Genomic DNA, 139,523 nt, shown 5'->3' on the forward strand with positions numbered 1-139,523 from the left:
CGGTGAGGTGGATCTGTAATTGGTTAAGTGGACGAACACAGAGAGTGCTCACTAATGCTTCCTCTTCATCTTGGAAAGAAGTGACAAGTGGAGTGCCGCAGGGTTCCCCCCTGGGCCCGGTCCTGTTCAACATCTTTCTTAATGACTTAGATGAAGGGCTAGAAGGCAGGATCATCAAGTTTGCAGACGACACCAAATTGGGAGGGATAGCCAATACTCCAGAGGACAGGAGCAGGATTCAAAACGATCTGGACAGATTAGAGAGATGGGCCAAAACTAACAAAATGAAGTTCAACAGTGACAAATGCAAGATACTCCACTTTGGCAGAAAAAAATGAAATGCAAAGATACAGAATGGGGGACAATGCCTGGCTCGAGAGCAGTACGTGTGAAAAAGATCTTGGAGTCCTCGTGGACAACAAGTTAAACATGGCCAACAATGTGATGTGGCGGCAAAAAAAGCCAATGGGATTTTGGCCTGCATCAATAGGAGCATAGTGTCTAGATCTAAGGAAGTCATGCTCCCCATGCTCTATTCTGCTTTGGTTAGACCACATCTGGAATATTGTGTCCAATTCTGGGCACCACAATTCAAGAGAGATATTGACAAGCTGGAATGTGTCCAGAGGAGGGCGACTCAAAGGATCAAAGGTCTGGAGAACAAGCCCTATGAGGAGCGGCTTAGGGAACTGGGCATGTTTAGCCTGAAGAAGAGAAGGCTGAGAGGAGATATGATAGCCAGGTATAAATATGTGAGAGGAAGCCACAGGGAGGAGGGAGCAAGCTTGTTTTCTGCTTCCTTGGAGACTAGGACGCAATGGAACAATGGCTTCAAACTACAAGAGAGGAGATTCCTTCTGAACACGAGGAAGAACTTCCTGACTGTCAGAGCCATTCAGCAGTGGAACTCTCTGCCCCGGAGTGTGGTGGAGGCTCCTTCTTTGGAAGCTTTTAAGCAGAGGCTGGATGGCCATTTGTCAGGGGTGATTTGAATGCAATATTCCTGCTTCTTGGCAGAATGGGGTTGGACTGGATGACCCATGAGGTCTCTTCCAACTCTTTGATTCTATGATTCTATGATTCTAAGTAGTGAGTTCCTCTTCCACTCCCCATGGCGGTCAAGTCTACCTTTCCCATCGTTTCCTTTTCCATCCATGTTGGGAAAAGGAAAACCAGAGCTGTAAATTCAATTAAGACCTGCGCTCCTTTGCCTAGAGAGACAAGTTAATTAAGAAAGAAGAGCGACGTTGGTGGCTTTCCCTGGAAACACTCAAATGCGTGGGAGGAATAATCTTTTTGGGAAATTACTACCTACTGAGTATTTGAAGCTCTGTCACGCATGCCTTGTAGGTGTCTTATTCATCACCCAACTGACTTCGACAATATGATTCGACTCTTGGGTTGTGATTAAGTTTAGGGAATGTCTCCATCGCCTTTCAGGTGTATTGGTGAAGCTAAATTTTCATGAAAACATTACAGTTCCTTGGTGTCTTCCACACATACAACAACAGCAATGCAATTGAATTTCCATGGCAACATCCTATGGACTTTCAAAGTTTCTTGTTCAGGGAGCTCTCTGGTTGGGAATTCTTGGCAGAATGGGGTTGGATTGGATGGTCCATGAGGTCTCTTCTAAGTGTCAATGCTGAATCCAGGAGGACCCACAGACTGCAGACCTGTGTCTTCAGGGGAAGTGTAACCCCATTGAGTACAAGTTGCCACCTTAGTCCCCGATTGGTCTTGTGACTGACCAGGAGGACCTCTGTCTTGTCTGGAGTAAGCCTCAGTTTGTTGGCCCTCATCCAGTCCATCACAGCTGCCAGACTCCAATCCAGGAGCCTTGGAATGAGGTGAAAAGGAGTAGCAGAGTTGTGTGTCATCTGCATAGAGATGTCATCCAACTCCAAAACTCTGGATGTCCTCACCCATCAGTTTCATGCAAATGTTAAATAGCATAGGGGAAAGAATAGAGTCTTGTGGGACTCCACAGGTCAATGGCCAGATAGGACCAAGATGAACTAGATGAAGGCAGCCAGAAATACCACGAGGGCCATTTAGGAGGAAAGGGATGGAGAAGATTCTGGGACTTGAAAACATGAGTCAGGGAGTTCTTTACAGCATGACCTTTGAATCAGTTGGGTTGATACCATGATTTCACTTATTCCTGTTCCAAAATGTTAGCAGTCAGACTCTCCAGTCTCGGCACAGCAAGAGTGTGGTTTCAAAATAAACAAACTCAGGCAGCATTCTTCTTAAAGTTTCAAAGTAGCTTTACTTAAAGCGTCTATATACAAAGGACTACATGATGGAACTAAAGATGGCGACGAACAAAGCATAGCAAGAAGACACAGCAAACAAGAGAACCGCCCTTCTGTCTTATCTATGTTCTTGGCTGGTACACTCCTTAATTTCTCTCAGGGCAAAGGAATTTCGTGTTATCACAGTTTCACTGTCTGGCCTGTAACTTTGTAACAATAACATATGTGAGCTGAACAGTAAATGAACATGACTGAATCCATCTTTAAGAAGCAATACTAATACATTATAATACTAATGCAAACACATTGAAAAACATACATACATATGAAATAACTATAACTATTCTGACACAAAATATATCCTCTCTTGACATTTTCTAGAGCAGTGGTTCCCAACCCTTTTTGACCAGGGACCACTTGACCAGGGACCACTTTGACCAAGGAGCACTTAAGAGGGAGCACTTTGACCAGGGAGCACTTTGACCAGGGAGTAGTTGACCAGGGAGCACTTTGACCAGGGAGCACTTTGACCAGGGAGTAGTTGACCAGGGAGCACTTTGACCAGGGAGCACTTTGACCAGGGAGCATTTTACCAGGGAGCACTTTGACCAGGGAGCACTTTGACCAAGGAGCACTTGACCAGGGAGCACTTTGACCAGGGACCACTTTGACCAAGGAGCACTTAAGAGGGAGCACTTTGATCAGGGAGCACTTTGACCAAGGAGCACTTAAGAGGGAGCACTTTGACCAGGGAGCACTTTGACCAAGGAGCACTTTGACCAGGGAGCATTTGACCAGGGAGCACTTTGACCAGGGAGCACTTTGACCAAGGAGCACTTGACCAGGGAGCACTTTGACCAGGGAGCACTTTGACCAAGGAGCACTTAAGAGGGAGCACTTTGACCAGGGAGCACTTTGACCAAGGAGCACTTAAGAGGGAGCACTTTGACCAGGGAGCACTTTGACCAAGGAGCACTTTGACCAGGGAGCATTTTACCAGGGAGCACTTTGACCAGGGAGCACTTTGACCAAGGAGCACTTGACCAGGGAGCACTTTGACCAGGGACCACTTTGACCAAGGAGCACTTAAGAGGGAGCACTTTGACCAGGGAGCACTTTGACCAAGGAGCACTTGACCAGGGAGCATTTTACCAGGGAGCACTTTGACCAAGGAGCACTTGACCAGGGAGCACTTTGACCAGGGAGCACTTTGACCAGAGACCACTTTGACCAGGGACCACTTGAATATGGACTACTTGAACAGGGACCACTTTCACCAGGGACCACTCTCCAACATTAACACCAAAAGGGTTACGAATCAGTTTTTGGTCAACTTTGGATTTGGTTTGGTTATCTGGGGTGCTGATTTGGAAAATTGCATTGGATAAACCACATCAGCTGTAATCTCTGATACAGAACACATCCCATTCAGTAGTCACCATCTGCATGCCCATAGAAAACCATATTTAATTAGCCTTGGCACTATAAGGTTTCACGAGACCAGTTGCTCTGCAACGGTGTAGTAACAATGAGTCTGCAGACCATATTTTAGTTCTTGTGGACCACTGGTGGTCCATGGACCACAGGTTGGAGCCTCCTGAGATATTCTATTGTATATTTTCTCCAGAAGTTCTGGAGGACCTAGAGAGGTGTTCATTCCAGGCATTTTGAGTCTATCCATGCAATTAACTTGGTTTGTGGAAAGTCTAACCAAGATAGCTAATGGGCATCCAGTTACGGATCACTCTAAAAGCCATCTCTCTTTTCCTCTTGGAATGAATGCCTCTCAATGAGCAACCATGCAGTGGGTGATGAGACACAGGAAATGAGAAGATGACTTCAGAGTACCCAATGTCCTTTGGTGTGATAGTTAACTGCCCGGAGCACCCTGTGACTCTTCTGAGCCCAGATATGGGCAGAGATTGAGCAGATGCCTGAATGCATGCAGTCCCGCAGCAATTATCTTTCTCCCCTCCAGCTAAAGCTGCCTGAGAAAGACCTGTTGGATTCCAGATGACTAGGACAAAGGTCGTTACACGTTGTCTTGTTCATTAAACTCCAGGGTAGAGTTGGTGTCCTACTTTTGGGTGTCCTCCAAAAAAGCTCTGGTTTCTGTGTAAACTTCATTAAAGGATCATAGAGCTGGAAGGGACAACAAGGACCAGCTAGTCCCACCTCACTGTCAAGCATGGCTATACAACAATAGTCCAAAATGAAGAGTTCACCACCTTCCAAGGCTATGTATTTCACTGTGGAATGATGCTTGGATTTCCAAGACCATCTTCCCAATGGCACCTTCTCCCATGTAATTTCAATCTGTTAGTTTGTTTGCTAGTCTTTGGAGCAACAGAACACAACCTGGTATGTTGAAAGAACTTCAGAATCACATGAAGGGACATAGGGCTCGATGCCATTGGTAGATCCAAATAGAGTAGGCTTGTTCTTCCATAAGAAGAACTTGGACTGCAAGAAGATCCAACCATTTCCTGAAGTCCATACTTCAGGAAATAAAGCCCGACTGCTCATTGGAGGGAAGGATAGTAGATGCCAAGATGAAGTACTTTGACTACATCATGAGAAGACAGGAAAGCTTAGAGAAGACAATGATTCTGGGGAAAATAGAAGGAAAAAGGAAGAGGGGCCGACCAAGGACAAGATGGATGGATGGCATCCTTGAAGGGACTGGCTTGACTCTGAAGGAGCTGTGGGTGGCCATGGCCAACACATCATGAGAAGACAGGAAAGCTTAGCGAAGATAATGATGCTGGGGAAAAGGGAAGGAAAAAGGAAGAGGGGCCGACCAAGGACAAGATGGATGGATGGCATCCTTGAAGGGACTGGCTTGACTCTGAAGGAGCTGTGGGTGGCCACGGCCAACATATCATGAGAAGACAGGAAAGCTTAGCGAAGATAATGACGCTGGGGAAAAGGGAAGGCAAAAGGAAGAGGGGCCGACCAAGGGCAAGGTGGGTAGATGGTATCCTTGAAGTGACTGGCTTGACCTTGAAGGAGCTAGGGGTGGTGACGGCCGACAGGGAGCTCTGGCGTGGGCTGGTCCATGAAGTCACGAAGAGTCGGAGACGACTGAACAAATGAACAACAACAAAAGATTTGGACTTCAGTTCCCAGAATTCCTGACTTTCAGTCAAACTAGTTGGGGCTTCTGGGACACATGGAGGACCAAAGTTTGGGAAACATTGTTCTAGAGCAATACCTTTCAAGCTTTGGTCCTCCCAAGTTGTGGGACTCAACCCTCAGAATTTCTGAGCATTGGTCATACAGTTGGGAGATTTGGGAGATGAAGTCAAAAGCATCTGGAAGATTTACTGATGAGAAGTGGTCTGCAAACACTTAGAAGCAAATGTGGTCATTGCTAATAGTCAACATGGATTTATCAAAACCAAGTCATGCCAGACTCATCTGATCTCTTTTTTCGATAGAGTTACAAGCTGCCTGCCAAAAGAACTTCAACAGTAGTAGTAGTACAAAAGCTGGGTGACCATATGCTTCTTGGTGGGGGTTGCACTGAATGGTCCACGAGGTCTCTTCCAACTCAATGATTCTATTATTCTACCTCTAGGATGTTTTCTTCACCCACTCCAAAATAGTGGAATGACCTGCCAAAAGAACTTCAACAGTAGTAGTAGTAGTAGTACAAAAGCTGGGTGGCCATATGCTTCTTGGAGTGGGTTGGACTGGATGGCTCATGAGGTCTCTTCCAGCTCAATGATTCTATGATTCTACCTCGAGGATCCCGGGAGAGGCGGATGAGCTCCCTCTATCGGCTCCAGCTCCTCATGCGAGGACATTTAGAGAAGCCTCCCACAAGGATGATAAAACATCAGAAATCATCCGGCCGTCCCCTGGGCAACATCCTTGCAGACGGCCAATACTCTCACAACAGGAGCAGTTGCTCCTGACACGACCAAAAAAAAAAAAAACAAAACTCAAGGATGTTTTCTTCAGCCGCCCCAAAATAGTGGAATGACCTGCCAAAAGAACTTCAACAGTAGTAGTAGTAGTACAAAAGCTGGGTGGTCATGTGCTTCTTGGTGGGGGTTGGACTGGATGGCCCATGAGTTCTCTTACAGCTCAATGGTTCTATGATTCTACCACGGGGATGTTTTCTTCAGCCGCCCCAAAACAGTGGAATAACCTGCCAAAATAGCTTCAACAGTAGTAGCAGTAGTACAAAAGCTGGGTGGCCATATGCTTCTTGGTGGGGGTTGGACTGGATGGCCCACGAGGTCTCTTCCAGCTCAATGATTCTATGATTCTACCTTGAGGATGTTTTCTTCAGCCGCCCCAAAATAGTGGAATGACCTGCTAAATTCTATGAATTAGTGCTCTAAGAGCACAGCTTTCCAAACACTCAATGTTGGTGACATATTTTTAAGATATGCAGAACCAGGACTCGGCCCAGTGAGTAGCAAGGAAGGAAAACCATGAAAAAGTGAGTCCGTGAAAAAAGTAATGATAGAACACTGTAGATGGAGATGAAGTCTGGACATAGGGCACGGATGGGATCGGGTGAGAATGAGCTGAATCGTATCAAGAAATCCAGCTGAGAGGGGAACTTCAGAGCTCTCCCACACCAGAAAAAACCACAGCTGAGCATCACTTGTCTGCTTCTCCTCTCGCTTTCCTTACTTCTCTATGAACCTGCAAGGCTTGTGTCACCCCTCTCTGACGTAATGGAGCGACCTGCACCCGCCACACCACACGCGTGATGCCACTATGGTGACTCACCATTCCAGATTGGATTTAATGTGCCCAATTGGGACATTCCAATAAGATTCTGGTTGCGTTTTAATGGCGCCTATTACCACAAATATGCCTGAGCGGTGCGTTTTCTGCTCATTAAGGCTATCTCTTGATTCCCTTTTCCTTGTTTCCTCACCTCGCAAGGAAGGAAGAAGCCTCTTCGCCCTTTGTCTCCATTGCAAAACCTGTCTGTGTCTGAGTGCCAAACTTGTTTTGTGCCTTTATTAACAGGTCATTAAAAGGCACCATCTGTGGTTGGAGAGAAGTGTGGGAAGAGAGAGAAAGCTCGAGAGTGTGTGTTGTTTTCTGCAGGATGTTTTCTTTGTTTGCAAACATGATTGTGGATCAGGAAGTAAGGAGCACATTTTCCCCTTGTGTCCAGTAGGGCCATGGTCAAAGTCATTCATCAACTAATTCCAAATTATTTATTATTATTATTATTATTATTATTATTATTATTATTTGATTATAGGCAAACTATAAATCCCAGCAACTACAACATCCAGTTCTATCGTTGGTGGGGTTCAAGGGTCTCTTTGATTATAGGTGAACTAGAAATCCCAGCAACTACAACATTCAATTCTATCATTGCTGTGGTTCAAGGGGTTCTTTGATTGTAGGTGAACTAGAAATCCCAGCAAACACAACATCCAATTCTATAGTTGGTGTGATTCAAGGGGCTCTTTGATGGTAAGTGAACTAGAAATCCCAGCAACTGCAACATCCAGTTCTATCGTTGGTGGGGTTCAAAGGGTCTCTTTGATTGTAGGCAAACTATAAATCCCAGCAACCACAACATTCAATTCTATCGTTGGTGGTGTTCAAGGGTCTCTTTGATTGTAGGTGAACTAGAAATCCCAGCAACTACAACATCCAGTTCTATCATAGCTGGGGTTCAAGGGGCTCTTTGATGGTAGGTAAACTAGAAATCCCAACAACTACAACATCCAATTCTATAGTTGGTGTGATTCAAGGGGCTCTTTGATGGTAAGTGAACTAGAAATCCCAGCAACTGCAACATCCAATTCTATCGTTGGTGGGGTTCAAAGGGTCTCTTTGATTGTAGGCAAACTAGAAATCCCAGCAACCACAACATCCAATTCTATCATTGGTGGGGTCCAGTAGACTCATTAATTGTAGGTGAACTATAAATCCCAGCAACCACAACATTCAATTCTATCGTTGATGGTGTTCAAGGGTCTCTTTGATTGTAGGTGAACTAGAAATCCCAGCAACTACAACATCCAATTCTATCATTGGTGGGGTCCAGTAGTCTCATTAATTGTAGTTGAACTATAAATCCCAGCAACTACAACATTCAATTCTATCGTTGGTGGGGTTCAAGGGCCTCTTTGATTGCAGGTGAACTAGAAATCCCAGCAACTACAACATCCAATTCTATCGTTGGTGGACTTTAAGGGTCTCTTTGATGGAAGGTGAACAAGAAATCCCAGCAACTACAACATCCAATTCTATTGTTGGTGGGGTTCAGTAGTCTCATTAATTGTAGGTGAACTATAAATCCCAGCAACCACAACATTCAATTCTAACGTTGGTTGTGTTAAAGGGGCGCTTTGATTGTAGGTGAACTAGAAATCCCAGCAACCACAACATCCAATTCTATCACTGGTGGGGTTCAAGAGGCTCTTTGATTGTAGGTGAACTAGAAATCCCAGCAACCACAACATCCAATTCTATCGTTGGTGGAGTTCAGAATGCTCTTTGATTGTAGGTGAACTATAAATCCCAGCAACTACAACTCCCAAATGTCAAGGTCTATTTTCCCCAACCTCCACCAGTGTTCACATTTGGGTATATTGAGTATGTGTGCCAAGTTTGGTTGTGATCCATCATTGTTTGAGTCCATAGTGCTCTCTGGATTTAGGTGAACTACAATTCCAAAACCCAAGGTCAATGCCCACCAAACCCTTCCAGTATTTTCGGTTGATCATGGGAGTTCTGTGTGGCAAGTTTGGTTCAATTCTATCGTTGGTGGAGTTCAGAATGCTTTGATTGTAGGTGAACTATAAATCCCAGCAACTACAACTCCCAAATGTCAAGGTCTATTTTCTCAAAACTCCACCAGTGTTCACATTTGGGTATTTTGAGTATTCGTGCCAAGTTTGATTGGGATCCATCATTGTTTGAGTCCACAGTGCTGTCTGGATGTAGGTGAACTACAATTCCAAAACCCAAGGTCAATGCCCACCAAACCCTTCCAGTATTTTCTGTTGATCATGAGAGTTCTGTGTGCCAAATTTGGATCAATTCCATCATTGCTGGAGTTCACAGTGCTCTTTGTTTGTAGGTGAACTATAAATCCCAGCAACTACAACTCCCAAATGACAAAATCAATCTCTCCCCCAACCCCACCAGTATTCATATTTGAGCATAATTGGTATTTGAGCCAAATTTGATCAAGTGAATGAAAATTTAGATATTTACACGACGATTCATCACAGTAGCAAAATTATGAAGTAGCAACGTTATGGTTGGGGGTCACCACAACATGAGGAACTGCATTAAGGTTGAGAAACACTGTCCTAAGGTCTTCTTCAGTGTTCCCACCAGATGCAGCTGTGAGGGTGGGGGACCTCCCCAGGAGACCTCCAAACATGGTCAGGTTCCTATGGGAAAATCTGATCCTTCAAATAATCTGGACCTCTCCATCAGCTTTGGAGTTGTGGAGTGGAGTCAATGCCTTGGAGGACATCAATGACCACGGCAGAGCTACATGGAGTCAACAAGGGAAGCCATAGCCCTGTTCCCACCAGATGCAGCTGTGAGGGTGGGGGACCTCCTCAGAAGACCTCCAAACATGGTCAGGTTCCTATGGGAAAATATGACCCTTCAAATAATCTGGACCTCTCCATCAGCTTTGGAGTTGTGGAGTGGAGTCAATGCCTTGGAGGACATCAATGACCACGTTGGAGCTACATGGAGTCAACAAGGGAAGCCATAGCCCTGTTCCCACCAGATGCAGCTGTGAGTGTGGGGGACCTCCCCAGGAGACCTCCAAACATAGTCAGGTTCCTATGGGAAAATATGATCCTTCAAATGATCTGGACCTCTCCATCAGCTTTGGAGTTGTGGAGTGGAGTCAATGCCTTGGAGGACATCAATGACCACGTCAGAACTACATGGAGTCAACAAGGGAAGCCATAGCCCTGTTCCCACCAGATGAAGCTGTGAGCGTGGTGGACCTCCCCAGGAGACCTCCAAACATGGTCAGGTTCCTATGGGAAAATCTGATCCTTCAAATAATCTGGACCTCTCCATCAGCTTTGGAGTTGTGGAGTGGAGTCAATGCCTTGGAGGACATCAATGACCACGGCAGAGCTACATGGAGTCAACAAGGGAAGCCATAGCCCTGTTCCCACCAGATGCAGCTGTGAGCGTGGTGGACCTCCCCAGGAGACCTCCAAACATGGTCAGGTTCATATGGGAAAATATGATCCTTCAAATAATCTGGACCTCTCCATCAGCTTTGGAGTTGTGGAGTTGTGGAGCCAATGCCTTGGAGGACATCAATGACCACGGCAGAGCTACATGGAGTCAACAAGGGAAGCCATAGCTCTGACTTTCCAAGATCTCTGAGATAGAATGAACCAGAGAAGCAAGAGAAAAGTTCTTACAGTCCTAGCTATGTCTTGGTAGAGCAATGGTTCTTCTCTGAGGGTCCTCAGATGTTTTGGCCTTCAACTCCCAGAAATCCCAACAGCTGGTCAACTGGCTGGGTTTTCTGGGAGTTGCAATTCCAAACACCTGGAGACCCACAGGTTGAGAAGCACTGCTGTGGAGGCATCTATTGAGGTTCTTCTATTGACACCTTCTGGTTGCTTCCAAAACTGCAACAGATGGAAGTCAAGCTGAGATAGTTAGATGTGTATTAGGATTGTGTAGGAGTAATTTTTTCAATTAGACCTTCAGCCATATCACAATACTAAACCAAACAACAAGGCTTGGGAAGACTTGATTGCACTCTGTGTGGTAAGTTAAAATAAGACAACAATACTGTAAATATACATATAAGATATGATAAAACTGAACATATACATCACATTTCCTTATCATCCCTACAATTTACCCAAGTCAGCTCCACATATGTGGTTCTCAAATACATTGTTTTGCTAAAATACATTGTTTTGCTCAAATATGTTACTAGCTGTGCCCTGCCACGCGTTGCTGTGGCCTATAGTAAGAATTTTCAAAGTAGAGGTAGATATCTGGACTATTATGAAAGAGAGGTACCTACCTATTCCTTCCCCCCTTTTCCTTCCCCTTTCTCTCCTTTCGTCCTTCTCTACCTCTTTTTTTCATTCCTTCTTTCGCTCTTTGGTTTCATCCTTCCTTCTCTCTTTTCTTCCTTTTCTCCCCCTTTCTCTACTTCTTCCTTTATCTCCTTTCTTCCCTCTCTGTTTCTTTCATTTCACTTTTTATTTGCTTTTCTCCTTCCTTCTTTACTTCTTTCCTGCATTTCCCTCCCTTTTTCTTTCCTTTTTACTTTTCTTCTTCCTTCCTTTGGTACTTCTTTCTCTCCTTCCTTCTCTCCTTCCTTCCTTCCCTCCTTCCTTCTTTCCCTCCCCCCTTTTCTCTTTCCTTCCTTCCCTCCCCCTTTCCCTCCTTCAGTCCTTCCCCTTTTCCCTCCCTCCTTCCTTCTCTCCTTCCTTCCTCTCTGTTCTCCCCCAATACCATGGGAGAGTCCCTTCTAAGTCTATTCTATGAGTCTATTTAATATAGTAATATATAGTAGTAACATTATATTATATAGTAGTATATATAACAATAAAATATATAATACATATGTACTAGGGCTGGTCAATTCGTTTCGTTAATTCGTAATTCGTTAAAAAATTCGTTAATTTTTGAATTACAAAACGATTACAAAACTTATTTTTAAACCTGGAAGTGTTTTTAAATATCGAAACGGCAGGCGCCAAATTTTTTTGTATTTCCGTCCATTTCGGAAATACGTAAGATGGCCGCCTGGCTTGCTCGGAGCTCTCCTATCTCGGCGCCGGCTGAGCAAGCGAGAGGGCGAGTGAGAGGGCGAGGGGTGAGCGAGAGGGCGAGTGAGAGGGCGAGCGGTGAGCGAGAGTGCGAGGGCGAGCGGCGAGCGAGAGGGCGAGTGAGAGGGCGAGCGGCGAGCGAGAGGGCGAGCGAGAGGGCGAGCGAGAGGGCGAGTGAGAGGGCGAGCGGCGAGCGAGAGGGTGAGGGCGAGCGGCGAGCGAGAGGGCGAGTGAGAGGGCGAGCGGCGAGCGAGAGGGCGAGTGAGAGGGCGAGCGGCGAGCGAGAGGGCGAGTGAGAGGGCGAGCGAGAGGGCGAGTGGCGAGCGAGAGGGTGAGGGCGAGTGGCGAGCGAGAGGGCGAGCGGCGAGCGAGCGGCGAGCGAGAGGGCCCGCCAGAGTGAGTGCCTGCCTTCCCTCAATAATAATTTCTCCTCCCTATTCTACAAAATTAATAATTAAATTTAAAAAATATTGAAAAAATATTGAAAAAAAAAGGGCGCCATCTTTACAAAATGTTTTGTAAATATTTACGAAATTTCGTAAATACCGAACTTTTTTTTGGGAAAATTTTGTAATTATTTTAAATATCGAAACAAAAAAACACCCCAATTACAAATCGATTTTAGAAACAAATTTTTGCGTTGTTACCCAGGCCTAATATGTACTATACAGCAATATATATAATAGTAATATATAAAGTATAATATATATAGAAAGGAGTTGCAATCCATCGCCTTTGGAAAGCTCAAGGAATCACTCTGCACGTGCTCAGAGGCACCCAGCAATTCCAAGAATCTTTCCCCACAAAACTTCTCTTGGAAGAGGAGGAGGAGGGAGCCCAGCCTCCTCTGCACCTGCCGGAGTGCTGCTGCCTGGGGACTTACCCTTCTCCACACCCCATAGTTTGAGGACCCCTGATGTAAAGGATAGTGACAGGGTAGCAAGCCTGCGGGGATGAGGGCTTTTCCTCCAGCTCCTGAAGGGAGGGCCTCCATGGGAGCCTGCTGGGCATGCGCACTTGCTGCTGGCCATGCACGTGCACTCCTTCCCTCCCCCTCCCTCCCTGAGGCTTACAGTTGAACGTCTTTCTAAGGGGGGAGGGGGGAGGGAGGAGGATTGAATGGAGAACATACATTGGGTTGTTAGGTGTAATGTGTCCAAATTTGGTGCCAATTCCCCCAGTGGTTTTTGAGTTCTCATGGTATCACAAACGAACATTACATTTTTATTTATATAGATTTTTGGGTCATGGCCACACATAAAATATGTTGTTCTGATGTGAGATTCCCAATGCATACTTAGGCAATCCCTCGTTCTCCGAGTAGGATTATCTCCAGGGTCCGTGTGCAGTGTGTGGTGGGTGCGTAGGTGGCTATGGAGCCCTAGTCTTGATTTGCATCTTCTCCCGCAGTGAGGGCATTGGTTTCCAGGTGGAAGGAGGTACCGGTCAGGGTTGGCTTGATGCACCTTCCTCTTGGCATGTTTCTCTCTTTCACCCTCCATTCGTGCCTCTCCAAATTCTGCAGCACTGCTGGCCACAGCTGACCTCCAACCGGAGTGCTCAAAGGCCAGGGCTTCCCAGTTCTCAGTGTCTATGCCAGAGTTTTTAAGGTTGTCTTTGAGCCCATCTTTCAATCTCTTTTCCTGTTCTCCAACATTTCGTTTCCCGTTCTTGAGTTCGGAATAGAACAACTGCTTTGCGAGATGGTGGTCGGGCATCTGGACAACGTGGCCGGTCCAGCGGAGTTGATGGCGGAGGACCATCGCTTCAATACTGGTGGTCTTTGCTTCTTCCAGCACACTGACATGTTTCCACTTGTCTTCCCAAGAGATTTGCAGGATTTTCCGGAGGCAGTACTGGTAGAATAGTTCCCAATACATACTGCATGCCTGTGTCCTACCACAAGGTGGTGCTGATGGGCTTCTTTTGATTTTTGAAACATCTGGACCTTAGAGGACCTTAGAGGAATGAAATCATAGAATCAAGACATTAATTGGACTGTCCTAGTTGGAGGGTATGTTGGAGGGTATGTTGATCTTGTTGTTCTAGTTGGAGTTGGAGTCATCTCTTGTAGGGTTGTGCATTCGGGGTAAGCCCTGACCTGTTTTGTGTCCTGGCTTTTGGTGGGGGATCTGATGTGATTTTTGGGAGCATCCCAAAATTGGGAGGGCAGATATCTGTTTCCATTCTCCAGTGCCAAAATTCTATCATTGGTAAGGTTCAGAATGCTATTTGATTGTAGGTGAACTAAACATCCCAGCAACTACAATTCCCAAATGTCAAGGTCTATTTCCCCCAAACCCCACCAGTGTTCACATTTGGGTATATTGAGTATTCATGCCAAGTTTGGTCCAGATCCAACATTGTTTGAGTCCACAGTGCTCTCTGAATGTAGGTGAACTACAACTCCCAAACTCAAGCTCAATGCCCACCAAACCCTTCCAGAATTTTCTGTTGGTCATGGGAGTTCTGTGTACCAAGTTTGGTTCAATACCATCATTGGTGGAGTTCAGAATGCTCTTTGATTGTAGGTGAACTATAAATCCCAGCAACTACAACTCCCATATATCAAGGTCTATTTTCCCCAAACTCCACCAGTTTGGCTATATTGAATATCAGTGTGAAGTTTGCTCCAGTTCCTTGATTGTTTGAATCTACAGTGCTCTCTGGATGTAGGTGAACTACAACTCCCAAACTCAAGGTCAATGCCCACCAAACCCTTCCAGAATTTACTGTTGCTCATGGGAGTTCTGTGTACCAAGTCTGGCCCAATTCTATCATTAGAATGCTCTTTGATTGTAGGTGAACTATAAATCCCAACAACTACAACTCCCAAATGTCAAGGCCTATTTCTCCCAAACTCCACCAGTGTTCACATTTGGGTATATTGAGTATCCATGTGAAGTTTGGTCCAGATCCACGATTGCTTGAATCTACAGTGCTCTCTGGATGTAGGTGAACTACAGCTCCCAAACTCAAGCTCAATGCCCACCAAACCCTTCCAGAATTTTCTGTTGGTCAGGGGAGTTCTGTGTACCAAGTTTGGTTCAATCCCATCATTGGTGGAGTTCAGAATGCTCTTTAATTGTAGGTGAACTATAAATCCCAGCAACTACAACTCTCAAATGTCAAGGTCTAGTTTCCCCAAACTCCATCAGGGTGTCAGAGGGCGTCACCAAAGACCATCAGAAAACACAGTATTTTCTGTTGGTCATGGGGATTCTGTGTACCAAGTTTGGCCCAATTATATCAATGGTAGGGTTCGGAATGCTCTTTGATTGTAGGTGAACTATAAATCCCAGCAACTACAACTCCCAAATGTCAAGGTCTATTTTCCCCAAAACCTACCAGTGTTCACATTTTGATATATTGAGTATCAGTGTGAAGTTTGGTCCAGATCCATGACTGCTTGAATCTACAGTGCTCTCTGGATGTAGGTGAACTACAGCTCCCAAACTCAAGGTCAATGCCCACCAAACCATTCCAGAATTTTCTGTTGGTCATTGGAGATCATATTAATTATTTCCTCCTGTCTTTTAGGAGATTCATAGAATCACAGAACCCAATCTACACAACCTGCAGCCTCCAAATGTTTGGGCCTCCAGCTCTCAGAAGCTCTAGCCAGCTGTTCCAATGGTCAGGAATTCTGGGAGATGGAGTCCAAAACAGCTGGACAACCAAAAGATGTTTTGGCCTGGTCTACAGTGACGATACAACACAGATTCAGAATGCATTATTTGGCAATGTAGATGGGACCCTAGAGTTGGAAGAGACCACATAGTCCATTCTTGGTCGTTTTTTGGATTGAGTTGTGTATTTCGTCCTCTCTTCTTCCATCTCAAGAAGGTTCTGGGCCTCCAAAAGCTGTAAGTCTGACCTGGACGCCACATTTAATACTCTCCCAGTTGTGGGTGGTGTTCGCATGCATTTTTTGTGGGACAAGTGGCAGAAAAACCTGAATATTTGCAAGAGAGGGATGGGTCTTGCTCTTCTGGAGAACCTCTCCTTAAGGGAGGGACGTGGTGGAGGCTTCTCAAGTACGGGCAGGCAAGATCTGCTTGTTCACCTAGATCTCGTAAATTTGGAGTAATTACCTTCTGCCAAACCTGTTTGAACAGGACGACAGAGTAGCGAGGAAAAAGGAAAACAAAGCTTAGGAAAGTTACTTTTCGGGATGACTCCTCCTGAAGTCGAACATGACCCCCCCCCCCCCCACATAAGAGATAGTAACTTGTAGTTTTGCTAAGGGCAAGGACACCAGACTGGATAATAAGGGTTAAGCCTTGGTCAGTTTGGTGTGTATCATTTAATCAAGGCTTTATGCCCTATTTTCGTATGTTTATAGCAGGGGTCCTCAAACTTTTTAAACCGGGGGCCAGTTCACTGTCCCTCAGACCGTTGGAGGGCCGGATATGACGATGTGTAAATTTTATTCCTTTGGTTATGTGTAATTTAAATAGTGGTTTAAGGATGGTAAGTATGTAGGATTGTGTTTTGTTGGAGATGGTGGCTTGGCATTGGCTGAGTTGCCATAGCAAAAGGGGCGGAGCCAACTGCCTCTTCATGGGGCAGCTGTTTTTGAAAGTCAGTCAGTAAGCCGGTGAGCTACTGGGTAGACTGAGTCTCTGAGTGGAGATTCAGGGAATGTGTCAGTAAGCCGGTGAGCTACTGGGTAGACTGAGTCTCTGAGTGGAGATTCAGTGAATGTGTCAGTAAGCCGGTGAGCTACTGGGTAGACTGAGTCTCTGGGTGGAGATTCAGGGAATGTGTCAGTAAGCCGGTGAGCTACTGGGTAGACTGAGTCTCTGAGTGGAGATTCAGGGAATGTGTCTGTAGCCAGTGGGCTATAGGGAATTCTGTTAAATAAGCCTTTTAGCTTATTTGTTATATTAGGACAGTTGTCCAGAAGGGTTACGTCTTCTTATAGAAACTTCTTGAAGACTGTGCCTGAGATTACTCATGAAACATTACTAATGTAACCAATCAAGATTTGTGCCTCTTGTGAAGAAACAGTTAAACATGTTATACTCCTGTTAAAATAAACTTGTTACTGTTTTCCTCAAGCCTTGCCTGATACGGTTTCTCCTAAGTTGAACAGCCTGCATAAGTAAAGTCAAGCCAGGGACAGTAAATGCTACGCTATCAGATGAATAAAGCCTTCTGTAATTAATAGTCCCTTTATAAAATAGCTCCTAAGCTGATATTGATCATTGCCCAGCTTTCCTCACAGATTAGGTGGCAGTAAGTTTAACCACGCTTCTTCACAAATTGGTGGCATTCGGTGGCATTAAAATGGTCATCTTCACACCGGACTATAGTTTTGTTTTTGTTTTTTTAAAATCAATTAAAAATTCCTATGCACATTGCACATATCTTATTTTGCGGTGTGGAAGGGCCCTTAGAGGGAGGGGGTTCTTTCTAGCCCTCTTTAGGCAGTAATTCCAGGAGCAGAGAATAGGAAATCTTCCTATTTCTAGTCTGGACAAAATCTGGCTACCAGTATTAAAAAAAACTCTGAAATTCTAACTGTAAATAAAGAACAATGCTCAAACACAGGGGAACTCCAGACAAGAAACAATCAGGGCCAGCTAATCACCTCTCAACAAAGGATTCTCCCTAAAAACTGTCAGGCTATGAAATGGTCATCAAGGTGGCCTATTGAAACATTCGTGCCTATCTCCAACAGACAAGAGTTCTTTCTCCCACCCTGGATCTTCCACAATTTTTCTAGTTAAAGGTTTTCCTCTGACATGAAGTCCAGTTGTGTCTGACTCTGGGGTGTGGTGCTCATCTGCATTTCTAAGTCGAAGAGCCGGCGTGGTCCGTAGACACTAGGGCTGGGTAACCACGGAAAAATTTGTTTCTAAACTCGATTCGTTTTTAGGGGGTTTTTGCGTTTCTTTTTTTAAAAGAATTCCGAAATTTTTCTTTAAAAAAGTTCGAAATATACGAAATTTTGTAAATTACGAAACAATTACGAAACAATTACGGATCGATTCATTAATGGCGGACGCGATTGCGCAATACGCTAAAAAACCTCCAAATGGAACAGGAGGAACTTCTGAAGCTTCCCTCTCCCTCTGTTGTTGTCTGTTGGTGTGATAATTATATTTTTTATCACTGATAAAACAAACAATTATAAAACTTGCTACAGACATACGGAAATAATAACAAAACGATTTCGAAACGATTTCGAAACGATTTCGAAACGATTTCGAAACGATTTCGAAAAAATTTCGAACCAATTACGAAATAAATTGAAAAATTCGTTTCGATTTTTAGTTGCTCCTGCATGGCTCAATATCGGATCGTAAGCTAATTTAAATACGAATCAATGACGAATTACGAAATTAACTAACGAAACCGGCCAGCCCTAGTAGACACCTCCAAGGTCATGTGGCCGGCATGACTGCATGGAGCGCCAGGGCAGCCTCCCTTGGCTGGCTCGCGCTGCCCATCGGGCCCGATGGGCAGCGTGAGTCTGCCAAGGGAGGAGCAGTCCCGCGCGGCCTACTCGCGTGTAAAGCACTTCATGAGATGCTTTACGCACGAGTAGGCCATGCGGAGCAGCTGCCCTTGGCTGGTTCACGCTGCCCATCGGGCCCAATGGGCAACATGAGCCTGCCGAGGGAAGAGCAGCCCCGCGCAGCCTACCCGTGTGTAAAGCACCTCGAGAGCAGCTGCCCTTGGCTGGTTCACGCTATCCGTCAGGCCCGATGGGCAATGTGAGCCAGCCAAGGGAAGGGCACTGTGTGTGTGTGGGGGGGGGGGCGTTCCTCCTCCTTGTGCCGGATAAGTGCCCTTGGCGGGCCGGAAGTGGCCCGCGGACCGTAGTTTGGGGACCCCTGGTTTATAGTTACAAAAGTATTTGACTTTTTCCACCTGAGACACACCTGGGCTCCTGATGGTCCCCCATCTCACAAACAAGGGACTCTCTTTCCCCCTCATGGATATATTTCCCTTGATGGACCTTCCTATGAATAATATGAACTATGGACACTGAGGGAGGGTAGTTGGGTTTACTCTCTGTATTATGATTTCTATATTTTCATATTTTCTCCTGTGTATGTAATACGGCTGGGCAATCACGGAAAAATTTGTTTCTAAACTCGATTCGTTTTTAGGGGTTTTTTGCGTTTCGTTTTTTAAAAGAATTCTGAAATTTTTCTTTAAAAAAGTTCAAAATATACGAAATTTGGGAAATTACGAAACAATTACGAAACAATTACGAATCGATTCGTTAATGGCGGACGCGATTGCGCAATATGGGACAGGGGGAACTTCTGGAGCTTCCCTCTCCCTCTGTTGTTGACTGCTGGTGTGATAATTTATTTTTTATCACTGATAAAACAAACAACAACTATAAAACTTGCACCAGACATATGGAAATAATAACGAAACAATTTCAAAACGATTTCGAAACGATTTCGAAACAATTACGAAACAATTACGAAATGAATTGAAAAATTTGTTTCGATTTTTAGTTGCTCCTGAATGGTTCAATATCGGATCGTAAGCTAATTTAAATACGAATCAATAACGAATTACGAAATTAACGAACGAAACCGCCCAGCCCTAGTATGTAACCTTCTCCTGACCCTTTCTGCCCCATTCCCTTTGTTGGAAAAATGTATAAGGAAGTTGCCTAGCCTCTGAAAAAAAGCAATTAGCGATTGTGGAAACCCTTATCTCAGAACATTCCTTGCATGGAAAAATAACAAAGAAACGTCTCCCTGACTTCGGAGGATTTGGCCATCAGGGAGATAATCGCTTGGCAGACTTTTAATCACATTACAATAGGAGGAAAGAGGACCTTCGGAAAGTTCTCCCCTCCTGACCTGATTCCTTTCAAGCCTTTCCATTGAAGACATTCACCAAAATCTCCCCCATTGTGCCCCTGTCTGATCGCAAGAGGAAAACCCGGATTAATTGGTATCGCCCACATCAGTGCTTATCTCAGACCAATCACGACACAATAGACAAGTTTCACTTGAAGGCCATTTAGGACTCGCTGAGCCACATGGACATTTCCTGAGTTCCATAATCCATTCAAGAATGCATTGTATTCCCTTGTCCCACCTCCCTTTCTCCTGATTTGTCGACGCACCAAGACGGCAGAAGCCTTCTGATTGGCCCAGACGCACTGCGGAAGCCCTGTGATTGGCCCAGGCGCTCGAGGGGCAGAAGAGCTGTTGAGGCGCCAGCCAATCACCTTCAAGCCAGGCCGGGGGGGGGGGGGGAGTGGGAGATTCAAACCACACACTCTGTTTTTTCTATAAAAATGGCATTTATTTGTATTCATGCATGCTTGCCTGACGAAATATCGCGGCTTTGCATCCTTTCCAGCTAGATCGCAATAAACAACTCAGTGGCTTTTCTTCAACTTGGTGAGACCTTTTATTGGGAAAAATCGGGGAAAATATTGGGTGCTTCTTCTGTCTCGCCAGGGCAACGAACTCTTTGATGAGTCTGATTGGTCTTTGCCTCCTTGACTAAATTCCTACACTATAACACTCCCAGGAAGCCAGCACTTGAGTGGTTGCTGGGTCTTAAGACCTGATGTGGATACCGAAATACATGGTAACTCGAATCCCATTGTATACAATGGCATTTGTTGTTGTTTATTCGTTCAGTTGCGTTTGATTTTCTGTGACCTCATGACCTTGAAGGAGCTAGGGGTGGTGATGGCCCACATGGCCGTCACCACCCCCAGCTCCTTCAAGGTCAAGATAGTCACTTCAAGGATTCTGTCAAGAAATGTCAGGAAAGATGTCGGCTATCCAAACAACTTAATTATTGGGTATTTATAAGACATCTAATTCAACTATTTGCCAGGCTCGTTATTCAAGTGTGTGGAAGCCTGGAAGGCGAATAGCTTTCATTCCGAAGCCCAGAGAGCGGTTATTATTATGTTAACAGGACAGAGAATTCTTCACGTAACACATCAAACCACCCATGAATTAATGCTCCCATTAATAATAATAATAATGAATAGATTCCCAGTGGCTTGATTCAAGATCTTGATGATAGTCTTCGCTGGTAATTTCTTGGTCCTCCGGTGTGCCTGTATCGACAATGACACTTGCTGTCAGATCTGACCCTGTTGATTATCAAGAGACCAAATAGTCTGATTTCTAAGAGATTAAGACATTAACCCACAAAATATATCATTACTAGCTGTACCCGCCATGCGTTGCTGTGGCCAACCTTCCCCCTCTCCTTCTCTCCTCCTTTTTTTCTCTCCTTCCTTCCCTCCCTCTTTCTGTCCTTCATGCCCTTTCTTTCTTTCTTTCTCTCCTTCCTTCCTTCCCTTCCTCTTCCCTTCCCCCCTCTTTTCTTTCCCTTGCTTTTTCTCCCCTTCCTTCCTTCCTTCCTTCCTTCCTTCCTTCCTTCCTTCTTTTCCTTTTCTCTCTCTTTCATTCGCTCCTTTCTTCTCTTCCTCTTCCCTCCCCCTTTGCTTTTCCTCGCTCTTTCTCTCCTTCCTTCCTTCCTTCCTTCCTTCCTTCCTTCCCTTCTTCCTCCTTCCCTCCCTTCCCTTTTTCTTTCTTTCATTCTCTCCTTCCTTCCTTCTCTTCCTCTTCCCTTCCTTCCCCCTTTTCTTTCCCTTGATCTTTCTCCCCTTCCTTCCCTTTCTCCTTCCTTCCTTCTTTCCTTCCTTTTTTCTTTCTTTCATTCTCTCCTTCCTTCCTTCTCTTCCTGTTCCCCTCCCCTTTTTTCCCTTCCTCTTTCTCCCCTTCCTTCCTTCCCTCCCTCTTTCCTTCCTTCCTTCCCTTTTTTCTTTCTTTTATTATCTTCCTTCTCTTTCTCTTCTCTTCCTCACCCTTTTCTTTCCCTTCCCCTTTTCTGGATTTAGGGAAGTGTTCCTTCTAACCTCTTCAACCCTGAGCTCATCTGAATCCCATGACTTTGTTTCCATGGTTTCTCAAGCCATTGTTAATCCTGTAATTGATGATGAATGACGAAATTAGATCTCTTCACTGCAAGTTAACTCATATTTGAGACATCGATTAGAAGCGAAAGAGAACACTACTACAAAGACTGGCTTGCTTGCGAGAAGACTTTAATGATTTTGCAGGGAAACGAAAGGAGCAAGGTCTGAAAACAAATACATTTTCATGCTAGGAAGTCCAAGTCGGGCCATCCAGAGATAGTAGACAGCCTTGATTTGGAAGGGAAAGAAAGGAATTAAGCATTGGACACTGATCACAGTTGAATGGGAGTTTCCAGCTTTTTTGAAGGCATCTACTTCAGCTGCTGGGGGCACATCTTCACTTGCTTCTGTTGGGAGAGTCCTCCACCGCTACTACCTCCACAGCATCCACCGCTACTGCTTCCACAACATCCTCCACTGGATTGAGCTTGTTGCACATATTTTCCACCACTGCTGCTACCGCAACATCCTCCGCTACTCCTGCTGCTACTACAGCATCCTCCGCTGCTTCTTCTGCTTCTGCAACATCCTCCGCTGCTACTCCTGCCGCTACTGCAACATCCTCCGCTACTCCGGCTGCCACCACAGCATGAGCTGCAACAACAGCTGCTGCCTCTTTGTACCTGTTGGCTCATCTTTTCCTGTGGTTTGTGGTAGCTGAGAAAGAAAGAGAAGAGAGGGGAGGTTAGATTGTAGCTCAGTGCTCAAGAAGAACAAGTTCGTGGAGTAACCAAAATCGACAGCCAGATCCTTGAGCCCCTTCAGAGCACCTAGATGTCGCAATACTGCAATTGGATACAAATCTAGAATGGTACAATTGATGCATAACTCCACATATGAATGCTTTCAGCCTAATGGGGAATCTCAGGAGTTATGCCCAATGAGAAGGATCTTCTCATGGGAGAACTTACAATAAAGAAGTCTCCAGGTTTCATCTCTTGAGCTTCCAGAGCAATGGTTCCCAACCTGGTGTCCTCCAGTTGTTTGGGATTCAGCTGGAGTTGAGGTGAAGGCACGCAACAACAACACAATCCAGGCATTATCTGGGAGTCCTCATAGCATAATAGTTTGGATGTTGAACTATTAGAGATGCCAGGATTGAGTCCATGGTTGGCCATGGAAGCCCACCACATGACCTGATCTGAAATCCAGATACATCCACAGCATTCCCAGTTACAAGCTGGGAATGCTGTGGATGTATCTGGATTTCAGGAAGGCCTTCCTTTGACAAGGTCCCCCATGACCTTGTGGCAAACAAACTAGCCAAATGTGGGCTAAGCAAAACCACGGTTAGGTTCTCTTGAACTTCTCTTGAACTTCTCTTGAACTTCTCTTGAACTTCTCTTGAACTTCCAGAGCAATGGTTCCCAACCTGGTTACTTGAAGGTACGCAACAACAACACAATCCAGGGAGTCATCATAGCATAATAGTTTGGATGTTGAACTATTAGAGATGCCAGGATTGAGTCCATGGTTGGCCATGGAGGCCCACCACATGACCTGATCTGATCTCTTTTTTGGATAGAGTTACAAGCTGGGAATGCTGTGGATGTATCTGGATTTCAGGAAGGCCTTCCTTCGACAAGGTCCCCCATGACCTTCTGGCAAACAAACTAGCCAAATGTGGGCTAAGCAAAACTATGGTTAGGTTCTCTTGAACTTCTCTTGAACTTCCAGAGCAATGGTTCCTAACCTGGTTACTTGAAGGTACGCAACAACAACACAATCCAGGGAGTCATCATAGCATAATAGTTTGGATGTTGAACTATTTGAGATGCCTGGATTAAGTCCATGGTTGGCCATGGAAGCCCACCACATGACCTGATCTGATCTCTTTTTTGGATAGAGTTACAAGCTGGGTAGATGCAGAGAATGCTGTGGATGTATCTGGATTTCAGGAAGGCCTTCCTTCGACAAGATCCCCCATGACCTTCTGGCAAACAAACTAGCCAAATGTGGGCTAAGCAAAACTACGGTTAGGTTCTCTTGAACTTCTCTTGAACTTCCAGAGCAATGGTTCCCAACTTATGTCCTCCAGGTGTTTTGGATTCAGCTTCCATAAAATCCTGACAGTTGGCCAAGTTGACTGGGGCTTCTGATAGCTAAAGTCCCAAATACTTGGAGGACCATCAGTTGGAAACCATTACTCTAGTTTAAGGAGCCTCCAGCAATCAAATCCAAGGACAATACAAAGACAGAGAGACCAATGGACTCATTACAACTCAAGGAGCTCTAGCTTGTTGACAGAGCAGATACTTTGTGTCCAATGAGTCCCCAGCTCCATCCCTGGAATCATCAAGATTGGACTTGGAAGAATATCTCTAGCTATAACTGGAGATGTAATTCTTTGCCAAATTTCTTCTGGAAGGAAGCAATAAGTAACCTTCTCACTACAAGTCTCCACAAAATCCAGAATATACTCTTTTTTGTTGTTCCTTCATTCAGTCACTTTTGACTCTTTGTGACATCCTGGACCATTCCAGGCCAGAGCTCCCTGTCAGCCGTCACCACCCCCAGCTCCTTCAAGGTCAATCCAGTCACTTCACGGATACCATCCATACATCTTGCCTTTGGTCGGCCCCTCTTCCCTTTTCCTTCCATTTTCCCCAGCATCATTGTCTTCTCTAAGCTTTCCTGTCTTCTCATGATGTGGCCAAAATACTTCATCTAGACCTCTTATATCCTTCCCCCCAATGAGCAGTCAGGCTTTGTTTGATAGAATATACCCTATCAAATCAATATTATTCATGAACTGCCCAGAACATCCTGCTTTTTGCCCAAAGCAACCACATTAAAATTTTGTGGAGAACAATTCCCAAATGATGAAGATTGCCTTTGGTCCAGGTTTCTTCTCCACAGAGTTCCTCAACAGTCAACCAATACATTTACCACTGCTGCTACCGCAACATCCTCCATTACTCCTGCTGCTACTACAGCATCCTCCACTGCTTCTTCTGCATTGGAATATTTTAGAATATTCATTCATCCCTGATCTAGATCAAGGAACATCCAAGAAAAGAAGGTCCTCATACTCACTTGTTCACGGAGAAGCTTCGGTCAAGCCAAGTCAAGCGACGCTGAAGGTGTGAGCAGTGCTTGAGACGAAGGGAGTTTTATACCATCTCACCATAATCCCTTTTCGGAAATTGAGGTACGTCATAAGAAGGCCCATTGGTTCTTGAGGCATCTAATGCCTGACCTCTACAACACATGATTTTGCCTTAATGGGGTTGACTCACTCACACACAAGATGACTATCTCAGGTTACTTTGGAGAATGCATACACAGATCTGTTGGTGGATGGTGTATAGCTACTGCTTTTTTCACCCCTTGGCTTTACAATTGTTGGCTTAGTGGGTGGATTGGAGCTTTCTTCTTGAGTCCTTCAGTATCTCCACATCTTAATTCATAGAACCCAACACCACCTAGGAATGTACCATGAGGATAATATCCAAAACCATTAGGGCAGATGAAAACTGGTGTCAAGTTGCTGGATAGGGATATGTGAACATTTCGATTTGGTTAATGTTTAATCCAACTTATATTTGTTTCCTATCCTGGACAGTGTTGATGTGGAGACTGTCTGGTTTGCCTACCCTGGAACAGTCAACATATGATTGTCCTTCTTTAGGGGTCCCTTTCAAATCTATGATATTATATCTCTGTGTGAATCATATCTATATCTATATCTATGGCTGGATGGCTCTTTGTCAGGAGGACTTTGATTATGTTTTCTTGCCCTGGTGAAGGGAGTTGGACTGGATGGCCTTAAGTATTTTCTGTTGGTCATGGGTGGTCTATGTGGGAAGATTGCCCCAATTCTGTCATTGGTGGGATTCAGAATGCTCTTTGATTGTAGGTGAACTATTTACGTGTGGATGGGTGACACTCCTCCCGCCCTCAGAACCAGAGATGACACGGACACATAGATGGAGTAAAAATGGCCACGACTTAATTTATTAATTACAGGAACACAGGGTTGGCTGCTAGGCATGGGTTCTGGATCAAGATCGATCGGCCCACTGCTGACCGATACCTGATGAGCCCACCGGCACAATACCGGGCCACATGACACGGCCCCCTGGAAACTGCTGGATGTTCCCTCCCTGACCAATAGGGGAGGGGCAGAACCAGATCCAGGGCCCATGCCACATGCCAACCGGAGTTGTGATGAACAGATAATGACAACAACTGCAACACTGAACAAAAACATGAACATCCAGGGTGGGTGGGAGCACAACTCGAAGCAGACCTGGTACCTGCTAGGCCCTGCGCAGCCTATTTAAGGCTGCTGGGCACAGGGTGCAACTAGCCCCTGGCCAATGCCAGGTGCTGAGTGGGGCTGGCCGCTGGTTGGCCAGCTAACCCAGTGGCAGGAAACTTTCCGCCACACAGGGGCTTCTGGGAAGGAGAAGCCTCTGCTACCAACATGGCCAGAGAAAGGGGCACCCCCAGGCCTGTAGCGAGGGGGTGGTTTTAGGGGTTCAACCCCCCCCCGAAATGTTTCAGATTTTTTAAAAAAAAACCTGGTTTACTCATGAATTTTAACTGGTTAACCAAATCCCCATGCTAAGTCTATGAGATGCAAAAAATTAAGAGTCCCTCCAGAACTGTAAGCACTATCTCAAGCAAATATTGACAATTTATTCACACTGTCATTACTTGCAGCAATAGCCGATGTAGTGAAGCAACCAAGTTGGGTGTGTATGTGTTGAATGCTCTCATTAAGGAGGCCAGACTTGGTGGAGGTGGTTGACAGGGGTAGAGCTGCAGGCTATTGAAGGCTGCTCTGCCCCCTGCTGTGCTCTTTGCTTCAGCGTGAACTAGGAGGCAGGTTTCACCCCCCCCCCCGAAATTTTCAACCCTCCCCAAAATTTTCAACCCCCCCCCCGAAATTTTCAACCCCCCCCCCCGAAATTGTCAACCCTCCCCGAAATTTTTTTCTGGCTACGGCCCTGGGCACCCCCCACCACAACAGGCCTTGCCCGGTAAGTCGGGCAATGAATAAATAGCAGTAACTACAACTCCCAAATGTCAAGGTCTTTTTTTCTCAAACTCTTGAGCATATGGAATATTCATGCCAAGTTTGGTCCAGATCCATCATTGTTTGAGTCCACAGCGCTCTCTGGATGGAGGTGAACTATAGTTCCCAAACTCAAGGTCAATGCCCACCAAACCCTTCTACTGTTTTCTGTTGGTCATGGGAGTCCTGTGTGCCATGTTTGGTTCAATTCCATCATTGGTGGAGTTCAGAGTGCTCTTTGATTGTGGGTGAAATATAAATCCCAGCAACTACAACTCCCAAATGACAAATTATTTGTTTTTGAGTGATGGTCACTCCTTGGGTTAGTAGGTGTCTTGTGTCCAAATTTGGTGGCCATTCGTCCAGTGGTTTTTGAGTTATGTTAATCCCACAAATGAACATTACATTTTTATTTATCTAGATTGTCAGGAGTAGTATGATGTCATTTGCATAGCTTAATTTGTTAAGGTTGTTTTGTTGTTGTTGTTGTTGTTGTTGTATTTAATTTGTTAAAAACAGAGAAGTGTTCTCCATAGGCGTCTGTAGATCCTGTAGTGTGGTCCTACAATCAAGTTCCGCTTTTTGCCTTAATTTTAGTTACGCAGTTGATGAAATCCCTAAAAGTGGACAGTCTTCAAGGGACGGGGGAATGCTGGTGTTGTCAAGGTTGCCACCCAAAAATTCTCCAAATGCTGCCTACAGTAGCTTCAACCCAGAGAAATGTGTGTGGGCATGCTAATTATAGAGGAAGTGATTACTTGATCCACGGTTGACATTCAGAGATGGATTTGAGATAGGATCATCTCCGGACGGCATTGGAACAACCCAACCATTTTGAGTTCCTGGGCTGCTGCATTCCAGAAGTGGAATACCTTCCACGGCTTGTGCTTGTTTTCATGGATCATATGACAGAAATGTCCACCAGCCTGATGATATGGTGGTGAAGGAGATGTTCTTCATAGCGTTGAAAATATGTTGAGACTTCCTGGATCACTAGATCTTTCTGACATTAAATCACCGTAGAGCCATCATGGTGTTGTGGTTTGAGTCTTGGACTAGGACTCCAGGAATTTTCCTGTTGTCAACTGACATCAGAATCTCTACTCAACCATGGAAACCCACGGTCTCAGAAGAAGGCAATAGTTGACCACCTTTCAAAGATCTTATGAAAAAATCCTACAGCGTCACTATAAGTTAGAATCAGCTTGGAGGCACATAAGAACAAGTCAATTTGGGCCCAAATGTTTGGGCCCAACCTACTTGAGGGACCACATCTCCTCCTATCAGCCAACTCGAGCCCTGAGATCATCAGGAGAGGACATTCTCTTGGTCCCACCACTATTGCAGGCATGGTTGGTGGGAATGAGAGAGAGGGCCTTTTTGGTTTGGGCCCAAACAGTTCAAGCCCAACCTACTTGAGGGATGACATCTCCTATCAGCCCACTTGAGCCCTGAGATCAACAAGAGAGGACCTACTCTTGGTCCCACCACCGTCATGGGTGTGGTTGGTGAGAATGAGAGAGAGGGTCTTTTTGGTTCAGGCCCAAACAGTTTGGGCCCAACCTACTTGAGGGACTACATCTCCTCCTATCAGCCTACTCGAGCCATGAGATCAACAAGAGAGGACCTTCTCTTGGTCCCACCACTGTCGCGAGTGAGTTTGGTGGGAATGAGAGGAAGGTCCTTTTTGGTTCGGGCCCAAACAATTTGGACCCAATCTACTTGAGGGACTACATCTTCTCCTATCAGCCCACTCGAGCTCTGAGATCATCAGGAGAGGACCTTCTCTCAGTCCCACCACCATCACAGGTGTGGTTGGTGGGAACGAGAGAGAGGGCCGTTTTGGTTCAGGCCCAAACAGTTCGAGCCCAACCTATCTGAGGGATGACATCTCCTCCTACCAACATAGCCAATTGAGCCCACTTGAGCTCTGAGATCAAAAAGAGGGGACCTTCTCTTGGTCTCACCAGCGTCGCAGGCGTGGTTGGAACGAGAGAGAGGGCTTTTTTGGTAGTGGTGGCCCTGCAGCTCTGGAACCCCCTTCCTAAAGAGGTAGCCAGCAGCAACCAGATTACTTACTGGAGTGACATATATGGACCACACCACCTCTCCGTTACGCCAGCTCCACTGGCTGCCAGACCACTTCCAAGCAACCAATTTGGATTTGAGTCCCTTTTGTATTCTCAGTCTGGCCTAATTCGCATTGTTGTTGTGAGGATCAACTTGAGTAGCCATCTTGGACCTTGTGCTGAGTTTCTTGGAAGAAGGTATTCTTTCAGTAGAATGTGTTTGTGAAACGCATATAGCTTTGCATTTGAAAGGGAAAAATCATTGTAAGGAGAATAGACCACATTGTCTTTGATGTCAGATGGTGACAACCTCAACCTCAAAAGGACAACACCTAGTTTGGTGAGAGACTCTCCCATTATCTGATCTTTGGCACTGCCAGTGAGAAAGATCTACTGTAGACAGTAAACTAGAGCTTCAGAACTCGAGATGTGGTTGGAGAGGAATTCTCACCATTGACTATGCTGGCTGAGGCTGATGAGACTTGTAATCCATCAGTAAAAGATCTACTGTAGACAGAAATTCCCACCATTGGCTATGCTGGCTGAGGCTAATGAGACTTGTAGTCCATCAGTAAAAGATCTACTGTAGACCAGAGCTTCAGAACTCGAGATGTGGTTGGCCAGAAATTCTCACCATTGGCTATGCTGGATTAGGCTGATGAGACGCGTAGTCCATCAGTAAAAGATTTACTGTAGATAGAAATTCTCACCATTGCCTATGCTGGCTGAGGCTGATGAAACTTGTAGTCCATCAGTCGAAGATGTGCTGTAGACCAGAGCTTCAGAACTCGAGATGTAGTTGGAGAGAAATTCTCACCATTGGCTATGTTGGCTGAGGTTGATGAGACTTGTGGTCCATCAGTAGAAGATCTACTGTAGACCAGAGCTTCAGAACTCGAAATGTGGTTGGACAGAAATTCTCACCACTGGCTATGTTGGCTGAGGCTGATTAGACTTGTAGTCCATCAGTAGAAAATCTACTGTAGACCAGAGCTTCAGAACTCGAGATGTAATTGGACAGAAATTCTCACCATTGGGTATGTTGACTGAGGTTGATGAGACTTGTGGTCCATCAGTAAAGTAGCTCTCCATGATTCCTGCCCTGATACCCAGAAGCGGCCCTAGGTAATTTTCAACGGTAAGCAAACAGTATTTTGGCGCCCCCCCCCCCCCCAACTAATCATTGATATATATTTTCTGTTCGTCGTGGGAATTCTGTGTGCCATATTTGGTTCAATTCCATCATTGGTGGAGTTCAGAATGCTCTTTGATTGTAGGGGAACTATACATCCCAGTAACTACACTTGCCGCACTTTCTCCCTTGCCTGGCCCGCTTTGGGTCCGGAGGCGTGCCTGACGACCCCGGCGTGTGCACCAAAATTCACCTCTTCTCCTGACTTTCTCCTCAGCCATTGGGACCAAGAGAGAGAGAGAGAGAGAGAGAGAGAGACAGACAGACAGACAGACAGAGGTGGAGATGCCCACCTTTCCTGAAGGTAGGCGCAAAAACGAAGGAGGGAGCGGAGGTGGGAGATACCTCCAGCCAGAGGGGCTCTCTCTCTCTCTCTCTCTTGGTCCCAATGGCTGAAGAGAAAGTCAGGAGACGAGGTGACTTTTGGTGCACACGCTGGGGTTTTCAGACACGCCTCCGGACCCGAAGAGGTCCAGGCGCGGCAGCTCCGCCCCTTGGCCCACCCGCGGATTGGGGAGGGGAGAGGAGGCGGGTGGAGCGCCGGGGGATCGGGAAAGGGAGCCGGTCATGGGGAAGGGATCGAACGCAGAGAACGATTGAGCGCCGGCTCTGTTCACGCATCCGGTGGCCAGGTGGAGCAGGAACGAGAGGGGCTAGGCGAGTCTCAAGGGAAGAGGATCTCCCGGCAGTGAGGCAAGAAAGCCAAGGCTCCCCCCGGACTGCTAGGGCTGTTGTGAGCTGAGGGGGAGCTCCTCAAGTGGCGGCCGAGGGGCATTTACAGAGGCGCCTCTGCGCCCCTGGCAAAAAAAAAAAGTGTTCTGCGACCGCTTACTTCGCGTAATGGATGAGCCGCCCCTGGTGATACCTGTTGGTTGGTCCAAAGCAATTTTGGGCAACCATGTAGATGTTGAGTCAAATCCCAATGGCTCCACTTTAGTTAGAAATAACAATACCTATGTTGGCATCTCAGAGCTTGTAACTTTTTATGGACCTCTAGAATCCCCCAGACCTTTCCCTCAACTTTCCTTTTACCCCCATTTCTCAAATCCAAGAGCTTCAACACCAAACATGTATTTAATCTTTTATTATTTATGATTGCATAGAAATATATGCCGTCAAAGGCATGCATTAAGCAAGAACGTTCCATCCTTAATCATTCTTCCGAGGAGAGAGAAACCACAATGTTTCCTGTTATGTCAGGAATGATGGAGAACCCTTGGGCTCTCCATCATTCATTGGTTTCTACCACCTAGCGTGCCTCATGGCGAAGAAGACAGCATTCCGGTGGCTTCTCTGTGGACCCAGGGCAGCTCAGTTTCTTCTGCTCTTGCTCCACATTTGGACAGTCTTTCTGGGGCGCTGGGTTCCGCTTGTATTTGGAAGGCTATTCCTTGTTTATGGGTGGTGGGACCATGTTGCATTCCTTCTTCTGAGTAAACATCTGGTGGACTTGTGGTCCATCAGTAGAAGATCTACTGTAGACCAGAGCTTCAGAACTTGAGATGTAGCTGGACAGAAATTCTCACCATTGGCTATGCTGGCTGAGGTTGATGAGACTTGTGGTCCATCAGTAGAAGATCTACTGTAGACCAGAGCTTCAGAACTTGAGATGTGGTTGGACAGAAATTCTCACCATAGGCTATGCTGGATGAGGCTGATGAGACTTGTAGTCCATCAGTAAAAGATCTACTGTAGACCAGAGCTTCAGAACTCGAGATGTGGTTGGCCAGAAATTCTCACCATAGGCTATGCTGGATGAGGCTGATGAGACTTGTAGTCCAGTAAAAGATCTACTGTAGACCAGAGCTTCAGAACTCGAGATGTGGTTGGCCAGAAATTCTCACCATTGGCTATGTTGGCTGAGGCTGATGAGACTTGTAGTCCATCAGTAGAAAATCTACTATAGACCAGAGCTTCAGAACTCGAGATGTAGCTGGACAGAAATTCTCACCATTGGCTATGCTGGCTGAGGTTGATGAGACTTGTGGTCCATCAGTAGAAGATCTACTGTAGACCAGAGCTTCAGAACTTGAGATGTGGTTGGACAGAAATTCTCACCATTGGCTATGCTGGATGAGGCTGATGAGACTTGTAGTCCATCAGTAAAAGATCTACTGTAGACCAGAGCTTCAGAACTCGAGATGTGGTTGGCCAGAAATTCTCACCATTGGCTATGTTGGCTGAGGCTGATGAGACTTGTAGTCCATCAGTAAAAGATCTACTGTAGACAGAAATTCTCACCATTGGCTATGCTGGCTGAGGCTGATGAGACTTGTAGTCCATCAGTAGAAGATCTACTGTAGACCAGAACTTCACAACTCGAGATGTAGTTGGACCGAAATTCTCACATTGGCTATGTTGGCTGAGGCTGATGAGACTTGTAGTCCATCAGTAAAAGATCTACTGTAGACAGAAATTCTCACTATTGGCTATGCTGGCTGAGGCTGATGAGACTTGTAGTCCATCAGTAGAAAATCTACTATAGACCAGAGCTTCAGAACCCGAGATGTAGCTGGACAGAAATTCTCACCATTGGCTATGCTGGCTGAGGCTGATGAGACTTGTAGTCGATCAGTAGAAGATCTACTGTGGACCCAGGGCAGCTCAGTTTCTTCTGCTCTTGCTCCACATTTGGACAGTCTTTCTGAGGCGCTGGGTTCCGCTTGTATTTGGAAGGCTATTCCTTGTTTATGGGTGGTGGGACCATGTTACATTCCTTCTTCTGAGTAGACATCTGGTGGACTTGTGGTCCATCAGTAGAAGACCGCCTGGAACAGAAGAGAAGAGAAAACCCAAGAGTGTGAGGAAAGCAAGAGGGGTTCTCCATATCTGGAATAAGGTCCATGTTGCTCTATGATGGTCAGTGACACTGGCGTGAACTGGGAGAGTGGGAGGCAACCTTCTATGTGTCACCCGACATACTGAGCCTATTGGAGTATAGGGTTAAGGACCCTGGATATCACCTTTAAAATTTTGAAAAATGTTAAAATACATTAAAAGTTACAGAAATCTATATCTATAATAAAAGTCAATGTTTGTATGTTTGTATGCGGAGGTGTATGCGGCAGCTTTCTGATTGGCTGCCACTTTCACAGGCTACTGCGACCAGCATGGGTGACGGACCTGGACCAAACTTGGTACAAATTACCCCCATTGCCCCCTTTACATCCTGGTGAGATTTTGAGGAGGACAGACAATGGATGATGGGATTTGCAGTACTTTCAAGCCCTTTTGTTCCCACAGACCACTGTGGCCCCCAACAAAGACTGATAAAGACCAAACTTGGCACACTGAGCCCCCATGACCCACTCTACATCCTGCTGCAGTTTCAAGGAGGGTGGACCATGGATGATGGGACTTGAAGTACCTCCACTCACTTCCTGCGATTGCTGTGACACTCATCCAATGACTGATCAAGACCAAACTTGGGACACAGAGTCCCCATGACCCACTCTACATCCTGGTGCAGTTTGGAGGAGGTTGGACCACGGATGATGGGACTTGAAGTACCTTTACTCACTTCTTGAGACTGCTGCGACCCTCATCCAATGACTGATCAAGACCAAACTTGGGGCACAGAGTCCCCATGACCCACTCTACATCCTGGTGTAGTTTGGAGGAGGTTGGACCACGGATGATGGGACTTGAAGTACCTTTACTCACTTCTTGAGACTGCTGCGACCCTCATCAATGACTGATCAAGACCAAACTTGGGGCACAGAGCCCCCTTGGCCAATTCAAGATTCTGGTGCGGTTTGGGGGGGGGGGGAGAAAGGACTTTAATGATGGGATTTGCAGTACCATCACTCAACAGATGGTACTCAACAAAGTAATGCCTCCACCTTTGTAACTCCTCAACAGATGGCAGTACTGGTATGCAGCAGGTACTGGCTTGTTCAGTAGACTCTCCTCTACAGTTCCCTTTGGTGAGAAGCCTTAGCATTGAATGGTTGTGTTGTTAAAATGTGAAGTATGGAACCCCATGCAGACGGTCGGTTAATGCGACTTACGCAACGTGCAGTCATTGAATTCTTGACAGCAGAAGATGTCACCCCAAAGGAGATTCATCAGAGAATGCAAGCTGTTCCTGGCAAAATGGAACTGTAGAGGAGAGTCTACTGAACAAGCCTATACCTGCCACATACCAGTATTGCCATCTGTTGAGGAGTTACGAAGGTGGAGGCATTACTTTTCATTCAACTCTCATATGTGCCTCGCAAATCCATTCAAGTCTATCTCATTCAGACTGAGTGAGACTGAAACTCAATTTCTCTTCTGGAACTAAGGGACTGACTTAATTCAACCAAAACAAAGAGATGTCAAACTTGTTGGGAAATTATCCACAGCACCCGTAAGGTGAAGCCAGCTGTCATGCATCCTTGTGGGATGACAAGGTGGCACCCACATTCACAGGCAGACGACAGGTACAGTCTCCAGTCTAACGGAAGATCAATATCTTGGGCGTGGATGAGTCAAAATTGAAGCATCGGAGGTGGTGGGAAGTTGAGGTCAGGTGAGGCCTGGATTGCTCCCAGGGACAACTGGCACCATCGGAATGTGGTTTGTGTCTGATAAAGGTCATGAAGATAGCGTATAAAAGGTCCATCTTCTCAACAGCATCTCATTCGGTCGACAGCTCTCGATTCAGTCAAATCTTCTTGGTGATCATTTGGGTAAGCATGAGCTACTATTCTAGTCCTCCTTCTTGGGCCTGCTTTGATCCATTGGATGGGCTCTTCCGAAGCTATGAAGGATGGGACAAGGGATTTCCAGATCATCTCAGATCTTTCAACTGGAGATCTTCCATGAGCTACTATTCTAGTCCTCCTTCTTGGGCCTGTTTTGATCAATTGGATGGGTTCTTCCGAAGCTGTGAAGGATGGGACATAGGATTTCCAGATCATCTTAGATCTTTCAACTGGAGATATTCCACGAGCTCCTATTCTAGTCCTCCTTTTTGGGCCTGTTTTGATCCATTGGATGGGTTCTTCTGAAGCTACGAAGGATGGGACAAGGGATTTCCAGATCATCTCAGATCTTTCAACTGGAGATCTTCCATGAGCTCCTATTCTAGTCCTCCTTCTTGGGTCTGTTTTGATCCATTGGATGGGTTCTTCCAAAGCTATGGAGGATGGGACAAGGAATTTCCAGATCATCTCAGATCTTTCAACTGGAGATCTTCCATGTCCATAGTCTAGTGTTGAGAAAGATTTGGTTTCTGTTCCCATTGAAAACTTCAGTTGGTCATAGAACTTCGGTTTATTGAGCAGACGAAGTTCTCCAGATATAGGAAATTGCTCTCCAGCTTACCAATCTGAAATCCTTCTTCCTAAGAATACCAATAACTGAACCAAGGAGCTTAGGCTAGTATTGTCCACATATATGGATCTAGAAAGACAAATCTGGAATCTTGACAATCATCACTTGGTTTCAGAAGACCTTTTTGTGTAGATGGAAAACAATAGTCAGAATTATCCCTGGTTTGAGACAAGACCTATCTTGAGGTCTTGCTTAGGACAACTTGTACAGTAGGTACTTCTACAAAGTGGACTTAATGCGCCTTGATACCACTTTAGCTGCTATGTCTCAATGCTGTGGAATTATGGGAGTTGTAGTCTTACAAAGTCTTTAGTCTTCTGTACCTTTCGAACAAGGGAAGACATTGGACTTCTTGAGGAACATGAAATATCAGTTTTGAGTCTATAAAATTACGTTAACTCTCTTTCTTTTTTCTGCCTTCCCCAGAGTTTTTCACCCCACTGACAAGATGAGCCAACAACAACAGAGAGGAAGTTCCTCTTGCTGCGGTGGTGGAAGTAGTGGAGGTGGTGGAGGTGGTGGTTGCTGTGGTAGAAGTGGAGGATCTCAGCAAAGCCAAGGCAGCAGCGGTGGTTGCTGTCGTAGCAGACGGTCTTCTGGAGGATGTTGCAGCCGTGGTGGATCTTCTCAGCAAAGCCAGGGCAGCAGTGGTGGATGCTGTGGTCGCAGTAGCGGCGGAAGCAGTGGCGGGTGCTGTGGTGGAAGTAGCGGAGGAGGATCTTCTCAAAAGAAGATGCCAATCCAGCAGATGAAGTAGATGCCTTCAAAAAGAGACGAGGCACGATGTCCACAGCCTACTGGAGATGTCTTCTCTACTTCCAAATCATTTCTGGTTAATACCTCATCTAAGCCGCAACCCAAATCTTCTGACTTGGGAAATTCATTCTTCTACATCCAACCTTGGATGCTCTTGTGAAAGCATTAAAATTTTCTTGCAAGCTATATGAGTGTCTGTAGTGTTCTTTCATTATTCTCATTAAATCGAAGCCGTAGATGTGCACATACACCAGGATCATAATGGCTTAACTACTTGTCTGTATATTGCATTACTTCTTGTTCCTACTGAGAGAAGTTCTCCAAGATATGGAGATGCTACTATGGTGTCATGATTGGACCTTCTCCATGCAAAGGAGATGTTTGGTGACTAAGCTATGGTCCAGCCTTTGCAAATCTAGATAGTATTTTCTATTAATTCTGACTGTTTTCCAAACTAATCCATATATTAATATTTTGAGGACCCCTGCCATAGACCATTGCTTCTCAAACATTGGTCCTCCAGTTATTTTGCACTTCAGCTTCTGGAAGAACCAGCAATCTTGGTCAAAAGTGAGGAATTCTGGGAGCAGAAGTTCAAAATCTTTGGAAGACCAACATTTCGGAACCATTGCTATAGGTCATTCACAATAAGATTAAAACAATTTGAAGGTACATGACAATTTTGGTCATGTCTGAAGACTCTGCAATCCCTTGTGGCTGCTGTTGATAGAGTGATAGTCCTAGGAGTTGGAGGCCAACACATCTGGGGACCCACCGGTTGAGAACCACTACAATAGATAGATAGATGGGTGATAGAGTGATAGACCTAAGAGAGGCCTACCTTCAGGTCTTGATAGATCAGTGGTTCTCAATCTGGGGTCCCCAGATGTTTTTGGCCTTCAACTCCCAGAAATCCTAACAGCTGGTAAACTGGCTGGGATTTCTGGGAGTTGTAGGCCAAAAACATCTGGGGACCCCAGGTTGAGAACCACTGTGATAGATAGATAGATAGATAGATAGATAGAGATAGATAGATAGATAGATGATAGAGAGAGAGAGAGCAAAAGAGAGAGAGAGAGAGAGAGATGATAGAGTAATAGACCTAGGAGTTGAAGGCCAAAACATCTGGGCACCCACAGGCTGAGAACCACTGCTCTGACTCATGGCAACTCCGTCACAAAGTTTTCTTGGCAAGATTTAATTAGAGGAGGCTTGCCCATGCCTTCCTTTGAGGCTGAGAGTATGACTTGGGTAAGGTCAACCAAGGGTTCTCATGTCCAGGTGGAGATCTGAACCTTGGTCTCCTTATTATTCCAACACAACACCACATTTGCTTCTCCTATGAGTCTGGATTAGGCACGGGCAAATTTTGACCCTCCAGGTGTTTTGGATTTCAACTCCCACAATTCCTAACAGCCTATGAGTAAGGGATTGTGGGAGTTGGTCCAAAACATCCGTATGGTCAACGTTTGCCCATGCCAGATGGATAAATAACTGACTCCACAGAAGGCAAATCCTTACATTCTATTGTTCTGCCTTTGGGTTATCTATGTATATAACAAAAGTCAGTGTTTGTATGCGGAGGGAGGGAGGGCATTGTATGTGGCAGCTTTCTGATTGGCTGCAACTTTCACAAGCCACTGTGACTGCTATGAATGGTGAACCTGGACCAAACTTGGCACAAATAACCCCCATGACCAACTTTACATCCTGGTGTGGTTTGGGGGAGTTGGACCACGGATTATGGGATCTATAGTACTTTCAAACGCTTTGGTTCCCACGGACCACTGTGGCCCCCAACAAAGACCGATGAAGACCAAACTTAGCACACAGAGCCCCCATGACCCACTCTACATCCTACTGCATGTAGGGTGGACCATGGATGATGGGACTTGAAGTACCTCCACTCACTTCCCGAGACCGCTGCGACCCTCATTCAATGACTGATCAAAACCAAACTTGGCACACATAACCCCCATGACCGTCTTTATGTCCTGGTGAGGTTTGGGGGAGGACAGAAATGGATGATAGGATTTGTAGTACTTTCAAACCCTTCGGATCCCACAAACCACTGCAGCCCCCAACAAAGACTGATAAAGACCAAACTTGGCACACAGAGTCCCCATAACCCACTCTACATCCTACTGCAGTTTTGAGGAGGGTGGACCATGGATGATGGGACTTGAAGTACCTGTACTCACTTCCTGAGACCGCTGTGACCCACATCCAATGACTGATGAAGACCAAACTTGGCACACAGAGCACCCATGACCCACTCTACATCCTGGTGCGGTTTGGAGGAGGTTGGACCATGGACAATGGGACTTGCAGTACCTTCACTAACTTCCTGAGAGCACTGTGAGCCACATAAATAATTTATAAAAATCAACCTTAGCACACAATGCCTTTGTCAGAAAAACCCGGGCAAGCTAGTCTGGAAATAAAGAGACCAATGATATTTTCAAGATGTTTATTGTAGACTAACCCATGTCTATATATAGATCAGAAGAAAGGAATATATGGTTTTAACACTGATATTGGTCAAAGTGAAGATGTATCTCATTTCAAGACATTATCTGGAAGAAGGGATGTCCATGATGTGATGTTGGACCACGTTGGTTGGAAAGACTCCCGTTGCAGGATTTTGGATGCTTTGGATTGAAGTGAAAGAGGAAGTGAAAGAGGACGGCATGGACCTTCTCTAGGCATTCTTCTCACAGCTATTTCTGCTTCTGGTCTGGGATTTTGGAGACCTGTTGCTGCTGTTGCTGCTGGTCCTTTGACTGCTTTGGCTTCTGGGGCTTCCCACAGGAGGACCCACTGTCCGGCTTCCTGGAGCAACAGCCTCCGCTTTCACTGCCTGAATTCTGCTTCTCGTCTTTCTCCTGCTTGTAGGCTTTGTCTTTGTCCTGACGGGAACACATCTTGTGCAAAGGAAAACCTAGGAGGGAAGAAGATGCACAAAGGCTTAATTTGAAATGCATTAGAATTAGCATCCCAATAGACATGGGATACATCTACAATAGACATGAGATACATCTGGAATTAATGCAGTTTCACACCAACTGTGATGGCTCCATGTGATGGGATCCTGGGAGGAGTGGTTTGGGGAGGAACCAGAACTTTTTGGAAGAGAAGGCGAAAGATCGTGTAGAGTGGCAACTCCCATGACTTCATAGCATTGGGCCATGGGGAATCAAGTGGTCTCAAACTGCATTAATTCCACAGTGTAGATCAGTGGTTCTCAACCTTCCTAATGCCTTGACCCCTTAATACAGTTCCTCATGTTGTGGTGACCCCCAACCATGAAATTCATAACTGTCATTTTGCTACTGTTATGAATCATAATGTAAATATCTGATATTTTCATTCAGTGGACCAAATTTGGCGCAAATACCCGATTAGCCCAAATTTGAATACTGGTGGGGTTCGGGAAGGATTGATTTTGTCCTTTGGGAGTTGTAGTTTCTGGGATTTATGGTTCACCTACAATCAGAACGTTCTGAACTCCACCAGCGATGGGATTGAACCAGACTCTCATGATCAACAGAAAATACCTTGGGAAGTCTGACATGGCCATGGTAGTCCATGCTTGTATAGACTACTGCAGCACTCTCTACATGGGCTTGCCTTTGAAGACTGTCCGGAAGCTTCAAATGGTCCAATGAACAGCAGCCAGATTGCTAACAGGAGCGGTGCTCAGGGAGTGCACAACTCCTCTGTTGCACCAGCTCCATTGGCTGTCAGTTTGCTACCGGTCACAATTCAAAGTACTGACTCTCTCTTTTAGCCCAACTCTTTACAAAGTAAAGTAAAACACATGTAGTCAACAGTGCAACCATATTGTATCTGGAGATTTTGGAGAGAGGACCACAAGTTCAATGCTCTACCATGAAAGTCGAAGCAGTCCTGAGAGATGACCATCCAACCTCCAAAGAAGGAGACTCCAAGGTAGGCTATCCCAGTGAGGAAACGTTCTTACAGTCAAGATATTCTTCCTAAATTTAGGTGGACCCTCTCGCCATTTGAACTCATTCATCCAAGCTTGCTCCATCTTCTACATGCTGTAAATTTAGGTGGACCTTCTTGCCATTTGAACCCATTCATCCAAGCTTGCTCCATCTTCTACATGATGTATTTTCAGATGCCTTAAGATGGGTACCAGACGACTTTGCCATCTGCATAATTCATCTTCTCAATCTCCTGAGAAGATGACTTCTTAGCTACCACTGAACTATAGTTTCTCAACCTCCAACCCCAAGATGGCTGGTGGACCCTCTTGCTATTTGAACCCATTCATCCAAGCTTGCTCTATCTTCTACATGATATAAATTTAGGTGGACCTTCTTGCCATTTGAACCCATTCATCCAAGCTTGCTCCATCTTCTACATGATGTATTTTCAGATGTCTAAAGATAGATACCAGACGACTTCGCCATCTGCATAATTCATCTTCTCAATCTCCTGAGAAGATGACTTCTTAGCTACCATTGGACTATAATTCCTCAACCTCCAACCCCAAGATGGCTGGTGGACTCTCTTGTCATTTGAACCCATTCATCCAGTCTTTCAAGCAGCAGAAAACATGCTTGCTCTATCTTCTGTGTGATGTCTTTTCAGATGTCTAAAGATAGGTACCAGACAACTTCACCATCTGCATCATCCATCTTCTCAATCTCCTGAGAAGATGACTTCTTAGCTACCACTGGACTATAATTCCTTAACCCCCAACCCCAAGATTTCTGGTGGACCCTCTTATCATTTGAACCCATTCATCCAGTCTTTCAACCAGTAGAAAACAAGCTTGCTCCATCTTCTGCATGATGTCTTTCTAGATCTCTAAAGATGGTTACCAGACAACTTTGCCATCTGCATCATCCATCTTCTCAATCTTCTGAGAAGATGACTTCTTAGCTACCACTGAACTATAGTTCCTCAACCTCCAACCTCAAGATGGCTGGTTGCTCAAAGACCTCCTACATCCAATCACAGCCTATTTCTTTTGGAAAAAGGGTTCTATGGAACAAAGCTAGATGGTCCAAGAGGTCCTCCAAGATGTTCATCCCTTGGCTAGAAGAAGAGAAAATATGGAAAAGATCTTACCTGGTTGTCTGAGAGATTCTCTGGAAATTGAAGCAAAGTTGATGCGAGTGTCAAGCTACCACCCAGGAGACTTTATATACCATTTCTTAGCCAATCTCCTTGATGCTTGAGACATGAGCCAACTATGCTGATTTGTTTATTTTGACTTTGTATTTCAGAGGAAGCCCATTCTTAATTAGCTCGGGATCCATAACCTTGTCTTTGACTCATGAGATTGCCTCAGTGTCGAAAAGCAAGCATTGTCCCCATATTTGGTGACATCTCTGTTGGCTCCGTGTCATGAGCATAATTGAGAGACACACCTAGGAAATGATTGGGGAGTGGGGTGGGGGACTGATTTTCCTCGTGAGATCACTTGGTCATATTTATATTTGCTTACACGGAGAAATGCAGATAAGGTTGCCATAAAGCAAATATATGCGTCTGATTACCCATCATAACACTGTGTACACACAATGACTCTTGTCTTTTAGGTCTTTGCTCACATCCATATTGTGTACCTTTGTTCTTTTATTATATTGTTAGCTCCAGAGAAAGAAGATCAATGGTGAGGAGATGTTGACCAAGTGGTCACCCAACTAATTAATAGATCTGATGTATTGATCAACCATTCAATGGGTCAATTCTATTGTGTATTGTGAAGCCTTATTTCTATTCTCTTGCCTTTCCTCAAGATGACTTCCCACCTAAAGATAACAGAGAATTGAAGAGTAATTAAAAATGTACATAAATTATCATATTACAACCAAGTACTAAAGCTTGGCCCCAATCTCATTGGCTAGGCCTGACTTCATAGAGCCAAGTGTTAAATGGTGAGTCAACACCTTTCCTCAATAGCTCTAATTCTGGTTGGGACTAACAATAGGGTGAAACCCATTGAGAATTGGATTGGGGAAAGTATGAACCCTCCTATTCAAAGCTGTTTTCTCAGCAACCAATCAATGGCCAAAATTAAGAGGTCTATCTGAATTAAAAGGTCTTCATCTGTTGGCAGAAGGAGACTATGGAGAAGATGGAAAAGAGGTCCACCATCTGGGAACAAAGATCTCAAAACTCAATATGGTTGTTTTGGTCATTTGTCCAGTCGCTTTCAACTCTTCATGACCTCATGGACCAGACCACGCCAGAGCTCCCTGTCGGCCGTCACCACCCCCAGCTTCTTCAAGGTCAAGCCAGTCACTTCAAGGATACCATCCATCCATTGAAACTCAAGGAGCTCTAGCTTGTTGACGGAGCAGATGCTTTGTGTCCAATGAGTCCCCAGCTCCATCCCTGGAATCTCCAAGATTGGACTTGGAAGAATATCTCTAGCTATAATTGGAGATGTAATTCTTTGCCAAATTTCTTCTGGAAGGAAGCAATAAGTAACCTCACTACAAGTCTCCACAAAATTCAGAATATACTCTTTTTGTTGTCCATTCATTCAGTCACTTTTGACTCTTCATGACCTCATGGACCAGCCCACGCCAGAGCTCCCTGTCGGCTGTCACCACCCCCAGCTCCTTCAAAGTCAATCCAGTCACTTCAAGGATACCATCCATCCATCTTGACCTTGGTTGCCCCCTCTTCCTTTTTCCTTCCATTTTCCCCAGCATCATTGTCTTCTCTAAGCTTTCCTATCTTCTCATGATGTGGCCACAATACTCCATCTTGGCCTCTAATATCCTTCCCTCCAATGAGCAGTCGGGCTTTATTTGATAGAATATGCTCTATCAAATCAATATTATTCATGAACTTCCCAGAATATCCTGATTTTTGCCCAAAGCGACCACATTAAATTTTTGTGGAGAACAATTCCCAAATGGTGAAGGTTGTCTTTGGTCTAGGTTTCATCTCAACAGGGTTCCTCAACAGTCAACCAATACATTTGTCAACCATCTTAGAATATTTTAGAATATTCATTCATCCCTGTTCTAGATCAAGGAATGTTCAAGAAAAGAAGGTCCTCATACTCACTTGTTCACGGAGAAGCTTTGGTCAAGCCAAGTCAAGCGATGCTGAAGGTGAAACAATAAGTTCTCCACAAAATTCAGAATATACTCTTTTTGTTGTTCATTCATTCAATCAATCACTTTAAACGCTTCATGACCTCATGGAGATTTGTACTTTGGGGAAGCCCAAGGGCTCCCTATTGGCCTAAACTACAAATCCCAGCATCCCATAAAACATTGCCATGGGAGCGATAGTGGAATGGAAGCGCTGTAACACTTCCAAGGGATCCTGATTCCACTTCAATGGCAGAAGGATGGGATTTGTAGTTTGGGGAAGCCCAACGACTCCCTATTGGCCTATACTACAAATCCCAGCATCCCGTAAAACATTGCCATGGGAGTGATAGTGGAACAGAAGCGCTGTAACACTTCCAAGGGATCCAGATTCTGCTTCAATGGCAGAAGGATGGGATTTGTAGCTTGGGGAGACCCAACGACTCCCTATTAGCCTATACTACAAATCCCAGTATCCCGTAAAACATTGCCATGGGAGCGATAGTGGAACGGAAGCGCTGTAGCACTTCCAAGGGATCCTGATTCCACTTCAATGACAGAAGGATGGGATTTGTAGTTTGGGGAAGCCCAACGACTCCCTATTAGCCTATACTACAAATCCCAGTATCCCGTAAAACATTGCCATGGGAGCGATAGTGGAACAGAAGCGCTGTAACGCTTCCAAGGGATCCTGATTCCACTTCAATGGTAGAAGAATGGGATTTGTAGTTTAGAGAGGCCCAACAACTCCCTATTGGCCTATACTACCAATCCCAGCATCCCACAAAACATTACCATGGGAGTGATAGTGGAACGGAAGCACTGTAATGCTTCCAAGGGTTCCAGATTCCACTTCAATGGCAGAAGGATGGGATTTGTAGTTGGGGGAGGCCCAATGACTCCCTATTGGCCTATACTACAAATCCCAGCATCTCACAAAACATTGTTATTATTGTTATTGTTGATACTGCTATTCTTTATGTTTATTTATACCTCATTTTTCTCCCCACAAGGAGACTCAGAAGCAGCTAATCCAGAACCCAGATGAGACTCAAAGCGGTTCTCCACCAGAACCCAGATGAAGCTGGCCTACATTGCTTCACCATTTTGTGTCATAAGACTCCCGCACAGCTGCATTCTTCTCCCTCTTTATGACTGTGCCTAAACCAGTATCTCACACATATTTTGTACTGGGCCAACACCTATAGTGATAACCTTATGGTTCATAATATCCTACTCATTACTATGGAATGTTGACTCAAAGAATTCAGAAAGACCCGACCTCTTCCTGTCTTCATAAGCCAAACTTTCTGGATCTGGTGTCCTCCAGATATTGTGGGTTGCAATGCCTTTTGTTTCTTAGTAGGCATGATAAATGGTTATGAATGATGAGGTAAAGCCCGAAACATCTGGATGGCATTGTGGAAAGATCAGTCATCACTCATCTAAAGCATTGGCAATCACAATATCTTGTGATAAAAAAATCCAGATGTTGCTCATCACATTTGGTGAGAAGGAGAACAGATTTGGGTATCAGGAAGCGAAAAATGCTGGAAAACTACCATTTTCCTTGAGTCTGAGTTGCCCATGGTCACCTAGTGGGTTTCCATGGCTAAGAAGAATTTGAGTTCTGCTTCCCCAAAATCTTAGACCAGATCTTCTCAAACTGTGCTCCTCCAGATGTTTTGGACTTCGGCTCCCACAATTCCCAACTGGCCAGGATTTCTGGCAGCTGAAGTCCAAAGCACATGGAGGAGCACAGTCTGAGGAACACTGTCTTAGACCAATATTCAGCCCATTAAACCATGCTTGCTCTGTTGATGTAGGAAGAAACTTCCATAAGTTCTTGTGTGAATGGACCTTCAAGTTTCCTGTTGACATAGATGATCCCACGGATTGGACAAAAAATACTCAGAGGTGGCCCTGCCAGGTCCTTCCTCTGAAGCAGAATCCATAACCTCACTACCTCTGAGGATGTTTGCCATAGATGCAGGCGAAACGTCAGGAGAGAATGCCTCTAGAACATGGCCATATAGCCCCCCAAAAAAACTACAACAACCCAGAATCCATAACACCTTGGATTCCATAGCAACTGGGAATGATTGTCCCCAAAGGCACATTTCTCCATGTTCTGGAAGTTCTAGCCTTTGGGGAGAAGGGACCAAGGTGAGAGCTTGTACCTTGAAGTTACCTGTTGGCTTATGGTGATCCCCATAAATTTTATAGGGTGTTCATTGGTGAAGGATCTTCAGAGACCTTTGGCAGGTCCTTCCTCTAAAATGGTGGTTCTCAACCTGTGGGTCTCTAGATGTTTTGGCCGTCAACTCCCAGAAATCCTAACAGCACATTTCTCCATGTTCTGGAAGTTCTAGCCTTTGGGGAGAAGGGACCAAGGTCAGAGCTTGTATGTTTACCTTCAAGTCATCTGTTGGCTTATGGTGATTCCCATGAATTTTATGGGGTTTTCATTGGTGAGGGATCTTCAGACAGGTTTGGTAGGTCCTTCCTCTAAACCAGTGGTTCTGAACTTGTGGGTCTCTAGATGATTTGGCCTTCAACTCCCAGAAATCCTAACAGTTGGTAAACTGGCTGGGATTTCTGGAAGTTGTAGGTCAAAACACTGGGGACCCACTGGCTGAGAACCATGTTTTAGAGGAAGGACCTGACAAAGTTCTCTGAAGATCCCTCACCAATGAAAACCCCATAAAATTAATGGGGATCACCATAAGCCAACAGATGACTTGAAGGTAAACATACAAGCTCTAACCTTGGTCCCTTCTCCCCAAAGGCTAGAACTTCCAGAACATGGAGAAATGTGCTGTTAGGATTTCTGGGAGTTGAAGGCCAAAACATCTAGGGGACCACAGGTTGAGAACCACTGTTTTAGAGGAAGGACCTGCCAAAGCTCTCTGAAGATTCCTCACCAACAAAACGCTATGGAAATTTATGGGGGTCACCATAAGCCAACAGATGACTTGAAGGTAAACATACAAGCTCTCACCTTGGTCCCTTCTCCCGAAAGGCTAGAACTTCCAGAACATGGAGAAACATGTCTTTGGGGACACTCATTCCCAGTTACCAAGGAATCCCAGGTGTTATGGATTCTGTTTCAGAGGAAGGACCTGGCAAGGTCCTTCTCCCCAAAGACTAGAACTTCCAGAACACGGAGAAACATGTCTTTGAGTACACTCATTCCCAGTTACCAAGGAATCCCAGGTGTTATGGATTCTGTTTCAGAGGAAGGACCTAGCAAGGTCCTTCTCCCCAAAGACTAGAACTTCCAGAACATGGAGAAACATGTCTTTGAGTACACTCATTCCCTGTTACCAAGGAATCCCAGGTGTTATGGATTCTGTTTCAGAGGATGGACCTGGCAAGTCCTTCTCCCCAAAGACTAGAACTTCCAGTGGCTGAGAACCACTGCTCTAAAATAAAGCCTACAGCACCTAGATCTTAATTAGTCCAATTAATTGAGGACAGGGTTGACCTTGGAAACAGGAGCCACAAAAAGTGGTTCCTTAGGTCCTATTTTTGGGTGAAAAATTAGATATAAATCCCACCTTTAGAAAAAAAACAAATATTAGGTAGTCCAAACTTTGGAAGATTTCAGTCCCCATCCTTGGAGTCATCCATGAAATCTGGAGCTCATGGAAACGTATGACTTTTTCACAGCAAGCCAATTTCCCATTGATTCCACCCAAATTTGAATTAAAGTCATTACAAAAGACTGAGAACACCTATGGAAGGAAGGTCTGGGAAACAAAAACACATAGTTCCATTTTGAAATGCTAATCGAGCTAATTTTGGGTGTCCATGGAAGATGCAAAAAAATGCATTAGCGACACTCATAAATATATGGTAAGCAGTCATTAAAGTCTTAGTAGTTATGCGGCGGGTGGATCACTATGTCATTCTGCAAATCCTGTGAAGGTGGAGAAAGAGGGAGAACAACACCTTCCTTCCATTCCAAAAGAAGACATTAAAATGTCTCTCTGGACTTAGTAGGAAGACTGGATTTTAAGGTGTTTGCAATCTTCTTTTTTTACTTATGTGGGAGGGAAAAATGAGTTTTGGGTTCTAACAGAGAGAGACATTCTACTGAAAAAGCCTTTAATATCATCAGGACACAGTCCAATTTTTTTTAATTGCTTGCTGAGTTATTGATAATTTGTTGTTGTTGTTGTTGTTCTAATTGTATCCACAATATTAATATTAATAGAAAGGAGATTCCAGCTGAACATTAGGAAGAACTTTCTCACTGTGAGAGCCGTTCAGAAGTGGAACTCTCTGCCCCGAAGTGTGGTGGAAGCTCCTTCTTTGCAGGCTTTTAAACAGAGGCTGGATGGCCACCTGTCAGGGGTGCTTTGAATGTGATTTTCCTGCTTCTTGTCAGGGGGTTGGACTGGATAGCCCATGAGGTCTCTTTCAACTGAATGATTATATGATTCTATCTTGAGGATGTTTTCTTCGGCCACCCCAAAATAGTGGAATGACCTGCCAGAACTGGCCCACCAGGTCTCTTCCAACTCTGTGATTTTATGATTCTACCTTGAGGATGTTCTCTTTGACCACCCCAAAATAGTGGAATGACCTGCCAGAACTGGCCCACCAGGTCTCTTCCAACGGAATGATTATATGAGGATGCTTTCTTCGGCCGCCTCAAAATAGTGGAATGACCTGCCAGAACTGGCCCACCAGGTCTCTTCCAATGGAATGATTTTATGATTCTACCTTGAGGATGCTTTCTTCGGCCGCCCCAAAATAGTGGAATGACCTGCCAGAACTGGCCCACCAGGTCTCTTTCAACAGAATGATTTTATTATTCTACCTTGAGGATGTTCTCTTCAACCACCCCAAAATAGGGGAATGACCTGCCAGAACTGGCCCACCAGGTCTCTTCCAACTCTATGATTTTATGATTCTACCTTGAGGATGTTCTCTTCAACCACCCCAAAATAGGGGAATGACCAGCCAGAACTGGCCCACCAGGTCTCTTCCAACTCTATGATTCTATGATTCTACCTTGAGGATGTTTTCTTCAGCCACCCCAAAATAGTGGAATGACCTGCCAGAACTGGCCCACCAGGTCTCTTCCAACTCTATGATTTTATGATTCTACCTTGAGGATGTTCTCTTCGACCACCCCAAAATAAGGGAATGACCTGCCAGAACTGGCCCACCAGGTCTCTTCCAACTCTATGATTTTATGATTCTACCTTGAGGATGTTTTCTTCAGCCGCCCCAAAATAGTGGAATGACCTGCCAGAACTGGCCCACCAGGTCTCTTCCAGCTCTATGATTCTATGATTCTGATATAATATTAAATACTACTACTTCGAATACTACTACTAATATTTTTTTAATTAGAATTGAGACCGACCTTTGCTTTCTGATGGTTCATTGTACCCTGACTTTAATACTGGAAGCCAGATTGGATGAGGGCCAGGAAGAAACGATGAAAATCAGCATTACCAGCATTAAAAAAACCTCTAAAATCATAACAATAAATAAAGAAAAATATTCAAAACAGGGGAACTCCAGACAAGAAACAATCAGGGACAGGTAATCACCTCTCAACAAAGGATTCCCCCAGGCAATAAGAAACCACACCTTAAAATCTGCTAGGTCATTAAATTCTAATCAAGGTGGCCAATTGAAATATTCACACCTAGCTCCAACAGACAAGAGTTCTTTCTGACTTTCCATGAAAAATATGGAGCTGCCACGAGGGTGTCCTTCCCCAGAGTGGCCAGTAGAAGGCAGCAATCTACTAAGTTTGTTGACTCATTTCTTCTTTACCAATCTGCACAGCAATTAAAATAATCATACTTTGTTACTCAGCCTTTGTGACGAATGCCACTGTATTTAGCAAACTGGGAGGAGTATACCATAACATAAGCGTGTGACCATTAACCATCTATCAAATTAAACCTAACCCTCCCCCAGCACCACCTAGAGGAGATCCATTGAATCTACAACCAAATGGGGAGTCTTTGGGGTCAATCCTATTGATTCAAGGGGTGTGCGATCAGTGAAAGAAGTGTTTCAGATCTAATTATTAAATGGGGGGGGGGGGAGAGAATAATTTCTAAAGTCGATAAAATATCGTAAGAGGTCCGTATCGTAACTATTTTGAAAATTTCGTTATTATTTCGTAAGTAATTGAGCTAATGGGGAAACTTCCAGGGCTCTTTTCTCCCTAATTTTTAGAGCTATTGGGATGAAACTATTGATGACGGTAGCATACATTTTCCACTGTAAGCCTTAGGGATGTGTCATGTATCATGTTCTGCAGTTGATGGTGGTTGGTGGTGGTAGGCCTAGCAGTTGGTGATGGAAAGGTTAATGTAAGTCTTAGTTCTAAAGGGTTGAGTAATCTGTAAGTAAGAGGTCATGGGTGAAAGCAATCAAGGATGGAGGTATGCAAGAGATAAGTTGCAGCTGGGTGTTTCTGGATATAAGGAGCGGCTTTGGGACTGAAAAGTATTTGTCTTATTTTGGTAGTAGATGCTGCTGGTTTTCCCCCAGGTTTGTGGATTTTTGGTATCCTGACCTGTCTCCTGTATTCTTGGAACCCTGGAACCTTGAATCTTTGGACTGGCTTTGGACTATAATAATAAAAGGCATGGCCCGACTTACCGGGCCAAGGAAGTTGCGGTGCAGGGCGTCCCCCACCGCCTTTCTTGCCTCAGGGGGGCTTCTTCCTCCCAGAAGCCCCCTCAGATGGCGGGAAGGTTTCCCGCCAGCGGGTCAATTGACCAATGGCCAACTGACCATGCCTCGCTGTGGGAGAGGCCTGAGCTGGGCAACCTGCAACAGCTGATCCATCCCACTCACCCTGCATGCGGTTTATGTTTTCATCAGTGGTTAACTTTTGTTGTTGTTTACCTTGTCCTGGTTACCTGTTAACAGTTACTTGTTTGTTTTATGCTTCTTGTCACAACTCCTTGTTGACGTGGGGCATGGGCCCTGGATCTGGTTTGGTACCTCCCCGTGGTCCCAGGGGTGCCGAGTTGCGTTTGGGGAATTTTATGGGGTAAGTTTTGATTCTAAAATATTTGGTGCGGACAACGTAAATGCTTCGAATATGGCTTCCGACTTACAGAACTTCTGATTTTCTTACGATTTTTGACACTTCTGAATTTTTAGCACATTTCTAGTTAGCCCCAAGTTTCTAAACATTTCACTCATCCACTAATTTTTGGAATGTTAATTTTTTTATAAACAATATTTAAAAAAAAACAAGAACAACTATCTTCTTGAATTTCTCCACAATGACGTAACATAACCAGGGCATAATTCCCCCCAAGTTTCAGAAACATTTGCATGTCTACTGATTTTTGGGAATTTTACAGGATAAGTTTTGATTCTAAAATATTTGGTGTATACCACACAAACGCTTCGAATATGGCTTCCAACTTACAGAACTTCCAATTTTCTTACGATTTCCGACATTTCTGAATTGTTTTAGCACATTCCTAGTAAGCCCCCAAGTTTCACAACATTTCACTCATCCACTAATTTTTGGAATTTTAATTTATTTACAAACTTTTTTTAAAATGAGAACTATCTTCTTGAATTTCTCCACAGTTTTGATTCTAAAATATTTGGTGTGGGCCACGCAAATGCTTCGAATATGGCTTCCGACTTAGAGAACTTCCGATTTTCTTACGATTTCTGACACGTCTGAATTTTTAGCACATTCCTAGTAAGCCCCCAAGTTTCTGAACATTTCACTCATCTACTATTTTTTGGAATTTTAATTTATTTACTATCAATTTTTTTTAAAATGAGAACTATCTTCTTGAATTTCTCCACAATGACGTAACATAAGCAGGGCATAATTCCCCCCAAGTTTCAAAAAGATTTGCACGTCTACTGATTTTTGGGGAATTTTACGGGATAAGTTTTGATTCTAAAATATTTGGTGTGTATCACACAAGTGCTTCGAATATGGCTTCCAACTTACAGAATTTCTGATTTCCTTACAATTTTCGACACTTCTGAATTTTTAGCACATTCCTAGTAAAGCCCCCAAGTTTCTGAACATTTCACTCATCCACTATTTTTTGGAATTTTAATTTTCTACAAACAATATTTTAAAAAACAAGAACTATCTTCTTGAATTTCTCCACAATGACGTAACATAACTAGGGCATCATTCCCCCCAAATTTCAGAAAGATTTGCATGTCTACTGATTTTTGGGGAATTTTACAGGATATGTTTTGATTCTAAAATATTTGGTGTGGACCATGCAAAAGCTTCGAATATGGCTTCCAACTTACAGAACTTCCGGTTTTCTTATGATTTCCAACACCTCTGAATTGTTTCAGCACATTTCTAGTAAGCCACCACGTTTCTGAACATTTCACTCATCCACTAATTTTTGGAATTTTAATTTATTTACAAACATTTTTTTAGAATGAGAACTATCTTCTTGAATTTCTCCACAATGACGTAACATAACCAGGGCATCATTCCCCCCAAGTTTCAGAAAGATTTGCATATCTACTGATTTTTTGGGGGAATTGAAAAATATTTGACAATTTTAGCAGATTCAATAATAACAGGTGTTATTATTTGTTGTAAGTTGGAACCCCAAAAATAGTAAAATCAAATAGAATCATAGAATCATAGAATCTTAGAATCAAAGAGTTGGAAGATACCTCCTGGGCCATCCAGTCCAACCCCATTCTGCCAAGAAGCAGGAATATTGAATTCAAATCACCCCTGACAAATGGCCATCCAGCCTCTGTTTAAAAGCTTCCAAAGAAGGAGCCTCCACCACACTCCGGGGCAGAGAGTTCCACTGCTGAACGGCTCTCACAGTCAGGAAGTTCTTCCTCATGTTCAGATGGAATCTCCTCTCTTGTAGTTTGAAGCCATTGTTCCACGTCCTAGTCTCCAGGGAAGCAGGAAGGAAGCTTGCTCCCTCCTCCCTGTGGCTTCCTCTCACATATTTATACATGGCTATCATATCTCCTCTCAGCCTTCTCTTCTTCAGGCTAAACATGCCCAGCTCCTTAAGCTGCTCCTCATAGGGCTTGTTCTCCAGACCCTTGATCATTTTAATCGCCCTCCTTTGGACACATTCCAGCTTGTAATATTCAAATGCGGGGAGTAGGGTGAGCTCCTGTTGTCAACTCCAGCTCATCATGCAGGGACATGAGAGAAGCCTCCCACAGGATGGTAAAACATCCAGGCATACCCTGGGCAATGTCCTTGTAGATGGCCAATTTTCTCACACCAGAAGCAACTTGCTTTTTTAAGTGTCGAAAGACATTCAGCACAGATAGAAATAAGTCAAGTGCCACCTAGTGTCCATACTGCATTATGACACTATCCACATAAACTGAAAGAGGAGTACAGCCTTTCAAGAAGCAAACTCTTTCGGTGGAACAGTAGAATTTTATTGTTGCACACACACACAAAAGGGAAAAAAAAACTTGAGACAACTATAGAATCAACACTGAAGCATTAAAGTTGGTTCAGATTTGGACACACGTCTTAGGTTGGCTCAGCCTTCAGTTGCCTTCAAAGACTGGTGAGTGTTGAGTGGAAATTGTCTCCTTTTTGCCATTAAATCTGAATTATTTGGGTATCAACAGTTATGGATCAGGAGAAACAATGGTTTCCTAATCGATTTTATACCATTTTTTTGTTATTTCGATTGCAAACCATTTAGGGATTCTATGTTTATGCATAGATATGCAAAGTGGTATATCTATATAAATAAAAATGTAATGTTCGTTTGTGGGATTAACAGAACTCAAAAAACACTGGACGAATTGACACCAAATTTGGACACAAGACACCTAACAGCTCAATGTACGTCCTTCACTAAAAAAAAATGGATTTTGTCATTTGGGAGTTGTAGTCACTGGGATTTGTAGTTCACTTACAATCAAAGAACATTCTGAACTACACCGACGATGGAATTGAACCAAACTTGGCACACAGTTCTCCAACAAAATGACCAACAAAAATTACTGGAAGGGTAGTGTCCTTTGGTTTTGGAGTTGTAGTTCACCTACATCCAGAGATCACTGTGGACTCAAACAATGATGGATGTGGACCAAACTCTACACGAATACTCAATATGCCCAAATATGAACACTGGTGGAGTTTGGGGAAAATAGAATCTTGACATTTGGGAGTTGTAGTTGCTGGGATTGATAGTTCACCTACAATCAAAGAGCATTCTGAACCCCGCCATCGATGGAATTGAACCAAACTTGGCACACAGTTCTCCCATGACCAACAGAAAATACTGGAAGGGTTTGGTGGGCAGTGTCCTTTGGTTTTGGAGTTGTAGTTCACCTACATCCAGCGATCACTGTGGACTCAAACAATGACCAAACTCTACATGTATACTCAATATGCCCAAATGTGAACACTCGTGGAGTTTGGCGGAAATAGAATCTTGACATTTGGGAGTTGTAGTTGCTGGGATTTATAGTTCATTTACAATCACAGAGTATTCTGAACCCCACCAACGATAGAATTGAACCAAACTTGGCACACAGAACTCCCATGACCAACAGAAATTACTGGAAGTGTTTGGTGGGTAGTGTCCTTTGGTTTTGGAGTTGTAGTTCACCTACATCCAGAGATCACTGTGGACTCAAACAATGATGGATCTGGACCAAACTCTACACAAATACTCAATATGTCCAAATGTGAACACTGGTGGAGTTCGGGGAAAATAGAATCTTGACATTTGGGAGTTGTAGTTGCTGGGATTTATGGTTCATCTACAATCACAGAGTATTCTGAACCCCACCAACGATGGAATTGAACCAAACTTGGCACACATGACCAACAGAAATTACTGGAAGGGTTTGGTGGGCAGTGTCCTTTGGTTTTGGAGTTGTAGTTCACCTACATCCAGAGATCACTGTGGACTCAAACAGTGATGGATCTGGACCAAACTCTACACGAATACTCAATATGCACAGATGTGAACACTGGTGGAGTTTGGGGAAAATAGAATCTGGACATTTGGGAGTTGTAGTTGCTGGGATTTATAGTTCACCTACAATCACAGAGCATTCTGAACCCAACCAACGATAGAATTGGACCAAACCTCCCACGCAGAACCCTCATGAGGACCACAGCTAGTAAAATAATAAATATTCAAATAAATACGGTCAAATTTTAATTCGTATGGAGCACCTTCCAACCTTCCTGAATGAGGAAGACATGAACTAGATGACTATAGAGGTGTTGGTTGTTGTACAGAGATGGCGCAATCCAGAATTGATCGATGGCTTGGAATGGACTAGTCTTCTTCACCATATTATTGAAGGCCTTGCTTAGGGTTCGGAGCAGACTCCTCTTCCTCTGCATCCTCCTGAAACCGAACTCTGTGGCCCAGCACATGCTCCTCTCCCACAGGGTTGACATCCTCTGGAAGATCTGCTCCAAGTTTCGGAACACACAGATTGTCTTCTTCTTGCGATGCCACAACCTGGTTCGGAGCATAATCCTCTTCCTCCACATCCACCGGAAAATGAGGTCTGCGGTCCAGCACATCCTCCTGTCCCACAGGGTTGGCATCCTCTGGAAGATCTGCTCCAAGTTTCAGAACACACAGATTGTCTTCTTCTTGAGATACCACAACCTGGTTCGGAGCACAATCCTCTTCCTCCACATCCACCAGAAAATGAGGTCTGCGGTCCACAGGGTTGGCATCCTCTGGAAGCTTCGGAACAAACCGATCGTCTTCGTCCGAAGAGGCCACAACCTGGCTCGGAGCACAATCCTCTTCTACGTCCTCCGCATCTTCCAGACTGACACCCTGGCTCAGAGCATACTCCACCGCCACATCCTCCAATTTGAGAAGATGGTTGGGCACATGCTCCTCCTCCACCGCCGCATCCTCCTGATGCTCCACAGCATGATCCATTGACCGACTCCTCGTTGCTGTAGTGTCCCCCGGTCCGACCGTCACAGGAATCGCCGATGGGTCGCCCCCAGTAATCACGGGGTCCCCCTGATGGGTTCCGAAACCCACACGGGAGTCTCGGGTTACATTCGGGGATACATGTGGACTGGCGGTAGCCATAGCAGCGGTAGTTGTGACCTCCTCTTCGTGGGACGTCACAATTGTTGTTCTTGTTACAGCAGGGCACGCAGGAAGTATTGACGGTGTAATGGAAGGGCTTACGACGAGTGTCCAACCAGGATCCGGCAGGGTCGTACCAGGTTGAGTTCAGGTTGAAGTAGGGCTCTCTCCCGGCTGCGTAAATCCTTCTTTCACACATGGCGGCGGACTCTGAAAGAGAGGGGAGCAAAAGCACAACAACAATATTATTTATTTATTTATTTACTTTACTTTACTTGTATACCGCAGTTTCTCAGCCCAACGGGCGACTCAACGCGGTTTACAACAAGGATAGGAATCAATCAACGATATACAATTTAAAACCATAAAAGCATAATATACAATATTGACACAACGATAGACAACACAATGCATCTCATAACTAGAGTCGTGATCCAATCCGTCGTCCAAATTTCCATTCCTGTAATCGTCACATTCATTGCACTGTTGGTCCGAATGCCCGTTCAAACATCCAAGTTTTTCATCTTCTTCGGAACACCATTAGCGAGGGGGCTGATCTTACCTCCATAGGAAGGGCGTTCCACAGCCGGGGGGCCACCACAGAAAAGGCCCTGTCTCTCGTCCCCGCCAGCCGCACCTGTGAAGCAGGCGGGATCGAGAGCAGGGCCTCCCCAGAAGATCTTAGAGTCCTGGTGGGTTCATAGGCAGAGATACGTTCGGATAGGTAGCTTGGGCCAGAACCGTTTAGGGCTTTATAGGCCAGTGCCAGCACTTTGAATTGAGCCCGGTAGCAAATCGGCAGCCAGCGGAGCTGGTGCAGCAGAGGAGTTGTATGCTCCCTGCACACCGCTCCTGTTAGTATCATGGCTGCCGAGCATTGGACTAGCTGGAGCTTCCGAGCCGTTTTCAAAGGCAACCCCACGTAGAGAGCGTTGCAGTAGTCTAGACGGGATGTAACCCAAGTCAGACTTCCCAAGGTACGGGCGCAGTTGGCGCACGAGTTTTAACTGTGCAAATGCTCCCCTGGTCACCGCCGAAACCTGGGGTTCCAGGCTCAGCGATGAGTCCAGGATCACACCCAAACTTCGAACCTGCGTCTTCAGGGGGAGTGCGACCCCATCCAACACCGGCTGTAACCCTATACCCTGTTCGGTCTTACGACTGACCAGGAGGACCTCTGTCTTGTCTGGATTCAATTTCAATTTGTTCACCCCCATCAGACCGTTACAGCAGCCAAGCACCGGTTCAGGACGTCGACAGCCTCCTTAGTAGCAGGTGGGAAGGAGTGACAGAGTTGGACATCATCTGCATACAGATGACACCGTACCCCGAAACTCTGGATGGAAATAGAATAGAACTCCTCCTCTCTATTGATCCATCAGTTTGGTATCCCTAATGGGTAAACATACCTTGCTTCTGAAGCATTCACCCATTTGCAAGGATGACCAGATAGAAGGTGCTCAACCTCATGGTTTTGACTCAGTTGTACATCTACATTACTGAATTAATAAGACCTACAAGCCACTCTAAACACCTTCGTAGAAGCATATATGTCATTGGACATCAAGAAAACCAAAATGCTCTACCAGCAGTCACCAATGCCAGAAATACAGCTTAATGGTGTAACATTGGAAAATGTTGACCATTTCCGCTCCCTTGGCAGCCACCTCTCCACAAAAGTAAACATTGACAGTGAAATACAACACCACCTAAGCTCTGCGAGTGCAGCATTTTTCCGAATGAAGCAGAAAATGTTTGACGACCGGGACATCCGTAGGGAGACCAAGGTACTTGTTTATAAAGCTATTGTCCTCCCCACCCTGCTATATGCCTGCAAAACGTGGACTGTCTACAGATGTCAACATTGACACTGAAATACAACACCGCCTGAGCTCTGCGAGTGCAGCATTTTCCCGAATGAAGCAGAAAGTGTTTGAGGACCGGGATATCCATCTGGAGACCAAGGTGCTTGTTTATAAAGCTATTGTCCTCCCAACCCTGCTATATGTCTGCAAAACGTGGACTGTCTACAGATGTCAACATTGACACTGAAATACAACACCGCCTGAGCTCTGCGAGTGCAGCCTTTTTCCGAATGAAGCACAGAGTGTTTGAGGACCGGGACATCCGTAGGGACACCAACGTGCTTGTTTATAAAGCTATTGTCCTCCCAACCCTGCTATACGCCTGCAAGACGTGGACTGTCTATAGACGTCACATGCAACTCCTGGAACGATTCCATCAGCGTTGCCTCTGAAAAATCCTGCAAACCCAACCCTATAGTAAGGAACGGAACCACTGTAGCTCCAAGTCCCATTCCTGCGAGGTGGTCCGGAAGGACACCATGGTCGATGGTATCGAAAGCTACTGAGAGGTCTAAACATGCAACTCCTGGAACTATTCCCATCAGAGTTTTCTCTGGAAAATCCTGCAAATCTCTTGTGAAGACAAGCGGACAAATGTCAGCATGCTGGAAGAAGCAATACCACAGCATTGAAGCGATGGTCCTCCTCCATCAACTCCACTGGACTGGCCACGTTGTCCGGATGCCTGACCACCATCTCCCAAAGCAGTTGCTCTACTCCGAACTCAAGAATGGGAAGCAGAATGTTGGTGAGCAGGAAAAGAGATAGAAAGATGGGCTCAAAGCCAACCGAGACACTGAGAACTGGGAAGCCCTGGCCCTTGAGTGCTCCAGCTGGAGGTCAGCTGTGACTAGCAGTGCTGTAGAATTTGAAGAGGCACAAATGGAGGGTGAAAAAGAGAGATGTGCCAAGAGGAAGGTGCATCAAGCTAACCCTGACCGGGACCATCTCCCACCTGGAAACCAATGCCCTCACTGCGGGAGAACATGCAGATCAAGAATTGGGCTCCACAGTCACCTACGGACCCACCGCCAGTACACCGAACTTGGTGGACAATCCTACTCAGACAATGAGGAATCACCTAAGTAAGCAAATAAGTACCCTGACTCAATGCTGTGGAATACTGGGAGTTGTAGTTTGATGAGGCACAAATCTCTCTTTGGCTGGTGCAGTTCAATGGTTGCAGTCAATAGACATAAAGATGGTGGTCCACCACATCATGTGCTGAGTTGGTGGAACCACAAGGTCTACCCAATGCTATGTAGGGTAGTGGCCTTTGGACCAACCTTCTCCATGAGTAGTATTGACTACTCTCCATTACATTGTCCCAAGCCATAAAGAAATGCTTGCAATTAATCGATACAGATATTGTGCCCCTACCCAGACAATGAGGAGTCACCTAAGTAAGTAAGTAAGTACCCTGACTCAATGCTGTGGAATCCTGGGAGTTGTAGTTTGATGAGGCACAAATCCCTCTTTGGCTGGTGCAGTTCAATGGTTGCAGTCAATAGACATAAAGATGGTGGTCCACCACATCATGTGCTGAGTTTGTGGAACCACAAGGTCTACCCAATGCTATGTAGGGTAGTGGCCTTTGGACCAACCTTCTCCATGAGTAGTATTGACTACTCTCCATTACGTTGTCCCAAGCCATTAAGAAATGCTTGCAATCAATTGATACAGATATTGTGCCCCTACCCAGACAATGAGGAGTCACCTAAGTAAGTAAGTAAGTACCCTGACTCAATGCTGTGGAATCCTGGGAGTTGTAGTTTGATGAGGCACCATCACTCTTTGGCTGGTGCAGTTCAATGGTTGCAGTCAATAGACATAAAGATGGTGGTCCACCACATCATGCGCTGAGTTTGTGGAACCACATGGTCTACCCAATGCTATGTAGGGTAGTGGCCTTTGGACCAACCTTCTCCATGAGTAGTATTGTCTACTATCCATTACATTGTCCCAAGCCATAAAGAAATGTTTGCAATCAATGGATACAGATATTGTGCCAAGTTGGGAAGAAGAACACTTCTGGTCCTCCTTCTAATGAACTATTGACATATGCAACAAAAATAAATATATTATCAAATGTAATCAAAAAGATAGATACTAAACTTAGATATGAGGGTCTACAGAAACTGGCTTACCTTGTTGAGAAGATACCTGAGGGGAGGTCAGAACCAGTGGATGAAAAGCTTTGAGGAGAGGGACTCTTCTTATAAGGTCCCAGTTGGCTCCTCCTCTTCCTCAGATGATACCAAAGCTTGAGAATGGTGGGTCAGGGTTCCCATGCTTCCATCCATGGTGCAGCATCCTTAGGAGAGCTGATTCCTGAGACGTTATGTAACCACGGTTCAATGGATTGAGACACCTCCAATTAGCATTTACAATGACTTGGTGATGTAGATGAGAAGTCATGCTGTTCCTCGAAAGATCAAAGCCTTTAGTGAGGATGCCGAGAGACACCGGTGGCAAATGATTGGATAGGATCCATGATGAGTTAGAGATGTCTTCTATCTCAACTCCATCTCATCCACAGCATCCAAAACTATGCTGAGCTCATATCTAAATCAATTTGTGATGCAGAGTGACAAAGACATGATCAATTCCAGCTCAGATGGACCGACAGTAGATCAGAATTCCAATTAATGGAGCTTGGGGCTTCTCTTTGATCTCCAACCAATGTATCATCAGATGTTCTCCAAGTCAGCTGCCTTTAATTGAGTTCCTTCAGATATTTTTGAAGTCCAACTCTGATCTAAGGTTCCTCCAGATGTTTTGGGGGTCCAACTCTAATCCAGGGTTCCTCCAGATGTTTTTGGAGTCCAACTCTAATCTAGGGTTCCTCCAGATTTTTTTGGGAGTCCAACTCTAATCCAGGGTTCCTCCAGATGTTTTTGGAGTCCAACTCTAATCCAGGGTTCGTTCAGATGTTTTTGGAGTCCAACTTGATCTAGGGTTCCTTCAGATGTTTTGGGAGTCCAACTCTAATCCAGGTTTCCTCTAGATGTTTTTGGGAGTCCAACTCTGATCCAAGGTTCCTCCAGATGTTTTTGGGAGTCTAACTCTAATCCAGGGTTCCTTCAGATGTTTTTTGGGGTCCAACTCTTATCCAGGGTTCCTTCAGATGTTTCTGGGAGTCCAACTCTGATCCAGGGTTCCTCCAGATGTTTTTGGAGTCCAACTCTAATCTAGGGTTCCTCCAGATTTTTTTGGGAGTCCAACTCTAATCCAGGGTTCCTCCAGATGTTTTTGGAGTCCAACTCTAATCCAGGGTTCGTTCAGATGTTTTTGGAGTCCAACTTGATCTAGGGTTCCTTCAGATGTTTTGGGAGTCCAACTCTAATCCAGGTTTCCTCTAGATGTTTTTGGGAGTCCAACTCTGATCCAAGGTTCCTCCAGATGTTTTTGGGAGTCTAACTCTAATCCAGGGTTCCTTCAGATGTTTTTTGGGGTCCAACTCTTATCCAGGGTTCCTTCAGATGTTTCTGGGAGTCCAACTCTGATCCAGGGTTCCTCCAGATGTTTTTGGGAGTCCAACTTTAATCCAGGGTTCCTCCAGGTGTTTTTGGGATCCAACTCTAATCCAGGGTTCCTCCAGATGTTTTTGGAGTCGAACTCTTATCCAGGGTTCCTCCAGATGTTTTTGGGGTCCAACTCTAATCCAGGGTCCATCCAGATGTTTTTGGGAGTCCAACTCTTATCCAGGGTTCCTCCAGATGTTTTTGGGAGTCCAACTCTTATCCAGGGTTCCTCCAGATGTTTTTGGAGTCCAACTCTTATCCAGGGTTCCTCCAGATGTTTTTGGGGTCCAACTCTAATCCAGGGTCCATCCAGATGTTTTTGGGAGTCCAACTCTAATCCAGGGTCCGTCCAGATGTTTTTGGGAGTCCAACTCTTATCCAGGGTTCCTCCAGATGTTTTTGGAGTCCAACTCTGATCCAGGGTTCCTCCAGATGTTTTTGGAGTCCAACTCTAATCCAGGGGTCATGCTTCAAGATATTGGATGTCGAAGCCCAACACCTGAAGATAAGACCTTGAAAAATGATTTTCAAGGTGGGTCGACATAATGACAAATTAAAAAAAAATCAAGCTCAGAAACAACAATGCAACCCATATATATATATATATATGTCCTACGAAAATAATTTCTACGCATTTTCTAATCCTTGAGAAGAAAGAGTTTCTCAAAGCATGTGACATACTATATGAGGTTTTCTTCATTGTTATGTGTTTTTTTTCTTGTATTTTTGGACTCTCTGCAGAAAATTTGTTTAGACAACAGTGTAAACGCAATGCAGTTTGGTGAGGCAACAACACTTTTTGGTAGAGAAGGCTAAGGATCTTGCAGGGCTACAACTCTCAGAGTTACATAGCATTGAGCTATGGTAGTTAAAGTGGAATCGGACCACATTCATTCTACAGTGTAGACATCGCCCTAGCAAACTCAATTGTTCCAATCAACAGGAAGGTAATGTTAAATACATTCTTCTCTATACTCAGTTCAAGGTTGTAAGCCTTTCTAGATACTGTTCTATTATCTGGGAGGAGTCCAGAAGGGGGTGCTGGAGAGAGAAGGATAGTCCATTTTATGGGGGGGGGGGGGGCAACGACTTGAAGGAGGAAAACAATTTTTTGCTGGTTATTCCACTTCTCCCCATATCACAATCGGGGATTGTTTCCACAAGGGGAGTATGGGGGGGGGGGGGGAAACTTACTTGTCCGAATGTATCTCCCTCTACGTTCTGCCTCATAGTTTCAGATCCACCAGGGAGGCATGCTCTCAGCCCCACTGGCCTCGGAAACACATCTGGTGGGGATGAGGAACAGGGCTTTCTTGGTGGTGACCCCCAGCTTGTGGAATTCACTCCCCAGTGAGACTAGATCAGCGTCCTCCCTCCTTTCTCTTAGGAAAAAACCTGAAATTGTGGTTTTGGAACCAGGCTTTTGGCTAGCAGGCACAACTTAGGACACTGAACTGGACCATATGATTGTTGTGATAAGGAATTATTGTTTTTAATCTATTGTGTTTTTATGGTTTTATATTGTGTTTTATTGTGGTATTGTGTCATCGAATTGGGGCTTGAGAAGGGCGGGGTAGAAATGTTGTAAATAAATACATACATAAATAACAGGAAACCGGAGGAAAACAGTTTTCCTCCTTCAACCCATCCTCCACCTACTCTATTATTCAGGCGGAGGCCACAAGGGGGTGCTAGAGAGAGAAGGACTATCCTTCTCTCTCTCTAGCACCCCCTTGTGGCCTCCGCCTGAATAATAGAGTAGTACGCCCCCGGTGACGCAGTGGGTTAGAGCACTGAGCTGCTGAGCTTATTGATCGAAAGGTCGCAGGTTCGATTCCGGGGAGCGGTGTGAGCTTCCGCTGTCAGCCCTAGCTTCTGCCAACCTAGCAGTTCGAAAACATGCAAATGTGAGTAGATCAATAGGTACCGCTCCGGCGGGAAGGTAACAGCGCTCCATGCAGTCATGCCGGCCACATGACCTTGGAGGTGTCTACGGACAACGCTGGCTCTTCGGCTTAGAAATGGAGATGAGCACCACACCCCAGAGTCAGACATGACTGGACTTGATGTCAGGGGACTACCTTTACCTTTACCTTACACCTTTCTATTTTCTTCCTGCATAGAAGTTTGTTTGGATTTATTTAGTTTGTATACATTTCCATATGTTTGCATAATTTATCTAATTTTTGCACCTGTTATTGTGATGGATCTTGCCTCCACCAATCATCTTTCGAGTATGTTGTCGTTGTGTGATTCAAGACTTCTCTGACTAATGGCAACCCTAAGATGAACCCATGGGTAAGATGTATTCCAGTGTCGTAAGATGGTGTGACTTGACCAATGGTTTTCCAATGTCTAGGCACAGATGGGAATCTTGGCATCTCAGAATCCCAGTTCAACACTCCAACCATTAGCTTAAGATTTGGAAATATGTCAACTGTGGTGTGCAAATGAATCATCTCAGCATCTTCTGGCAATGGACTTGCCACGCCTAAGCAATATATCACAATTAAGTCCATGTGCAAGACGTCACCATTGCAACACATGGATCGGGTAATTGATAGTTAGGTGCTTCGGAGCAATTTGTAGAAGAGATCAAACTGGCTGAGGATACTCTCATGAGTGAAGTGTGTGTCCTACGTGTTCTGGAATGGGATCATTGGTCGCGTGGAAGTCACCAGCCATATTTCCGGTGAATGGGTTTGACATCATTTGAGTGGCGTGAGGTGCATCTCCAATGTTGAATGAATGCGCAATGTTTCTCAAACTTCCTAATGCCGCGACCCCTTAATACAGTTCCTCATGTTGTGGTGACCCCCAACCATAACATTATTTTTGGTTCTACCTCCCAAATTCGAATACTGGTGGAGTTGTGGGGTGGGGGGTTATTGTGTCATACTGGAGTTGTAGTTGCTGGGATTTATAGTTCGCCTACAATCAAAGAGCATTCTGAACTCCACCAATGATGGAATTGAACCAAACTTGGTACACAGAACTCCCATGACCAACAGTAAATACTGGAAGGGTTTGGTGGGCATTGACCTTGAGTTTGGGAGTTGCAGTTCACCTACATCCAGAGAGCACAGTAAATTCAAACAATCATGGATATATAAACCCATTTTCCTACTTCCAACAGACCTCACTACCTCTGAGGATGCTTGCCATAGATGCAGGCGAAACGTCAGGAGAAAATGCCTCTAGAACATGGCCATATAGCCCGGAAAAACCTACAACAACCCAATCATGGATCTGGACCAAACTTCACACAAATACTCAATATACCCAAATGTGGACACTGGTGGAGTTTGGGGAAAATAGACCTTGACTTTTGGGAGTTGTCGTTGCTGGGATTTACAGTTCACCTACAATCAAAGAGCATTCTGAACTCGACCAATGATGGAATTGAACCAAACTTGGTACACAAAATTCCCATGACCAACAGTAAATACTGGAAGGGTTTGGTGGGCATTGACCTTGAGTTTAGGAGTTACAGTTCACCTACATCCAGAGAGCATTGTAAATTGAATCATGGATCCGGACCAAACTTCACAGAGATACTCAATATACCCAAATGTGAACACTGGTGGAGTTTGGGGAAAATAGACATGGACATTTGGGAGTTGTTGTTGCTGGGATTTACAGTTCACCTACAATCAAAGAGCATTCTGAACTCCACCAATGATGGAATTGAACCAAACTTGGTACACAAAATTCCCATGACCAACAGTAAATACTGGAAGGGTTTGGTGGGCATTGACCTTGAGTTTAGGAGTTACAGTTCACCTACATCCAGAGAGCATTGTAAATTGAATCATGGATCCGGACCAAACTTCACAGAGATACTCAATATACCCAAATGTGAACACTGGTGGAGTTTGGGGAAAATAGACATGGACATTTCGGAGTTGTTGTTGCTGGGATTTACAGTTCACCTACAATCAAAGAGCATTCTAAACTCCACCAATGATGGAATTGAACCAAACTTGGTACACAAAATTCCCATGACCAACAGTAAATACTGGAAGAGTTTGGTGGGCATTGACCTTGAGTTTGGGCGTTGCAGTTCATGTACATCCAGAGAGCACTGTAAATTCAAACAATCATGGATCCGGACCAAACTTCACACGGATACTCAGTATACCCAAATGTGAACATTGGTGGAGTTTGGAGAAAATAGACATGGACATTTGGGAGTTGTCGTTGCTGGGATTTACAGTTCACCTACAAGCAAATAGCATTCTGAACCCTACCAATGATAGAATTGGGCCAAACATCCCACACAGAATCCCCATGAGCAACAGAAAATACTGCCTTTTCACAACCCCTCTGACATCCCTTCATGACCCCTCCAGGGGTCTCGACCCCCAGGTTGATCAATTTAATTGCCATGGCTTCATGCTATGGAATTATGGGAGCTGTGGTTTGGAAAAGCACCAGCCCTTTTCGACAGGGAAGGCTGAGAACTTTCCATAGCAATAAACCACAGCAATTAAAGTGGTATCCAACTGGATACTATTAATAATTATTTTATTAGGAGTAGTAACTCCAACTTCCATGATTCTGTAGCAATAATCCATGGTGAGAAGCTGCTATGGCGCTTCTCCTCCCAGCCTGCCTGGCCTCCTGCTCTGCCCAAGCCAGGAAATGGACATCTAGCAGCTCAACAACTACGACAAGAGCATCATGAACCTCTTGGATGGAGGGAAGCTGTACCCAGAGGCGGCCCTAGGTAATTTTCAACGGTAAGCAAACAGTTTTTTGGCGCCTCCCCCAGCCAATCATTCATATATATTTTCTGTTTGTTGTAGGAGTTCTGTGTGCCATATTTGGTTCAATTCCAGCATTGGTGGAGTTCAGAATGCTCTTTGATTGTAGGTGAACTATGCATCCCAGTAACGACACTTGCCACATTTGCTCCCTTGCCTGGCCCGCTTCGGGTCCGGAGGCATGCCTGAAGACCCCGGCGTATGCACCAAAAGTCACCTCTTCTCCTGACTTTCTTCTCAGCCATTGGTTCAATTCCAGCATTGGTGGAGTTCAGAATGCTCTTTGATTGTAGGTGAACTATGCATCCCAGTAACTACACTTGCCACATTTGCTCCCTTGCCTGGTCTGCTTTGGGTCCGGAGGCATGCCTGAAGACCCCAGCGTATGCACCAAAAGTCACCTCTTCTCCTGACTTTCTTCTCAGCCATTGGTTCAATTCCAGCATTGGTGGAGTTCAGAATGCCACAGAATCTCTCTGTCTCGGTCCCAATGGCTAAAGAGAAAATCAGGAGAAGAGGTGACTTTTGGTGCGCACGCTGGGGTCTTCAGACATGCCTCCGGTCCCGAAGTGGGCCAGGCATGGCGGCTCCGCCCCTTGGCCCACCCGCGGATTGGGGAGAGGAGAGGTGGCGGGTGGAGTGTCAGGGGATCGGGAAAGAGAGCCGGTCATGGGGAAGGGATTGAACGCGGAGAACGATTGAGCGCCGGCTCTGCTTGCGCACCCGGTGGCCGGGTGGAGCAGGAACGAGAGGGGCTAGGCGAGGCTCAAGGGCCCGGCCCCTTTGGGAAGAGGATCGCCCGGCAGCAAGGCAAGAAAGCCGAGGCTCCCCCCGGACTGCTAGGGCTGTTGTGAGCTGAGGGGGCGCTCCTCAAGTGGCGGTCGAGGGGCATTTACAGAGGTGCCACTGTGCCCCTGGCAAAAAAAGTGTTCAGCGACCGCTTACTTCGCGTAATGGACGAGCCACCCCTGGCTGTACCATAAAGAGCTGGAGATTGTGCTTTATAGTGAGCACCCACTGCAAAGGGGAGACCCTCCATTCATCCTTCAGTAGCCCCCCTGGCCCTGCCTTGCTATGCCTTTGCTTCATTGCAAGAGAACATTGACCTGGTCCCAATGAGGAAGGAAAAGAGAGCCGGCTCTGGATGACCCATTCCCATAGTCCAGTGGTTCTCAACCTGGGGGTCGGGACCCTGTTGGAGGTCACAAGGGAGTGTCAGAGGGGTCGCCAAAGACCACCAGAAAGCACAGTATTTTCTGTTGGTCATGGGGGTTCTGTGTGGGAAGTTTGGCCCAATTTTCTCGTTGGTGAGGTTCAGAATATTCTTTGATTGTAGGTGAACTATACATCCCAGCAACTACAACTCCGAAATGTCAAGGTCTATTTCCCCCAAACTCTACTAGTGTTCACATTTGGGCATATTGAGTATTCATGCCAAATTTGGTCCAGATACATCATTGTTTGAGTCCACAGTGCTCTTTGCATGTAGGTGAACTACAACTCCAAAACTCAAGGTCAGTGCCCACCAAACCCTTCCAGTATTTTCTCTTGTTCATGGGAGTTATGTGTGCCAAATTTGTTATACTAATACTATTAATACTAATACTATGCTGCAATTAGGAAATTTACGGGAAAGCAAATCCACCCAAACATGAGGGATGTAATCAAATAATTTTATTGTGTGGCATCAATTCAGAAGATAAGAAAAAACACATCTTTGTACATTAACATCATTTTCTGCACCCAAAATAGCATTTTGTAAGGTGAAAAATATAATAGGCCTGCACAGAAATAATTTTTTCTGCACAGAAAACTAAAATAGCTTTTTTTCTGCACAGAAAACTAAAATAACTTTTTTCTGCACAGAAAACTAAAATAACTTTTTTCTACACAGAAAACTAAAATAACTTTTTTCTGCACAGAAAACAAATAACTTTTTCTGCACAGAAAACTAAAATAACTTTTTTCTGCACAGAAAACTAAAATAACTTTTTTCTGCACAGAAAACTAAAATAACTTTTTTCTGCACAGAAAACTAAAATAACGTTTTCTGCACAGAAACCTAAAATAACTTTTTCTGCACAGAAAACTAAAATAACTTTTTTCTGCACAGAAAACTAAAATAACTTTTTTCTGCACAGAAACCTAAAATAACTTTTTCTGCACAGAAAACTAAAATAACTTTTTTCTGCACAGAAAACTAAAATAACTTTTTTCTGCACAGAAAACTAAAATAACTTTTTCTGCACAGAAAACTAAAATAACTTTTTCTTCACAGAAAACTTTTCTGCACAAAAAACAAAACCAAATTTTGTGCAGAACAAGCATAGGAAACAGTATCAGATAGTTCAGCATAGACAATGTTGTTTTTGCACAGAAAATTTCCTACACCAAATTTCTGTTGTCCTACACAAATTTCATGTGTGAATTTTGTACGAAGTAAGCTCTGAATTGTGATTCCCCCCCCAAAAAAACTATACTTTTTTTAAAAAAATCCTTGAACTAAGAAAAAACATTTCTCAAATTACTTTTTTCCCATCCAAGAATGAAAATAACAGGGAATTGCTTAAACTGATCTGAATATTGGATTAGTTACTGAGTGCTGAGTCAATCTGTGTATACCTTTAATGGAGTCAATGGATTCAATGGGATTAGCCATGGGACCCTACTGTCCTAAGAAGAACTAGAAGAACCTGTTTGCATGTTTATAATGATAGTCATTAATTCCAGCCATAAATTACTTGTAAAACAAAGAGCACAAGGAATTAACTAAACAGGCCTTCTGGTTTCATGAGATTGAGATATTGCCCAGAGCATGAGAAGATGGAAAAAAGTAAGCTGGAGAAGAAAGGTGTTCTCATCAACACGTTGTGGTCTTCCTTTCTCCAAATGTACGACATTTGCACACTTGTTGGCTATGGTAGATTTCTGGTTTTCTGACAGAGTCATAAGTCTGATGACCTTGCACGTTACATTGTTGGGTTGGTGAGCAACATTACTGATGAGCTTTGCTGTAGCAGGAGACCACGGAGTTGGATTGGAGGACCATCATTGTGGGGGACGATCCTTCTGCCGGTCTGTATTGGAGGACAATACTTATTTGAGGTTGGGTAGCAGAGGACGAGCCTTCTGCTGAGGTGGACATTGTGTCTGTACTGGAGGATGATTCTTCTGCTGGGGTGGACAGCATGTCTGAACTGGAGGATGAATCTTCTGCGGTGCTCAGTACTGGAGAATAATCCTTCTTCTCGAGTGAACAACACGTCTGTATTGGAGGATAGTACTTATTCTGGAATGGGCAACACATTTCTTCTGAGGAATGATGTTTCTGCCGGGGTGAAAAAGTCTGTACTGAAGGACAGTACTTTTTGCTGGGGGAAACACCTCAGTACTGGGGGACAATACCTATTCTGGATTGGGGGACGATTCTTCTGCTGGAGTGGACATGATGTCTGACCTAGGGGATGATTCTTCTGTTGGGGTGGACATGGTATCTGACCTGGGGGAAAAGTCTTCTGTTGGGGTGGACATGGTATCTGACCTGGGGGAAAAGTCTTCTGTTGGGGTGGACATGGTATCTGACCTGGGGAAAAAGTCTTCTGTTGGGGTGGACATGGTATCTGACCTGGGGGAAAAGTCTTCTGTTGGGGTGGATATGGTGCCTGACCTGGGGGAAAAGTCTTCTGTTGGGGTGGACATGGTGTCTGACCTGAAGGACAATTGTTCTTTTGGGGTGGACATGGTGTCTGACCTGGGGGAAAAGCCTTCTGTTGGTGTTAACATGGTGTCTAACCTGGAGGACAATTCTTCTATTGGAGTGGACATTGTGTCTGTATTGGAGGACAATTCTTCTGGTGCACTGGACAGGGTATCTGATCTGGAGGACAATTCTTCTGTTGAGGTGGACATTGTGTCTGTACTGGAGGACAATTCGTTTGTTGGGGTGGACAGGATGTCTGTACTGGAGGACAATTCTTCTTTTGGGTTGGACATGATGTCCGTACTGAGAGATGATTCTTCTGCTGGGGTGGACACGATGTTTGATCTGGAGGACAATTCTTCTGTTGGGGTGGACGTGTCTGTATTGGAGGACAATTCTTCTGCTGGGGTGGACATGGTGTTTGATCTGGAGGACAATACTTCTGTTGGAGTGGACATTATGTCTGTATTGGAGGACAATTCTTCTGGTGCGCTGGACAGGGTATCTGATCTGGAGGACAATTCATCTGTTGGGGTGGATGTTGTGTCTGTACTGGAGGACAATTCTTCTGGTGTCCTGGACAGGGTATCTGATCTGGAGGACAATTCTTCTGCTGGGGTGGACAGGGTGTCTGTATTGGAGGACGATCCTTCCACTGGAGTGGGCAACATTTCTATACTGGAGGAAGACACTGCTGGGCTGGAGGAGAGGACGTTTTCCTTGGTGGGCTCTATGGTTGCGTAGTTGGCCAATGCTACTGAGGTGGAGGGCTTCTCCGTTCCACCATTGCTCTTGCCCTCATCGACAACCAGGAAGCGATCGCGGCACCTTGTTAGGGAGGCAATCATGCGAACGAAGACCCGTAACATCTTCCACCAAATTCGGAAAAGGAACATTTTTGACAACATTTGCACGATGAATGGAATCATAGATTCGTCCTGTAGAAATGAAGAGCAGGACGAACATTAGAAATGGACGAACTCATGTATTAGTTTGGGATGAATGTAGAACATTGTTTCTAATTTTTGTTGATTGTAGAAATTTCCCCTTGCCTCCCCCCCCAAATAATTATTTTTTTCCTCCTGGATGTGGAAAAAATCCTTTAAAATTGTCTCATTTTTGAAGACTATGCAAAGTTTAAGCCTTAAGTCCATAAAATGATTTCAGGATAATAATATGACCAGAGACATGTATGGACTTGTCAAGGTAGCGTATAACTAGGGCTGGGTAACAACGGAAAAAATTGTTTCTAAACTCGTTTCATTTTTAGGGGGTCCATTGCGTTTCATTTTTAAAAGAAGTCCGAATTTTTCTTTAAATTTTTTTCGTTATTTACGAAATTTCGTAATTTTCGAATTGATTCGTTAATGGCGGACGCGATTGCGCGATACGCTAAAAAACCCTCCAAATGGGACAGGGGGAACTTCTGAAGCTTCCCTCTCCCTCTGTTGTTGACTGTTGGTGTGATAATTTATTTTTTATCACTGATAAAACAAACAACAACTATAAAACTTGCACCAGACATACGGAAATAATAACGAAACAATTTCGAAACGATTTCGGAACAACTTCGAACCAATTACGAAACAATTACAAAATAAATTGAAAAATTCGTTTCGATTTTTAGTTGCTCCTGCATGGCTCAATATCGGATCGTAAGCTAATTTAAATACGAATCAATAACGAATTACGAAATTAACGAACGAAACCGCCCAGCCCTACGTATAACGATTCCTCTAGAAAGCATTCATTTCTTTGCCACAGAGTTTGGGAAGGTCCTTATATTTGGTCTTCAACTCCACAAATCTACATTGGTTGAGGACTTCCAGAAGCTATAATTTAACCCCCCCCCCCTCAAGATCAACATTGAAACTTGTATTATTGCTTATTAAAAATAATAACACTTACTTACAGTCTGCCTTAACTGATGTTGCAGAGGACGTCTGTGGAAGTGAATAGGAATAGCGCTCTTAATATAGGGTTTTGAGGTTGGCATGGCTCAGACTGTTCCATATCCATACCTGGTTGAATTAGCATTGTCCCATATGCTGGCGTGATGCCTTGTCACTTCTGTCATGCGTTACCTATTTCCTCCCATGTATATCCCATGCGAATATTCAACTAAAGGCCACAAGACTGAATTCCATCAAATGGCGTTATGAATTTATCAATGAGTGATCAGAGCAATAATGAATGAGGCTGACTTGCAGATGTCAAATGTCAACATTGGTAGAGATGCAATTAGAATTGAAAAAGAAGATCGATTTGAAAAATTCTCATCTCCATGTTCGAGTCATCTGATGGCCAGAAAATTAAGATGTCACGGGGAAGCAATTGAACATTTGTGAGCTGGACAGCTTCAGCTGAGGAAGAATGCATTGCTAATAATGCTGCTGGAATAATAATGTATTTTTTCAGAGGTGGCTCTCCATGGCAAATTTCAGATGCCATTTTCATGGGATCAATGACAATGACTCATCACTATGAGGCACGCAACAACACAATCCAGGCATTATCTGGGAGTCATCATAGCATAATAGTTTGGATGTTGAACTATTAGAAACGCCAGGATTGAGTCCATGGTTGGCCATGGAAGCCCACCACATGACCTGATCTGATCTCTTTCTTGGATAGAGTTACAAGCTGGGTAGATTCAGGAAATGCCGTGGATGTAGCATGTCTGGATTTCAGAAAGGCCTTCCTTTGACAAGGTCCACTATGACTTTCTGGCAAACAAACTAGTCAAATGTGGGCTAAGCAAAACTACGGTTAGGTTCTCTTGAACTTCTCTTGAACTTCCAGAGCAATGGTTCCCAACCTGGTTACTTGAAGGTACGCAACAACAACACAATCCAGGGAGTCATCATAGCATAATAGTTTGGGTGTTGAACTAGTAGAGATGCCAGGATTGAGTCCATAGTTGGCCATGGAAGCCCACCACATGACCTGATCTGATCTCTTTTTGGATAGAGTTACAAGCTGGGTAGATACAAGGAAAGCTGTGGATGTAGCATGTCTGGATTTCAGGAAGGCCTTCCTTTGACAAGGTCTCCCATGATCTTCTGGCAAACAAACTAGTCAATTGTGGGATAAGCAAAACTACAGTTAGGTTCTCTTGAACTTCTCTTGAACTTCCAGAGCAATGGTTCTCAACCTTATGTCCTCCAGGTGTTTTGGATTCAGCTTCCATAAAATCATGACACTTGGCCAAGTTGACTGGGGCGTCTGGTAGCTAAAGCCCCAAATACTTGGAGGACCATCAGTTGGAAACCATTACTCTAGTTTAAGGAGTCTCCAGCAATCAAATCTAAGGACAATACAAAGACAGAGGGACCAATGGGCCCATTAAAACTCAAGGAGCTGTAGCATATTGACAGAGAAGATGCTCTCTCTCCCAATGTGGTATCATCTGCAGACTTGGTGATCATGCCTTCTGACCCTTCATCTCAGTCATTAGTGAAGATTCTGAACAGGACCAGGCCCAGGATGGACCCTACTGAGGGCACTCTTCTCCTCACTTCTTTCCAGGATGAAGAGGAAGCATTGAGGAGAACCACCATCTAGGTTCGTTCGCTTAACCAATTCCACATCCACCAAACCATAGTTTTGCCTTGACCACATTGGACTTCTTTGACAAGGTCCCCCAGAAAGTTATTTTATTTTATTATTTTATTATTTTATTATTTTATTATTTTGTTATTTTGTTATTTTGTTATTTTGTTATTTTATTATTTTATTATTTTATTATTTTATTATTTTATTATTTTATTATTTTATTATTTTCTTTATTTTATTATTTTATTATTTCATTACTTTATTATTTTATTATTATTTTATTTTATTATTTTATTATTTTATTATTTCATTACTTTATTATTTTATTATTTTATTTTATTATTTTATTATTTTATTATTTTAATTTGTATTTTTACTAACTTAATGTATTTTAATTTCATCCTGAATTCATTTTAATTTGGTTTCTGTTAGTTGTAAGTTTTATCACCAACAGTCAGCAACAGAGGGAGAGGGATGCTTCAGAAGTTCCCCCTGTCCCGTTTGGAGGTGTTTTTTGCGCATTTAGCAATTGCGTCCGCCAGTAACGAATCGATTCGTAATTAACGAAATTTCGTAAATTTTTCGAAATTTTGAAATCTTAAATTTCGGAAGTCCTCAGAAATTGGAAACGCTGGCGGCCCCTGGAAACGAAGTGAGTTTAGAACCAAATTTTTTCTTGATCAAACAAGCCTATAAATTAATAATGAAATATTTCAGAACCCAATAATGACCCAGCCCAAATAGGCCTGGGTAACAACGGAAAATTTTGTTTCTAAAATCTATTCGTTTCTGGGTTTTTTGCGTTTTGATATTTAAAAGAATTCCGAATTTTTTTAAAAAAAAGTTCGATATTTACGAAATTTCGTAAATGTGAAAAAAATTACAAAACATTAACGAATCGATTTCCGAAACAAAAACGAATCGATTCGTTAATGGCGGACGCGACCGCGAAATACGCTAAAAAACCTCCAAAAACTTCTGAAGCTTTCCTCTCCCTCTGTTGTTGACTGTTGGTGTGATATTTATAATTTTTTTTCACTAATTAAACAAAAAACAACTATAAAACTTGCCCCAGACATGCGGAAATAATAACGAAATGACCTCAAACCAATAACGAAACGAATACATAACGAAATACGAAGCATTTACGAAACGAATTGAAAAATTCGTTTCGTTTTTAAGTTGCTCCAGAATGGTTCGTTATCGTTTCGTTAACAAAAAAAAATAACGAATTTTTAACGAATTACGAATTAACGAAACGAAACCGCCCAGCCCTAAGCCCAAACAATTCATTTCACACTAATGGGTATATTAATGATCTTACCCAGCCAGGCTCATAATAAGAAACTCTGGGAAAGCAAATGCGCCCATTAACCACATAATCTTGAGTTGCAAGCAAATAATATTCAGTTGCCACATCATCCAATAAAATGAAAATGACTGCACCTAAGGAATGGAATAATATTAGGTCTAAATGACAGCAGTAAACAATGGTGTTGATGACAACTCTAGTTAAAATAATAACTGTTGCAGGAAGTTACAATTGTCACATGTTACTTCCACCAAGCATGTTCCATGATGGTGTTTCTGGACTGCATCATCCAGGTATTGTAGCTCTTGGGGAAGAATGCTGGGAGTTCCAGTCCAATGAAGTTCTGCGATTCCCAATCCTACACGGAGCCCTCCTTCTCAATCTTATTATCTTGGGTCTACTGGAAAATGAATTAGCAGCCCTAATCTTCCAGGGCCCAGACTAGGATGGAGGATTATTTGGTCCTCCGGATATTATTTGTTATGGTAGGTAATGGAGTTGGATCTAATCAGACGTGTCTTCTTCTGGGTGTCCTCAATAGTTATCATTGCTGGTTGGAAGGTGGAGGGGTCTTGTTTGGAACTGAATGTCCAAACCACATTAATTCTACAGTGTAGATCAGTAGTTCCCAATCTCTTTTTTTTTACCAGGGACCACTTTGACCAGGGACCCCTTTGATCAGGGACCACTTTGATCAGGGACCATGTGACCAGGGACCACTTTGACCAAGGGACCACTTTGATCAGGGACCCCTTTGATCAGGGACCCCTTTGATCAGGGACCACTTTGACCAGGGACCAATTTGATCAAGGGACCACTTGATCAGGGACAACTTGACCAGGGACCACTTTGACCAGGGGACCGCTTTGACCAGGGACCACTTTGACAAGGGACTACTTGACCAGGGACCACTTGACCAGGGAAACCTTTGGTCAGGGACTACTTTGACCAAGGGACCACTTTGATCAGGGACCACTTTGACCAGGGACCAATTTGACCAGGGACTACTTGACCAGGGACCACTTTGACCAAGGGACCACTTGACCAGGGACCACTTTGACGAGGGACCACTTTGACGAGGGACCACTTGACCAGGGACCACTTTGACCAAGGGACCACTTGACCAGGGACAACTTGACCAGGGGACCACTTTGACGAGGGACCACTTGACCAGGGGCCACTTTGGTTAGGGACCACTTGGCCGGGGACAAGTTGACCAGGGACCACCATGACCAGGAACCACTTTGACCAAGGGACCACTTGACCAGGGATAACTTGACAAGGGACCACTTTGACGAGGGACCACTTGACCAGGGGCCACTTTGGTTAGGGACCACTTGGCCAGGAACAAGTTGACCAGGGACCACCATGACCAGGAACCACTTTGACCAAGGGACCACTTTGACGAGGGACCACTTGACCAGGGGCCACTTTGGTTAGGGACCACTTGGCCAGGAACAAGTTGACCAGGGACCGCCATGACCAGGAACCACTTTGACCAAGGGACCACTTGACGAGGGATAACTTAACCAGAGACCACTTTGGTTAGGACCACTTGACCGGGGACAAGTTGACCGGGGACCACCATGACCAGGGACCACTTTGACCAAGGGACCACTTGACTAGGGATAACTTGACCAGGGACCACTTTGACCAGGGACCACTTAAGGAAGTCAAGATGTACTTACGAGAGGAACAAAAGGGCTGGGAAAGCTTGAATAGATTCAGGATAAGTTTTATTGGCTTAGATGCATAAATATTTAGAGGATAAGAAAAGAAGAGATGAATTAAATAGGTTTACTCATGGAACACTCAACTGAGAAGCGCATTCCATATGCTAAACATTTCTCCGTTTGGAATAAACAAGGTAATAGCTTAGATGTGTCCCTGTCTCATGGGATGGATATATTTGCTGGCGCATGAGAAGGAAGGAAGAAAGGAAACAACTTTTTGCAAGGCAGATTAGGATGTCGTCATTAGCACATGGCCATCTTCCTCAGCAGCTATTTCTTCAGAAGTCCTGGTGGTGTGCACACTTGTTTTGTCTGGCAGATCGCCGGTGCTTTGATGCCGACATAGCTTTGGTAGCCTTGCTGGCCACATTGTTGGGTTGGTAAGCAACACTGTTGAGGAGGCGCACAGCTTTGCTGTACTGGAGGGCAACACGTTTGCACTGGAGGACAATATTTCTGTTGAGGTGGGTAACACGTTTGTACTGGAGGACAATACTTCTGCTGGGGTGGGCAGCATTTCTGCACTGGAGGACAACACTTCTGTTGAGGTGGGCAGCAAGTCTGTACTGGAAGACCACACTTCTGTTGGGGTGGGCAGCATTTCTGTACCGGAGGACCACACTTCTGTTGGGGTGGGCAGCATTTCTGTACTGGAGGACAATACTTTTGCTGGGATGGGTAGCATTTCTGTACCGGAGGACAATACTTCTGCTGGGGCGGGCAGTATTTCTGTACTGGAGGACAACACTGTTGGACCGGAGGGCAGTACTTTTGCATAGGTGGGCAATACTGTTGAGATGGTGGACTGCAGCAGCTCCCCATGGCTCTTGACCTCCCAGAACAGCACGAAGACCCCGATGCACCACATGATGGCTCAGAGCAGAGTGACCGCCCTCCACAACAGCCCCCAGAAGATCCGGACACCATGTAACTTCCATAATCGTTGCATGAGTCCTCAAAGCCAGAAGAAGACATCTCCTTAGAACATGGACTGTACCTGTAAAAAAGGATGAGGGAGAACATTAGGAATGGAAGGATCCATACATCAGTTTAGAAGCAATGGAAGATGTTGTGTATAAGGATATACATATTTATTAATATTGTGTTTGCAGGGATGTGAAAATTGTCCTATTTGTTGAGGACTACTTACAGTTTAGGATGTAGCTAGATCTATTAAATCCTGATTGTATCTCGTCATATCATTCTATTTGCTAATGACATGCTGCCGACCAAAGACAACCAGCAAATGAGCCTATCAATCAATGGGACTGTTAACTGGACTTTGATCCAATGAGAAACAGCTAGGGAGAGAAAGGCTATTCAGTCACATTTCAACCAGATGAAAGAGGGATTGAGATTTCCCAAAAAGAAAGTCTGAATGTTGTGGAATTTTTAATTGTGTGGGACATTCACTGAGTTCAATTACTGTTGAATTGATGCAGTTTGACCTCACTATAACCACACAGAGTTCTGGGATTTGTAGTTAATACAAGGTCTTTGTGCTTCACCAAATTACAACTGCCTTGATTTCATGGGATGCAGTAGCACAGCGGTTAAAGAGGAAGCCACAGGGAGGAGGGAGCAAGCTTGTTTTCTGCTTCCTTGGAGACTAGGACGCGGAACAATGGCTTCAAACTACAAGAGAGGAGATTCCATCTGAACATGAGGAAGAACTTCCTGACTGTGAGAGCCGTTCAGCAGTGGAACTCTCTGCCCCAGAGCGTGGTGGAGGCTCTTTCTTTGGAAGCTTTTAAACAGAGGCTGGATGGCCATCTGTCAGGGGTGATTTGAATGCAATATTCCTGCTTCTTGGCAGGGGGTTGGACTGGATGGCCCATGAGGTCTCTTCCAACTCTTTGATTCTATGATTTGATTCTATGATTCTAAAGCCACTAGCTGCAGGAAAGGATGCTGACTGGGAGGTCAACAGTTCAAAGCTGCGAGTTGGGGTAAGCTCCTGATACTGAGTCTTAGCTTCTGTCAACTTCCCCATGGCCAGAAGTTGAACATTGCCTTCAGACGCCGGAGATGGAAAAAAGGGGAAGGTCTTTACCTTATCTGTGTTTGTAAGTCGCTGCTCATGTAAAAAGGCATTGAATGTTTGCCTTATATGTACTGTAATCTGCTGTGAGTCCCCCCGGGGAGTTCAAGCAGAATATAAATATAGTCATAGAATCATACAATCCTAGAGTTGGAAGAGACCTCCTGGGCCATCCAGTCCAACCCCATTCTGCCAAGAAGCAGAAATATTTAATTCAAATCATCCCTGACAGATGGCCATCCAGCCTCTGTGTAAAAGCTTCCAAAAAGGAGCCTCCACCACACTCCGAGGCAGAGAGTTCCACTGCTGAACGCCTCTCACAGTCAGGAAGTTCTTCCTCATGTTCAGATGGAATCTCCTTTCTTGTAGTTTGAAGCCATGGCTCCATTGCGTCCTAGTCTCTAGGGAAGCAGTAAACAAGCTTACTCCCTCCTCCCTATGACTTTCCCTCACATATTTATACATGGCTATCATATCTCCTCTCCGCCTTCTCTTCTTCAGGCTAAACATGCCCAGCTCCTTAAGCCGCTCCTCATAGGGCTTGTTCTCCAGACCCTTGATCATTTGAGTCGCCCTCCTCTGGACACATTCCAGCTTGTCAATATCTCTGTTGAATTGTGGTGCCCAGAATTGGACACAATATTCCAGGTGTGGAATATTCCATGATTGGATTGAACCCAGTGTATTATTATTATTATTATTATTATTATTATTATTATATTATTCTGCCACAAAAACACAGGATGTCACAGCAAATGAGATCTATATGCTGGATTTCGTATCACGAAATCCCAAGTCGAACACTTCCCAAGCATCTAGGACTGTGTGATTTATTATTATTATTATTATTATTATTATTATTATTATTATTATTATTATTTTGTGTTGTCGAACTGCATTGATTTGACAGTGTAGGTGAACCCTTAGTCTGCAAAGAAGAAAGAGAAAAAAAGAAAAGTATTTTCTGAAAAGAAAAAAAAACTTTTTTCCGCACAGAAATTTTATTTCTGCGCACAATATAATTTTATCAGAAAACACTTTTTTCCGCACAGAAATTTTATTTCTGACTAAAATATAATTTTATCAGAAAACACTTTTTTCCGCACAGAAATTTTATTTCTGACCAAAATATAATTTTATCAGAAAACACTTTTTTCCGCACAGAAATTCTATTTCTGACCAAAATATAATTTTATCAGAAAACATTTTTTCCGCACAGAAATTCTATTTCTGACCAAAATATAATTTTATCAGAAAACACTTTTTTCCGCACAGAAATTTTATTTCTGCGCAAAATATAATTTTATCAGAAAACACTTTTTTCCGCACAGAAAAATTATTTCTGCACAAAATATAATTTTATCAGAAAACACTTTTTTCCGCACAGAAAAAATATTTCTGCGCAAAACATAATTTTATCAGAAAACACTTTTTTCCGCACAGAAAAATTATTTCTGCGCAAAATATAATTTTATCTACAATTTTGCCACCCAGAGAGATTGCAAAAGGAGAACGTTTCCCTTGGTAGAACCAAGATAGAAAATCGATTTCAACATGATTGGATTCAACCTAGTGAAAGTCCCAGATGAAAATTCCACAACATGCAGACTTCCTTGTTGGAAAATCTCGATGCTTGGGAAATCCCTCTTTCGTCTGGTTGAAATGTGATGGAATGAAGAGCTTTGCTGTCCCTAGCTGTTTCACACTGGATCAAAGCCCAGTTAACAGTCCCATTGATTGACAGACTAATTTGCTAATTTGATAGGTTGGCTTTGGCCAGCAGCTTGTTATTAGCAAATGGAATCCTATGAGGAGACACAACCAGGATCTAACAGGTCTAGCTATTATCCATCTATCTAGATCAATAACAATGTCATGTTCGTTTGTGGGATTCACATAACTCAAAAACCACTGGACGAATTGACTCCAAATTTGGACACAAGACACCTAACAACCCAATGTACGTCCTTCACTAAAAAATTGATTTTGTCATTTGGGAGTTGTAGTTGCTGGGATTGATAGTTCACCTACAATCAAAGAGCATTCTGAACCCCACCAACGATGGAATTGAACCAAACTTCCCACACAGTTTTCTCATGACCAACAGAAAATACTGGAAGGGTTTGATGGCCAATGTCCTTTGGTTTTGGAGTTGTAGTTCACCTACATCCAGAGAGCACTGTGGACTCCAACAATGATAGATCTGGACCAAACTCTACACAAATAATCAATATGCCCAAATGTGAACACTGGTGGAGTTTGGGGAAAATAGAATCTTGACATTTGGGATATTTGTAGTTGCTGGGATTTGTAGTTCACCTACAATCAAAGAGCATGCTGAACCCCACCAATGACAGAAGGACATACATTGGGTTGTTAGGTGTCTTGTGTCCAAATTTGGTGTCAATTCGTCCAGTGGTTTTTGAGTTCTGTGAATACCACAAATGAACATTACATTGTTATTTATATAGATAGATGGATAATAGTTAGACCTGTTAGATCCTGGTTGTGTCTTCCCCTCCCTCCTCCGTCAGGCTTGATTGGGTCGAGAGTCATGCCAACACGATTGGCTTCGCCTCTCAGCAGGGCTTGGTTGACCTGTGAATTTTAGCTCCGCCACAGCTACATCTGAACACATCCAAAACTTATATCCGAATCAAGGGTATTTCCACATCAAACACACAACTCTATTGTTTACAACGAGTTGCTAGCTGAATCCCCCGAATCCCCTGAATCTGGTACACCAAAACGATATTGTGCACTCCTCTAGTCTACAATACCCTAAATCCACACTAGCTGAGGACTTCTGGGAGTAGTAAATCAAATATTAATTTTGTCCAAATTTGCATTATTAATAATTAAAAAGTCATTCTTATCCACAGCCATAAAGGCTGATCCTGGCTTACCTGATGATGTGGAATTCGTCTGTCGAGGACGTTTTGAACTTCAGCGAATATGAACCCAAGAAGGCCACAACTCTTAATATAGGGTTTCGAGGAACTCCTTGGAGATGGCGTGGCTCAGACTTTGATGTCGCAGATCCAAGTCTGGATGGATCAGAGTTGCCCCATCAGTCGTGAGCTGGCGTGATGTCTCGATTTGTCACCTGTGTCACGCTTTGCCAGTTTCCTCCCTTGTAGATCCCAAGAGATTATTCAACCACTGGCCACAAGACCAAGATCCACCCACTTGTCTTTGATCATGCCAAGATGACAAAGAAGAGAGATGAGGTAGGAGTTTGGCCTGGAGATGCCAAATGCCTACCGTGGTAGAGAGGCAATTAGAATAATAATAATAAAATGCCCTTTTAATCCTCATCATCATGTTTAAGCTTCCTGATGGCCAGAAAACCATGATGGGACAGCAGCTGAAGATCCATGAGCTGGAAAGTCCTACCTAATGAGGAATGCATTCCTAATGGTTATGTCATTGGAATAATAATGTCCTTTATCATGGTTCCATGTGGCATATTTTAGATGCGGTCTTCTACAGTGTCAATGGCAATCTTCTGTTTTAGACAATTTAGATGGTAAGACTCAAGGAGACCAGATATAGAAACCCACAAAATGATCTAGGAGACGTCATACTCTTTCCACCTGAGAAGACAACGGAAAACCTCTGAGTAAGTCTTGCCAAGAAGACCTTAGGAGAGGCTCACCATAAATTAGGGTCACCTTGAAGGCACGTAACAAACAGTATCTGGAATTAATCATGGTGTCGTACTTTGGAGACGGAAGCATCTGAGATACCAGTGGTTGAATCTACGCTGAGATATGGAAACTCGTGAGATGAGCTTGGGCAACTCTGAGAGGAAGGCAATTGCTAATCTCCTCATAATAAATATACCTAGGAGATTGTTACTGTAAGTCAGAGGTGAGTTCAAGCCATCTACTATGAAGTAGGAAATGTTAGGCCTCCTACCATGAATAGGAAACATTAGAGCAGTGGTTCTCAACCTGTGGGTCCTCAGGTGTTTTGGCCTACAACTCCCAGAAATCCCAACCAGGCAATCTTTTGTTTTAGACTATTAAGATGGTAGGACTCAAGGAGACCAGATATAAAAACCACAAAGTGATCTAGGAGACGTCATACTCTTTCCACCTCAGAAGAAGACAACGGCAAACCTCTGAGTAAGTCTTGTCAAGAAGACCTTAGGAGAGGCTCACCATAAATTAGGGTCACCTTGAAGGCACGTAACAAATAGTATCTGGAATTAATCATGGTGCCATACCTTGGAGACTGAAGTTTCTGAGATACTAGTGGTTGAATCCACGCTGAGACATAGAAACGCATGAGATGACTTGGGCGAGTCTGAGAGGAAGGCAATGGTTAATTTCCTCAGAATAAATATACCTAGGAGATTGTTACTGTAAGTCAGAGGTGAGTTCAAGGCATGAGAAACCATCTACTATGAAGTAGGAAATGTTAGGCCTCCTACCATGAATAGGAAACACTAGAGCAATGGTTCTCAACCTGTGGGTTCTCAGGTGTTTTGGCCCACAACTCCCCAGATATCCCAACCAGGCAATCTTTTGTTTTAGACTATTAAGATGGTAGGACTCAAGGAGACCAGATACAAAACCACAAAGTGATCTAGGAGACCTCATACTCTTTCCACCTGAGAAGAAGACAACAGCAAACCTCTGAGTAAGTCTTGTCAAGAAGACCTTAGGAGAGAATCACCATAAATTAGGGTCACCTTGAAGTCACATAACAAACAGTATCTGGAATTAATCATGGTGCCATACTTTGGAGACTGAAGTATCTGAGATACTAGTGGTTGAATCCATGCTGAGACATAGAAACGCATGAGATGACTTGGGCGAGTCTGAGAGGAAGGCAATGGTTAATTTCCTCAGAATAAATATACCTAGGAGATTGTTACTGTAAGTCAGAGGTGAGTTCAAGCCATCTACTATGAAGTAGGAAGTGTTAGGCCTCCTACCATGAATAGGAAACATTAGAGCAGTGGTTCTCAACCTGTGGGTCCTCAGGTGTTTTGGCCTACAACACCCAGAAATCCCAACCAGGCAATCTATTGTTTTAGACTATTAAGATGGTAGGACTCAAGGAGACCAGATATAAAAACCACAAAGTGATCTAGGAGACGTCATACTCTTTCCACCTGAGAAGAAGACAACGGCAAACCTCTGAGTAAGTCTTGTCAAGAAGACTTTAGGAGAGATTCACCATAAATTAGGGTCACCTTGAAGTCACGTAACAAACAGTATCTGGAATTAATCATGGTGCCATACTTTGGAGACTGAAGTATCTGAGATACTAGTGGTTGAATCCACGCTGAGACATAGAAACGCATGAGATGACTTGGGCGAGTCTGAGAGGAAGGCAATGGTTAATTTCCTCAGAATAAATATACCTAGGAGATTGTTACTGTAAGTCAGAGGTGAGTTCAAGGCATGAGAAACCATCTACTATGAAGTAGGAAATGTTAGGCCTCCTACCATGAATAAGAAACATTAGAGAAGTGGTTCTCAATCTTTTGGTCCTCAGGTGTTTTGGCTTACAACTCCCAGAAATCCCAACCTGTTTACCAGCTGTTAGGATTTCAGGGAGTTGAAGGCCAAAACATCTGGAGACCCACAGGTTGAGAACCATTGCATTAAAGAGTGAAGACTGACTTCGAGATGTCTCAAATCCATCCTTCTTGGGTCCCTCTGCTCTGCCCAAGTTAGCATGTCATTGTTGTTGTGTGGGATCCTAAGAGTTGCAGTTTGATAAGGTCTTTGGCCTTTTCTGTACAAGAATCTTGATGACCCATTAAACCACAAGATTCCATAGCATTGAGCAATGGCAGTTAAAGTGGAGACAACCCGTATTCATTCTACAACGTAGTTGCGCTCTCAATCCTACCCTGTGGGTGCAAACTGAATTTTTAGCCACTGGGAGGCACTCACACCTAATATAATGCCATCTTCATTCCCGTTCAGGGTGAAATAGGTCTAAGGTCGTTCTGACCAGTATGAAACGCTATAAATGACCTGGAAGAGTTGGATGTTTCAACATGGGTTGGTAAATGGACAAGGCCTATAAAACAGGAAGAAGAGGGAAAAGGAAACAGGTAGGCCTGCAGAAGAAAAGGCAAGAGTTGAGAGGACTTGGATTGAGAATTGATGGAAAGAAGAACTTCAAGATGTCCCAAATTATGTTCGATTCCATATATTCACCCATGTTCAAATACGATGAACAGAAGGAAAGTTCCTCTCCAAGATATTTCCTTTACATGGAGAACTGGACAGGGGGAGTGTGTCCCTCCTGGTTCTCTTAGACCTCTCAACAGTTTCGATATCATCGACCATGGTATCCTTCAGGACCACCTCGCAGGAATGGGACTTGGAGCTACAGTGGTTCCGTTCCTTACTAGAGGGTTGGGTCCAGGAGATGATACCATCGACCATAGTATCCTTCTGGACCACCTCGCAGGAATGGGACTTGGAGCTACAGTGGTTCCGTTCTTTACTAGAGGTTGGGTCCAGAAGGTGATACCATCGACCATAGTACCCTTCTGGACCACCTCGCAAGAATGGGACTTGGAGCTACAGTGGTTCCGTTCCTTACTAGAGGGTTGGGTCCAGGAGATGATACCATCGACCATAGTATCCTTCTGGACCACCTCGCAGGAATGGGACTTGGAGCTACAGTGGTTCCGTTCCTTACTAGAGAGTTGGGTCCAGGAGATGATACCATCGACCATAGTATCTTTCTGGGCCACCTCGCAGGAATGGGACTTGGAGCTACAGTGGTTCCGTTCCTTACTAGAGGGTTGGGTCCAGGAGATGATACCATCGACCATAGTATCCTTCTGGGCAACCTCGCAGGAATGGGACTTGGAGCTACAGTGGTTCCGTTCCTTACTAGAGAGTTGGGTCCAGGAGATGATACCATCGACCATAGTATCTTTCTGGGCCACCTCGCAGGAATGGGACTTGGAGCTACAGTGGTTCCGTTCCTTACTAGAGGGTTGGGTCCAGGAGATGATACCATCGACCATAGTATCCTTCTGGGCCACCTCGCAGGAATGGAACTTGGAGCTACAGTGGTTCCGTTCCTTACTAGAGGGTTGGGTCCAGGAGATGATACCATCGACCATAGTATCCTTCTGGGCCACCTCGCAGGAATGGGACTTGGAGCTACAGTGGTTCCGTTCCTTACTAGAGGGTTGGGTCCAGGAGATGATACCATCGACCATAGTATCCTTCTGGGCCACCTTGCAAGAATGGGACTTGGAGCTACAGTGGTTCTGTTCCTTACTAGAGGGTTGGGTCCAGAAAGTGATACCATCGACCATAGTATCCTTGCGGGCCACCTCGCAAGAATGGGACTTGGAGCTACAGTGGTTCTGTTCCTTACTAGAGGGTTGGGTCCAGAAAGTGATACCATCGACCATAATACCCTTCTGGACCACCTCGCAGGAATGGGACTTGGAGCTACAGTGGTTCCGTTCCTTACTAGAGGGTTGGGTCCAGAATGGCCATGGAGTCGAGCTTTGGGTCTCCTGCTCGACCCCCATGGTTGTTGTCTTGTGGGGTCCCTCAGAGATCAATTTCATCCCCCATATTGTTTAACATCTACATGAAACTGCTGGGAGAGATCATCTGGAGTTTTGAAGTTTGGTACACAGTTGACATCCAACTCTATTAACTTTTTTTCCACCTGATGCCAAGAATAATGTCCTGATCCTGAAGCAATGCCAGTCAGATGTGATGGGCTGAATGAGGATGAACAAATTGAAACAACAGACAAGACAGACTACTGGTCAGTCGTAGGGCTGATCAGGGTATGGGGTTGCAACCTGTACTAGATGGGGTCACACTCTAGGGGTTCACAGTGGTCCTTGGTCAGTTGGTTTCTGGTAAAGTGGTCCCTGGTCACAGTGGTCCTTGGTCAAGTGGTTCCTGGTCAAGCTGTCTCTGATCACAGTGGTCCCTGGTCAAGTGGTTCCTGGTCAAATACTCCCTGGTCAAGTTGTTTCTGGTAAAGTGGTTCCTGGTCAAAGTGGCCCTTGGTCAAGTGGTCTCTGATCACAGTGGTCCCTGGTCAAGTGGTTCCTGGTCAAATACTCCCTGGTCACAGTGGTCCCTGGTCAAATACTCCCTGGTCAAGTTGTTTCTGGTAAAGTGGTTCCTGGTCAAAGTGGCCCTTGGTCACACTGGTCCTTGGTCACAGTGGTCCTTGGTCAAGTGATTCCTGATAAACTGGTTCCTGGTCACAGTGGTCCCTGGTCAAGTAGTCCCTAGTCAAGTTGTTTCCGGTAAAGTGGTCCCTGGTCAAAGTGGCCCCTGGTCACACAGGTCCTTGGTTACAGTGGTCCTTGGTCAAGTGGTCCCTGGTCACAGTGGTCCTTGGTCAAGTGGTCCCTGGTTACAGTGGTCCCTGGTCAAGTGGTTCCTGGTCAAGTGATCTCTGATCAAAAAAATGTTGGGAATCACTGCCCTAATCAGTTCAGGCCCAGCCTACTTGAGGGACCGCATCTCCTCCTACCAGCCCAAACAAACCCTGAGACCATCAGAAGAGGTCCTTCTCTTGGTCCCGTCACCATCACAAGCACGGTTGGTGGGAATGAGAGAGAGGGCCTTCTCAGTGGTGGCCCTGCAACTCTGGAACTCTCTTCCCAAAGAGGTGCGATTAGCCCCCTCTCTACTGGCCATGAACAGGTCAAACCTTTCTGTGGAAGCAGACCTTTCCCAATTACCTATAACAGGAAATGATCAGGCTGCGATGGGTAAGCATATCAATGAAGACTATCTCAAACTTGACAACGTATACACGACCTAAACAAAGAGAACTTTAGGATTTTTAATGATTTTTTTTATATTCTTCTGAAATGAGAGACCTTTTACATCGTTTGGATGTACATAATTCTGGAAATGAGGCAACCTTTCCAACATTGCTGAGGGACAAATCCATAACTGTCAACAGGGTTGCCTTCTAGCATTATGAGATATACAGGTGATAGGAAATTAGATCTCTCCAATCATCATCACTAGCCTTTGGCCAATGTTTGTCCTTCCCAAAATTTGCCTTCTTTTTTCTTCCTTCCAGCATTAATACAAGATATTCTGGATCGTTCTTGGTAAAACAATCCTCAAGCTTCTCAGGGCTTGGCTGGGATGTTTCCTTAAGAATGTGGACCTCTAGATTAAGTTGAGGAATTTCAACCAGAAGCGAACACTTAGGCAGAAAAACAAGCTTAATCCTTCCTCATTTCCTGGAAAACAAGCTTATTTCTTCCTCGTTTCCTGGATTTTGTCTTTTCAGGGCTGTATAAAAAGATTATCTCTGCTTACTTTGACTTCTTTTTCCTACCTTTCCCTTTTGGAGTTGGGTAAGTTGGGTTCTCTTGTCTTCATGTTGCGATATCATAGTCTTAAGCATTGTGGAAGGATATTTAAGCTAAAGAAAAAGGGGTCTGATGGAAAAGAATTATGCTAGTTCTGAATTTTGCTGATGTGGTGGTCAACTAAGATCTTAGAACTTTTGAGGGCAATCTCTGAAGGTCTCAGTCTGTTGAGATCATAGAAGGCTGATCATCCAACATAGCAAATTACCTTCTTGAAGAAGGCTTGGATCCAGTTGTTAGTTCAACGTAGAGTAGACCAGTTCCACCAGTGGGATTTACTTATGTGTTGAATCAGCAAGCAACAACTCATTCAATAGTCAAACTCTAGTTGGGTCTGATCAATAACATTAAGGAATTTTAGTTTATTTTGAGGTAGGCCAAGCATTCGTAGAATCATGTAGTTGGGAGAGACTACATGGGCCATCTGATCCAGAAGTGGATTTAGATGTCCATGGAAAGTCACAAGAAGGAACTGAAGCCCAAGTATGTTGATGTTTTCAACATTGTATGTGAATTCTCATATTTGGTTGTATAGTCAACCCTCTACATTAGCACTTTTGACTTCTTGGGACTTGTTTACTCATGAATTTAGTTGAAAATGTTCCCTGAGAACTTCTAGGTCCTCCAATGTGACCTTATGATCAACTTCCTCCAATCCTGCATGGGAGAACTAGAGCTTTCTAGAGAAAACACGTCTCCAGAGAAGAACCGTCCATCTTACAACTAGATATCCTGATTTTCTAGCACTTGTTGAAGCTTTCATAAACTGTACATTTTTGGAAAGGATTCATCCTACTTACTATTTTCTAGTGTAAGCGTGTACTTCAGAGAGGACACAGAACTGCAAGATGAGTTGCTGTGGCTGCTGTGGAGGACGCAACAGGGGTGGTCACATTATCTGTGTGGGTGGACAGCCCTACCTCATATCTTCTGGATCGTCTTCATGCTGTGGATCGGGATCCAGATCAGGATCGTGTTGTGATTGCTGTGGATCGGGATCCTGCTGTGGTTGCTGCGGTTCTTCTAGACCCTCTCCCAGAATCATATGCCTCCAACCCAGGATGAGGAATTGTGCTCCGATGATAGGATGCTGAACCCTACATGTGTCAATGAAATACTACTAGAGGAAACCGGGATGACTTGCAAACCAATGTGGTGAAGCTCACTCTGGTCAACCCTGAGCTTAGTTGGTTGCTCACACTATGCATGGCTCTTCATCTACCAACCTAGCTTGCTCTTTCTCCCCCTTCCTGTACTCACTGATAGAAAGAATGAAATTATAATAAAGCTTGCATCTAAACAAATGAAGTATATCAGTTCGATATCCACCCTCTGGAACCCTGGACATGTAGATTGGTGATGTCCTTAGACATATCTTTCAGAGATCTCTAATAGTTTAGGTGAATGAACTTCAGCAGAGCTCCATGGGGCTACTTGATGTGGGAGATTATTCCTCCCAATGTGCTAGGGCAGCGGTTCTCAACCTAGGGGTCGCGACCCCCAAAGGGGTCGCTGGGCCATTTTCCGGGGGTTGGGAAGCTGCCTCGGTTGGACCTGCCTCCTCCAAAATGGCTGCCAGCTCCTGTGCAAGCCAAACAGCCAGGTGATTCTGGTTGGCTCCTCCTCCTCTTCCTACAGGGCTGCAGGGAGTCAGGAGGAGGAGCTTGGAGGCAAAGGTGCAAGGGGGAGCCTCTCGCCTCCTCTGGCCTCGGAGGATGTGAGGGGGGAGCATAAGGTCCTCCGCATGGCCACGGCCATGGGGGGGGGGCATTCCTCACTCGCCTCTTGCCTCCTCCAGCCTCAGAGGGCACAAGGGGCGAGCATAAGGTCCTCCGCATGGCCATGGCCATGGGGGGGGGGCATTCCCTACTCGCCTCTCACCTCCTCCAGCCTCAGAGGGCACAAGGAGCGAGCATAAGGTCCTCCGCATGGCCACGGCCATGGGGGGGGGGGCATTCCCCACTCGCCTCTCGCCTCCTCCAGCCTCAGAGGGCACAAGGGGTGAGCATAAGGTCCTCCACATGGCCACGGCCATGGGGGGCATTCCCCACTCGCCTCTCGCCTCCTCCAGCCTCGGAGGGCACAAGGGGCGAGCATAAGGTCCTCCGCATGGCCACGGCCATGGGGGGGGGGATTTCCCGCTTGCCTACTCTGGCCTCAGAGGGTGTAAGGGGCGAGCGTAAGGCCCTCCGCATGGCCACGGCCATGGGGGGCATTCCCCACTTGCCTCTCGCCTCCTCCGGCCTCGGAGGGTGCAATTAGGCGAGCATAAGGTCCTCCACATGGCCACAGCCATGGGGGGGGGCTTCCCTGCTCGCCTCTCACCTCCTCCGGTCTTGGAGGGCGCGAGGGATGAGGGGCGAGCATAAGGCCCTCTGCATGGCCACGGTCATGCGTCGGGCCTTCCCTGCTCACCTCTTACCTTCTCTGGCCTCAGAAATGGCCTCAGAAATGGCAAAGGGCTCCCAGCCCTCTTCGCCGCGCGCTCCTGTGAGGAGAGGGACAACATTGGCAAGGAATTGAAGGTAGTGCAAATCTCATCTATTTTACATGCTTCCCCCAAACCTTCTAGTATTTTCTGTTTGTCCTGGAAGTCCTGTATGCCAAGTTTGGTTCAATTCTATTATTGGTGGAGCTCTGAATGCTCTTTGGTGCCTGGTGAACTATAAATCCGCACAACTGTAATTCCCAAAGGTCACGGTCTACTTTCCCCAAACCCCTCCAGTATTTTCTGTTGGTCATGGAGGTTCTGTGTGCCAAGTTTAGTCCAGGTCAGATCAACAATTGTTAAGGTTGTATGAAACTTGGATAAGTGTACACCTGAGACATTGAAAGTACTCACTTTGCTGGTTTTCTGGTTCCACAGACCAGATAATGCCACCAAAGAAGCAATGGTCTTGCCATCAAACCTTCTAATTCCCACAGGAAATAGCAATTACAATCAGGAATTACAAATATGGAATTACAACCCCCTAATTCCAAATGAAAGGGAGATGCCCTCTCTCAGCTTAGTGAATGTGGCTCTGCTGCAAAGTAAGGGATGTAATGAACTTGGTCCAGAGGGGATTTGGGTGTGATGCAAATAGGTCAAAAAACACCTCCTGGGCCACTCTTCAAATTAATGCATGAGACATGAACCAAGTCATGGATTGTAGTCTACATCGTCCTCTTTCCATTATTGCGACTCTGCCCCCAACTGACTTGACCATGCTTGGTGCTGTGAGTAGGTTGGACCGAAGTCAATGCCAGGTTCAGTAAATCCTTCAGCCAAAGTTATTGTTCCTGTTCAATTTCAGGTCTGATTCATTCCATATGGCATATAATGTGAGAGATGAACATGGTCGTACAATGGTATACTAGTCAACTCATACTCAAAAGAGATATGAATGGAGGCAAATAAAGAAGACGTTATGATCTGCGTGAAAGCTGAGGAATGGATCATCTAAGCATCTAAGGACCCTACGTCAACAGTGTGATGCAGAACCTCATATATGATTCTAGGCTACATCCATAGGAGTCTAATGTCTAGATCAGTGGTTCTCAACCTATGGGTCCCTAGATGTTTTGGCCTTCATCTCCCAGAAATACTAACAGCTGATAAACTGGGAGTTGTAGGCCAAAACACTTGAGGACCTACAGGTTGAAAGCTGAGGAATGGATCATCTAAGCATCTAAGGACCCTGCAGATGGAGATCTACGTCAACAGTGTGATGCAGAACCTCATATATGATTCTAGGCTACATCCATAGGAGTCTAGTGTCTAGATCAGTGGTTCTCAACCTATGGGTCACTAGATGTTTTGGCCTTCATCTCCCAGAAATCCTAACAGCTGGCAAACTGGGAGTTGTAGGCCAAAACACTTGAGAACCTACAGGTTGAAAGCGGAGGAATGGATCATCTAAGCATCTAAGGACCCTACAGATGGAGATCTACGTCAACAGTGTGATGCAGAACCTCATATATGATTCTAGGCTACATCCATAGGAGTATAGTGTCTAGATCAGTGGTTCTCAACCTATGGGTCCGAAGATGTTTTGGCCTTCATCTCCCAGAAATCCTAACATCTGGTAATCTGGGAGTTGTAGGCCAAAACACCTGACGACCCACAGGTTGAGAACCACTGATCTAGACACTAGACTCCTATGGATGTAGCCTAGAATCATATATAAGGTTCTGCATCACACTGTTGAAGTAGATCTCCATCTGTAGGGTCCTTAGATGCTTAAATGATCCATTTCTCAGCTCTCACACAGATCATAACATCTTCTTTATTAGCCTCCATTCATATCTCTTATAAGTATGAGTTGACCAGTGTACCATAGTATGACCACATCACCTGGGTCGGCTATGTCTTCCTTCAGTCTAGACCAGTGGTTCTCAACATGGTTGTACAATGGTAAATTGGTCAACTCATACTCAAAAGAGATATGAATGGAGGTGAATCTTGTCTCCTGCCTATGTCATCAGTTGGGGACCCCTCCCCCCAGCACCAACTGCTGCTCTGGGGCCAAAGTGAAGAGAAGGGGGGGACCAGGGGACAATTCCATCTTGTCTCCTGCATATATTATCAGCTGGGGACCCCTCCCCCCAGCACCAACTGCCGCTCTTTGGCCAGAGTGAAGAGAGATGGGGCCAGGGAACAGTTCCATCTTGTCTCCTGCATATTTCACCAACTGCTGCTCTGGGGCCAAAGCGAAGAGAGAGGGGACCAGGGGACAGTTCCATCTTGTCTCCTGCATATGTCATCAGCTGGGGACCCCTCCCCCCAGCACCAACTGCCACTCTGGGCCAAAGTGAATAGAGAGGGGGGGCAGGGGACAGTTCCATCTTGTCTCCTGCATATGTCATCAGTTGGGGACCCCCCCCTCCAGCACCAACTGCTGTTCTGTGCCAGAGTGAAGAGAGAGGGGGCCAGGGGACAGTTCCATCTTGTCCCCTGCATATGTCATCAGTTGGGGACCCCCCCCTCCAGCACCAACTGCTGCTCTGGGCCAGAGTGAAGAGAGAGGGGGCCAGGGGACAGTTCCATCTTGTCTCCTGCATATATCATCAGTTGGGGACCCCTCCCCCCAGCACCAAATGCCGCTCTGGGCCAGAGTGAAAAGAGAGGGGGGCAGGGGACAGTTCCATCTTGTCTCCTGCATATGTCATCAGTTGAGGATCCAATCCCCCAGCACCAACTGCTGCTCTGGGCCAGAGTGAAGAGAGAGGGGGCCAGGGGATAGTTCCATCTTGTCTCCTGCATATGTCATCAGTTGAGGATCCCTTCCCCCAGCATCGACTGACGCTCTGGGCCAGAGTGAAGAGAGAGGGGGCCAGGAGACAGTTCCATCTTGTCTCCTGCATATGTCATCTGCTGGGGACCCCTCCCCCCTACACCAACTGCTGCTCTGGGCCAGACTGAAGAGAAAGGGGGCCAGGGGACAGTTCCATCTTGTCTCCTGCATATGTCATCAGCTGGGGACCCCTCCCCCAGCACCAATTGTTGCTCTGGGGCCAAAGTGAAGAGAGGGGGGACTAGGGGACAGTTCCATCTTGTCTCCTGCATATGTCATCCACTGGGGACCCCTCCCCCCCAGCACCAACTGCCGCTCTGGGCCAGAGTGAAGAGGGAGGGGGACGGGGGACAGTTCCATCTTGTCTCCTGCATACATCATCAGTTGGGGCCTCTCCTCCCAGCACCAACTGCTGCTCTGGGGTCTGAGTGAAGAGAGAGGGGTCCAGGGGACAGTTCCATCTTGTCTCCTGCATATGTCATCAGCTGGGGACCCCTCCCCCAGCACCAACTGCTGCTCTGGGCCAGAGTGAAGAGAGGGGGGGGCAGGGGACAGTTCCATCTTGTCTCCTGCATACATCATCAGTTGGGGCCTCTCCTCCCAGCACCAACTGCTGCTCTGGGCCAGAGTGAAGAGAGAGGGGCCAGGGGACAGTTCCATCTTGTCTCCTGCATATGTCATCAGCTGGGGACCCCTCCCCCAGCACCAACTGCTGCTCTGGGGCCAGAGTGAAGAGAGGGGGGGGCAGGGGACAGTTCCATCTTGTCTCCTGCATACATCATCAGTTGGGGCCTCTCCTCCCAGCACCAACTGCTGCTCTGGGCCAGAGTGAAGAGAGAGGGGCCAGGGGACAGTTCCATCTTGTCTCCTGCATATGTCATCAGCTGGGGACCCCTCCCCCAGCACCAACTGCTGCTCTGGGGCCAGAGTGAAGAGAGGGGGGGGGCAGGGGACAGTTCCATCTTGTCTCCTGCATATGTCATCAGATGAGGATCCTTTCTCCCAGCATCATCTGTCGCTCTAGGCCAGAGTGACGAAAGAGGGGGCCAGGGGACAGTTCCATCTTGTCTCCTGCATATGTCATCAGCTGGGGACCCCTCCCCCAGCACCAACTGTCCTTCTGGGCCTGAGTGAAGAGAGAGGGGGCCAGGGGACAGTTCCATCTTGTCTCCTGCATATGTCATCAGTTGGGGACCCCTCCCCCAGCACCAACTGTCGTTCTGGGCCAGAGTGAAGAGAGAGGGGGCCAGGGGACAGTTCCATCTTGTCTCCTGCATATGTCATCTATTGGGGACCTCTCCCCCAGCACCAACTGCTGCTCTGGGCCAGAGTGAAGAGAGAGGGGGGCAGGGGACAGTTCCATCTTGTCTCCTGCATAGGTCATCAGCTGGGGACCCCTCCCGCAGCACCAACTGTCGTTCTGGGCCAGAGTGAAGAGAGAGGGGGCCAGGGGACAGTTCCATGTTGTCTCCTGCATATGTCATCAGTTGGGGACCCCTCCCCCAGCACCAACTGTCGTTCTGGGCCAGAGTGAAGAGAGAGGGGGCCAGGGGATAGTTCCATCTTGTCTCCTGCATATGTCATCAGTTGGGGACCCCTCCCCCAGCACCAACTGTCGTTCTGGGCCTGAGTGAAGAGAGAGGGGGCCAGGGGATAGTTCCATCTTGTCTCCTGCATATGTCATCAGTTGGGGACCCCTCCCCCAGCACCAACTGTCGTTCTGGGCCAGAGTGAAGAGTGAGGGGACCAGGGGACAGTTCCATCTTGTCTCCCGCATATGTCATCAGTTGGGGACCCCTCCCCCCAGCACCAACTGCTGCTCAGGGCCAGAGTGAAGAGAGAGGGGGCCAGGGGACAGTTCCATCTTGTCTCCTGCATATGTCATCAATCAGGGACCCCTCCCCCCAGTACCAACTTCTACTCTGGGCCAGAGTGAAGAAAGAGTGGCCAGAGGACAGTTCCATCTTGTCTCCTGCATATGTCATCATTGGTTGGCAGCATTTGCCCATCCCAAATAAGGAGTCAGATTACATCCTACTGATTGTTATGTGCTCTCATTCTTGGCTCTATTTTAGGCACTGATTGCAGACATTTATCAACAACATTTTTGTGTAATTTAATTTTTTTTTGTATTTTTATTAAACACAAAGAACAACAACAATTTCCATACCATACAAAGCATGCGTAAGGCTCAATGTGAATGGATTGAAAACTATTTTAACACATAATACTAAGAAAAACAAAGCAGGGGAAGCAGTAGAGTTAATTTGCATAATTTGCATTCTTAAAATACTAATCTAACACAGACTTGACTATCAAATTGTCGACAGAGCTAAGAAACATAGGATAACACCTATTTAAGATAATTTCTAGTGTTTATCAAACCCTACAATTGAGGACCTGTTTCAATCATCTCCTATATATGCAAATGATATCACATTAATGCTTTGTGCAAATGAGAAAGAGAGAGAAAGGAAGAGAGAGAGGACATTCAGGTTGCATCTACATCAGTGGTGCTCAACCTGTGGGTCTTGTTTCGGCCTTCAACTCCCATAAATCTTAACAGTTCGTAATCTGGCTGGGATTTCTGGGAGTTGTAGTCCAAAACACCTGGGGACGCACAGGTTGAGGACCACTGATCTAGATGATAGGAGGAATTCACTATAACTGCCCTGTAATGTGAATCCTGGGAGTTGTAGTTGACCCTCTTTGGCCAAGAAGACCTTTCAAAACCACAACTCCCATGATCCATTACTTTGAGCCTTAAGGTGGGACCAATCTGCCTTCTTTCCACAGTGTAGGTGAGCCCTCAAAACAACCTTCAATCCTCACTGACACACTCATGGTGAACTTCCACAGGTTTGCAATATTTCAGCAATGGGGACCACCGGTAGTCCATGGAGAATTGTTGCACGATGGGGCGCGTGATGGTTATGTCGTTGGATTCGGGTGAGCCGTTGTCACAACCATAGGATGGCTCTTTGCCGCAGCCTGTTGATGGTTTGTTCCCACTCCAATCTAGGGCTGCCCCAATGTTTTCCCCGATTCTCCATTCCATTTTGCACTGCTGGATATCACAATCTCTCCAAGTCATGATTCCATAATTTTCATTGGCAGTGGGCAGAGGATTGTGGTCATGGTTAGCCATCTCCTCCATTGGCTTCCCTTCGGTGGCTTCTAAATTAACATTTCCGTGGTCCCCATCCGTGTCTCCTGAACCTTCCTTTGGAGTTGGGTCTTCCTGCTCGATCCCATTGCTATCGTTTCCACAGAACACAGAAGGTGGGTTGACTTGGATCTTCTCTGGAGGTTCTCTTTCAACCTCAACCAGGTTTGGGTTCCCATCAGATAGAAGGACATCTCCATTACCGGTCATCGCTTCTGAAGTCTGCTTTCGGATGATGAGAATCCGCGGAGTTTTGCAGAGAAAGTTTGTTGGTTTCGTGGCACTGGGAGAGTCTTTGGCATCCATTGTTCCCAGCAATGGAGGTGATATCCCTAAAGAAAGAAACAACATATTTGAAGGACACAGCGGAAGAAGGTTCCAGACGAACGAGAGAAGAAGGAAATATCTTCGGATGCCTCTACAACAGTGTTTCTCAACCTGGGGGTCAGGACCCCGGGTTGTCAGAGGGGTCGCCAAAAACCATCAGAAAGTATTTTCCAGGTTGTTGTAGGTTTTTCCGGGCTATATGGCCATGTTCTAGAGCAGTGGTTCTCAACCTGGGGGTCACGACCCCCAGGGGGGTCGTAAGGCCATTTTGGAGGGGTTGCGAGGCCACCTCCTTTGACCCTGCCCCCTCCTCAAAATGGGCTATATGGCCATGTTCTAGAGCAGTAGTTCTCAACCTGGGGGTCACGACCCCCAGGGGGGTCGTAAGGCCATTTTGGAGGGGTTGTGAGGCCACCTCCTTTGACCCTGCCCCCTCCTCAAAATGGGCTATATGGCCATGTTCTAGAGCAGTGGTTCTCAACCTGGGGGTCGCGACCCCCAGGGGAGTTGTAAGGCCATTTTGGAGGGGTTGCGAGGCCACCTCCTTTGACCCTGCCCCCTCCTCAAAATGGGCTATATGGCCATGTTCTAGAGCAGTGGTTCTCAACCTGGGGGTCACGACCCCCAGGGGGGTCGTAAGGTCATTTTGGAGGGGTTGTGAGGCCACCTCCTTTGACCCTGCCCCCTCCTCAAAATGGGCTATATGGCCATGTTCTAGAGCAGTGGTTCTCAACCTGGGGGTCACGACCCCCAGGGGGGTCGTAAGGCCATTTTGGAGGGGTTGTGAGGCCACCTCCTTTGACCCTGCCCCCTCCTCAAAATGGGCTATATGGCCATGTTCTAGAGCAGTGGTTCTCAACCTGGGGGTCACGACCCCCAGGGGGGTCGTAAGGCCATTTTGGAGGGGTTGTGAGGCCACCTCCTTTGACCCTGCCCCCTCCTCAAAATGGGCTATATGGCCATGTTCTAGAGCAGTGGTTCTCAACCTGGGGGTCGCGACCCCCAGGGGGGTCGTAAGGCCATTTTGGAGGGGTTGCGAGGCCACCTCCTTTGACCCTGCCCCCTCCTCAAAATGGGCTATATGGCCATGTTCTAGAGCAGTGGTTCTCAACCTGGGGGTCACGACCCCCAGGGGGGTCGTAAGGCCATTTTGGAGGGGTTGCGAGGCCACCTCCTTTGACCCTGCCCCCTCCTCAAAATGGGCTATATGGCCATGTTCTAGAGCAGTGGTTCTCAACCTGGGGGTCACGACCCCCAGGGGGGTCGTAAGGCCATTTTGGAGGGGTTGTGAGGCCACCTCCTTTGACCCTGCCCCCTCCTCAAAATGGGCTATATGGCCATGTTCTAGAGCAGTGGTTCTCAACCTGGGGGTCGCGACCCCCAGGGGGGTCGTAAGGCCATTTTGGAGGGGTTGCGAGGCCACCTCCTTTGACCCTGCCCCCTCCTCAAAATGGGCTATATGGCCATGTTCTAGAGCAGTGGTTCTCAACCTGGGGGTCACGACCCCCAGGGGGGTCGTAAGGCCATTTTGGAGGGGTTGCGAGGCCACCTCCTTTGACCCTGCCCCCTCCTCAAAATGGGCTATATGGCCATGTTCTAGAGCAGTGGTTCTCAACCTGGGGGTCACGACCCCCAGGGGGGTCGTAAGGCCATTTTGGAGGGGTTGTGAGGCCACCTCCTTTGACCCTGCCCCCTCCTCAAAATGGGCTATATGGCCATGTTCTAGAGCAGTGGTTCTCAACCTGGGGGTCGCGACCCCCAGGGGGGTCGTAAGGCCATTTTGGAGGGGTTGTGAGGCCACCTCCTTTGACCCTGCCCCCTCCTCAAAATGGGCTATATGGCCATGTTCTAGAGCAGTGGTTCTCAACCTGGGGGTCACGACCCCCAGGGGGGTCGTAAGGCCATTTTGGAGGGGTTGCGAGGCCACCTCCTTTGACCCTGCCCCCTCCTCAAAATGGGCTATATGGCCATGTTCTAGAGCAGTGGTTCTCAACCTGGGGGTCACGACCCCCAGGGGGGTCGTAAGGCCATTTTGGAGGGGTTGCGAGGCCACCTCCTTTGACCCTGCCCCCTCCTCAAAATGGGCTATATGGCCATGTTCTAGAGCAGTGGTTCTCAACCTGGGGGTCACGACCCCCAGGGGGGTCGTAAGGCCATTTTGGAGGGGTTGCGAGGCCACCTCCTTTGACCCTGCCCCCTCCTCAAAATGGGCTATATGGCCATGTTCTAGAGCAGTGGTTCTCAACCTGGGGGTCACGACCCCCAGGGGGGTCGTAAGGCCATTTTGGAGGGGTTGCGAGGCCACCTCCTTTGACCCTGCCCCCTCCTCAAAATGGGCTATATGGCCATGTTCTAGAGCAGTGGTTCTCAACCTGGGGGTCACGACCCCCAGGGGGGTCGTAAGGCCATTTTGGAGGGGTTGCGAGGCCACCTCCTTTGACCCTGCCCCCTCCTCAAAATGGGCTATATGGCCATGTTCTAGAGCAGTGGTTCTCAACCTGGGGGTCACGACCCCCAGGGGGGTCGTAAGGCCATTTTGGAGGGGTTGTGAGGCCACCTCCTTTGACCCTGCCCCCTCCTCAAAATGGGCTATATGGCCATGTTCTAGAGCAGTGGTTCTCAACCTGGGGGTCGCGACCCCCAGGGGGGTCGTAAGGCCATTTTGGAGGGGTTGTGAGGCCACCTCCTTTGACCCTGCCCCCTCCTCAAAATGGGCTATATGGCCATGTTCTAGAGCAGTGGTTCTCAACCTGGGGGTCACGACCCCCAGGGGGGTCGTAAGGCCATTTTGGAGGGGTTGCGAGGCCACCTCCTTTGACCCTGCCCCCTCCTCAAAATGGGCTATATGGCCATGTTCTAGAGCAGTGGTTCTCAACCTGGGGGTCACGACCCCCAGGGGGGTCGTAAGGCCATTTTGGAGGGGTTGCGAGGCCACCTCCTTTGACCCTGCCCCCTCCTCAAAATGGGCTATATGGCCATGTTCTAGAGCAGTGGTTCTCAACCTGGGGGTCACGACCCCCAGGGGGGTCGTAAGGCCATTTTGGAGGGGTTGCGAGGCCACCTCCTTTGACCCTGCCCCCTCCTCAAAATGGGCTATATGGCCATGTTCTAGAGCAGTGGTTCTCAACCTGGGGGTCACGACCCCCAGGGGGGTCGTAAGGCCATTTTGGAGGGGTTGTGAGGCCACCTCCTTTGACCCTGCCCCCTCCTCAAAATGGGCTATATGGCCATGTTCTAGAGCAGTGGTTCTCAACCTGGGGGTCACGACCCCCAGGGGGGTCGTAAGGCCATTTTGGAGGGGTTGTGAGGCCACCTCCTTTGACCCTGCCCCCTCCTCAAAATGGGCTATATGGCCATGTTCTAGAGCAGTGGTTCTCAACCTGGGGGTCACGACCCCCAGGGGGGTCGTAAGGCCATTTTGGAGGGGTTGCGAGGCCACCTCCTTTGACCCTGCCCCCTCCTCAAAATGGGCTATATGGCCATGTTCTAGAGCAGTGGTTCTCAACCTGGGGGTCACGACCCCCAGGGGGGTCGTAAGGCCATTTTGGAGGGGTTGTGAGGCCACCTCCTTTGACCCTGCCCCCTCCTCAAAATGGGCTATATGGCCATGTTCTAGAGCAGTGGTTCTCAACCTGGGGGTCACGACCCCCAGGGGGGTCGTAAGGCCATTTTGGAGGGGTTGTGAGGCCACCTCCTTTGACCCTGCCCCCTCCTCAAAATGGGCTATATGGCCATGTTCTAGAGCAGTGGTTCTCAACCTGGGGGTCACGACCCCCAGGGGGGTCGTAAGGCCATTTTGGAGGGGTTGTGAGGCCACCTCCTTTGACCCTGCCCCCTCCTCAAAATGGGCTATATGGCCATGTTCTAGAGCAGTGGTTCTCAACCTGGGGGTCACGACCCCCAGGGGGGTCGTAAGGCCATTTTGGAGGGGTTGTGAGGCCACCTCCTTTGACCCTGCCCCCTCCTCAAAATGGGCTATATGGCCATGTTCTAGAGCAGTGGTTCTCAACCTGGGGGTCACGACCCCCAGGGGGGTCGTAAGGCCATTTTGGAGGGGTTGCGAGGCCACCTCCTTTGACCCTGCCCCCTCCTCAAAATGGGCTATATGGCCATGTTCTAGAGCAGTGGTTCTCAACCTGGGGGTCGTGACCCCCAGGGGGGTCGTAAGGCCATTTTGGAGGGGTTGCGAGGCCACCTCCTTTGACCCTGCCCCCTCCTCAAAATGGCTCCCCACAGGGCCCAGGCTCCACCTCGGAGCCTGGGTCACCCGGCTCATGCCCCCCGAGCCGGGCGACCCAGGTCTGTGGAAGTCAGAGCTCAATCGTTTGAAGGTACTGCAGATCCCATCATCCATTGTCCAACCTCCTCAAAACATGTTGTTTTTGTGATTAATCACTATGCTTTAATTATGTTCAATTTGTAAACAATGAAAATACATTTACATTACGATTCATAAAAGTAGCAAAATTACAGTTATGAAGTAGCAACGAAAATAATTTTATGGTTGGGGGTCACCACAACATGAGGAACTGTATTTAGGGGTCACAGCATTAGAAAGATTGAGAAACACTGTTCTAGAGGCATTTTCTCCTGACGTTTCACCTGCATCTATGGCAAGCATCCTCAGAGGTAGTGAGGTCTGTTGGAACTAGGAAAACTGGGTTTATATGTCTGTGGAATGACCAAGGTGGGACAAAGGACTTTTGTCTGCTGGAGCTAGGTGTGAATGTTTCAACTGACCATCTTGATTCATTCACATCTTGAAACATTCACATCATTCACATCTTGAAACATTCACACCTAGCTCCAGCAGACAAAAGTCCTTTGTCCCACTCTGGTCATTCCACAGATATATAAACCCAGTTTTCCTACTTCCAACAGACCTCACTACCTCTGAGGATGCTTGCCATAGATGCAGGTGAAACGTCAGGAGAAAATGCCTCTAGAACAGTGCTTCTCAACCTTCCTAATACCGTGACCCCTTAATTCAGTTCTTCAGGTTGTGGTGACCCCCCAACCATAACATTATTTTCATTGCCATTTCACAACTGTGGTTTTGCTACTGTCGTAAATCGTAACGTAAACATCTGATATGTAGGATATGTTTTCATTCATAGGACCACATTTGGCACAAATACTCAATATGTCCAAATTTGGATACTGGTGAAGTTGGGGAGGGGATTGATTTTATCATTTGGGAGTTGTAGTTGCTGGGATTTATAGTTCGCCTACAATCAAAGAGCATTCTGAACTCTACCAATGATGGAATTGGACCAAATACGGCACACACAATGCCCACAACCAAAATACAAGAATTGATTGGTGAGCATTGACCTTGAGTTTTGGAATTGTAGTTCACCTACATCCCAAGACCACTGTGGACTCAAACAATGTTGGATCTGAACCAAACTTGGCACAAACACTCTATATGCCCAAATGCAAACACTGGTGGAGTTTGGGGAAAATAGACCTTGACAGTTGGGAGTTGTAGTCGTTGGGATTTATAGTTCACATACAATCAAAGAGCATTCTGAACTCCACCAATGATGGAATTGGACCAAATACGGCACACACAATGCCCACAACCAAAATACAAGAACTGATTGGTGAGCATTGACCTTGAGTTTTGGAGTTGTAGTTCACCTACATCCAGAGAGCAGTGTAGACTCAAACAATGATAGATCTGGACCAAACTTGGTACAAGTACTCAATATGCCCAAATGTGAAAACTGGTGGAATTTGGGGAAAATAGACCTTGACATTTGGGACTTGTAGTTGCTGGGATTTATAGTTCACCTAAAATCAAAGAGCTTTCCGAACCCCACCAAGGATAGAATTGGCTCAAACTTTCCACACGGAATCCCCATGACCAACAGAAAATACTGTGTTTTCTGATAGTCTTTGGTGACCCCTTTGACACCCCCTCGCGACCCCCTCAGGGGTCCCGACCCCCAGGTTGAGAAACACTGCTCTAGAACATGGCCATATAGCCCGGAAAAACCTACAACAATCCAGTGATTCCGGCCATGAAAGCCTTCGACAATACAAAGTATTTTCCATTAGTGATGGTGGGTTCTGTGTGGGAAGTTTGGCCCAATTCTATTGTTGGTGAGGTTCAGAACGCTCTTTGATTATAGGTGAACTATAAATCCCAGCAACTACAACTCACAAATATCAAGGTCTATGTTCTCCAAACTCCACCTGTGTTCACATTTGGGAATGTTGAGGATTCGTGCCAAGTTTGTGGACACAAACAATCCATCATGGTTTGAGTCCACAGTGCTCTCTGGATGTAGGTGAACTACAACTCCCAAACTCAAGGTCAATGCCCACCAACCCTTTCAGTATTTTCTGTTGGTCATGGGAGTTCTGTGTGCCAAGTTTGGTTCAATTCCATTGTTGGTGGGTTTCAGAATGCTCTTTGATTGTAGGTTAACTATAAACCCCAGCAACTACAACTCCCAAAGGACAAAATCAATCCCCCCCCCATCCCCAAATACCCAATATGCCCAAATTTGGATACTGATGGGGATGGGCATAATGGGTATTTGTGCCAAATTTGGTCCAGTGAATGAAAATACATCCTGAATATCAGATATTTACATTGCAATTCACAACAGTAGCAAAATTACAGTTATGAAGTAGCAATGAAAATAATGTTATGGTTGGGGGTCAGCACAACACGAGGGACTATACTAAGGGGTCACGGCATTAGAAAGGTTGAGAACCACTGCTCTACAATGTAGAATGAATGGTGTTTGGCACCATCTGAACTGCCATGCTTCAATGTGATAATATCATGTAGATTTCAAAGTGAGTTTGTATGTTTAAAAATGCAATGCTGAGTGCCGAGGGTATTCCTGTGTGGAAAGGTTTAACTGTACCATGAAGGGGAACGGCATTCCTAGAGAGGTCATAAATCTTAGTGCAGAGAGCAATGGAGGCAGCGTAGTGCGTTGTATGTTATACGTCACTCTGGAATGCAGGAGGTGTGGACTACTGCTGATAACAGCGTGTTCTGCATTCGCGATGTAGCTGCCGAATGGAGAGGAAGCAAGTTTTACGATCTGCTTAGGTTCTAATGTAAATAGTTGTACAATAAATGACCTTATAGCCTAAAGAAGACTGTGATCGATGTGTTTCCTTGCCTTACTGTGCGGAGATGCCACTAACAATAGCTTGGCATGTCACGAGCACTCTTTGGCAGAGAAGGATGAGAACTTTGCAAAACTACGTCTTCCAGAATTGTATCATATTGAGCCATGGCAGGGAATGAAGTGTCAAAGTGAATTAATTCAACAGATAAGGGTAATTCAGGGCATTTCAACTACTTTGTTTATTTATTTAAATAAATAAACTACTTTGTTAAGCTGTCTTGGGAGCTTAGCACATGAACAGAAATGCCCCAAAGGCGGACAATAATAATAATAATAATAATAATAATAATAATAATAATAATCTTTATTTATATCCCGCCACCATCTCCCCAAAGAGGACTCGGGGCAGCTAACTTGAGGCCAAGCCCAAAGATACAACACAACAAAATAAAATACAGACTGCAGACAACAAAAATTACATCGGAATAAAATACGGGCGAGGTAAAATGATAAAACCCTGGAGGAGGTAGGAATAGAAAATTGAATTAATTAATTAATTATACTTAATTAATTAAAATTAAATAAATTAAGCAAATGAAATCAACATGTATAAAGCATTCAGTATAATAACAAAAATTATTGGGATACCTTCAACACTTAAGAGATTTCATGAGACCCAAAATTTGCATACAGCGGTCTACTCCAAGTGAAGAAACATATATATCTAGCCAGGAAAGATACATCCTAATTTTATAGGGAGACGTATGGATATGCCAAGGTTAAGTCTCATTCTAAAACATTTGCATATGTTTTACCTAAACCTATAAACAAAGAGTTGAAATAACCCACAGAAACTGCATCTGGTCAAGTCTTGGAAAGATTGGGCTGGATGGTCCTTGTGGCCTTGGTCAACTCTATGTTTCTTTAAGTAGGAGTCAACCTAGTTACTACTTGGATGAGTGATTACCAAGAAATACCAGGGACCATTGGTTCTATTTCTGAGGATAGAACTAGCAAAATCATCTCTGAGTCTTCCTTTTGTAAGAAATTCATGGGGTCACCATAAGTCAACTATTGACTTGAAGGCACCTCCATACACACATAAACAATGTTCCTGTAGAGAGAAAATGACCCAAGACTCGATGTCTCCAACTTACCCTTTTCAATGTTTGGCAGCTTGGGTAGAGTACGACAGTCTAGCCAAGAGACTTATGGATACACCAAGGATAAGTCTCATTCTAAAACATTTGCATATGTTCTACCTAAATATATAAAAAGGAGTCGAAATACCCCACAGAAACTGCATCTGGTCTAGTCTTGGAAAGATTGGCTAGATGGTCCTTGTGGTCTTGGCCAACTATGTTTCTTTAAGTAGGATTCAACCTGGTTACTACTTGGATGAGTGATGATTACCAAGAAATACCAGAGACCGTTGGTTTTACTTCAGAGGATGGAACTGACAAAATCATCTCTAAGTCTTCCTTTTGTAAGAAATTCATGGGGTCACCATAAGTCAACCGTTGACTTGAAGGCACCTCCATAGACACATAATATATAAACAGGGAGTTGAAATACCCCATAGAAAATGCATCTGGTCTAGTCTTGGAAAGATTGGGCTGGATGGTCCTTGTGGTCTCGGCCAACTCTATGTTTCTTTAAGTAGGATTCAACCTGGTTACTACTTGGACGAATGATTACCAAGAAATACCAGAGACCGTTGGTTCTATTTCCAAGGATAGAACTCGCAAAATCATCTCTGAGTCTTCCTTGACTAAGAAATTCATGGGGTCACCATAAGTCAACCGTTGACTTGAAGGCACCTCCATACACACATAAACAATGTTCCTGTAGAGATAAGATGAATCAAGATCAGATGTCTCCAACTTATCCTTTTCAATGTTTGGCAGCTTGGGTAGAGTACGACAGTCCAGCTAAGTGACCAAATGAGGACTCTCAAAGTTTGGCAGCTTGGGTAGAGTACGGCAGTCCAACCAAGAGACTTATGGATACACCAAGGATAAGTCTCATCACTTTTGCATATGTTCTACCTAAATATATCAACAAGGAGTCGAAATACCCCATAGAAACTGCATCTGGTCCAGTCTTGGAAAGATTGGTCTGGATGGTCCTTGTAGTCTCGGCCAACTCTATGTTTCTTTAAGTAGGATTCAACCTGGTTACTACTTGGATGAGTGATTACCAAGAAATATCAGGGACTGTTGGTTCTATTTCCGAGGATAGAACTGGCAAAATCACTTTTGAGTCTTCCTTGTCTAAGAAATTCATGGGGTCACCATAAGTCAACCGTTGACTTGAAGGCACCTCCATACACACATAAACCATGTTCCTGTAGAGAGAAGATGACTCAAGATTTGATGTCTCCAACTTACCCTTTTCAATGTTTGGCAGCTTAGGTAGAGTACGAGAGTCCAGCCAAGAGACTTATGGATACACCAAGGATAAGTCTCATTCTAAAGCATTTGCATATGTTCTACCTAAATATATAAACAAGGAGTCGAAAATACCCCATTGAAATTGCATCTGGTCTAGTCTTGGAAAGATTGGTCTGGATGGTCCTTGTGGTTTCGGCCAACTCTATGTTTCTTTAAGTAGGATTCAACCTGGTTACTACTTGGACGAGTGATTACCAAGAAATACCAGGGAACGTTGGTTCTACTTCAGAGGATGGAACTGGCAAAATCACCTCTGAGTCTTCCTTGTCTCAAAAAGACTCAAGTTACTGCAAGAATGTCAGTTTTCACCTATTTGATCATCTCTAAGTCTTCCTTGTCTAAGAAATTCATGGGGTCACCATAAGTCAACCATTGACTTGAAGGCACCTCCATAGACACATAATATATAAACAGGGAGTCGAAATACCCCATGGAAACTGCATCTGGTCTAGTCTTGGAAAGATTGGTCTGGATGGTCCTTGTGGTCTCGGCCAACTCTGTGTTTCTTGAAGTAGGATTCAACCTGGTTACTACTTGGATGAGTGATTACCAAGAAATACCAGGGACCGTTGGTTCTACTTCAGAGGATGGAACTGGCAAAATCACCTCTGAGTCTTCCTTGTCTAAGAAATTCATGGAGTCACCATAAGTCAACTGTTGACTTGAAGGCACCTCCATACACACATAAACAATGTTCCTGTAGAAAGAAGATGAATCAAGATTGGATGTTTCCAACTTACCCTTTTCAATGTTTGGCAGCTTGGGTAGAGTACGACAGTCCAGCCAAGTGACCAAATGAGGACTCTCAAAGTAGGGAGGAATCTTAAAATCCTCTCAGACTGTCCCACACAGGAAGTGAGGTTGTGGAAGAACAGCTGAACGGCATGATTTGCCAGAAAAGTGCAAGTCTATCTGTTGTCCCACCCTCCATTCCCTGTTATTGTCGTCTGTGCACCCCTTTATTAAATTTTCAGATGCTCCCCTAAAGCTTGTGGACAATTAAAGCTTTCTCTTCCCCTTAATGACAGGGTGCTTTACTTTTCCTCTTGACAGCACCCCAACATTAAGGTCAACCTCTGGGAGCTACACCAGAGGCTAACCTTGCTGTATTATTGTCTTGGTTTGCTGACTCGGGTTACAATTTTCTGTCTGGATTTTCCCTAGTTCAAATATTCCCAGATTGTTTGGGCAGGGATGGAAAAAAAATCACAATTATTCATCAGTGGGGTTAAAAAACAGGTTCCCTGGCAGTCAAGAACATCTAGGTAGATCAGTGAGAATATCATACAATTTTCTGCGGGAGTTTGACATTTGTGAAAAATTCTCCGCAAATTATTCAATTGTGAAAATATTGTTTCGTTTTGGGGGAGTTTTCCATTTCATAGGAAACCTGCTACAAAACAGGAGCTTTTTTGTTGAGTTCCAGGGCCAGAGAAGCAGATGGCGGAAACAGAAGAACGGCCTGCCTCAGGGGAGCGTGCTTGCTCCATCCATGTTCCACATCTACACAAATGACCAGCCACTGCCAGAAGGGACAGAGAGCTTCATCTATGCTGATGATCGTGCCATCACCACCCAAGCAGGGAGCTTTGAGATGGTTGAACAGAAGCTCTCCGAAGCTCTAGGTGCTCTTACTGCCTATTCCAGGGAAAACCACCTGATCCCTAATCCATCTAAAACACAGACATGTGCTTTTCATCTCAAGAACAGAGAAGCATCCTGAGCTCTGAGGATCATTACCTGGGAAGGAATCCCACTGGAGCATTGCAGCGCACCCAAATACCGGGGAGTCACTTTGGACCGTGTTCTGACGTACAAGAAGCACTGCCTGAACATCAAGCAAAAAGTGGGTGCTAGAAACAATATCATACGAAAGCTGACTGGCACAACCTGGGGATCACAACCAGACACAGTGAGGACATCTGCCCTTGCGATATGCTACTCTGCTGCTGAGTATGCATGCCCAGTGTGGAACTCATCTCACCACGCTCAAACAGTGGATGTGGCTCTTAATGAGACATGCCGCATTATCATAGGGTGTCTGCGCCCTACACCACTGGAGAAATGATACTGCTTAGCCGGTATTGCACCACCTGACATCCGCCGGGAAGTAGCAGCCAATAGTGAAAGGACCAAGGCAGAGACATCTCCGGCTCATCCCCTGTTTGGGTATCAGCCAGCACGTCAACGATTTAAATCTAGAAATAGTTTTCTAAGATCTACAGAGACACTCGCTAGAACGCCTCAGCAAGCGAGAGTCCAAAAGTGGCAGACCCAAACCCAGCACCTCAATCCGTGGGTGAGACCAGATGAGAGACTCCCCCCTGGGCACACAGAAGACTGGGCGACGTGGAGACTGCGCTCTGGCCCCACTCTGACCAGAGACCACTCTCCAATATTAGTACCAAAAGGGTTAAGAATCGGTTTTGGGTCAACTTCAGATTCGGTTTGGTTATTTGGGGTGCTGATTCAGAAAACTTCATTGGCTAGACCACATCAGCTCTAGTTTCTGGGTGGGTGACGCCTGGCTCGAGAGCAGTACGTGTGAAAAAGATCTTGGAGTCCTCGTGGACAACAAGTTAAACATGAGCCAACAATGTGATGTGGTGGCAAAAGAAGCCAATGGGATTTTGGCCTGCATCAAGAGGAGCATAGTGTCTAGATCTAAGGAAGTAATGCTACCCCTCTATTCTGCTTTGGTTAGACCACATCTGGAATATTGTGTCCAATTCTGGGCACCACAATTCAAGAGAGATATTGACAAGCTGGAACGTGTCCAGAGGAGGGCGACTAAAATGATCAAGGGTCTGGAGAACAAGCCCTATGAGGAGCGGCTTAGGGAACTGGGCATGTTTAGCCTGAAGATGAGAAGGCTAAGAGGAGAAATGTAGCCAGGTATAAATATGTGAGAGGAAGCCACAGGGAGGAGGGAGCAGATCAAGGGTCTGGAGAACAAGCCCTATGAGGAGCGGCTTAAGGAGCTGGGCATGTTTAGCCTGAAGAAGAGAAGGCTGAGAGGAGATATGATAGCCATGTATAAATATGTGAGAGGAAGCCACAGGGAGGAGGGAGCAAGCTTGTTTTCTGCTTCCCTAGAGACTAGGACGCGGAACAATGGCTTCAAACTACAAGAGAGGAGATTCCATCTGAACATGAGGAAGAACTTCCTGACTGTGAGAGCCGTTCAGCAGTGGAACTCTCTGCCCCAGAGTGTGGTGGAGGCTCCTTCTTTGGAGGCTTTTAAGCAGAGGCTGGGTGGCCATCTGTCAGGGGTGATTTGAATGCAATATTCCTGCTTCTTGGCAGAATGGGGTTGGACTGGATGGCCCAGGAGGTCTCTTCCAACTCTTTGATTCTATGATTCTATGATTCTGATATATAACATATGCCACCCACTAGCCACCATCTGCTCACACACAGGAAACCATATTTAATAATCTAGAGTTGATGTGGCAGTAATAATCTTTCATGGGTAGTCAGCCTCTCCTCTCAAGACATCCCTGTTGCCTCGGCACTATAAGAGGGTTTCGCAAAACCGGTCACTCTTGTTGTTGCATGACTTCGAGGCAATGGTGTAGTAATGGTGAGGCTGCTGACCATATTTTCATTCTTGTGGACCACTGATGTACATGCAGAGGCGGCCCTAGGTAATTTTCAACGGTAAGCAAACAGTATTTTGGTGCCCCCCCCCCCCCAACCAATCATTGATATATATTTTCTGTTCATCGTGGGAGTTCTGTGTGCCATATTTGGTTCAATTCCATCATTGGTGGAGTTCAGAATGCTCTTCGATTGTAGGTGAACTATACACTCCTTCCCACCTGCTACTAAGGAGGCTGTCGAGGTCCTGAACCGGTGCCTGGCCGCTGTAACGGTCTGGATGAGGGCGAACAAACTGAAACTAAATCCAGACAAGACAGAGGTACTCCTGGTCAGTCGCAAGGCCGAACAGGGTATAGGGTTACAGCCTGTGCTGGACGGGGTCGCACTCCCCTTGAAGGCACAGGTTCACAGCTTGGGTGTGATCCTGGATTCATCGTTGAGCCTGGATCCCCAGGTTTCAGCGGTGACCAGAGGAGCATTTGCACAGCTTAGGCTCGTGCACCAGCTGCGCCCGTACCTCGGGAAGTCTGACTTCGCCACGGTGGTACATGCTCTGGTCACATCCCGCCTTGACTACTGCAACGCTCTCTACGTGGGGCTGCCCTTGAAGACGGCCCGGAAGCTCCAGCTAGTCCAGCGCGCGGCAGCCATGTTACTAACAGGAGCGGGACGCAGGGAGCACACAACGCCCTTGTTGTTCCAGCTCCACTGGCTGCCGATCTGCTACCGGGCCCAATTCAAGGTGCTGGTGTTGGCCTACAAAGCCCTAAACGGTTCCGGCCCAAAATACCTTTCTGACCGCATCTTGGCCTATGAGCCTACGAGGGCCTTGAGATCGTCTGGGGAGGCCCTTCTCTCGATCCCGCCTGCCTCACAGGCACGTCTGGCGGGGACGAGGGATAGGGCCTTCTCGGTGGTGGCCCCCCGGCTGTGGAACACCCTCCCTGTAGACATCAGACAGGCGCCCTCCCTTATGTCATTCCGCAGGAGCTTAAAGACTTGGTTATTTGAGAAGGCGTTTAACTAAGTGCTACAACAATTGGCAATGACGACTGGAACGGAATATGGATTATGAGATTGGTTTATGATTCTACGATGAGACGGCGCGGATGATTTAGTGTAATTATATGATTGTTGTATTATTGATTGTTGATGTTGATATTTCGTTGTGCTATTGCTTTATTGTAAACTGTGTTCTTATATGTTGTACACCGCCGTGAATCGCCCTAGGGCTGAGAACGGCGGTCAACAAATGAAGTAAATAAATAAATAAATAAATAAATATACATCCCAGTAACTACAACTCGCATATGTCAAAGTCTATTTTTCTCCAAGAGCTCCTCAAGAGCGCCACTGGGAAAAATCAACTATACTGCGAATGCTTACTTTGCGTAATGGTTGACCCACCCCTGTGTACATGGACCACAGGATGGGAACTATTGATTTAGAGGATATTGACAATCCCAGTCATGAAAGTCCTTCATCGGAGCAGACCTTTTGAATCAATGGGACTTACTAACATGTTGATTTATCATTGAGTCAACCAAGATAGAATCATAGAATCAAAGAGTTGGAAGAGACCTCATGGGCCATCCAGTCCAACCCCATTCTGCCAAGAAGCAGGAAGATTGCATTCAAATCATCCCTGACAGATGGCCATCCAGCCTCTGTTTAAAAGCTTCCAAAGCTTTTCTCTGCTCTGGGGCAGAGAGTTCCACTGCTGAACAGCTCTCACAGTCAGGAAGTTCTTCCTCATGTTCAGATGGAATCTCCTCTCCAAGATGTCCATTGGATCCTGTATTCGTGTAGATATCAGCTCACATCTGGTTTCTGTCTGGATTTGAAATGTCTATGTACTCTGATGATAGCAACGCAAAAATTTGTTTCTAAAATCGATTCGTTTTTTTGGGGTTTTTGCATTTCGATATTTAAAAGAATTCCGAAATTTTCCTTTTAAAAAGTTTGATATTTACGAAATTTCGTTAATATTAATGAAATTTCGTTAAAATGGCGGACGCAGTTGCGCAACATGAAAATGTTAGTTTTAAATAATAGTTTTAAATGAAAATATTATGAAAATATTAGTTTTAAATAATAGTTTTAAATAATAGTTTACCCGGAAGTGGGGTAAATACCGACCGCTTGCAACCAGGGAGAGGGGAGGGAAACAACTATAAAACTTGCACCAGACATAAAACTTGCACTCGGCTCAGGTCACTTTGACAAGCTCGCGCTCACTCTCCTCCCTCTTTTCCCTCCTCCCTACCAACATAGACGCCGCCGAGAAATTTGCATATTCATCAGCCCCGGGATCGGATTGGGAGACAGTCGGGGAAAGACAGAGAGCGAGAGAGACCTAGAGAGAGCGCGCGCGCACCCCCCTCTCTATCCCTCCCTCCCTCTCCCTCCCTCCCACCCGCGCGGTCGCCTCCATCTCGCTCACGCAGCGCACGCACAGCCAGAAATAGAGGCACACATACACACACACGCACACGCACTGAGCTGCTCCTTTAGCCCAACCCTGAGCAAAGAGGGAGAGAGAGAGAGGGAGAGAGAAGAATCGGGTTGCTCCGCTACTGTTGCTGCGCCTCCTCCTGCGTTTCCTTTTCCCGGCGGGGGAGGCGATCGGGGGAGTCAGCAACCGCAGCATCGTCGGCCTTGCCGCTGTTGCTGGGCAGGGGTCTTTCCCAGGACGGCGGATGCCAGGGCCCCACCGAGCGAGCACGCCGGACCACCCCTGCGCCGGGCCGGGCATGTAAAGATGTCAGTGGGGTGTGCATGCCCCGCCGAGCGAACACGTCGGACCACCCCTGCGCCGGGCCGGGCATGTGAAGATGTCAGTGGGGTGTGCATGCCCGGGTGAGCCGGGGGAAGAAGGGGGCGGGGGGAGCGAGGGGAGGAAGCCAGGCCGGAAAGGGAGCTTGCTCGCTCAGTCTCTCTCTCTCGCCTGCCTTCCCTTCTCCTTGCCCCTGCTCAGGCCCCTTTGCAGCCCGGGAGCTGAAATAATAACGAAACAATTACAAAACAATTACGAAATAGCTTTAAAAATTCATTTCGTTTTTTAGTTGCTCCTGGATGGTTTGTTATCGCTTCGTTATCAAGAAAAATAACGAATTATTAACGAATTACGAAATTAACGAACGAAACCGCCCAGCCCTACCAAAAGGGCATATTGTTCAACACTGTGGAGAACTTCTTTTAGTTCTCCACGGCCTTCCCCAAGCCACCCAGTCCTGTTCCATCTGAATGTTATGTTCTGAGCATTCAAGTATTCCTACCTGAAAAACAGAGTAGTAATAACCTATTGCTACAAATATAAATTGCTGCAGTCTTTTAATTAAAACGTCTTAATGATTTGCAAAATATACAGGTGGTAGTTGGGCATCCCATCTTAATTTCAGATACTAATTTAAGCTTCCAAGCTTCATGACAACCTGAAGGGTTCCTACAGATCAGAATTGCTACCCTTGTCTTGGAGTCAGTTGTTGTCCTTCAAGTTGTGTCTTCTCAGGAAGGCCTCCTCCTTCTTATTCAACCCTTACACCAGATCAGAGCTTCCATGAGGCCTTCCATGACCTCTAGGTGTCAGCTCTGGCCAGACTACACATCCCACCTGTCCTGGGATAGATGGGAATTATTGTGTAAGACATCTCAAAGATCAAAGTTTCAAGGTCCAGGGAAGTCATGCTCCCCATGCTCTATTCCGCTTTGGTTAGACCACACCTGGAATATTGTGTCCAATTCTGGGCACCACAACTCAAGAGAGATATTGGCAAGCTGGAGTGTGTCCAGAGGAGGGCGACTAAAATGATCAAGGGTCTGGAGAACAAGCCATATGAGGAGCGGCTTAAGGAGCTGGGCATGTTTAGCCTGAAGAAGAGAAGGCTGAGAGGAGATATAATAGCCATGTATAAATATGTGAGAGAAAGTCACAGGGAGGAGGGAGCAAGCTTGTTTTCTGCTTCCCTGGAAACTAGGACTCAGAACAATGGCTTCAAACTACAAGAGAGGAGATTCCATCTGAACATGAGGAAGAACTTCCTGATTGTGAGAGCCGTTCAGCAGTGGAACTCTTTGTCCCAGAGCGTGGTGGAGGCTCTTTCTTTGGAAGCTTTTAAACAGAGGCTGGATGGTCATCTGTCAGGGGTGATTTGAATGCAATATTCCTGCTTCTTGGCAGAATGGGGTTGGACTGGATGGCCCATGAGGTCTCTTCTAACTCTTTGATCCTAGGATTCTATGATTCTATGAAAGATTGGGGATGGATGGATTGATCAAATTTGCTGGTAGAAGTGTGTCTTGGAGATACTGGCAGATACATTGTCCTTGAGTGGTCCAAGTTCCACTCTGGGGAAACAGGTGGCATACAAATGGAAATATAAATGTATTTTGTGTTCAGGCTTGGGTTCCATCTCCAAGGGAATTCATTTTATATGTGTAAATATTCCCAAATCCAAAACACTTCTGGTCCGAAGCGTGTTGGATAAAGGATACTGAGCCTGTAATGTCGAAACCAATATTCTTTGGGCCTCGTTGGCTTCTTGGAGCATCTTGGGATCGGATTTCCAATGAGAAGAAATTATGGAAACCTTCTGGCTGGTCTTCACTAAGTCATATTACAAGAAAAGCAGGTCTTCCTTGAGGAAACCTTGCAAAGAAAACCCTATGAGAAGGAGCCTACAAACTATAGTTGACCTAAAGACATGCTACATGGTGACAGGACATTTTCATGGAATTAGTGGTAGACTATGTCATGGTTGCCACCAGTCAAGAGGGTTTCAGTGAAACCATGGAGAAGTCAAGGACAACCACAGCCCTGTATTGATTTTGCAGTTGTGACGATGTGTAAGTTTTATTTCTTTGGTTATGTGTAGTTTGGATAGTGGTTTAGGGATGGTAAGTATGGGAGATGATGTTTTGTGGGAGATGGTGGCTTGGCGTTAGCTGAGTTGCCATAGCAACAGGGGCGGAGCCAACTGCCTCTTCAGGACGCAGCTGTTTTAAAAAGTCAGTCAGTGGCCGGAGAGCTACTGAGAGGACTGAGTCTCTGGGTGGAGATTCAGGGAATGTGTCTGTAGCCGGTGTGCTATAGGAAAGACTGAATCTCAGGGTGGGGATTCAGGGAATCAATCGGTGACCAAAGCAGTTGCAGAGAAGGACCCGGTAGTGAGAGAGCTACAGGGGGTTGTTGATTCTAAATTAAGAATCAAGGTTTGGCTGGGTTTAAGCCTGCTGTACCTGCTTTGAAACGTTTTGATCGTTGCCCGGCTTCCCTCACAGATTAGGTGGCAGTGGGTGTTTTACCACTCACACCTTCACATTTGGTGGCATTCGGTGGCATTAAAACGGTCTCCTTCACAATTGGTGGCAGCAGTTTAACAACTTCTTTACAGCAGTGCCTACTCATCTCAAAATACATGCACAGACACAAAGATAGTTATCATTTCAGCATTTCATTTATTCAAGGAAGAACCTGGGGATTTCCATAGCCCAGGGAGAAGAGAAGGAGACCCACACCCATGTTTCCAACACAATCCGTCACATCTCTTTTTGTTTCTCAGGACTTTGTGGAATCAGATTGGCAAAAAGCAAAAAGCAAAAGGAAATACATAGAGAAGGGGGATGTTTTGTGCAAGAGGCCGGCACAAAGCTTCTTCACGGTTTTGACTGGCCAACAAGGAAAGGAAGATGGTCATCGGACAGGTCCTCAAGGTGGCTGTCGTTGACAGTGAGATGGTTCTGGCTGTTGGAATGTCCATGCCGGACCTCATAGAGGTTCAATCCCAGAGCTTTAATATCCTCCACCGCCGCAACATCCGCAACATCCGCCACCGCTACGTCCCATACTGACTAAATAGAGGCAGCCACCGCCACAGGATTGGCCACAGCAGGGCTGGCAGCAGCCACCACCACCACATGACAAAGGCATACACGTGACTGTTGGCTGGCTTTGGCCACCACCGTATGAACAGTTGCCCATTGTTGATAAAGAAGGACGAGCCTACAAAAGAGGAAGGAGGAATTATTTTTCTAACTTTTTGGACTGAAGCAGCTGAAGTCTGTCTTCTCTGGAAATCTGTAACCCCAAATGCTCCCAAAACTCTATGCTAGATGTCTAAGAGAGCGACCCCTTTGATGTCTGATGGTCCCACAAGCACATAATTAATTTTATTTAAAATATTTGGTATACATTTACCCTTAGGTTATGTATGCAGGGTGCATAGGAACCATGAACACATTTTGTATGTAGACATGGGCCCATCTCCAAGAGACTGCTGGTCCAAAAGCATCCAAAACATTTTGAATAAAGTATATGTGTCTATGGAGATGCCTTCAAGTCAACGGTTGACTTATGGTGACCCCATGAATTTCTTAGAAAAGGAAGACTTAGAGATGATTTTGTCAATTCCATCCTCTGGATAAACCATATAAGGGTTCACCAAGGGTCTTGATGGATGTTGAGCCAACTACAGGCTGACACAAGTCCTGATAGGTTTAGCACCCAAAATATATCTTCACTGTAGAATGAACACTGTTCAACATCACTTGAACTTCCATGGCTCAACCCTGGGAGTTGTAGTTTGATGAGGCACCAACACTCTTTGATGACTAAAGTCCACACAGAACTACAGCTTCCATGACTCTGTAGTAGTGATCCATGGAAGCTCAAGTGACTTCAAAATTGCATTCCCAGAAATCCCAGCCAGTTTACCAGCTGGTAGGATTTCTGGGAGTTGAAGGCCAAAAACATCTGGGGACCCCAGGTTGAGAATCACTGCCTTAGTGTCCTTCAACATTGTAGATGGACCCTTAGTGTCCTTCAACATTGTAGATGAACCCTTAGTGACTATGGAAAATAGTACTTTGTCATCTTCATATGTTGTATTCTGGCCCATATTCATATGCTGTACTTTGACTCCATAGTATAATAGAGATGGACCCATTTGCCTCTTCCCTTATCAAACTGATAGATGTTGAGCCAACTACAAGCTGACACAAGTTCTGATAGGTTTAGCACCCAAAACATATCTTCACTGTAGAATGAACACTGTTCAACATCACTTGAACTTCCATGGCTCAACCCTGGAAGTTGTAGTTTGATGAGGAACCAACACTCTTTGATGGCTAAAGAGCACAGAGAACTACAGCTTCCATGACTCTATAGTAGTGATCCATGGAAGCTCAAGTGACTTCAAAATTGCATTTCTTCAACATTGTAGATGAACCCTTAGTGTCATTCAACATTGTAGATGAACCCTTAGTGTTGTTCAACATTGTAGATTAACCCTTGGTGCAGTGGTTCTCAACCTAGGGTACCCAGATGTTTTTGGCCTACAACTCCCAGAAATCTGAGCCAGTTTACCAGCTGTTAGGATTTCTGGGAGTTGAAGGCCAAAAACATCTGGGGACCCCAGGTTGAGAACCACTGCCTTAGTGTCCTTCAACATTGTAGATGAACCCTTCGTGTCGTTCAACATTGTAGATGAACCCTTAGTGACTATGGACAGTAGTACTTTGTCATCTTCATATGTTGTATTCTGGCCCATATTCATACGCTGTACTTTGACTCCAGAATATAATAGAGATGGACTCATTTGCTGCTTATCAAACTGAAAACTACAGAATCTTCCATGGAGATGAATACTTATGAAATTCAACCATATCTAGCAAGCCCCACAATGCTATTTTTATCATATTCTAACACAGTTCTTGCTAAGAGAAACATAAGAAACAATACAGATGTATACTAGAAGAACTTGCAGAAGAAATGGGTTCAGACCAAGTCTGCTAGAAGGTGAATCTAGCTTACCTTGTTCAGGAGTAGACTGGTAGGTTGAGGAACCTGAAGATCGAATGAGGAGGACTGGGATAGTGGACCTTTTATACAGGTCCATGTCCTGTTTCCAGAGGAAGTGAGACATTATCAAGAAAAAAATGTGCACTTCCTCATTAACTAAGGGGATTGTCCACCTCCCTCTGGGTAATGCTCTACATTTTTGAACACAGATGCTGGTTTTGGTCACATATCTCATTAGGGGACAATGTCACAAAATGGATGGTTGCATCTAATAACAGTGTAATCTCCAGCTGTGTCCACAGGGCACTTGTTTATTATAGATATGAGTACATTTGTGCTCTGAGCCATAGAGAAGAATGTGTTCACCCAAAGCCCTCTGTGATCCTTCTAAAAGATGTCCTCCATTCATGGTGGGTCCCATGACTTACGTGAATAACACTAGTTGGGATTATTATCTTTGTGGCTCCTCAACCTGAATGTCTTATTTTCATTGTGATTGTGGGCATGAATACTAGAAGATAATCTCCTCTTGGGAACTTCTAGGAAAGGGCTTTGCTGTAGTTAGGAATGTACGCCTTTGCTAATTTCCATCACACACCAGGAAGAAGAGAAGAATGTAAAGTACTCTCCCCACTGGGCAAAGCTCTGTGCTTTTTACTCGTTGATTTCACAAAATAAACAACCATCATGGAAACAGGAAATTCAGGATCAAATGGCCCAAGAGATTACAATGGCAGCCAGAGGAGGACACGTGAATATGGGGCACACCATGATGAATCAGATCTTTTTGGAGCACTAGATCTGGCAATCTTCTCAGAAGCTCGGGGCATAGAAGTACTTCACATCTGTAATATTGCAAGAGCCCCGTGGACATAGCTGGAGATCACACTATTATTAGTTGGAACCATCCATTTTGTGACATATTGTCTTAATGAGATATGTGATTTAAGCCTTCATGTGCAAAAACATTGTGCATTATCAAGATGGAGGTGGCCTCCTTCCAGTCTCCTGGAAATGGCTCTTATTTCTGCCAGTTCTTTCAGTACCCTTGGATGTAATTCATCTGGTCTTGGAGATGGATTAATTTAGATTAGCCAGATATTCTCATACTCCTCCTTTACTTATTCTGTGCTGCTTTCCCCCTATGCAGTGGTTCCCAACCTTTAGGCCTCTGAGTGTTTGGGACTTCATCTCCCACAATTCCTAACAGCTGGTAAGATGGTTGGGATTTCTGGGAGTTGAAGTCCAAAACACCTGGAAGCCCAAAGGTTGGGAACCACTACATAACATCCTCTGCTCCATCCTTCGCAAGTTGAGCACCATTGGTCTTTTGGGAGAAGATTGAGACAAAGAAGTGGTGAGCAGTTCTCCTGTTGGCATTGCACAATTTCCTGTACGTGGTGCTCTAGTATGTTCTTAGGTTGTGCCTTCTACCATTCATCCTCTCAGGATCCATTGGCTAAGGTTGCTTGGATTTGCAATCCAATAACATCTGGAAGAAGCCATATTGACCAAGGAAAATCAACACCTTGCCCACTTACTTAGGCGATCTCTTGTTGTCCTCCAAGTTTGTTGTCCTGGCGATGGGTCCGTAGGTGACTTGATCTGCATCTTCTCCCACAGTGAGAGCATTGGTTTCCAGGTGGAAGGCGGTCCTGATTGGGGTTAGCTTGATCCACCTTCCTCTTGGCACGTTTCTCTCTTTCACCCTTCATTCATGACTCTTCAAATTCTATAGCACTTCTGGTCACAGCTGACCTCCAGCTGGTGTGCTCAAGGACCAGGGTTTCCCAGTTCTCAGTGTCTATGTCAGAGTTTTTAAGGTTGGCCTTGAGCCCATCTTTCAATCTCTTTTCCTGCCCACCAACATTCCATTTTCCGTTCTTGAGTTTGGAGTAGAGCAACTGCTTTGGGAGATGGTGGTCGGGCATCTGGACCACATGGCTGGTCCAGCGGAGTTGATGGTGGAGGACCATCCCTTCAGTGCTGGTGGTCTTGGCTTCTTCTAGTGGTCTTGGCTTCTTGGGAACCACTACATAGCATCCTCTGCTCCATCCTTCCCAAGTTGAGGACCATGGTATTGATCTTTTGGGAGAAGACTGAGACAAAGAAGGTGCGGTTCTTCTGTTAACGTCACACAATTTCCTGTACGTGGTGCTCTACTATGTTCTTAGGTTGTGCCTTCTACCATTCTGACATGCTGACATTTCTCCGCCTGTCTTCCCAGGAGATTTGCAGGATTTTCCGGAGGTAACACTGATGGAATCGTTCCAGGAGTTGTATGTGACATCTGTAGACAGTCCACGTCTCGCAGGCATATAGTAGGATTGGGAGGACAATAGCTTTATAAACAAACCCCTTGGTCTCCCTACGGATGTCCTGGTCCTCAAACACTCTCTGCTTCATTCAGAAAAATGCTGCACTTGTAGAGCTCAGGCGGTGTTGTATTGCAGTGTCAATGTTGACATCTATAGACAGTCCACGTCTCGCAGGCATATAGCAGAGTTGGGAAGACAATAGCTTTATAAACAAGCACCTTGGTATACCTACGGATGTCCCGTTCGTCAAACACTCTCTGCTTCATTCAGAAAAATGCTGCACTTGTAGAGCTCAGGCGGTGTTGTATTGCAGTGTCAATGTTGACTTCTATAGACAGTCCACGTCTCGCAGGCATATAGCAGAGTTGGGAAGACAATAGCTTTATAAACAAGCACCTTGGTATACCTACTGATGTCCCGGTCGTCAAACACTCTCTGCTTCATTCAGAAAAATGCTGCACTTGCAGAGCTCAGACAGTGTTGTATTTCAGTGTCAATGTTTTGTGGAGAGGTGGCTGCCAAGGGAGTGGAAATGATCAACATTTTCTATACTTGTTGTATATACCTGATATGAAGATGTGGGTTGCCATGTGGACAGACACCACTGTGTGGTTATTCTATTACTTTGTGTGAGACTTGGGGTTTAAAGGCTTTGTGTCATTGTTTTTAATTTTATTGTTTGGCTGGGAGAGGAGTGGTGAAGGAGCCTTAATATCACAATATAACAACAATATAAAAACCATAAATACACAGTAGATTAAAAACAATAACATTACTTATGCAGTCATATAGCGGCTTCCATTATCATAACAATCATATGGTCCAGTTCAATGTCCAAAGTGCCATTGTGATTTCGGTTTTTTCTTTAAAGGAAAGGAGGGAGGACGCCGATCTAATCTTGCTGGGGAGCAAGTTCCACAAGCGGAGGGTCACCACCGAGAAGGCCCTGTCCCTCATCCCCACCAGACACATTTGAGACGCTGGTGGGACTGAGAGCAGGGCCTCCCCAGTAGATCATAAATTACGAGGTGGAACATAGAGAGAGATACGTTCGGATAAGTAAGCTGGGCCGGATTTTTACAATGAGCTTTATAGTAGAAAGGGGGTATGCAGCATAATATATCATCATCCCCAACAGATGCATTTGCGAGGCTGGTGGGACTGAGAGCAGGGCCTCCCCAGTAGATCTTAAATTACCAGGTGGAACCTAGAGAGAGATACGTTCGGATTAGTAAGCTGCGCCAGATTTTTACAATGACTTTTATAATAGAAAGGGGGTATGCAGCATAATATATCGTCATCCCCAACAGATGCATTTGCGAGGCTGGTGGGATCGAGAGCAGGGCCTCCTTGGTGGATCTTAAACTATGAGGTGGAATGTAGATGGCTGGAGCCGTATAGGGTGAGAATATGAGTATGTGAGGTTGGGAATGGAATTAAGAAGGTTATGAGGAAGATAATTAAAGAAGAAGGAGGAGTGGAAGGTTTTGGTAAGTTAAGAAGGTAAGAGTTGGTAGTTTATGTAGTTGGTTAAAGAACGAGGATAATAGGAAGGTAGGAACATGGATACTCATAGGAACTCTGACTTATCCCATCTGTGTGAACTGCTGGGGAAATCTATTGGTCTCATTTTCCAACAATTGGAGACTTTTAATAAAAATCTGGATTATCTATTCACAGGGATTTCCCTTATCATGAATAATAACAATATCCATCTTGTCTCCTGCATATGTCATCAGTTGGGGGGCCCTTACCGCAGCACCAACTGCCTCTCTGGGCCAGAATGAGGAGAGAGGGGCCCAGGGGACAGTTCCATCTTGTCTCCCGCATGTGTCATCAGTTGGGGGGCCCTCCCCGCAGCACCAGCTGCTGCTCTGGGCCAGAGTGAAGAGAGAGGGGGCCAGGGGACAGTTCCATCTTGTCTCCCGCATATGTCATCAGTTGGGGGGCCCTCCCCGCAGCACCAACTGCTGCTCTGGGCCAGAGTGAAGAGAGAGGGGGCCAGGGGACGGTTCCATCTTGTCTGCATATGTCATCAGTTGGGGGCTCCCCCCCCCCAGTACCAACTGTTGCTCTGAGCCTGAATGAAGAGAGAGGGGGCCAGGGGACAGTTCCACCTTGTCTTCTGCATATGTCATCAGTTGGGGGGCCCTCCCCGCAGCACCAACTGCTGCTCTGGGCCAGAGTGAAGAGAGAGGGGGCCAGGGGACAGTTCCATCTTGTCTCCCGCATGTGTCATCAGTTGGGGGGCCCTCCCCGCAGCACCAACTGCTGCTCTGGGCCAGAGTGAAGCGAGAGGGGGCCAGGGGACAGTTCCATCTTGTCTCCTGCATATGTCATCAGCTGGGGACCCCTCTCCCTACTACCAACTGCTGCTCTGGGCCAGAATGAAGCGAGAGGGGGCCAGGGGACAGTTCCATCTTGTCTCCCGCATGTGTCATCAGTTGGGGGGCCCTCCCTGCAGCACCAGCTGCTCCTCTGGGCCAGAGTGAAGCGAGAGGGGGCCAGGGGACAGTTCCATCTTGTCTCCTGCATATGTCATCAGCTGGGGACCCCTCTCCCTACTACCAACTGCTGCTCTGGGCCAGAATGAAGCGAGAGGGGGCCAGGGGACAGTTCCATCTTGTCTCCTGCATATGTCATCAGTTGAGGACTCCTCCCCCCAGCACCAACTGCTGCTCTGGGCCAGAGTGAAGGGAGAGGGGGCCAGGGACAGTTCCATCTTGTCTCCTGCATATGTCATCAGTTAGGTTGATGAACATGAACATGAGCCAAAAATGTGATTCATCAGCTTAAAAAAACCAATGGCTGCAGGAAGTCATGGTGCCCCTCTATTCTGCTTTGGCGAGATCTCACTAGGAATAACATTGTGTCCAATTCTGGGCATCACAATTCGAGACTGGAACTTATCCAGAGGAGGACATGGTTTCCTCAAAGGTCTGGAAGCCATGTTCAATGAGGAGCACCTAAAAGAACTGCATATTTTTGGCCTTCAAAAGGAAAGGTTGAGCTTAGATATGAGAGACATGCTTAAATCTTTGAAAGGACGTAATATGGAAGAGGCAGCACTCTTGTTTCACCCTGATCTGGAGACTAGGAGTAATGGGTTCAAATGATAGGAAGAGAGAGTCCACCTGAACATTAGGAAGAACGTTCTGACAGTAAGAGCTCTTCATCAGTGGAATATGCTGCCTCAGAAATTGGCGGAGGCTCTTTTTTGGAGACTAAATGGCCATTTGTTGGGGGGTGCTTTGATTGTGCTTTTGCTTCATGGCAGGGGGTTGGACTGTTTGGTCCTCATGGTACCTTCAAACTCTATGATTCTTTCATTTTGCAGTGCTTAATGTGAACATAATTGTATATGCATGAGAAGCCAACAAATGAAACCCTCAGTGGAACTACATCAGGTATCCTTGTGACCAGTTTCAATGGACACTAATGGTTCATTTTATTCTCATGACAACAGGTCATCCAATTGGTCCATTTTTTATGTGTAGTTCCGCTTTCTTTTGGATTTTGCGTTATGAGGTGGACCAGAAGGAGATAAGATGAAGGTTTTGCTTTGGTCCTCACCCTGAGTATAGATGTTGTCATTAGACCTATCCCAAGGTTCTTAGTGGGTAGAAAGTCCTGATGATCTGCTTCAACTCAATGTTGTCACAACTTCAGGTGGCTTTATCACAAGAACTGGATCTAGTCAGAGGAGAGAAGGAGAGGAAAACCTGCTCATGAATGATTGCTTCCTCATAAGGGATCTCTGGGACAAGGCAGGTGGAGCTATACGTAGCCTGGAGAAGATAGAATGGACCCATCCTGAATAACCACATAGTGGTATCTGCCCATACTCCAGGTGGACCCAGCAGGAAGGCAAGATGTTGATAGTTAGCGATTGGGTTTGCCAATGCCTGGAGCCAGATCCATATCAAGTCTAAACCTCTTCAACTGTAAGCAATAGGCTTGTGTGTTTGATGTGGAAATGCCCTTAATTTGGATCTAGTTTGGATGTTTAGCACTTTTGAAGCGAGTTCCGAAATGCTTGTACTTTGAATCAATAGGAGCCTTTGATTCTTAAGCCAGATCCATATCAAGTCTAAACCTCTTCAACTGTAAGCAATAGGCTTGTGTGTTTGATGAGGAAATGCCCTTAATTTGGATCTAGTTCGGAAGTTTAGCACTTTTGAAGCGAGTTCCGAAATGCTTGTTTGCTGCCCCCCCCCCCCCAATATTAAGACTTTGAATCAATAGGAGCCTTTGATTCTTAAGCCAGATCCATATCAAGTCTAAACCTCTTCAACTGTAAGCAATAGGCTTGTGTGTTTGATGAGGAAATACCCTTAATTCGGATCTAGTTCGGAAGTAAAATTCACAGGGCAACTAAGCCCTGCTGAGAGGCAAAGCCAAACGTGTTGGCATTTGAAAATTTGTCAAAAATCTGTGGATAAGTCAAACGTTCTGAAATTTGGTGAGCTAACAGTAGTAGATATCTTCTACTGCTGTAGCAAGGTTCATCAGGATAGCTCAAAAAATGAGGAAGAGAGAAGCTCCTCAAGTTTCCCCACTGACAGTAATGTTTTCCTTAATGTGCATGCAAGACCACCATTGATGAAATACTTACAAAAAGTCGGAAGTTTCATAAACTTTTGAACTTTTTGCCCCCAAAATTCAGAAAGGATTTTAGAAACACCCCCTACTTTTGAACATTGTTTAGAAACATTTTTTTGGGGGGGGGGGATTGCACATGCCTAGTAAGCAATAAAATTGTGGCCTTGTTAGTTCCAACAGTTGTGGCATGTGTGTTTGTTGAAGGACCACCTCACATCCACCCCTGGACCTACAATGATATGTTCATGCAAAACAAATTACATAAAGTTGGCTGATGCAAGTTTTTGTGAACAATACTGGTTGAGAAGACTCTATGTTTATATCAGACTAGCCGTCCCCTGCCATGTGTTGCTGTGGCCCACATGGGGGTTCCATGTGGGAGGTTTGGCCCAATTCTATCATTGGTGGGGTTCAGACTGCTCTGTGATTGTAGGTGAACTGTAAATCCCAGCAACTACAACTCTCAAATGTCAAGATTCTATTTGCCCCAAACTCCACCAGTGTTCACACTTGGGCATATTGCGTATTCATGTAGAGTTTGGTCCAGATCCATCATTGTTTGAGTCCACAGTGATCTCGGGATGTAGGTGAAGTACAACTCCAAAACCAAAGGACACTGCCCACCAAACCCTTCCAGTATTTTCTGTTCATCATGGGAGAACTGTGTGCCAAGTTTGGTTCAATTCCATCGTTGGTGGGGTTCAGAATGCTCTTTGATTGTAGGTGAACTATAAATCCCAGCAACTACAACTCCCAAATGACAAAATCAATTTTTTGAGTGAAGGACATACACTGGGTTGTTAAGTGTATTGTGTCCAAGTTTGGTCTCATTTTGTCCAGTGGTTTTTGAGTTCTGTTAATCCCACAAACGAACATTACATTTTTATTTATATAGATAGTCCCATGGAGGAAGACCTTCTAGACCTCTGAGACCTCTTTCTTTGGTCAACACGTGGTTTCAAAGAGACTTCACAGAAGAGACATAGGTTTGTATAGTTCCATTTATTGGTAGAGAAGTTTGGAAAAGTATGTATCTTAGAAAGGAAAGAAAGAAAGAAGGAAGGAAAGAAAGAAAGAAAGAAAGAGAACCATACCCATGAACCACATCCATCACGCTTCTTTGGCTTCTCAGGACTTTGTGGAATCAGATGTCCAAAGAAAGGAAAGTAAACAAGAAGAGATTTCAGGTGAACATTATAATAAAGGACTTTATTGCATGAGGAAAAGCAGAAAGGAAGGAGTGAAGGAACGCAAGGCTATTTGGGGGGCCTTGGCATTCGGGTTCCTCGACTATTTGGGTGCCTTGGCACTCGGGTTTCTCGATTATTTGGTGGCCTTGGCACTCGGGTTCCTTGACTATTTGGGTGTCTTGGCACTCGGGTTCCTCAACTATTTGGGTGCCTTGGCACTCGGGTTCCTCGATTATTTGGGTGCCTTGGCACTCGGGTTCCTTGACTATTTGGGTGCCTTGGCACTCGGGTTCCTTGACTATTTGGGGGCCTTGGCACTCAGGTTTCTGGGCATGAGGTTGCTCTTCCATGGGAGTCAAGTGAGTGCCAATAGTCGCTAAATACCAGCATGGGCAACTTCACTATTGCACATTTGCTGATCCATGGTTCTGTTCTTCTACTTCTACAAACCCTCAAATCCTGCCCTTCCTCTCTCATACCCCCCCCCCCGCCCCCAAGCAAAATATGCAATTGCAGGTATTGTAGGTAAAGCAACAATTTCAAATAGAACTTGGAATAATGAGGGGAAGATTGGGAGATGAGAAGAATCTGATCCCTGAGGGAAGTTCAGTTCCACCATGCTGGTACAGAAGTAGAATGACCCAATTGTACCAGGTGATGGGCATCTGGGATTGTCAGCTATTGATGGGTTTTGTCCATCAATAGCAGGCGGTGGGTTTATCATGGAGAGGAAGTAGACTAGCAATGATAGAGATGAGATGGATCCATGGAGGAAAAGAGGTGGGCCAGCCCCATGACTCCTCATTCAATGTTGATTTGCAATAAAGTCCTAAGAGACAAGGAGAAAGCTTCAGGCTTTTGAGTTGGCAATGAGAAGGAGGCATCCAGATAGGTCTTCAAGGAGATGTTGTTGACACAGAGATCTCGCTGTCTGATGGGATGTCCACATTGTTACTCACTGAGGTTAACTTCCACATCATCCGCAACAACTACAACAGGAGCTGTTACTGTTACCACCAAGCCTGATGAGGTAAATGCAGGGAGAAGAGCAACAAGATGGGGAGCAACAAGATGAGGAGCAACAAGATGAGGAGCGATAACGTTGAGGGCGATAGCGTGGGGAGCAATAAGCTGGTGGAGAAGAAGAACGTGGGGGGCAATAAGGTGGAGGGCAACAACTCGGGGGGCATGAGCGAGGGGGGCATGGAGGGTTACAAGATATGGTGAAAACAATCATTGCTTCGCCTCCAGAACCTCCACAGCAGCCACACTGACCCATCTTTGAGACGGTACAACGAGTCTAGAAGAGAGGAAAGAGTATTATTTTTGTGCTCTTTATTGCTTCTAAACACAATGTGAAAATTTACTAGAGGATTTGCTAGCCATGAATCTAACTCTTACTTGGTAAGGCCCTACTTCTGGTGGAGGTTATCCTCCAGTGGTGGCCCTGGTAGACAACAATGCTTCCCACAATGTCCTACTGTACAGTGGCCCTACTTCTGGTGGAGGTTCTCCACCAGTGGTGGGCCCTGGTAGACTACTCAGCCTTGGACAACAATGCTTCACACAATGCTCTACTGTACAGTGGCCCTACTTCTGGTGGAGGTTCTCCTCCAATGGTGAGCCCTGGTAGACTACCCAGCCTTAGACAACAATGCTCTACTGTAGAGTTGCTCTACTTCTGGTGGAGGTTCTCCTCCATAGTGGGCCCTGGTAGACTACGCCGCCTTAGACAACAGTGCTTCCCACAATGCCCTACTTCTGGTGGAGGCTATCCTCCATTGGTAGGCCCTGGTAGACTACCCAGCCTTAGGCAACAAAGCTTCCCAAAATGCCCTTCTGTGCAGTGGCCCTACTTCTGGTGGAGGTTCTACTCCAATGGTAGGCCCTGGTAGACTACCCAGCCTTGGACAACAGTACTTCCCACAATACCCTTCTGTACAGTGGCCCTACTTCTGGTGGAGGTTCTCCTCCAATGGTGGGCTTTGGTAGACTACCTAGCCTTGGACAACAATGCTTTACACAATACCCTTCTGTACAGTGGCCCTATTTCTGGTGGAGGTTTACTCCAATGGTGGGCCCTGGTAGACTACGCAGCCTTAGACAACAATGCTTCCCACAATGCCCTTCTGTACAGTGGCCCTACTTCTGATGGAGGTTCTCCTCCAATGGTGGGCTTTGGTAGACTACCCAGCCTTGGACAACAATTCTTCACACAATGCTATACTGTACAATGGCCCTACTTCTGGTGGAGGTTCTCCTCCAATGGTGGGCCCTGGTAGACTACCCAGCCTTGGACAACAATGCTTCACACAATGCCCTACTATACAGTGGCTGTACTTCTGGTGAAGGCTATCCTACAGTGGTAGGCCCTGGTAGACTACCCAGCCTTAGACAACAATGCCTCCCACAATGCCCTACTGTACAGTGGCCCTACTTCTGGTGGAGGTTCTCCTCCAATGGTGGGCCCTGGTAGACTAAGCCTTAGACAACAATGCTTCACACAATGCCCTACTGTACACTGGCCCTACTTCTGGTGGAGGTTCTACTCCAATGGTGGGCCCTGGTAGACAACAATGCTTCCCGCAATGCCCTTCTGTATAGTGGCCCTACTTCTGATGGAGGTTCTCCTTCAATGGTGGGACCTGGTAGACTACACAGCCTTAGACAACAATGCTTCCCACAATGCCCTACTGTACAGTGGCCCTGCTTCTAGTGGAGGCTATCCTCCAGTGATAGGCCCTGGTAGACTACCCAGCCTTGGACAACAGTGCTTCCCACAACGCCCTATTTACAGTGACTCTTGAAGTTCCTGAGGAATTGCCATACCAACTAGACCCAATCCCTTTATGGGAAAAATGGGGAAAATCTTAATGTCAGACTCAAGATGTTGGGTTCTGAGGCTATTTCTGAACTTCTTGGCTAGATTGCAAGATGCCCTTCCAAGGCCATAACAATACAACAACAACAACAAACGAGCAAGTCACGAGAAGGTAGATACGAATACTTCCAATGAAGTGAATCATGAATAGAAAAACCATCAAAACAGTTGGAGTCATCATAACTAATCTGGTAGATGTTTGGAACAGCTTACCTTATTGACTAGTAAGTAGACAGGTGAGATGGAGAAACTGAAGATCGAATGAAGTACATGGTGGAGGAGGACCTTTTGTACATGTTCATATCCTGTTTGAGAGGAAATGAGGTGTGGCCCAAAAGATGGCTCCCAATTCCTTAGCTAAGGCGATAGTTCGCTTTCTCCTAGGGAATGTTTCACATTTTTTGCACATGGAGGCTGGTCTAGGTCCTACATCCCATTACACAGATTGATTTCCATGGGGCACTTTTGGTGTTACAGATATGAGAAGAATGTATCCACTCAAAACCCCAAAAGACCTGCTTCATCATGACGTGTTCCATGTTCACGTGAATTCCTCCTGGATGGGATTATCATCTATTTCGCCTTTCGTCCTGGATTTCCCATTTCTGCTGTGATTTTGTAAAAAAGAATCCTCCCTAGGAATGAAGACAATTACTCCTTAGGAACTTATCTCACCCGTACTTAGGAATTGATGTCCTCAAGGTACTTTGGTCATGACAGATATGACATCTGTGCTTTGGAGAAGAATGCAATTACTCTATCTGCAAAATGGTATAATCCACGTGACTCTATATTCATGGGAATTCCATGGATGGAATGAAAATCCCAGAATTCCAACTAATTTCATCCTGAATTTCTCATTTTCGCTGTGTGCAAAGAGGAATCTCACCCAGAAAAAGAAGAAAAGCTCCCCTTGGGAATTTGTAGGAGAGCGCACTGCCGTATTCAGGAGCTGAAGTCTTTGCAGACTTCATTCACATACAAGGAAGACAAAAGCAATGTAAACGGTCGATCACAATCTATTGACCCACCGCCTAGCCATGACTGGGGTTAGGGGTTAGGGGGATACCCCTTAAATGAGGGTCCTCCTTGCTCCAGAATTGGGGACAGCGAGTGGTGAGGGGAGGGATGGTTTCTGAGAGATCTCCGCTAACTTGTGGGGTCCCGCAGGGAGCTATTCTCTCTCCTCTATTATTTAACATCTTGCCCGACTGGTGCGGAGCTTTGAGCTTGAGTGCCACCAGTATGCTGATGATACTCAGCTCATTCTGAGGCTGGAGGGCCGGCTGGACTCTGTACCCGGAAATTTCCATCAGTGCCTTGAGGCCGTTACTAGATGGTTGCGTGCCAGCAGGTTGAGGTGGGTTTTTTTTGTCGTGTCGTGTCAGGAGCATCCTGTTGTGAGAGACTTGGCCGTCTGCAAGGACATTGCCTAGGGGACACCCAGATGATTTTTGATGTTTTATCATCCTTGTGGGAGGCTTCTCTCATGTTCCCACATGAGGGTGAACCCAGCGAAGATGGAGATCCTTTGGCTGGGCCGCCCGGGTGGGAGGGAGATCCAGCTGCCTAGTCTGGATGGTGAGACACTATGTCTGTCACCTTCTGTAAGAAGCCTTGGTGTCTTATTGGACCCTCTGCTGCTCACAATGGAGGCCCAGGTCTCGGCTGTGAGCAGATCTGCGTTTTTCCACCTACGTCAGGTTAGGCGACTGGCTCCCTTCCTATCTAGGAAGGACCTGGCTACGGTGATCCAGGCAACGGTCATCTCAAGGCTTGACTACTGTAACGCCCTCTACATTGGCCTTCCTTTGTCAGTGATCTGGAAACTGAAGCTGGTGCAAAATGCGGCGGCTCGTCTTCTCGCCGGGTTGCCGGTGAGGTGTCATATCACCCCAATTCTCCAACAGCTGCACTGGCTTCCGATTGAGTACCAGATTACTTTCAAGGTGTTGGTACTAACCTTTAAGGCCTTACATGGTCCGGGGCTGGCGTACCTGAGGGCCCGCTTATCCCCCTACCAACCCCAGAGATTACTTCGGTCCGAGGACCAAAATTTGCTTGAAGTCCCCAACATCCGGACTTATCATCTGTCCTCAACTAGGCAGAGATCCTTCTCGATTGTGGCCCCTTATTTATGGAATGCCTTGCCAGTTGAAACCCAAACCATCCGAGAGCTACTTGCTTTTCAGAAAGCCTGTAAGACCTTTATTTTCCGACAAGCTTTCGATGGGTGAATAACTCGGGACTATGTCGGTTCTCATTTTTATTGTATTTTAAAGTTGGTTGTATTGGAGCCCCCAGTGGCACAGTGGGTTAAAGCACTGAGCTGCTGAGCTTGTTGATCAAAAGGTCGCAGGTTCGAGTCCGGGGAGCGGCGTGAGCTTCCGCTGTCAGCCCTAGCTTCTGCCAACCTAGCAGTTCGAAAACATGCAAATGTGAGTAGATCAATAGGTACCGCTCCGGCGGGAAGTTAAGGGCGCTCCATGCAGTCATGCTGGCCACATGACCTTGGAGGTGTCTATGGACAACGCTGGCTCTTTGGCTTAGAAATGGAGATGAGCACCACACCCCAGAGTCAGACATGACTGGACTTAATGTCAGGGGACTACCTTTACCTTTACCTGTATTGTTTTAATCTACTCCTGTAAACCGCTCCGAGCCAAATTGGGAGTAGCGGTATACAAGTCAAAATAAATAAATAAATAAACCATTCCATCCACTGGACAAAACTATTAGGGATATGTGACTTGGTAAAGGGATATGTGACTGTGATTCCCATTCCATTTACTGGGAAGTGCCCAAAATTAGAAGGGGGATGCCAGTAAGATCTAGTCCATTGGTGTCAATGGTTCCTTTCTCCATCATTTTGAAGCCCATCAGCATGAAACTTGCCTCACTTGAAGCCCGCATTTACGACCAAGTTTCTGAACGTTTCACCAATCCACTGAGTTTTGGGAAATTGTTAAAGTTTTAACCATAACATTTTTTTACAAAAACCCACAGGAGGGAGTTCTGGGAATTGAAGTCCCAACCAGTGCACCACAAGAGGGGAGGAGAATAGACACAGTCAACTATTATTATTATTATTATTATTATTATTATTATTATTATTATTTCGCGCATTTCTACCCCGCCCTTCCCAACCCCTAACACAAGCAATAAGATAAAACATATATCAACAGCAATTATAAAACAATTAAACAATCAATTATACATCACAATCAATAAAACCAATCTAATGCTCAACGTTCGCCAGCTCAGAATCCGTAAGTTCATTCCACATTGTCAAATCCTATCAATTCTAGTCGTCGTTGTCCTTTGTCTGTCTGCCAGATTACCCAAAGGTCTGGCCCCATATCCATGTTTTTAGTTTCCCTCTAAAAGAGAGGAGGGATGTCGATGACCTAATTTCCCCGGGGAGTGAATTCCACAGGCGAGGGGCCACCACCAAGAAGGCCCTGCTCCTCGTCCCCACCAATCTCACTTGTGATAGAGGTGGAGCCGAGAGCAGGGCTTCCCCAGAAGATCTTAGACTCCGAGGTGGGACGTAGAGGGAGATGTATTTGGACAGATACACTGGGCCGGAGCAGTATAGGGTTTTGTAGGTCACAACCAGCACTTTGAATTGTGCTAGGAACTGGATTGGGAGCCAATGGAGCTGATATAACAGAGGGGTGGTATGCTCTATGGGTAATCTGGCTGCCGCCCGCTGGACTAATTGAAGTTTCCGATCAGACTTCAAAGGCAACCCTACGTAGAGTGCGTTGCAGTAATCTATTCGGGATGTAACTAGACCTATTTGTGTGTGTGTGTGTGTGTGTGTGTGTGTGTGTGAGGAACGACTTGAGATACTGCATGTCACTTCTGGTGTGAGAGAATTGGCTATTTGCAAGGACGTTGCCCAGATGATGCCCGGGTATTTTGATGTTTTACCATCTTTGTGGGAGGCTTCTCTCATGTCCCCGCATGGGAGCTGGAGCTGACAGAGGGAGCTCATCCTCGCTCTCCATGGATTTGAGCCTCCGACATGTCGTTCTTCAGTCCCACTGGGGGCTCCTAACTAGGCTTCTCATTGGCTGAGAAAAAATTGAGTTGTACATACTGCTGAAACCTATACCAGTGGTTCTCAACCTTCCTAATGCCGCGACCCCTTAGTACAGTTCCTCATGTTGTGGTGACCCCCAACCATAACGTGATTTTCGTTGCTACTTCATAACTTGTAATTTGGCTCCTGTTATGAATTGTAATGTAAATATCGGATATGCAGGATGTATTTGCATTCACTGGACCAAATTTGGCACAAATACCCAACACACCCAAATTTGAATACTGGTGGGATTGAGGGAGATTGATTTTATCATTTGGGAGTTGTAGTTGCTGGGATATATTAGGGTTCACCTACAATCAAAGAGCATTCTGAACTCCACCAATGATGGAATTGGACCCAACGTGGCACACAGAACTCCCATGACCAACAGAAAATACTGGAGGGGTTTTGGAGTTCTTCACCTACATCCAGAGAGCACTGTGGACTCAAACAATGATGGATCTGGATCAAACTTGGCACAAATACTCAATATGCCTGAATGTGAACACTGGTAGAGTTTGGAGAAAATAGACCTTGTCATTTGGGAGTTGTAGTTGTTGGGATTTATAGTTCACCCACAATGAAATAGCATTCTGAACCCCACCAATGATAGAATGGACCAAACTTAGCATGAATACTCAATATGCCGAAATGTGAACACTGGTGGAATTGGGGGAAATAGAGCTTGACATTTGATAATTGTAGTTTCTGGGATTTATAGTTCACTTACAATGAAATAGTATTCTGAACCCCACCAATGATAGAATGGACCAAACTTAGCATGAATACTCAATATGCCCAAATGTGAACACTGGTGGAAATTGGGGGAAATAGAGCTTGACATTTGATAATTGTAGTTTCTGGGATTTATAGTTCACTTACAATCAAAGAGCATTCTGAACCCCACCAATGATAGAATGGACCAAACTTGAATACTCAATATGCCCAAATGTGAACACTGGTGGAAATTGGGGGAAATAGACCTTGACATTTGATAATTGTAGTTTCTGGGATTTATAGTTCACTTACAATCAAAGAGCATTCTGAACCCCACCAATGATAGAATGGACCAAACTTAGCATGAATACTCAATATGCCCAAATGTTAACACTGGTGGAATTGGGGGAAATAGACCTTGCCATTTGGGAGTTGTAGTTGTTGGGATTTATAGTTCACCAACAATGAAATAGCATTCTGAACCTCACCAACGATAGAATTGGCCCAAACTTTCCACACAGAACCCCCATGACCAACAGAAAATACTGTGTTTTCTGATGGTCTTTGGTGACCCCTCTGACACCCCCATGCGACCCCCACAGGGGTCCCGACCCCCAGGTTGAGAACCACTGGACCACCGGGGGCTCCTAACTAGGCTTCTCATTGGCTGAGAAAAAAATTGAGTTGTACACACTGCTAAAACCTATATGTTTTCATTTCCTTTTGTATTTCAGGACTTCCCATAAAGTTCTTGACAGCCAAGATCAGATATTAATATATATATTTCCATTGGGTGAAGCTGGAAGATATTTCTCATTTTACAATTTTTGTAAACGTATTCCATCTTTTGCTCACAAGGACTGAATCGTCATTAAGCTCAACGAGTAAACAAATCCTATTTCTTCCTTACGTGTGTTGTTTAATTACCATGGCATGTGTCTCCCTGTGATGGCAGCATTCTCTTCAAATTCAAAGGCTCGGGGCATAGACGTCCTTATATCTGTAATGCTGTAAATGCCCCGTGGAAACAGCTGGGCATCATTAGATGTAACCACCGTGCATTTGACAAAATTATCTAGATTGAGCTGGACACTGTTAATGAAGAGGTAACCAACTTTCTGCTAATGCCCCATTTCCTCTGGAACAGGATATGGAGCTCTATAAAAGGTCCACCCCCCCAGTCTGCTTCATTTACTCTTCAAGTTCGTAAACTCACCAGTCTACCATCTACCAAACAAGGTAAGCGATTTCAACTTCCCATCAGAATGTTTTTGGGTTGAATCCAGTTGGTCTCCTTCAGTAGTTTCCAACCTTTTTTTGACCAGGGACCACTTTGACCAGGGACCACTCTCCAACGTTGGTACCAAAAGGGTTACGAATCATTTTTTGGTCAGCTTCAGATTCGGTTTAGTTATTTGGGGTGCCGATTCAGAAAATTGCATTGGATGGACCACATCAACTCTAGTTTCTAATACAGAACGTATACCATCCAGTAGGCACCATCTGCTCGCCCACAGAAAACCATATTTAATCATCGAGAGCTGATGTGGTAGTAGTCATCTTTCGTGGGTAGTCAGCCTCTTCCCTTCCAACATTTCTCGAGACCAATCTCTCTCGTTGCCATGTGGTTTTGAAGCTATAGTAATGGTAAGGCTGTGGACCATATTTTCATTCTTGTGGACCACTAGAGGTCCATGGACCACCAGTGGTCCACAAGACCAAAAGACCAAAAGTGGTCCATGGTGGTCCATGGACCAAAGAAGGTCTACATCTTCTTTTAATCTCCAGGGCTGTAAACCACCATCCCTGAACTCCAGAGTAGGAATTATATGGCTCACCAGAAATTCCAGCTCCCACTCTTCTTCTGATTGACTTTGTTGACATGAGATGCTGTGGTTTGCAGTACAATATCATCTGGACTTTACATGATGACCACATCAGCTCTAGTTTCTAATACAGACCGTATACCATCCAGTACGCACCATCTGCTTGCCCACAAAAAACGATATTTAATAATCTAGAGCTGACGTGGTAGTAGACATCTTTCGTGGGTAGTCAGCCTCTCCCCTTCCAACATTTCTCGAGACCAATCTCTCTCATTGCCATGTGGTTTTGAAGCTATAGTAATGGTAAGGCTGTGGACCATATTTTCATTCTTGTGGACCACTGGTGGCTCATGGACCACCAGTGGTCCACAAGAGCAAAACACCAAAAGTGGTCCATGGTGGTCCATGGACCAAAGAAGATGTAGACCATTGGTCTACATCTTCTTTTAATTTCCAGGGCTGTGAACCATCATTCCTGAACTCCAGAGTAGGAATTGTATGGCTCACCAGAAATTCCAGCTCCCACTCTTCTTCTGACTGACTTTGTTGACATGGGATGCTGTGGTTTGCAGTACAATATCATCTGGAGTTTACATGATGACCACATCAGCTCTAGTTTCCAATACAGAATGTATACCATCCAGTAGGCACCATCTGCTCGTCCACAAAAAACCATATTTAATAATCTAGAGCTGGCGTGGTAGTAGTCATCTTTCGTGGGTAGTCAGCCTCTTCCCTTCCAACGTTTCTCGAGACCAATCTCTCTCGCTGCCATGTGGTTTTGAAGCTATAGTAATGGTAAGGCTGTGGATCATATTTTCATTCTTGTGGACCACTGGTGGTCCATGGGAGTTTACCAATACCATCTGGAGTTTACATGATGACCACATCAGCTCTAGTTTCTACTACAGAATGTATACCATCCAGTAGTCACCATCTGCTTGCCCAAAGAAAACCATATTTAATAATCTAGAGCTGACGTGGTAGTACTAATCTACCACGTGGGTAGTCAGCCTCTCCCCTCCCAACATCCCTGTTGCCTCAGCATCAGAAAAGGGTTTCTCAAGACCAGTCTCTCGTTGCCATGTGGTATTGAAGCAACAGTATAGTAATGGTGAGGCTGTGGACTATATTTTCATTCTTGTGGACCACTGGTGGTCCATGGATCACAGGTGAGAAACCACTGGTCTACATCTTCTTTTAATCTCCAGGGCTGTCAACCATCATCCCAGAACTCCAGAGTAGGAATTGTGTAGCTCACCAGAAATTCCAGCTCCCACTCTTCTTCTGATTGACTTTGTTGACATGGGATGCTGTGGTTTGCAGTACAATGTCATCTGGCATTTACATGATGACCACATCAGCTCTAGTTTCTAATACAGAATGTATACCATCCAGTAGGCACCATCTGCTCACCAGAAATTCCAGGTATTGTACTGCAAACTGTGGTTTGCAGTACAATACCATCTGGAGTTTACATGATGACCACATCAGCTCTGCTTTCCAATACAGAACGTATACCATCCAGTAGTCACCATCTGCTCACCCACAGAAAACCATATTTTATAATCTAGAGCCGATATGGTAGTAGTCAACTTTCGTGGGTAGTCAGCCTCTCCCCTTCCAACGTTTCTCAAGACCAATCTCTCTTGCTGCCATGTGGTTTTGAAGCTATAGTAATGGTAAGGCTGTGGACCATATTTTCATTCTTGTGGACCACTGGTGGCCCATGGACCACAGGTGAGAAACCACTGGTCTACATCTTCTTTTAATCTCCAGGGCTGCGAACCATGAACCCTCTAGATTTAATAATCTAGAACTGAAGTCATCTTTCGTGGGTAGTCATCCTCTCCCCTCCCAACATCCCTGTTGCCTCAGCATCAGAAAAGGGTTTCTCAAGACCAGTCTCTCGTTGCCATGTGGTATTGAAGCAACAGTATAGTAATGGTGAGGCTGTGGACTATATTTTCATTCTTGTGGACCACTGGTGGTCCATGGATCACAGGTGAGAAACCACTGGTCTACATCTTCTTTTAATCTCCAGGGCTGTCAACCATCATCCCAGAACTCCAGAGTAGGAATTGTGTAGCTCACCAGAAATTCCAGCTCCCACTCTTCTTCTGATTGACTTTGTTGACATGGGATGCTGTGGTTTGCAGTACAATACCATCTGGAGTTTTCATGATGACCACATCAGCTCTAGTTTCCAATACAGAACGTATACCATCCAGTAGGCACCATCTACTCCCCCACAGAAAACCATATTTAATAATCTAGAGCTGATATGGTAGTAGTCAACTTTCGTGGGTAGTCAGCCTCTTCCCTTCCAACGTTTCTTGAGACCAATCTCTCTCGCTGCCATGTGGTTTTGAAGCTATAGTAATGGTAAGGCTGTGGATCATATTTTCATTCTTGTGGACCACTGGTGGTCCATGGGAGTTTACCAATACCATCTGGAGTTTACATGATGACCACATCAGCTCTAGTTTCTACTACAGAATGTATACCATCCAGTAGTCACCATCTGCTCGCCCAAAGAAAACCATATTTAATAATCTAGAGCTGACGTGGTAGTAGTAATCTACCACGTGGGTAGTCAGCCTCTCCCCTCCCAACATCCCTGTTGCCTCAGCATCAGAAGAGGGTTTCTCGAGACCAGTCTCTCTCGTTGCCATCTGGTTTTGAAGCAACAGTATAGAAATGGTGAGGTTGTGGACCATATTCTTATTCTTGTGGACCACTGGTGGTCCATGGATCACAGGTTAGGAACCACTGGTCTACATCTTCTTTTAATCTCCAGGGCTGTCAACCATCATCCCAGAACTCCAGAGTAGGAATTGTATAGCTCACCAGAAATTCCAGCTCCCACTCTTCTTCTGATTGACTTTGTTGACATGGGATGCTGTGGTTTGCAGTACAATATCATCTGGAGTTTACATGATGACCACATCAGCTCTAGTTTCTAATACAGAATGTATACCATCCAGTAGTCACCATCTGCTTGCCCACAGAAAACCATATTTAATAACCTAGAGCTGACGTGGTAGTAGTCAACTTTCGTGGGTAGTCAGCCTCTCCCCTTCCAACAATTCTCGAGACCAATCTCTCTCGTTGCCATGTGGTTTTGTAGCTATAGTAATGGTAAGGCTGTGGACCATATTTTCATTCTTGTGGACCACTGGCGGTCCATGGATTACAGGTTAGGAATCACTGGTCTACATCTTCTTTCAATCTGGAAGCATTCATCTTTCTCGAGACCGGTCTCTTGTTGCCATGTGGTTTTGAAGCAATAGTATAGTAATGGTGAGGCTGTGGACCATATTCTTATTCTTGTGGATCACTGGTGGTCCATGGACCACAGGTTAGGAACCACTGGTCTACATCTTCTTTGTTGACATGGGATGCTGTGGTTTGCAGTACAATATCATCTGGAGTTAACATGATGACCCACATTAGCTCTAGTTTCTAATACAGAATGTATGCCATCCAATAGTCACCATATTTAATAATCTAGAGCTGACGTGGTAGTAGTCATCTTTCGTGGTTAGTAATCCTCTCCCCTTCCGATATCCCGGTTGCCTCGGCACTATAAGAGGGTTTCACAAAACCAGTCACTCTCATTACCATCTGTTTTTGAATCAATGGTATAGTAATCGTAAGGCAGTGGACCATATTTTCATTTTTGTGGACCACTGGTGGTCAATGGACCACAGGTTAGGAACCACTGGTCTATGTCTTCTTCCAATCTGGAAGCATTCATCTCTATGTTGATCTTTAGGGCTGTGAACAATCATCCCTGAACTCCAGAGTAGGAATTGTATGACCCACCAGAAATTCCAGCTCCCACTCTTCTTCCGATTGATTTTGTTGACATTGGATGCTGTGGTTTGCAGTACAATATCATCTGGAGTTTAGGATGATGACCACCTTAGGTTATTTCTACTTTCCTGGGAGGAATTGCCTTTGATCAAAAGGCAAGTTACTTCTAAATAGATATATGCTTGCAATCTTACTTCCTCATCTGAGAAGTACTTGACCTCCCTCGTGCTCAGGGGATGTGTCCGAACTCTCAGAAGAGAGAGGTCCATTGAGAAAGAGAAAGGTTTATATGTTCTCCTCCATGAGGACTCAGCAGCCCTGTGATCTGTCATGTTTGTCCATTCTTTATGAAGTTGTCCTGGGCTGGTTTGTTGCCTTCTTATTGACATTTATCCAAAAGGTAATACCGGAACTATTTGAGATCCATCATTTTGGTTCAGGCCTTGAAGGACATCTACCTTGCTACTTGGTCAAGGGGTCTGGAGTCCTCCTTGGAAGTTGACATCTTGATTGACACATGGAGATCATTCCTGGTCCTTCTCCACCATCATTGCAAAGCCATTGGGCCCAGTTGCCGTTTCAATTTCCCAGCAGCCTCTGGAGCCAGGGTGCAAGAGGGCATTGTGGGAAATAATAATAATAATAAATAATAATAATAGTTCCAACCTACCTCACTACCTCTGCGGATGCTTGCCATAGATACAGGCGAAACGTCAGGAGAGAATGCCTCTGGAACATGGCCATATATCCCAAAAAAACCCTACAACAACCCAATAATAATAATAATACCAATACTAATATTACTACTACTGATACGGAATATACATTACCCGAGATCATTAGAGTGCTTTTGGAGAAGGAAGGAAGTTGGAGACAGCTTGTCTGATTTCCAGGCGTTTATTCTATCTCCGCGGAGTATAGGGTGTTCAGCAAACAAGGGACTGACACCTTGGAGGTCTGAATCGCTTCAGTATTTGTAGCATAAAATCACTTGTTTTACACATGCGGAGAAAGGATCTGACATTTACA

The 139,523-nt window shown here is 45.5% G+C and overlaps 3 protein-coding genes and 1 long non-coding RNA gene across 4 annotated transcripts; all 4 read right to left on the reverse strand.

The window, feature by feature from the left end:
• Positions 1-54,646: 54,646 nt before the first annotated feature.
• On the reverse strand, positions 54,647-59,517 carry LOC132764498 (keratin-associated protein 5-2-like). Its single transcript, XM_060758526.2, has 2 exons — positions 59,490-59,517; positions 54,647-55,687 (listed from the first exon to the last, which is right to left on the reverse strand). Exon 2 carries the CDS (start codon positions 55,674-55,676, stop codon positions 54,726-54,728), a length of 951 nt encoding a protein of 316 aa, XP_060614509.2. The 5' UTR covers positions 55,677-55,687; positions 59,490-59,517; the 3' UTR covers positions 54,647-54,725.
• Positions 59,518-75,928: 16,411 nt separating this feature from the next.
• Positions 75,929-81,054, reverse strand: LOC132764496 (cornifin-A-like). Its single transcript, XM_060758525.2, has 2 exons — positions 80,880-81,054; positions 75,929-76,929 (listed from the first exon to the last, which is right to left on the reverse strand). Exon 2 carries the CDS (start codon positions 76,905-76,907, stop codon positions 76,203-76,205), a length of 705 nt encoding a protein of 234 aa, XP_060614508.2. The 5' UTR covers positions 76,908-76,929; positions 80,880-81,054; the 3' UTR covers positions 75,929-76,202.
• Positions 81,055-94,731: 13,677 nt separating this feature from the next.
• LOC132764593 (uncharacterized) lies at positions 94,732-104,405 on the reverse strand. Its single transcript, XM_067472631.1, has 2 exons — positions 104,355-104,405; positions 94,732-96,105 (listed from the first exon to the last, which is right to left on the reverse strand). The coding sequence occupies exon 2, from the start codon at positions 96,077-96,079 to the stop codon at positions 95,429-95,431; it is 651 nt and encodes a 216-aa protein (XP_067328732.1). The 5' UTR covers positions 96,080-96,105; positions 104,355-104,405; the 3' UTR covers positions 94,732-95,428.
• A 10,285-nt stretch (positions 104,406-114,690) lies between these two features.
• LOC132764495 (uncharacterized) lies at positions 114,691-117,229 on the reverse strand. The gene is made up of 2 exons (XR_009630357.2): positions 117,064-117,229; positions 114,691-115,254 (listed from the first exon to the last, which is right to left on the reverse strand). It is a non-coding gene; the product is annotated as an uncharacterized lncRNA (long non-coding RNA).
• Between the last annotated feature and the right edge of the window lie 22,294 nt (positions 117,230-139,523).

The sequence above is a fragment of the Anolis sagrei genome, chromosome 12, assembly GCF_037176765.1.
Source record: "Anolis sagrei isolate rAnoSag1 chromosome 12, rAnoSag1.mat, whole genome shotgun sequence".
NCBI lineage: Eukaryota > Metazoa > Chordata > Lepidosauria > Squamata > Dactyloidae > Anolis > Anolis sagrei.

Excerpts from the sequence above, each read along its gene's own strand:
- LOC132764498 (XM_060758526.2), bottom strand. The coding sequence starts at position 55,676 with ATGTGTGAAAGAAGGATTTACGCAGCCGGGAGAGAGCCCTACTTCAAC.
- LOC132764496 (XM_060758525.2), bottom strand. The coding sequence starts at position 76,907 with ATGTCTTCTTCTGGCTTTGAGGACTCATGCAACGATTATGGAAGTTAC.
- LOC132764593 (XM_067472631.1), bottom strand. The coding sequence starts at position 96,079 with ATGGATGCCAAAGACTCTCCCAGTGCCACGAAACCAACAAACTTTCTC.